Source organism: Rattus rattus, chromosome 14 (assembly GCF_011064425.1).
Source record: "Rattus rattus isolate New Zealand chromosome 14, Rrattus_CSIRO_v1, whole genome shotgun sequence".
Taxonomy (NCBI): domain Eukaryota; kingdom Metazoa; phylum Chordata; class Mammalia; order Rodentia; family Muridae; genus Rattus; species Rattus rattus.
The window spans coordinates 11,041,242-11,185,420 of NC_046167.1; the positions used below are offsets into that span (position 1 = coordinate 11,041,242).

Consider the following 144,179-nt stretch of genomic DNA (forward strand, 5'->3'; position numbering starts at 1 on the left):
CAATATCATTCAATTAATCCAACCCTACAGAGGATAATAGAAGAAAAACTCAAACACAAAGAGGGAAACTACACCCAAGAAAAAGCAAGAAACTAATCTCACAATAAACCCAAAGAAGAGAACCACACAAGCATATGTCCACCACTAACAAAAATAACAAGAAGCAATAATCTTGGTCCTTAATATCTCTCAACATCAATGGACTCAATTCCCCAATAAAAAGACATAGGCTAACAGACTGGATATGAAAAGAGGACTCAGCATTTTGCTGCACACAGGAAACACACCTCGGTGACAAAGACAGGCACTACCTCAGAGTAAAAGGCTGGAAAACAATTTTTCCAACTAAATGGTCCCAAGAAACAAGAGGGAGTAGCCATTCTATATCCAATAAAATAAACTTTCAATGAAAGGTTATCAAAAAAAGATGGGAAGGACATTTCATATTCATCAAAGGAAAAAGAAGAATTTTCAATTCTAAACATCTGTGCCCCAAATGCAAGGACACACACATTTGTGTATGGGTTTATTTCTGGGTCTTCAATTTTTTTTCCATTGATCCACCTGTTTGTTTTTAACACCAATACCATACAGTTTTTATTACTATTGCTCTGTGGTATACCAAGGATAGTGCTTGATCTCAGAAGTTCTTTTACTATATAGGATCGTTTTGGCTATCCTGGGTTTTTTTTTTTATTTTTCCATATGAAGTTGAGAATTGCTCTTTCAAGGTCTGTAAAGAATTGTGTTGGAATTTTGGTAGGAATTACATTGCATCTATAGATTGCTTTTGGTAAGACAGCCACATGGATCCTACCGATCCATGAGCATGGGAGATCTTTCCATCTTCTGAGATCGTCTTCAATTTCTTTCTTCAGAGACGTGAACTTCTTACCATGCAGGTATTTCACTTGCTTGGTTAGAATTGTATTTTATATTATTTGTGGCTATTGTGAAATGTATTGTTTCCCTAACATTTTCCTCAGCCTGTTTATGGTTTGCATAAAGGAGGGATACTAATTTATGTTTTGTTTTGTATCCAGCCACTTTACTGAAGGTGTTTATGAGCTGGAGGAGTTCTCTGGTAGAATTGTGTGGTCACTGTGTTTATTATCATATCATCTACGGGTGGCAATATTTTGACTTCTTCCTTCCCAAACTGTATCTCCTTTCGTCAACTTACTGCTGTAGCTAGCACTTTATTAAAGTGCTTTATTAAGTACTGTATTAAATAGGTTTGGAAACTGTGGATAGCCTTGTCTTGTCCCTGCTTTTAGTGGAATTGCTTTAAGCTTCTCTCCAATTATTTGATATTGGATATTGGCTTGCTGTATATTGTGTTTAGGTATATGTTGCATATCCCTGATCTCTCCAGGACTTTTAACATGAAAGAGTGTTGGATTTTTGTTAAAAGTTTTTTTTTTCAGTATCTAATAAGATAATCATACTCTTTTTTTCCTTTGTTTATATAGTTGATTACATTAATGGATTTTCATATTTTGAACTATCCCTGCATCCCCTGGGATAAGAAGCCTTCTTGGTCATGGTAGATGATGATTTGATGTGTTTGTGGGATTGGCTTGCAAGTATTTTATTGTGTATTTTTGCATCAATGTTCATAAAAGAAATTAGTCCAAAATTTTCCTTCATTGTTGCATTCTTGTATGGTTTAGGTGTCATGGTGACAGTAACCTCATAGAATAAGGCTGGCCATTTTCCTTCTGTTTCTTTTTTGTGGAATATTTTGAGGAGTATTGGTATTAGCTCTTTGAATGTCTGGTAGAATTCTGCCTAAAACCATCTGGCCCTGGGCTTTTTTGTATTGGGAGAGTTTTAATGACTGCTTCATTTTTTTAAAGGTTACAAGACTACTTAAATTGTTTACCTGATCTTGATTTAATTCTGGTAAGTGATATCTATCAAGAAAACCATTCATCTCATTTAGATTTTCCAATTTTGTGAAGTACAGGCCTTTAAAGTAAGACCTAATGATTCCTTGAATTTCCTCAGTTTCTGTTGTTAAATCTTCCTTTTCATTTCTGATTTTGTTAATTTCGGTACTGTCTCTGCTTTTTAGTTAGTTTGGCAAAGGTTTATCTATATTCTGTTTTGTAAGCTTTTGTATGTTTATAGGCATGCCTTGCTTTAGGTTAGGGAAATTTTCTTCAATGATTTTATTTAAAATATTTTCTGGGCCTAGGATCTGGGAGTCTTTTTCTGTTCCTATTATTCTTAGGTCTCTTCAGTGTCCCAGATTTCTTGGGTGTTTTGTGTCAGTAATTGTGTAAATTTAATATTTTCTTTGGCTGATGTATCTATTTCTTTAATCCTATCTTCTACACCTGAGATTCTCTCTTCCTTCTCTTGTGGTCTGTTGGTGATGCTTGCATCTGAAGTTCCTGGTCTCTTCCCTATGCTTTCTGTCTCTGGGATTCCCTCAGTTTGTGTTTCTCTATTGCTTCTTTTCCATTTTCAGGTCTTGAACAGTTTTCTTCATTTCCTTCACCTGTTTGATTGTATTTTCCTGTATTTCTTTAAGGGGTTTGTTTATTTTCTCTTTAAAGACAATCTTTATAAGATTGGGTTTAAGGTCATCTTCTTGTGCTTTGGCTGTGTTAGGATATCCAGGATATGTGGTAGGATAGTTAGGCTCTGGTGGTACCCTATCTCTTGTTGACTGTGTTCTTAAGCTGGCCTGTAGCCATCTGCTCGCTCCTAGTGTTGACTGGGTGTTTCTGATGCAGGCGGAACTCCCAGGAGAGTAAGGCAGAACTGTGCACCTGACAGTGGAGTTCAGGGTACAGCATGATGCTCATTTCTGCTGGCTGTGCCCCAAGTGGACCTGAATGTTCCCAAGCCCTTGCAGGTTTCCTTGGGGAGGCAGAGCCATGGGCCTGAGAATGGATCTCAGGGGACAGCATGCAACTCACCTTTGCTCCTAGAAAGATTTTAAATAGCAAATTCAGTTTGTTTAATATAGCATTGTTTAGGTGTATTTTTTTTAAATTTTCCAACTTTGGAAAATTTTGTTTTTTAAAGAACTTACATAGTTTACCACCCACATAATATATTGTTTTAAAATAGTTCCTTTGCAATTTTTATTAGATTTACACATTTTGTGTGGTTTGCATGCATGTGTGTATGTGTACCACATGAATGCTTGGTGCTCGAAGAGGTTAGGAGAGGGCATCAGATCCCCTGCAGTTGGAGCTATGGACAGTTGTAAACACCTTGTGGGTGCCAGGAATCAATCCTGCAAGAGCAACTAGTGTTCTGAACCACTGAACCATCTCTCCAGCCCTAAAGTAGTTCTTAACATTCTTTTGTTTGATGTTTGTAAGATTGATAGGAATAGCTCTTCTCTCATCGCTGACATTGGTAATTATTATATATTTCTCTCCTTTGATCATAATAGTTCTAGACTTTATTAATCTCTTCAAACTACCTTTGTCTTTGTTGAAACTCTCTCTTCTGCTTTCTTTCTTTCTTTCTCTCTTTCTTTCTCTCTCTCTTTCTTTCTTTCTTTCTTTCTTTCTTTCTTTCTTTCCTTCCTTCTTTCTTTCTTTCTTAAAGACTAACGCTCACCATGTAGCCCAGGATAGACTACACCTCTTAAGTGATAGGATTACAGGAATATGCCACCACATCCTACTTAATATCGGCCCTTTTTAAAAATTATTTTCTTGGCCTGGAGAGATGACTCAGAGTTTAAGAGCACTGTCTGCTCTTCCAGAGGTCCTGAGTTCAATTCCGAGCAACCACATGGTGGCTCACAACCATCTGTAATGGGACCCGATGCCCTCTTCTGGCCTGTAGATGCATCATACATGCAGGCAGAAAGCTGTATGATGAATACATAATAAATAAATGTTAAAAAAAATATTTTCTTAATTGTTCTGAGTTTGTTTTTTGTAGCTTAATAAATTAATTAGACATTTAGATAACTTATTTTAAGCTTTACTTCCCCCTAAAATAAGCATCTCAATATAGACTTCCATTAAGATTGTTATAGTTTTCTAACTTCCTTCTTCATGGTTTTTTTTCTTCATGTGTCCATTTAATGAGTCTTGATTGATTCCAAATATGTGGGATTTTGCCATTACTGATTTCTAATTGAATTTCATTTTGTTCCAAAAAACATCCTCCTTAATCCAATCTTCATCCAAAACTTACCAACACATATTTAATAATGTAGTAGTAAGTCTTAATATGTGGACATTCTACTTGTCCTCAAAAAGATTGAATTTTCCAGTTACTAAAGTGTTCTGAAAATTATTTAATTTATTAGTAGTATCCTTAAGAATTTATTCAGCTCTGATTCTACTGGTTACTGAGAGACATGTTACAATCTTCAGTGATTCTGAGTTTACTTTGGCTTGCTCTCTGTTGGTATTCCTGCTTATGCTTGGAAGCTTCTAGGCCGCATACAGTCCTTTATAATTGCTTGGTCTTCCTAGTGTATTTTCACTCATTGCCATCACAAAATGTCTCTTCCCCCTGCTAATGCTCCTCCTCTTCAGTTCAGTTTTGCTATACAGTTTCTCTACACTCTTATTCTTTTGTTCTTCATGGCGTATCCCTTTCCATTTTCTACTTTCAATTATTGGTGCATTTGAACTTACATTGTGAGAACGTGATTCTGGTGGGGAGCACGTAGTTAAGTCATGCTTTTAAATCCCGTCTGACAATCTCCACTCTTTAACTGGAGTTTTTAGTTAATGCTCCTTTAATATAATTATCTGTTGGGTTGGTTTAATTATATGTATTGCTATTTGTTTTTGGCTCATCCAACTCACTTTTCCTTCCTTTCTTGCCTCCCTTTGGACTTTAATTCTCCAGTGGCTCTTTATCTATCTCTCCTTGCAGGATTATGATTGTATTGTGATGTACGTGTGCCGTCTGTATATGTAGGCAAATGTGGGCATGAACACACACAAGTTCAATATCAGGTGCCTCTCTCTCTCTCTCTCTCTCTCTCTCTCTCTCTCTCTCTCTCTCTCTCTCTCTCTCTCCAGAACTAGGCTAGGTGCTCACTGTTTGGTTAGCCTGCCTGGCCAGCAAGCCCCAGAGTTGCTCCTGTTGCTACCTACAAGTGCTAGGATTACAAACATATTTACATGGGTGCCGGGGCTGAAGCTCAGCCCTTCGCTCGCTCAGCCATCTCCCCAGTCATTCTATCTTATTTTTTTAATAGTTGCTTTAAGGATCTCGATATACATCATATAACTATCTCTGAATCTACCTGGTATTAGCTCACATAAAACACAGGAATCTTATTCATTTTATTACCTCCTCTAAATGTTATGAAATTTCCATCATATTTATAACTATTTGTTATAACCCCACACTAAAGAGTTATGAGTTCCATTACATAATGCTATCACTTTTCAAGACATTAGGTAAAAAGCAGAAGTATATAGTCGTACATGTATCCAATATCTATTACTTCCTTTGCTCTGTATTCTCCCATTGGATCCCAGTTATCCTGTAGTACAATTTCCCTCCAACTGCTAGAATTCTGTCCAGCGATTCGTGAAGCACAAATCACCTGGTGACGCATGCTCTCAGCTTTTGTTCATCTCAAAATACCTATTTTATTTCCTTTTATGAAAGACAACTTTGCTGCCCATAAATTTCTGCACTGAAATTTGTTACAGAAGCAAAAGATGATGCACACTTGTCGTGAGTTGAGTTTTGTGGAACACAGGCTCTGAGATGAAAGTTCGCCCAGCATCATGTTTACTAACAAGTGTCCTTGACATCAAACCTATGGGAAGGAGAAGAAACCAGGGGTGGTCAGGAAAACAGATGGTAATGCTTGTCCTGTAGCTTCAGCTGATCCCAGAGGCGATGAGTGCAAAAATAGCCCTTTGCGTTGTATCAGATCAAGAGGTCAGATCTTCCCATCACTGACTGATGATAGACTGTGGTTACCTCATGAAGGTGTATGACTGGAATGAGGTAGCTCTCCACAGCCGAGGTCATCTCGGAAGAGACTGACCACTGAAAGCTCTCAGCTAACAGCACCTCCCACTGCTGGGACAGTTCTTCCTGGAGGGCTTTACATGGGTGTACATCAGAGTACTGTTGATGAGAATCCTACCATTGGTTACAAAGCTTTCTGCGTGGCATGTATAGGGTTTAATATACTATCCCCCCAACCCACATGCCTTCTTAGCTTGGCTTCAGACATCACCGTGCACTTAAGTGTACATTTCTTAGCGTTTGTTCTGTGCTGTCCATCACTCTATGATCTCCTAAGTTTGCCTGGGAGAGTCTGACACTTTTACACAAATGTTTTTCTTCCCCCACTCATTTCTCTCCTTCTGGGGAGTCCAATCACATGCTTGATTTTTTGTTTTACATATTACCATTTTCTGAGGATGTCTTCATATTTGCTTTACTGTTTCTTCCTCAGATTGACCGTTCTCTTGTTAGAGACTCCAGAGATGGCATGCTAGAGAGTTTGGCTTTGCCGCATTGCTCAGCTTTAACATGGCTAAACTCAACTCCTGAGGAGGTCCTCCTCCCTGTTTTTGAACAATAGCTGAAATCTCTGATTAATTCGTTCACTTTCATAGTTTTTCTGATGATGCCTACTCCAAATGCAGATGAGAATGAGAGTTTAAATGTGTAATTTGGAACTCTTTACCCCTACACTGCCCTGCTTTCAGGACCCCTATCTCCCCAGTTGCTCTTCAGCCCTTAATACTGAACTCACACACTGCAATCTACTGTTCTTGGGAGATCATCCTGAGCTGATAGTAGGTATCTGTGGTCAAAGGGTGAAGCCCAGAAGTCACACTGACGGAGCACTGTCCTTTTAAAAGCAGGCTCCTCTCTAGGCTTTGCTTACAAATGGTTTCTTCCTGGTGTCTTCAAATTCTCTATTTTTCATATTTTGAGATGCTATAATTGTTACCTGTATGCACAGGCTGGTTTTCTGTGTCAACTTGACACACAAAAGTTATCACAGAAAAAGGAGCCTTCCTTGAGGAAATGCCTCCATGAGACCCAGCTGAAAGGCATTTTCTCAACTAGTGATCAAAGGGGAAAGGGCCCAGCCCATTGTGGGTGGTGCTGTCCCTGGGCTGGTGGTCTTGGGTTCTATAAGAAAGCAAACTGAGCAAGGCAGGGGAAGCAAGCCAGTAACATCCCTCCATGGCCTCTGCATCAGCTCCTGCTTCCTGATCTGCTTAAGTTCCAGTCCTAACTTCCTTTGGTGGTGATCAGCAATGTGGAAAGTGTGAGCTGAATAAACCCTTTCCTTCTAACTTGCTTCTTGGTCCTGATGCTTGTGCAGGAATAGAAACCCTGACTAAGACATTGAAGAACCAATTAATTTATCCCACACGTACCAGAAGCCAGATTTCCTCATTGCTGTTGTGCCTCTAGAATCACACCTCTAGCCCCAAACGCCTCTGTGAGTTAATAGTAAAAGTGTTCTCTTGCTACACATGAATGCTAATTAGTCTGTGAGTTATAACTCATTATCATACATCTAAGATGTGAGTAGGAAGAGCCATATATCAGGAAAACAGAAGTTACTCTGTGTAGTCTAAATATAGAGGGCATGGATAGGGAGACGTGATCACCGCCCCCATAGAGGGAAAGCAGACGTGCAAAGCCATCCATCAGAAAATCTGCCACCAACCCCAACCTGAAGCACTCAACCAGATGGTTCCCAAAGCCCACCTAGAAGATTCCAGGAGCCTCACAACCATTCATATTCTGAGTCCAGCTGATTAAAGAATGAGTCTTCTATTACAGATAAGCTCAGGGGTTCCTTTTGTGGACAGATTACATAGCACTGGTACAAGGTAACAAAGGAGACCTCAGTAAGGAGTCATGGATTTTCCTCTTCAGAGTAGAGGAGAACTGAGAGGAGGTTTGCGGTTATGCTGTGTAGACAAGGGGTGATCCAGCCCAAGTGTCCCAAGGTAACCGAAGGGTAATGAAGAGAGGGAAGATAGAGAGCCTCGAGAAGGTCAGCCAAAACAACTAAACGAAAGAGACTCAGGACTTTCCAATTTTAGTATTTTCATATGATTCTTGAAACTGAAGCATGACCTTGTGAGTGCGAGAGAAGTCAGCGTCCCTCCCCGCTGTAGCTCTCCCATGAGGCTATATCGATTCACTTTTAAGGGGCTTTTTTCCTACTTCACACTGTATAAATATTCATTAGTTTTGCTACAGAAATATAGGTTTTATATTAAGGATTGAGCCTTCGCTAGTGGTGTATGATGTGGAGACCATACCCTTATGGTTTCTTATCCAAAAACTCTGTGATGGTCTCCAGCCCACATATTCTTCCAGAATTTTCACATCTCATCAATTAGTGAGATTTCTTTCCTCTCCTTCTTGAAGCTAAGAGTAGTGCCTTTTAATGACTACCTGGATGAATAAAAACGGAAGTGACAGTATTTGACTTCTTGTTGTGAAAGGTCCTATAGATTCTGCGTATTTTCTTTCAAGATGTTTGCCTTAGGAACCTAGCCACGATGTTGTGAGGAATCTCAGACTCCATTAACATCATGTGGAGATGTTCGAATTCACAGTCCCTGTGAAGGTCTCAACTATTGTCTAGCATCTGACACATCAGAGAGTGTCACCTCAGGGGGTCCTCCCCTTGGCTTTAGAGTATCCCATATGTTGGCCGGCTGGAGTAAAGAGAAGCTGGTGTGATCCAAGGATCTCTAAAATACAAATTAACAAGAAAATGAATGTTTGAGTTCTAAAGTCACTACTACATTTGGGGGTAACTCTTACATAGCCATAGTAACTAGAATATTACCTTGCTCAGATGTGAAAGTTCCAAATTCCAAAACTCAAAAAAGTTTTCAGATACAATGTAGGTGCAATAATCTTGTGTTCTAATACATGGTTTTGGTGAAATAAGAGATCCTTTGTGGCTCGATTCCCCGGTCTAGGGGAATGCTAGGGTGGTGAGGTGGGAGTGGGTGGGTGGGAGGGAGAGCATCCTCATAGAAGCAGGGGGAGGAGGGATGGGAGAGGGGAGAACTGGGAAAGGGAATAACATTTGAAATGTAAATACATAAAATATCCAATAAAAAAAGGGGGAAAAAAGAGATCCTTTGTGGGTAAGAAGTATGTATGTCCGTGCAGACACTCTCAGGAATAAGCATCTAAGATTTGTTAGGTCCTAAAGACTTGGCTGTTAATGTTCAGTGAATGGAAAAACAAATATGGTTCTAAGCAAGTCCTCATTTAGAAAGTTTTTAGAGGTAGTTGACTATACTTTTACTCAACAAAATTTGCCGCCTTGTTATAATTATTTTCAGTTTATGAGCTACAAAACTCATTAATTTTTCTCTCTTGCTCTAATAAAAATGTGTCACGATTACATGTATTTCCTATCAAACGATGCCCCAAATCATCCTTGACTGATTCCAAAACTCAGTGTATCTTTAAGGAGGAAGGTTTTTTTCCCATTACTGAGGAGAACCAAATTAATTTAACAGAAGTTAATTTCAAAATGAGAGATTCCTGTGCTTTTAAACAGCACAGTCGTCAATGGCAAAGCAATACAATGATTCAGACATTCAGCATCCATGGTAACATCTCTTGACAAGGAAAGTTCTTACCAAATTTGGAGTCTATGTTTTATTCCGCAGGACAAAAATGTAAGTTACTTTTTCTATGGCCGTACCTCATGTCGCACATTCATTTAACTACACGAAGGGTAGTGTTCCTACTGGGAATAAGTATTCCATTCTTCCCTGGGAACGCTACAGCGATGGGACAAATGAGGCACTAGCTTTACGGCTTCACTACCCAACATTTGTTTGATCAGAATTTAATAGGTCTTTACCACCTCGCCCTCCTCCAGCCTCGTTTCATATCAACTCCATAAAGGTGAGTTGCATGTAGAAGAATCTCGGTATAACTCAAGCTCGGAGGAAACATCAGTGTGGCAGCGATGTCCTTGCAACAAATATGAATGGGGACAACTCTGACAGCCCACAGCAAACCTTTACTTCTCTTCCTATATATGTTACACAGCCTAGTGGGAGCACTGCCTCCAGACCTCTTCTTTCCTGTTCTCCATAACTGTCATCACTTATATCTCCTGAACACATAGACTGTGTGTGCATGCTTGTGTGAGCTCTCTCTCTCTCTCTCTCTCTCTCTCTCTCTCTCTCTCTCCCCTCTCTCTCTCTCTCAGTCTCTCTGTCTCTCTCTGTTTCTCTCTATCTCTGTCTCTGTCTCTGTCTCTGTCTCTGTCTCTCTCTCTGTCTCTCTCTCTCTCTCTCTCTCTCTCTCACACACACACACACACACACACACACACACACACACACACCACCCCACACCACCAAGTTCTGCTTTCTACCTCACTTCATATACAGAATTTATTCTTTCCTCATGAACGTTATCTTGCCACCTCTTCTTGATCAACCAGACGGGCCTGGGACCCATTTATCTATTTCCTTCGTTCTTTAACTTGGTTCTATAATGGAATTTTCCTCTTAAGGCAAGGAAGGAGAAGAAGCTATGAGTCACGGGCATTGTCACACCAACATCTTCCACTGTGATTATGTTTTTGCTCAAGTGGTGGTAGAATGTAGGTTAACCCTCACTCCTCGCTATAACCATATACGGTTGGAACGTCAAAGTCTACAAGACCTGGCTATAGATTCAGGTGAACAGGTCAGGGGATACATTTACATTTATATATGATTTCAGCTCTGCTGAGGTCTGAATAAATTTTAGTAATGATTTAAATGTATGAGTAGTCGGATGTAGAGCTACCCCACTCCTGAGGCCACCCCAACTTTACCTAATATCTCAGCATCACAGTTTTAGACCAAAGCAGGGGTTTAGAGCCTTAGAAACTGCCAAGGGCAGTCAGGCAGAGTCATGTACCCTCTTAAATCTGTCCATCTTACTCTACCTCTGCACTCCAGTGTGGAGGGGGAGGTATTAATTCCCTAATTGGTTCTTGATTATGTCAATATAAGAGATGGAAGCCAATCACTGGGCAAAGCAAAAAAAGGTGGGATGGTCCTAGGAGGAAGAGAAGGGGATGAGAGGAAGGCGTCAGCGCAGGCGGTGGAATGGAGAAAGCAGCAGATATGTAGGTCTCTGGGAACCTAGAGTTCGTAGCCTTCAGCATGGGTGGAGGTCAAGGAGGATGGGTCAGGATATTCTTTGCCCAGTCACTGAGTTGTCTGGCTGATTATAAAATATTAAGGCTGTCTGGTGTTTTCCATCCACAGTGTCTAAAGTGGGCAGGAAAAATGGCACAGCCAGGGAATAGAGCTAGCCTCAAGAGGTTGAGGGAACTCGGGCAGAGTCCCGGAGAGAGAACAAGCATGTTTTTAAAATTACACCCAACATGGTGAGTGAATATATTGGGTTTTCTTTTAGATATCTGGTAGCCCTAGCAAGAGGCCTATCAACCAAGGCTAGTATCTTAAGAATGGAAATTCTCAGGTATAGGCTGCATCTAGAAACATACACAGACCATGGCACACACTTGCCCTTTCAAAAACACACAAATAAATAGTTTTAAATGTAAGTAAATCTAGCGTATAATCTCAGAAGGGTAAGCAGGGACTAACTGCTCTTGAGTCTCGGTTCTCAATCAGAATGGTTTTCATGAGAAAAGAAAAAGAAGATTTATCCAAATTCTCTGCAAAGATGACCTCTAGGACAGAATCACTTCGGGCGCCTAGCCACCATTTAAATGCCAATGTGAAATATATTTCTATTTCACCTGCTCCAAAATTATAAAGAGAAATTAAGCTAGTAAAATTACAAGCGCTATATATCCATGTAGATGATTGCTTTTGAGAACATCAAATTATGCAATCGGAAAAATCACCCAAGCTCATGCCATATTTCCCATTTGTGACGCTTCCCTGTTTTTAAAAACTAAATTAACTGCACAAGATTTAGATCTCATCAAAGTGTTTCTGAGCAGGTTCAACTGTAAATGGTGGATGAAGAACCGTCTCTGGTCCCCGCAGCCAGGATGCCAAGAGATAGCGCCCGCTACAAGACCAGTAGCTCTGTATTCTCAGCTGTTGCACCAGTGTGGAGTGAGTGTTAAATTTATTCTGTGCCTCCAGGAGACTTTTCCAGAACTTTGTTCCATTTCTAACAGACTTTCTCTGGGTGTTCTAAACTCCTTCCTTAGGGTATGGGGATGCTGAGGAAGTGTAGATCAATGATAAGATCTGTGTGGGCGAAGGCAGAGCATCCCTAAGGACAGAGCAGGGAGTGGGGGAGGCTCTCAAGGAAGGCAATGGAAAAGACAGATGTCCCTGTGGGTCTTGAACAAAGGCTCAAGTGGGAGCAGATGAGGTTGTCCTGCTTTGCCATTGCCCTGAAGGACTCCCAAAAGCCTTCCGTTCCCCCTTTCAAAGAAATGCTCTTTTACTTCATTAAAATGCAGAATCAATCAAACCCACAAAGCTTAAGAGAGGAAATTAGCTTATACTTACCTGATCTCTTCTTGGCAATTCTCTCTGCTACTCTCTGTGCTCCCTCAATCACTGACCTGCATGAACCCCACTCCCATCTGGTTTCAGAAGTGACAGCCTCCCCAGCTCGAAAAAAAAAAAAAAAAAAAAAAAAAGTGACAGCCTATGACGAACACAGCAGGAGCACTAGGCCCCCTGCATGACAAGCTGTACCACCGAGATACACCACCAACCTTTCCCTAAGGTTAGCCTGCTCAAGAACATACTGCCCGAGGGCAGCTCAGTGCTATCCCTTGGGACCCAGAACAAACCGCTTTGCACACACATTAAGGGATTAAGTGAGTTAATAAATTATACTCTCCAAGTTGCTAGCACCTAAAAATACCAACAAGCCCTGTATCAAAACAAGTCTCAAAAACAAAACAAAATAAAACGGTAACATAGAGATCACTATGCCTTGACAGTTCTCACACAGATACCATTACAATGAGACCAGCATGCAAAGGCAGAGAAGAATAAAATTTAGCCTCCTCAGTTAGCAGTGTGGTGCCCTTCGCCAGCATGAAATTCACCATAAAAAAAAAAAAGTGAGTGGAAGTCCAGTCAGTCCATCTCCTCACAGAGGGGAAAAACAAAGTGAAATCATATTGACGAAAAAAATGACTCAGTTTTCTAGAGGACTTGCTCCTCATGTGAAACCTTCGTTGACGTCATTAACCAAAGGCTGAAAATGGAAGACGTGAGACATAAAAGGCTATTGGTTTAGTTTTTAGGCGACCTGTACGACTACACATTTCCAATAGATTTTTTTTTTTCCTAGACGAAGTGGGAACTTCTAAAAGTTGCTTTGGAAAGCCAGTTATGTCAAATGATGTTCTGCTGAGGCACACAGGTGAAAGGTGTTTTCCTGAAGCAGACACAGGTGAAAGGATGTTTGGACATTGCAAACACGTGAAAGGACCCGAGATGAGGGAGTATAAATGTGACCCACAGACAGCGGGAGACGGGCACTGAGCGTTGGTTTGGTTTGCTCCGCCTCGCTATTCTTTGCTAACCTTTCTTTGCTTCACCTTACATAGCGTCGTTGCTCTCCACTAGTGGTGACACCAGAGAGAAACTCACCAAAGAACTGGTTCTGAAGTGCTTATGAAGTTCCTGTGGCAGCTTGGGGTTTCTTCAGGATTGAACTGCAACTGGTTCATGCCTGGTGTCTGCCTGCTGAAAGGACCGTAGTCGCCGATTCCTGCGTGGTGTCTGCCTGCCTAGAGGACTGGTCTGCAGTCGCCTTTGGTGTTTGCTACAGGTCTGAACTGCTGGCCAAGGAGATCAAGCTCACCCCCGAGATCGAGCTCACCCCTAAAGAACTATTCCTGAACAGGTCCGCTTCCCCCACATCCTAATAATTTTACTCTTCCACCACCTCTGCTGAGTGATGGGCTAGAGGAGCGGTTGAGCCCTTATTAAAAGTACGTTGTAAAAAAATGTATGTCTATACCTAGAACTCTGTCTAATTCATTCCCACTAGGTCCTAGCATTGTGGCCTTTGGAAGAGGAGTTTATTACAGTTGGTAACTTCTTCTCTCATGCACTTCCTTTCTGAAACTTTGATTCTAATTTGCTTTATTTAAAACTTGCCTTGTTATGTTGTCAGACCTTCCCCAGACCACTTCATAGATGGTTTTCATACTCCCTTTTGGGAATAGTTTAACCACACCTCTCACACAGTAACTGGAGTACAGAGTATCTGGTATAAATCACAGAAAACAGCGATGTGTGAAGATATTCTGTGGTGAATACGTTAAAGCAATAATTTAATATGTATCAAACTAACACTTTTTATATTTGTGGTTCCTAAAGTTTTCAGGCCTAATTTTGAAAGTCTCTGGTAGGGGAAATTAAATGGAAGAGATTAGTCTCAGACTGTATTCCACAGGCTGGAGATCAGCCAGCCACTCCTAGGAATATTTAAAAGTAGAAGAACTTTAGAAGCAAGTTTACCATGAAGGCCCTGCTAAGGTGTAGGGAGAGGTTGGTATCCCGACAGGTGAAAAAGACTTGAGTTTAGCACCTGATCAGACACAATCAGCACTGCTCTAGTAGTTAAGGGAGAATGAAGGTACCAAATGAGAGAGGACATTAGCACCTACTATATATGTGCAAACTGAATCACTGAATCAGAAGGGACTGAGGAGCCCAAAATATACTTATAATATGAAGGGAAACTCAAATTTAATGAAAATGTCTATATCCAAAGGGAATAGTTTCTGATCTCTATGAGTGGTGAGTAAATGTGAAACTGCCTCCCAGTGTAAACACACACACAACCACACACACACCACACCACACACACACACACACCACACACACACAACCACACCACACACACACAACCACACATACATACACCACACATACATATATACATACACACGCACATATACACATATATACGCTCACATACATACATAGAGAGGCCTGTTTGTTTGAGACAAAGTCTCTGGAGACCAGGCTAGCTCTGAACTTACAGTGATCCTCCTGCCTCAATCTCATTTGCGTTGGGATTAATTAGTGAGACTCAGAATCAAGTTTTAAGTCTTTGTCACCGATTTCATTTTTCAAAAATATTTTTATTTTTTTCTTCTCAGTACTTATCACTGAACCTCCACTTCCCCTTGACTTGCTTATTTATCTACTATCTCCTTCAGCCTATGGATGGAAAGTTTAATTTTGTAATTTTGGGTGTCCCACCCAAAGTAGGTGTGCTGGTTAGTTCTATGTCAACTAGACACAAACTGGAATCATTTTGGGAGAGGGAACTTCAACTGAGAAAATACTGTCATCAAATTGGCCTATGGGCAAGCCTGTGCCAATTATTATTGTTGTTGTTGTTGTTATTTATTATTGTTGTTGTTGTTGTTATTGGTTGATGTAGGATGACCCAGCTCACTGTAGGCAGTACCACCCTGAGCTGATGGTTCAGGGTGCTGACTAAGCCATGAGTGTAGGAATAATCTCATGTGCACTGTATAAAAGCATCACCTGTCAATAAAAATCTGATGGCCAATAAACTGTGGCAAGATTAGAGGGTGGGACATCCGGCAGAGAGAGAGAGGATCACTGGGAAATAGTCAGGCAGGAGATTCTCCACTGAGATGCTGAGGGAAGTCACACATATGAAACTGAGGAGAGGCAACCAGCCACGTGGGAGAGATAGAATGGTATTAATGGGAAATATAGGTTAAGGACTAGTTGTAGAGTAAGGTTAAGCGAAGGCCATAAGCATTTATAAATAAATAAGCCTCCGTGTCACTGTTCAAGAACCAGGGTGAACACACACAAGCCCAAAAGCTCACACAAGAGGAACAACCAATAAGCAGCAGTTCGAGCCTCCAGGTACCTGCCTTGAGTTCTTGCCCTAACTTCCCTTCATGATGAACTAGAGGATAGAAGGAGAAATAGACCCTTTCCTTCCCAAGCTGCTTTGCTCACAGCAATAGAAACTATAAAGTAGCAGTGAATCAATAAATATTCTTAAAGGCACAAATTCACTTGACACTTATCCCCCTGTAAGAAATCAAGCTCACAGATATAATACACATTTTCTGTCAAAATAGCTAAAGAAAAGTGCATGATCCATTCTACAGGAAGAAGTCCCTTAAACTCACAAGGGTAGGCTTCGAGCCCGTATGAATCCTAGAAACATAAACTGGGAAGCACCTAAGTAGGACTCTCTTGTTAAAGGTACTAAAGATGAGGTCCACAAGCACCAGAAACACATTTAATCACTTCTCCGTTTATAAAGACTTGCCGTCTCCACAGACTTGAAACATCAGCTTGGATAAGGTACTAAGAGACAAAAGGAAGAGCAGGCAGAGACAAGCAAGCCAGTAGACCGACCTGCTACATTCATTAATTTGCGTGTTCTTCACACCAATTCTATGTGGGAAGCACATACAAGAATTTTTATGAGCATGTGTTTACTACCAGTGTTCAATGATGGTCTTCCAGTTCTAAATAAACTCTTTGCTCTTGTGGTCCAGAACGCTTAGCTGCCAACAGAGGGCAGTAGAGAGATGCCCGTAAGGCCATCCCTTCAGGAAGACCTTTAAACCCGCACTCACCCTCTGCTATACTACTCTGCCTGGGAGTCAGTGGCCATCTTGGGAGGTTTCAAATACAAGCTCAGAATCTCAAACTTGGAGTGGAATCGGGCCTCATTTCTTCTCCTTCGTTCCTTTAATGTTCCCTTTTCTTTAGCCAAAAAGTAAGACCTATTTTCTTTTTCTTTTTTCTTCTTTTAAATCTGCCATTGGTAGCACTGAGATAGCATTTTATTTACCCAGTTTTATTTTTAAATCTTTTCAGGCAGGGTCTCACAGGTAAGCCAGGCTGCCTTTGAACTTAGGTCTCTATGCTCCACCTCCCAGCCACCACGCCTGGGTTTTTTGGTTTGATTGTTTTTGTTTAGTTTTTTTTGTTGTTGTTGTTGTTCTTTTTTGTTGTTTTTATCCCGCTTAGCCATCTATGAGTTGTCAACTTACATTCTTTTTTTTTAATACTTGCAATATACAAAGTTTGCGTTAATTTTCCCTAGATGTAGTATTGCTAGGGTTCTAGATCACATCATATCCTTATCTGCCAATATTGTGCCACAGGGAAGCAATAAATAAATCTGTTTCAAATCCAAGTAGAAAATACTCTTCAATGACTACGCATGTTGCCTGGCCTCTAGCATGTAAAATAGCATTCACATTAGCATTCATTACAGTCTGAACACCTCCAATGTGCTAGGACCCAGGGCTTTTGTTCTATGGCTAAACTGAGAAATGTAATTAAAGTTCATCTCACCTTCTCATGTATGCTATAAAAAAAACTATTCAATCTTCAGTTTTTATTTTTTCTAGTTACTTTCACATGAAAATTTCATCTCAAATAAGTCTGTAGCATTGGGGTGGAATAAACAATAGTTTTTACAGCAAAATCAGGGCCACAAACAGCAAAACGTCCCACAAATCTGTTATACGCAGGTCAACGCAGGTCACGTGAGTCCTGCTGAGAACTCTGGGAAGGCCATCATTCCTTTGCCTTAAAGTTGTTTGTTCCAGACACAGCGTACTTGAGAAGATGGAAACGCAGATCTTGGACAGATCTTCCCATGAACTCCAACCAGGGATGTTGTAAAGGGGAGATTACTGATGATGTGATCCTTACAAAAGACAGCATTTGTCTTTTATTAAAAATAAAAACACACAATTTGCAAAACACAAACTGGACCTGGTGGGTTTTTAAAAGAGGAGAGTTCCTGGAAGGACATAAGGTGGGGAGAGGGGTGGGTGGATCCAGGAGGTGATGGGGTAAATATGATCAAAATAGATTTATGCATGTACAAAATACTCAACTAGTAAAAAAGAAAACTGTATTTTAGAAGTTTGACAGACAGAAACTCACAAAAACAAACAAACAAAAAAAGACAGAGGCAGAGAGAATAGAGTTCATACCACCAAAATGCAAGGAAAGCTAGAAGCTTCTAAAAGCTGGAAGTTTCTCTGAAAACTTTTGACGGTGCTCACCCTGATAGAAATCTTGATTTTAGCCTAGCGGTGCTGAGTTTAGATTGCTAGCCTCTAGAAATGTGTAAGGAGAGGACAGATTCAAGATGCCAAGTTATGGTGATAGGCTACGGGAGCTGATTTAAGTTTAGATGAAAAGTTTTTGTGGTAGAAGATAATATCTTAATACGCCACAAGTCTTAAAAACTCAATTCCATTAAGGAGAAGACCAGTCCGAATAAGAATATAAGATACATATTTGGTGAGGTCATTTGTAATACGAGCATTCTATAAGATTCCTATCCAGAGTACAGAAAACCCCTAGATGCTCGAATGACCAATATGCATGCATATGGAAATGTGTTCAACGTCACTTGCTTATTCTTGGGGAATGTAAATGAGCATCCCAACAGGACAATATACCACTAGTTCCACAGCACTAACATAAAGGCTTCCAACCATATTAAGTGTCGACGAAGATACAAAATAACCAGAACTCTCCTACATTGTTACTGAAAACGGAAGCTGAGAAAACGACTTAGGAAAACTGTTACTTACTAAATCTAAAACCCTGCGGATACTATAGTTCATCAGCTCACTCATATGTACCCTAAAGTAGGTTTTTATGCACTAAAAGATGGGGCAAAAATGAGCAATAGCCATCAATAGTAGAATAGGTTTGCCTTGATTTTCTTAAGTGCCATGGTCCTCTAATGCGACAATGGACAGCAAAGCAAAGCAATGAGCTACCTATCCCAGCCAAGGAGATGAGTAAATCCCTGGACTCATTAAGCAGAAGCAGCAAGATGCAGAACGGTATAGAATACATGATTCCACTAACATTCAGTTCATCAACAGGCACATCCAAGCTATGGGACAAAGGTTAGAACTCTGTTTTCCTAGGGTGGGGGGTCAATACACTGGGGAGGTCTTAGGGGAGCTTGTTCTATGGTTAGAAACGTCCATGTTTTCAACAGTTTGGTGGACACATGGACATTGTTAGTAAAATGAAATGAAGTGTCCACATAAGATTTGTATCCTTTACTATATTTAACTTAGATCTGAAGCAAAAAAAGGATAGAGAATTTTAAAGAAATGGGACGGTAACCGGCTCACCATCCCTTGTTAAGAGTTTGGAAACTGGACTGTCATCCTACTCTCACTGAGAAAAACAGTGACCGTATGGAAACAAACATTAATATGCACTAAACTTGGAGAGTGGTTAGGATTACATCGAGTACGTCGAGTTCCTAAAGGAACATAAATATAAGGTAACACTTTTAAATAAAGTTCCAAGAAATCCCATTCCACCAATATAATCTCCTATAAGTACCTCCTCCATTATTTTAAATGACTGTCTCTGAAAGCAAACTAGAATGTGTACCTTTATGAGGCCAAAGGATAAACTAAGAGATAAGGGCCACTGTTTAGTGATCTATATTGTTCATGAGACTTAGAACAGGCAACTGTCATGAAACTGAAAGCTATGGTGAATACTAAGGGTGCCCAGGATCTAGTTAGGGACTGACTACACTTTCAGTTCCAGAGAATCCAAAGCTACAAACAGCTTAAGATTGATGACACTGTTTTACTTCTTTCTTTCTTTCTGTTTGAGGGTTAATGGAACAGTCGAAAAGTAATGTGTTCTAGTCACAATTATATACACAACTGGTTCAAATCTTGAGGTTTCTCTAATTATAAGCTGTCCGGTATGGTCGCCTTAGGTAGTTTGAATGGATTTGTTCTCCAACTGTAAAATGCACCTCACATACAAAACATACAGAAGGAATATAAAACATCTCAAGAACATTCTGATACATGTCCAAATGATAATCGTTTAACGGTTTCAGTTAAATAAAATGTACTAATGAAGTGAATTTAATTTGATTACTCTTTAATGTTACTACGAAAATCCAAATTATACATGTGGCTCGTGTTATATTCCTTTTGGGAAGAGGGAGCTCTAAATAAAGACGGGAATTTTTATAATACTATTCATTTCTCTTAACGACAGAGTTTCCAGAGAATTTTAAGGTTTTTACGGCTATTTAATGTTTTCTGGCCAAATTACCTGTCTTTGTCAAAGATTAAAACCTATGCCCAACCTTTATAATCAACCTGGTTTTGGAATGGTCATATAATAAGATGTTTGGCCTGTGTGATGTCATGCAATATTTGCCCAGTCTTACCTCAAGCTCCAGAACATGTAAACCTGTGGTTCTTCAGTTTCTGGGAACTTGTAAATACTGAGCAGAGCTAGATCTAAAGAGTTTGCCAGGATATCTCAACCCAGACACTACGTCCAAATAACCAACACTGCTGACCCTCAAAATCTCCATGTTGAGGCCCCAACCTCTAATATGACCGCATTTGGAAATGGGGTCTTTAATTGATGATCATTAAGGTTAAAAGAAGTCAAAAGGGCAGGTTCTTGTTCATAAATTTTGTAGCCCTATAAGAGGAACTGGAGGTCAAGGTGCTGGGGGATCGGCTCAGCCAGTGAGAGCACTCGTTGCTCCTGCAGAGAACCCAAGTTTAATTCCCAGCACCCACATGGAGGCTCACGGCCATCTGTGCGTCCAGTTCTGTGTGATCAAATGCCCTCTTCTGACCTCTGTGGGCATCAGGCACACACGTGGTGCTCATGTACACATCGGGGCAAAAACACACAAAGTGATAAAATAGTAAAACGAAAATATTTTTAAATAAAAGGGAGACTCGTTTACCAATTGTGAACATGCAGCAAAACGGCCACAATTTTCAAGCAAGGAAAAGAGCTCTCCCTAGAAACAGACTGTATCAGACCTTGGTCTTGGACTCCTTGCAGCAATCTGAAAGTAAGTTTCTGCACTGTTTTGCTAAGTTAACCTACACAGACCATGACGGATACACACCCAGTCCAGGCGATCCCAGCTTGATATTGCTTATTACTAACTGCAGTTCTATATGTATGTTAGATAAAGCCACAGCAGTGTGTACCAAGTAGGAAGTAAATAAAACTTGTTGAATTTCCCTAAAATGTAGTAGGACAGGCTGTTTTATATCCTCTGCACACCAACTCACTCATGGAATCTGGTCATAAGGGCAAAGAGATTTTTAGATAGTCCCTTAAAATGGCCCCTTTAACAATATAAAGAACAGTCCCTTCAGCAGGTAGAATACACATTGCTACTTGAACTTAAAGTGACGACTCGTTAATATCTTTCCTTGGGGTTTGCTTCTTGGGATAATACCTCCAATGATTTCATCATAGTTTAAGCACAATAAAATTTTACTTTATGCTCCAAGGCATGAATACTCTGTGTTATTCAATCAACAAAGTACTCAGCCTGTGACTACTGGAATAAAATTCGACAAGGGACATCACACACACGGCCCCAGAATGAGGTGTAGAATGTTCTCTTACTTTAGAAACATCCCAGACATCTTCAGGTTTTTAAAACTGGTTTAAAAGGGAGGTGGGGGATGAACCAAGTGGGATTATTTCCCAAACCATTATCATATCGGACCCTTCCATGCCTCTTATAACTCTAAAAAGATCTAAGAACTTCACCAAACACCATTTCATTTCTTCCATACAATTTTTCTGGGGAAAGGACCCAGCCTCTAACACCACTTCAAAAGGAAGTAGAAAAAGAAAAAGGAAAAAAAAAAAAAAAGAATCCTCTCTTAAAGGGATTTACTCTGTTGCGCTGAATGAAAGCTCTCGTCTCACCGAGGCCAGCCAGGTTTAACCACCTTTCCCATCGTTTGGTCCACACCTATGTCTATCCTGCTGTCTCCAGTTGGCTTGATGCCCACCCGGTCCTTTGGTTTTATTTCCCAGGTATGCTTGCACTGTTTGCTTCTAACATTCCCCTTTCCTTGGTAGTTACCCTGCTCTTAATGTCACGGTTATATCAGAGTGGCTTTTGAAAGGCTGTCTCATTTGACTATAACTCACCTCACTCATTCATCAAGAGAGGCCACCACACCCCCGCCCCCTCCCCGCTTTCCTCTCTATTCTTTGGAGCAACCTGACCTTACCAAGGTGCTGGAGCAGCAGCTGCCCGTCCCTTCTTCCCCTTTGTACTTTGGTCTAGAAACCGTAGATTTGGAGGCAGTACTTTTAAGCTTGTCAGATCATGTTCCCACACTACCATTCCCAGGTGATGTTAAAAAAAAAAAATCTTTTCTATTCCCGCTTAAAACATGTGGTAAGAAATGGCGCCTACAGTAAGTGCACCCCAGAGAAAAATATTACATAAAACTCCCAATGGTCATTTGTGGACGTCAATTATTTTTGCTATTTCTGCCTCAAGTGGCAGAATCTAGGCACCTGCTATGACCACTGTTTCTCCAGGAGCCTGCACCCCCTTGCACTCCTCACCTCTTGTATTCCTCTCCCCAAAACACCATTCCAAGCACCCCCTTTGCATATAACTTCCCCCTCCAGCCCCCAGGATAGGGGTAAAGAATTGAAGTTTGCTCCATCCCATAGTCGTCTCAGCAGTCCATTCTCAAATTTCTCCCCGTTTGCTCGCAGAGCGCGGATGGGTAAGTTCTTCACCCCCTGCTAAAAGTTGCCTAAAATCCGCGCCTGGCCCTGGCACCGCCCGGCTCTCAGACTGAGCGAGGGCTGGCCGCCGAGGAGCCGCGATCCCCGGCTTATTTCTAAAGGCAGGCTCGCCTCCCGGAGCGGCGGAGGGAGGCCCCGCAGAGCGCGGCGTCCGCCCGGGGGCAGCTCCGCGGGCCCCAGGCGGCCACCGACGCTGAGCCGCGGCCTCCGGGCCACGCCGGGTCGCCGCGCGGCCGAGTCCAGCAGTGGCGGCGGCCCCCAGGGGATGGCGGCGGCCCGGCTCCGCCAGCAGGTGGCCCCAGGGTCCCGGCGGCGCCGCCCCCGCCGGCGCGGCCCCTCCTCCCGCGGGGGCGGTCAGCGCCCCGGCCGCCGCTCCGCACCCGCCGCCGCCGCCCTCCTCGGCTCGCCGCGTCTCCCGGGCCGCGTCCGCAGGCTGAGCCCAGGCGGGCCGCGGCGAGCACCCCGCAGCTCCGCGCCCCCACCCCGCCCGGCTCCCAGCGGAAAGTTGGGCTGCGGCGGGCTGCGTTCGGGAAAAAGCGAGGCGACATGAGGGGGCACCGAGGGGTCGCCTAAGACACGGGGAAGGCGGCGCCGCGCGCGGGGACAACTTCGCCCCGGGCGCGCAGCCCCCGGCCGGGCTCGCGGTGGTTCCTCCCGTCCCTCGGCCTCCCCCGCCGATCGCGACGCGGACCTTGGTCCTGGCGGCTCCGCGGCGGTGACACGAGCCCGCCTCAGCGGCCGCCTCAGTCTCCTGCCGTGCCGCCACCTTGCCCGCACCATGGAGTTCTCGGAGAGGAAAAGAAGCAGGAAATCCCAGAGCTTCAAACTGGTGAGCCGAGGTAAGCTGCCGGCCCGGGGACAGCGGCGGGAAGCCGGCGCCGCGCACCGCGCACTCGGCCCCGCGCGCCCGGCCGCCCGCGGGCTCCACGCCGGGGCGCGCCCGCCCCGACCCCCTCGTCCCCGCCCGAACCCGGGGCCCCCGCGGGCCGCACACGCCCCGCCGCGGGGAAAGTTGTGCCTGAGGGGGACCCACCGGGTGTTATTGAAGGTAAACAAGTCGGAGGGCACGTCAGGAAATTAGCAAACAATGACACCGGGGAGCCGAGCCCGCTCGGGGGTGCCGCCGCCGTGGCCGCCGCTGGGCTGGGGTGGCTGAGGGTTTGCCTGGCCGGCAGGCCGAGAATGGACTGGGATTTGTTTTTGTTTTCGTTTTTTTCCCCCCCACCCAAAGAGAAGGAGGGGAGAAAAAGATGATCATTGTTCTTTTTAAGAAGAATCAGCTCATTAGGGAATCGAAGCTCAAGGCAGAAATTGTTGACATACAGCATCTTTTCCAGTTGAGTGATTTGGGTGGAAAGGTAGTTTTAAGACTAGCTCGAATGCCAGCCAGACAAGTGTCATCATAAGAAGAAAGAGAAAAATCCAGCTAGGTCCTGCAGACTAACAGGTGTACAGCACACTCTTCATAGGTGTTTATTTTGTCAGGGGAGGAGAAAGTTGAATAGTGTCTCCTCTGGGTTCTGTTTCTTGTTCGAGTCCATCTTCCTGATTTGAATCTTTAAAAGAAAAATGATGACAACTCTAGATAAGGAACCCACCTGTCAAAATGTCGAGTATCACCTTAATAAAAGAGAGAGGTGATACCTTCGCACCCCACCCCACCCCACAGTGGCACAAGCCCTAATATGAGCCCACCCTCTTTAAATATCTTTGAATCAACTTGGGTCAAAGCCAAACCAGAGAAGCTGTCCACTTTGCCTGGGTGATTTTTATCTAGCATTAGCATCTGAGGAAAGAGCCACATGGTTGTTCCAAGGGCCCCCGGCAAAAGTCACGTGTAAACAGGTGACTATTGGAAGGTGGTTGCAAGGGACAGAGTTTTACCGAACTGGGCTAAGCTGAAATGAGGATTTTATAAAGCTCACTTTTGGCTAGTCTGGAAATGGTTTAATTATAGACATTTTTGAGACTCTGCTCATCTGTGTTTCCCCTAATTTAGTTTTGTACTGTTTAACCATAGAGTAGTGCATGTATTCAAAATATTTGGCGACTCCTTGGTATCCACCTCCCCAGCAGGGGTGTTGACTCGAGTTTTGTACTTTGGAAGTGTCTCCATGTGTGATGGCCCTGTTGATACAATGTGTTCCATTCAGGAATAGAGGTTGTTTTCTTCCTTATGACCCCAGGAAACAACTACTCTATCTTAAAAGAGAGGGTCGTTTTATCATGTTGTCCTGTGAGAGCTAAGGCAAACAACAAAAGACAAGCCCACCCAAACCTTGGATAGTTGTTGAGAAGGGACCTCTATTTTCATACCCGGGAGATCTTGCTTTGTAAAAAGCTACAGCACCAAAATGCTGTGGCTTCCACAGGAGACCGTAAGCTATATTTGAAAATTTGATTAACATAAGGAGTTTTTCCTTTCTTTCTTTCTTTTTTTTTTTTTATGCTGAGTGATTCTGCTATTCGGGTGCTTTTCAAATTTTTTTGGAAGACAAACTATCACAGGTTCAGTTAGGGCAATAATTGAATGCAAAAGATTCACTTAGGTGAAAGGTGAAAGTCTGACTTCCTTTCAAAGTATACTTTTTAAAAACAACACATCAATATCTTTTTTTAAAAATACGGGCTTTACTTTTAAGCTGAGATTTTCTGGGTAAACTGAGAAAAGAGGCAGTTCAGAAGCATACTATTGATATGCTCACCAAAATGGGTTGTGGAAATAAATCTGGGAAACTCCATTGGCCTGTGATTTGGCAAGATTTTCCTCTTTCTTTTCTTTCTTTTTACAAATATTCTTGCTGTGAAAACTGTGGCCAAGCATACCTGTTTTGTAGAGGCAAAGTAACATTTCAAGATCCTGTACGTCACAGTAAGCCAAGGTTTGGTGATTACTGTTAACTACAATTTCTGGGAGAGCTCTTGAAAATATACCTGTAAATTATACATATGGGGACGGGAGTCTTTAACTGCTCATCCCTATATGTTGCAGTCATTAAAATTCTAATTTTCGGTTATTTTCTCATGCCAGATTATCACCATGAGGTGTATAAAATCTCAGAATTCAGCAACGATGTTAATGGGGAGACCAAAGAGACACAACCCATTTTCTTAGGTAGGTTCTTATATCAATTAATTTCTCGGCAAAAAAAAAAAAAGCATGGCGTGTGGCCATTTGTAATTTCAGGGGGGTGAGGGGGAGGAGATTGTGGGAGAACGGGAAGTGTCTGCCGCTGCTTAATGCATGACATTCTTTTCAAGACCTTTTATTTTACAGATTGCCAATATATCCCTTATTAACATTGCTAAAAGTTGTAATTTCAGACATAAATGTTTATTAGTGTCTACACACAGTGCTAATTATCACTCAGTCACAGAGCCAGATGCTGACTGCGCAGTTTCGCCACTCGACGCTCACCCCATTTACATTGCTTACTCGCTGGCATGCTTCACTAGCAATAGTTTGTGTAATTGGGGCATTACATCTTTGACATCTGGATAACAGAAATTCAATTTCCAGGAAGCCGCTATTTATTTGGTTTTGCTTCTGCCTTGGGTGGGATGGAGGATGGATGGGCTGTCTCATGATAATGTCCTCTTACCTCTATGGCCCGGTGGCTTCTCCTGCCATGACACAATTAAATGAAATCTATAGTTCAAACAGTGTAAGGAGAATAAAAGTGCAATTGTCTGCCCCCACACCTCGTGATGGTGCCTATTATTCCCCAAGAGCTTTGCGTTTGCTGGCTGTGTCTTCCTCACTAACGTTTGTGGTCAGGGAGGAAAGATGACTTTCTCCTGTCACCACCCTTCCTGGTTTACCTACCTCAGGGACAGAGGGAGCAAAGGCAGCATCCTCTAAACCTTCTGACAAGTGCCCACAGATATGTAGGTAGCCAAAAGTGTACCCTGTTTGCTTGTGTATGTACAGCTTAGGCATGAGGCAAGTACATGGAGCATCTTTCGTGTACAGCTTGTTATTTGCAGCCTTTGAGCCAAAAATCAAACTGCCCAGGATGCTTCCTCTGAAAGCGTTTATCAAGGCAAAGTGCAAGGTATATGGTGACATTTAGCTTCAACTTTGTCCATCCTGGACTCTCGACAACCTCAGGTAGTAGGGCGAGGGCCAGGCCTGCAGAACCAGGAAAGAGAGCCTGTGGAAAATCAGGGTAAAAGTGGGTAAGAGGGCTTAAGAGCAAGGGCCAGAACTCAGTGACTGCGGATATCTGTGCTAGTTTGGCCGCTTAGATGGAGATTACTAGTTTTGTTTTGTTTCAGATTAAAACATTGTAACGACTGTGTAGGGTATTTTTGCCCAAGATCTCGTTCTCTGTTTTGGTTTAAGGAAGAAAAAGGGTGCAAAGGGCAGGCAGAAGTCACACTTACAGAGGAGAAACAGACAATCCGTTCCGACCAGAATGAATGCCATAGGCACTTGGGTCTTTCCAGTAAGGCAGGGAACAGACCCAAGACCAGCACCATTCCCAGCACCTACTGACTATTATGAACACTGAACACTAAAGTCAAGTGAGATGCTATGGCCCAGAAAAACCCCTCTCAGATGAGACTCCCTTCCGTGCTCCGACCTGGTGAGATGAGTTCTCTAAGTACCACTTGAAGCCATCTGAGAAAAATGAATTTGCCTTCTGGTAGAAAATTTACATTTCTCATGCAAGTGGAACATCACGTCCTGGATTTAGTTCTTGTCCAGCAAAGGTCTCCTGGCAGCTCCTCCCTCTTAGTTGCTTGGAAAACAGTAGCGATGTTAGTAACGGATTGTGAGGCTGAAAGGCAGGATGAAGGTCAGGATGATGCTAGCTCTGGGAACTGAGTGAATGCAAGCTCTGGGGCGGGGCTAACGTTCTTTCTTCCTTGTTTGAATAGAAGATTCGGGAAATATCATTAAGGAGCCAGACTTTTGAGTCCATCTTGACCGTGGTTTGTAGAAAAGCCTTTGACAAAGAGTTCGAGGTTGAGGGAGTACCTGTTCTGGGGAAAATCAGATCTGGTTCCCAAAGGTCCTCTAGGCCCATTAAAAAGAAGTGCAGATGATTTGAAAACAGTTTCATAGAACAGAGATAGTTACAGATGACATCCGAAATTAAGAATTTTGTTGCTGACAGTTTGCCTTCCTCTTCTTAAAACACAGATGCTACTTTGTAAATGGCTGAAGCCTATTCATTCCTAAGGGCATGGATCTGGAAGAGTTGATACTTAGATACTCCAGAGTCCTAAAAAGTACTAGCACATAGCTTCCATGACTTTACATAGGACGTTCTGTATTCAGACATGTGTGTTCTCTGCAACAGTCTACATCTAGAAGATTCACATACGTGTCTCAGGGAAATAGAGAGTACTCTAGAGTTTGGCAGAATCCATCAAATCTATGGCTTTGGAATATTTTTAGGCTGCTAACTAATGCAATATATCCGGAGTGGTAAAGTAGCTCCCTAAAATGGGTTGTGTAAGTGCTTTGGGAGTTGCTGACATGTTTTTGATTTGATTAAGGGTTAGAAGAGGTAAATTTACCCTGTGGACTTTGACTTTCTCAAGCCAGTTCTTTGAAACTACAGTAAAGATTTGAGCACTGTTTGAAGGGAGACCAACGGTTTAATCAACTCTACAAGTGTTTCTGTGGGGAAATCCTGTGAGTTGGATTTCTGGAATGTGCATGCGATCAGAAATGGGTAGGACAGGGACCCTGCTCTGGGGACCAAAGTCCTTTGGGGGACGGGAGGGGTTAAAACAGTTCTGGAATAAAAGGTACCATATGCGGTCACAACAGCGGAAGCATGAATGAGGCACGCAAGGCTCTTTATGTGAGTGTTCAGATTCAGTCCCCACAGCCCATCTGTACCAGGGTCAATCATCCGCATAGATAGATAAGGCTTAGAGATGTTGAGGAAGACACCAAAGGTCACTCCGTGGGACTTAACCTAAGGGGAATCCTAGGGCAAGTTCTGCCTGAGCGTTGAACACCCCATTGCCCGTGGCTTCTGCCTCAACAGGAATTAAACAGCTTGGGAAGGATCAGGGAAAGAAAGGCTCTAGAGCTAGTTGCAAAGGTAGGGTGGGGAGGTAGACCTTGAACTACTGAGATTTGCATAGGGAGAAGATTCCCCTGGGAAGGGAGGTACTGGCCAACAGACTGATAAGCAGAGGGCATGCCTACAATTAGGTCATAAATGAGGGTTGAACTTTAGAGAGTATTCTCCTGCTATCTGGGAGTCCTTCTGTAATCATGGCAGTTATTACCACCCCCAAATAATGTATGAATATGGATATGAAACAAGGAGAGCTGAAGCTCAGAGTGAAAGGACATACCCAACTTCTAACTTCTCCTCTGCCCAGCCAAGCCAAGGGTTATTGAAGCTGTAGCTAGAAGAAAGACACTTTTTAATGAGGCAATGTATTCGTCGTCACGGTGATACAAATATTAAATGAAGTCCCTTTTTATACTTTAGCTTTTAGTTCACTTTTATTTTTGTAGGATACGCGTCTGAGGCTCATTTCTTTTTCAGGTGTTCAAGTCTCGTTAATTTATTCGCTTAGCAAATATTTATGGAGCTCCTGTTGCCGGCGTGCCCACCCCTGTGTGTGTTGGTCTTTTTCACATTTCATTCAGTACCACGTCTTTCAGCAGATGGAGCACAGGGTTCAGTAGTGATGCTGTTTGATTTGGGGTCCAGATCTCCGAATCTTGTAATCGATTCCTTGATTAAATACTACCCCTACTCAGGACTCCAGAATCTCACTCAAGAGAACACACGTAAGACTTCCGCATGAAGGAACTTAGTCCCTGACCACCATGCAGTGCTGCTGTTTGGAGAGCTAGGATGGCCACTCTTCAAGACCTAGGGATTAATCAGCTGGGTCCCACCTCAGTTCTTGGGTGGCCCCCCAAAGTAGTGCCTGAGGAAGGAAGGGAACCTTCCTTCCTGATGTTTCATCATGTATCATGACAAGAGTGGGGTGCAACCTGAGAGTCAAGGGAAATGGAAAAGAACAGAACCCTGGGATCTAAACTGCACTCACGCCTCTTACCAGAAGCTTCACGCACAGCACCACACCCACTTAATGGCCAGTGTACCTGTCCTTGTATCAGTACAGCTTTTCCTTAATGGCCCAATGAGGAGACAACTCTGTGTACTCAGGATGCAGCAAACATAGGTAGCATTTATCAAAAGTCAGGTGCGGTATAACATTAAGAACTTTGTTCGTTATTCCATTCATTATCCTAATTAGAAACACTGTTGTTTCTATTCTGGGGGAATTTGGGAGTTTACAGAGATGCTCAGTTGCTCAGACCTAGGATGTAAACCAGTGTGTCTTCCCACAAATCCTGCCCTTGACCACATGCTCTGCTTAATTCTGATGCACTCCCCTGCAGGGCCCTAGTCATGAACTACTGATAAAAGGAGAGTGAAGCTGTCCCCAGAAGGGTAAAGGAGATTCAGAGACCCTCCCAGGCCCCTATAGAGCCCCATTAACCTCTAGCTTGCTAGAGTACTACAGTCATTGTAAACATTGAACACCATGGTTTCTAAGACTGCAGTCAGCACCAAATGTGCGATTGTACTGAAGCCCCCACCCCTCAGACTTCAGACAGCTGCAGTCTGCTTCACTCTTAGAAAGGCTCTTGGGCACATTAGATACATTGTAGCTTTGGACGCCAAGTTGGTCATTCTTAAGCTGCTACTGTCTACCCAGAGGCAGGAGGCCATTGGGCTAGCCTTGTCCCACCACTTTCCTTAGTCATAGTTACAACTACTGCTATACTAGGAAATAGACATTGGTCCTCCTCCTGCTTTATAAATGTGAGACTAATCTTGGAGATAGAAGTGACTTGCATAAGGCCACACAGTACTTGGCAATTGACCACACTTAAATTCAGGTGTCTTAACACCGTGCTCTGAGGTCTTTTCGCCATGGCAGGACTGTCTCTAATGCTTTCCTCATGAGCTGCTCATGTGAGCTGATCTGACCGAGTGGCTTCTCTGCAGAGACTACAGGATCAAGTTTGTCTCTTAACTGAGAATTCAGCATCCATCATTTGTCCAATCCTGCCAGCACTTCCCTGCTTCCAAATGCCCGCTCCCCAGCAAATGGCACATCTCTAGATGGAGAAGGGCAGCCCAGGTAGGAGGTAGTTAATAGTTTAGACCTGGAGAAGCTCAGGAACCTCTGAGGAAGAGAGGGTTGTTCATGGTCTCCTTAACTCATCATGCTTCTGAGAAGACATTTCCATCTGTAGATGAGAGAGGTGGGTCTGCAGAAGTGTTCACTTGCCCTGGGCAGAAGTGTTCCAGTAATGAGAGCTGCGTTTGAATGTGGTCTGGGCAGATCTTTTCTGCTTCTGCTTCGAATAGAAAGTATTTTTGCCATCCTCCTCATCTTCTGCTCGTTGTCTTCCAGGCTTACCTTTCTGTTCTTCTCTTCTATTTCATTTTTCACTGGAGAAAAAAATGTTCTGTGCCAAAGTGGTCTCTTCTCATAACCTCCAGGAGCTCCTTGCTTTCTTATCTCTGCCCTCTTACTCAGGCTGCTTCTGCTGTCTGCGCTCTCCCACCATGCCTGTCCCAGTTCCAGACTCCTAGCAAAATCCAGTCCGTTCTGAAAGTGTTCAAAGTTTAATTCCAGTATTGCCTAGGCCACACGCTCTTCAGTTTATAACCCAGCAGAGAAAAAGCAGACTTAGGTTCAGAAAACTTCAGTTTGGTCTCAGGTCAACAGTTAATAACCCTGAGCAGCTGCAGAGCTGGCTCAGTGAAGAGCACTGGCTGTTCTTGTAGGGGTACCAGGTTTGACTCCCAGCACCCACATGACCCTCGCCGGCATCTATAACTCCAGTTCCAGGGGAGCTGACCCCCCCCCCGTTCTATCTTCCACAGACCCTGCATACATGTGATACACGGATACACGTGTAGGCAAAACACCCACACAAATTTTAAAAATAAAATTTAGAAAATTATACCTTGAACAAAAAAACTCTTGAGAAAATTTCTTTATCTTCTGTGATAGAGTAGCACTGCCTGCCAGACCACTTCGTCAGATTCTTCTTGAGCATACAAAATCCTAAATACCATCTTTCAAACTGGAAAGTTCTGTGCTCTTACTTTGTGTATTATATCTCCTTTCCAAATCTAAAGCGTTTTTCTTCTGAGTGTTTTCCTGCTGAAAACTAGCATCATTCCTTTCGAAGTACTTAACACTCATGGCCTCATCTTTATTTCTTTCTGTGCCTGGCTTTATTGTAGTCCAGGTAACGGTGCAGATCCTTCCTCAAACCTGTTTGAACAGTTGTCACATCGGACTGCTCGTTTATTTTCATCATCTCTCCTGATCTGTCCTGATGTAGATTATCTAAACCTAGAGGCTAGTGTGGCCTGGATTCCTCTTTGGATTCTCAGAAGCACTTAGTGTAGTGTTGTGTTTATAATGGTGCTTGCCTAGTAGGTCTTTGTTCATTTAAGTACACGAACAGATCAGACGTTGCTGCATAAAAGCCGGAGATCTGTCTTAGAACACAACACCCTATTGAAATTTTAGCAACAGCGGATAAACCAAACTTCAGTGTTTCATAGAACCTTGTTGAGGAAGTTCTTGTAATCTACCATGCTCAGTCACTGTTCTGGTGCTGGGATAAAACACCATGACTGAGGCAGTTTATAAAGGACAGTATCTAATTGGAAGCCTGCTTACAGTTTCATAGGGTTCATCCGTGGTCATCATGGTGGGAAACATGGTGGCAGGCAAGCAGGCATGGTGCTGGAGCAGTTGCTAAGAATTGATCCTTAGTCAAAAGACAGAGAAACACATACAGAGTGCTTGCTTTAAAACTTCCAAAGCCCACCCAGTAACATACCTCCTCCAACAAGGCTGTACCTCTTTTTTATTTTTTTAATTTTTTAAAGATTTATTTATTTATTATATATAAGTACACTGTATCTCTCTTCAGACACACCAGAAGAGGGCAACAGATCTCATTACAGATAGCCATGAGCCACCATGTGGTCACTGGAATTTGAACTCGGGGCCTCTGGAAGAACAGTCAGTGCTCTTAACCACTGAGCCATCTCTCCAGCCCAAGGCTGTACCTCTTCATCCTTCCTAAACAGTCTGTCACTGGGAAATGCATACAAGCCTATGGGCACCATTGTTGTTGAAAGCATTATACATCTTAAAGCTAAAGTTTGGGTTTTCTGATCTTGGTCTGTGAGATACAATTTGAATTTTTTTTTTTTTTACAAATCTAGAAAAGTTCAAAAAGGAAATAAACTTGTGTGTAAAATCTAGTAATGTGTTGAAGATCAAAATTAAAAGGCCATATGCTCTGCTAGTATGGAACCTTGCCATGATACCGGAACCTTCATAGAAGCAAAGTGCATAGGCTAACACTGACCCATTGAAAAATTGATCTTACTCTATCTATCTAGTTCTCAGAGTCCACACAAAGCAGATTTTTTACTTAAAGAAAAATACATCATACAATTCCAGCAGTAAACCTAGCAGCCATCATCACCTTCCGGGGCAACAGATCCTATGTGCACAACTGCTCAAGTCACACCTTCCCAGGGGTGCCCTACAAGGGACGAGAGAGACTGATGTCACCTGCACCCACTCTCGAGGACCCCCACAGGGCATTATCTGTCTTGAGAAAGGTTGCCTTTCTGTGGAGGCTCTGTGTGCTCCAATACTGTTCTCTGGGTGAGAACGTAGATGTCATGTCTTACTTCTACATCAATTGCGATTAGGCAATTAAAAAATGTCCTCAAAGGGCAGAATATGAGGCGTATGCATGCGCATACGCGTGCGCGTGCGCACACACACACACACACACACACACACACACATATAAAGATTTTGGAACTTTGGAACGGTGTATTTTGCACCTCAAAGCTTAAAATAAGCCTAGAACACTGATACAAGAAACCTTGTGTGTGTGTGTGTGTGTGTGTGTGTGTGTGTGTGTGTGTGTGTGTGTGTGTTTTGCAGATTACTGGAGAGAAAACAACTTGGAAAGGATGGGCCGGGAGAAGGGAGTCAGTCTGGCCATGCCAGCAGCCCAAACCTGCAGTAGTTGATTCAGGGAACATCTTTAGCTTCCTCCCAGCATCATACACACCTTGACTTGCTCCCTGCCTGACACTGGCATACCCCATCATTTTAATACTTTCTGGTTAAGGCCCACACTCCTTAGCATGGTAAGGCCCCCAACACATATTGTCTCTTTCCTGTTTATTTTTTTTTTTTTTTTTTTTTTTTTTTTTTTTTGGTTCTTTTTTTCGGAGCTGGGGACCGAACCCAGGGCCTTGCGCTTCCTAGGTAAGCGCTCTACCGCTGAGCTAAATCCCCAGCCCCTCCTGTTTATTTCTGATACTTCCCTTCTCAGCCCCTGTGCCCAGCTACACCAGCCACTTTGTGCTCTTACAGTGGGCCTGCTTCCTCAAACTGTCGGCCATGCACCTTCCCCACCCCACCTCCACCCCCACCCCACCCCGGCCCCCCTTCCTTCTTCACCGGCTCCATGTCATTCCTGAAGCATCCTTTAGGTAGTCAGCATGAACCTCCTCCCCTGCCCCTTTATGGGATCCCTATTAAAGTAGAAATGTAAAAAGTTTAATTATGGTTCTCTCCTGCTACACTGTAACCAAGGGTTAGCTCTGTCCAGCACGGCTGTTCTCAGAAGGAACATCAACGGCTGTTTGATGAATGAAGAGAGAAGAGTCTGGTTTTAGACTTGGGTTTAAGTGAAACCATCTCATTTGAAACTTTGTTACTCGACTTTTTTTTTTTTTTACCCTGGTGGAAATTTACACATATTTAGTAACTAACTGGACTCTCATTTCAGAAGTAAAATATGTCAACTGTAACAATGAGATGTTTAGTTTTAATTGTGTATGCTTCATTAGGTTGATAAGAACTCCCCACCCCAACCTGTCCCTCTGAAATAAGAAGCTGTTCTGTGGCCCTGTGTATTATCCGTCTTCCACCTCCGTGGCCTTAGACTCCCACGGCTTGTGAACGCGCCCCTGAAGTATTGCAGTGCATCCTGCTGTGTCCTGCTGGTTCCAGTCTAGAGTGGCCTCTTCCACCTTGTATGTGGTCCTCTGTTCTTTATCATTCCAGGCTCAGCAGAAGTCTCCTTTATAAAAGCAAGACTTCTGAGTTTAACAATTACAGTTTTCCCAGTCCAAAACTCGGCACAGGGCAGGTCCTTAATAACTGTTTTTGAGTGGATGAGTGAGTACCATGTTGAAACATGCTAACTATAATTTCCTACCAATTGCCAGCTAATCTGAGTGAGATGCTACATGGAGTAGAGACAGCTCTCCTGTATAGCAGTGTCCCACGCCGTAGTGCAGTGAGGTCTTCTTTCTGTCCTTAACATGTTGGCAGCATAAATATGCATAAATGTCAGTAGGTTATAACAATCAAACATGCTTCCCACATATGTGACCTGCAGCATAGTTCTTAACAAGCCATAGTGTGGCATAGTCATTTGGGGGCAATTTAGCTTGGAACAGAAAAAGCTGTGGTGGTGCACCAGGCAAGTCTGTCATTGTGTGGCAATCAAAGAATATCCTTACAAAGCTAGGATGCTACAACACCGCCATCTGCCCAAGGCCTGTGCCCATCGTTGCATATGTGGTTTCTTGGTGGAAACCTTGTCATGTGACACAGCACCGTCCCATGTGACACAGCACCGTCCCATCACCCACAGCCTGCTGAGCACTCTTGCCTTGTTTGGTTGTTGTCTTATCCTTCTTTGTCTCTCTCTCAGCTGAGAGGCTCTGATGAACGGATTCAGCCTCAAGCAGGAGAGATGGAGGGCACATTCCATTCATGGTCAGGTTACTGTGCCTCCTCTCTGCACAATGGACAGCTTATTACATGTGTACTTGACAACATATTTAAAATCATTGCAAAGTCGAGACAGATTTTTCTTTCCTAGTCCAGACAATCACTATCCTTGTAAATAAGAACTCATAAAATTGTTCTCCCAGGATTACATTTTTTCCCAAGCATGTACAAATATACTGTGTCATTTGAGTTCCAAGGGTTTTTTACAATGTTTTTTACTTGGAAATCAAATTTTATATCTGAAAGGTTAATGGAGAAAACTAATTATGCTATCTGGTAACCAAATGTGTGATGAGACATTTGTCTCTGTAATTAACATCAAGGAACTTTTATAGTTGCATAAAATCGAGTGCTACGTAGAGTAGGCTGTGAGCATTTGTTTCGACGAGGTGTCCAAAACAGAGATGTTTATGGATGATATAAAGTTGAACTGAAATGGAATGCAGGTGTCTGCGCATCCCTCCCTCAGCATCTCTCATTGTTGAAGTGGAAGATTAATAACTTTACTTTGTCATGATGAAATAAGTGATCTGTTCTTGGAACAGTGGTGCGGTACATCAGTTACTCAGTAATTCCAAGAATTTATTCTGTTCCAGGAATAATATCCTTAACAATTTATTTTTACAGAAAAAGTTGAAGCAACATAATAGACTATGAAGTTGTGTATGTGGTTAATAGAATTATATCTCAACCCTGACTTTACGCCTACAGATAAAATGCACAGAGTCTCACACACACACACACAAAAAAACGCAAGGTTAAGATACAACTAGAAAGCACAAAGTCGGGGGAGGCAGAAGTAAAGGTTCCTCCATTAACACTAACTCATTCTCACCGCACATATATAATTTTTTCGATTACAGCAAGACTTTAATGAGCACCTTAATATGCACCACATGAACCGTGGCTGGGAGCTGCCGCCGTGGAGGTGTTAGCTTCTGCATTTCTCCACAAGTTCAGTGTCCTTCCTTTGAAGGCTCCTCAGGAAGGGAGAGCCTAGTGCTGGAACACAGTGCAGATGTGTGGCCCCCACCTGACCCGTCTCCCCCTGGGTTACTCTGACAATTCTTCATGTGAAAGTAGAGGGAAGAATTTCTACCATCTTCCACCTTGGATGCACTAGTGGGATGAAACATATACTTCCCTTGTGAAAAGCTTTTCCTAAGACAAGACTGGCCAGAGGCATGCAGTGGCCCTGTTCGCCATCCTGTGCTTGCTTGATAGAAAGGAGACATTTCTTCAGAGATGCCACAGTTGCCCGTTTACTTCTTGGGGACCAGTTTTTAAAAGCTGTCCTTAACCGAATCTTCCCATCACGTCTCTTAATATAACTTCTTTCTATTCGTTGTGCAGCTGTCTATTGAACAGACACTAATGTGAGACCAAAGAGATGTTAAGCCCACTGGCTTGGATCCCAAGGGAACTCAGAATACCAGGGCCTCTGGGGAATTCAGGAACATAGCCCTCTTGAAAACGGCCTTTTCTTCCACTTCACTGTTTTTAATGGGATCCTGGGTGTGTGGAAGAGTAGGTCTCTGCGTTCATGCATGTTTCTCGTGTTTTCTTGAGCTCCCTTCCATCTGTGTATTCATTTTGTCCTATTCTGATGTGTTCGTTTTGGTTTTTGTCTTATTATATTTATTTTATCATTATCCCTTGGAAGCCTGTTTGTTTTCTAACGAGGGGACAGAATGGCGAGGATCTGAATGGGGAGGGAGGTGGGAGGAACTGGGAGGAGTAGAGGGAGGGGAAACTGTAATTGGGATAAATTATGTGAGGGGGAAAAGGTCTATTTTCCATAAAAGGAAGAAAGAAAAAGAGAGAAAATGCCATTTTAGCTGAGACCTAAACATGGAGCATGAAGGTTTGATGACAGAGGTTTGATGGCACAAGTAGAGATTGAGACAAGGAGGAGCTTCCGGACGCTGGAACCCCTGGAACCTCTGGAAGGCCTTCACTGTATTTAAAGCAGTGGGTCTGCTGGCTTGACAGGACGGTCACTAACTAATTAGATCTATTGAATTGTTCTGAAGGGAGGTCAGACATTACCTATGTGATTCTAATGTGCACCGAGACCTGACTGCTGCTTCTGTGGACATGGGGGTGGGGGAGAGGGAAAGCGGCAGAAACCAAGACTCCAGAAATGAGCAAGGAGTCCAGACGTGGAAGCCAGCGAGCAATGTTGGGGAGCTGGGGCTTCATCCTAAAGTTTTTGACATCTCACAGCAGAACATGGTATGATTCAATTTGCATCGTCGGAAAATCCCACTCAGGTCAGGGTGGGATAGACTGGGGAAGAATGACTCTGCGGCTCTTAGGCAGAAGTCTCATCCAGTGATGATGGGAGTGAAGTTGTAGCAGTGGGGAAGCATCCTGGAATGATGACGTCATGGCACGATGACGTAATGATGAGAACATTGATTCACTGCCTGGAGGAGGGGGAAACAGGAGGAGAGGGGAAGGGGCAGGAGTCGGGAGAGGAGAGGAGTGGGAGGGGAGGGAAAGGAAGAAGGAAAGGGGAGGAGAGGAGAGGAATAGTTCCTAGCTGTCTGACTTGTCAGCTGAGCTGGTGCCATTTACTAAGGCTTGGAGATAGGTAGAGTCAGAGCTAAATAAAGCTGTGTTGTGGTAATGTTTAATCCCGAAGGGAGAAGAAGTGGGAGGAGGAAGAAGACACCGTGGGTTAGGAGTCAAGAAAGCGTGGTCCTAAGGGCTGACCAATTGGAGTTAAGAGCAGCCCAGATAAAACATAGTCAGTAATAACTCGGGGCTATTGGTAGGAAAGTAGAGTCTAATAGCATAGATGGTCGATTGTGAGGTGTCTGAGAGAGGCTAGTAGACAATTGGATATGTGGGTCTGGGATCCTGAAGTGAAGTCTGCCCTGGAGTTCTGTACACAGATGGCCAGTGGAACCAAGTGAGAATCAGTAACTCCAGAAAGAATGTGGAGAGCAGGAAGACACCTGAACAGGCATCCTGGAAAAAAAAACCAACACATTAAAGGTAATGCTCTGTAGACCAGTGGTTTTGACATAGAAATGGGTTGTGATACCAACTTAGTGGATTATCACCAACACTGAGAGCAGTAACAGCAGCAGCAGTAAAGATAGATAGATGGATGGATGGATGGATGGATGGATGGATGGATGGATGGATGGATAGATAGATAGATAGATAGATAGATAGATAGATGGACACTGAGAGCAGTAACAGCAGCAGCAGTAATGATAGATAGATAGATAGATAGATAGATAGATAGATAGATAGACAGACAGACAGACAGACACTGAGAGCAGTAACAGCAGCAGCAGTAATGATGGATTGATGGATGGATGGATGGATGGATGGATGGATGGATGGATGGATAGATTATAGATAGATAGATAGATAGGGATGGATGGATAGATAGATAGATAGATAGATAGATAGAAAGATAGATAGATAGATAGATAGATAGATAGATAGATAGATAGATAGATAGACAGACAGACAGATAGATAGATAGATATCTTAAAGTGCATACATGCAAGCCTAATGAATTAATGCAATTCATGAAGCTGTCATCACATTTGTGTGCAGGGTATCCATGTTCTGGGTTGTCATGGAAATGTGTTTCTTACTTGAACCGTGGCCGGGAAGTTTGGAAGCTACTCACTTAAGCTACCATTGCTTAACTCTGGAGATTTCCCCCTAGTCTTGCTCATGGAAGGCTGCCACCCTCCAGGTAACTTTGGGTGCAAGGTTACCTGACTTCTGTGTGACCTTTAAAGAAAAAGGCTGCAGATGTGACCCGTTTCCATCATCATCAATGTCGCTTATCTTGAAAACAAAACCGTGTCACGGCATGTACATTTAACTTGCAATGTTTAATAAAAGTTTTTAATTACTGAAGAAATGTAATACAGTCAGTACTCGGCCATGTTCACATTTAACTGATGATACCGATATGGAAATTAGCATCTTGGGTAGCCGAGCTTTGCACTTGTGTATTAGAGCTCTGTCAGAAGATTTCTGTACAGTAGATTAGAGGATCAGCATTTCAAATTATATTGAAAAGGCTGTGTCTTTCCAAACAGTAGGTTATGAATATTTCATCTCTCACTGAATGAAGGCAAAGATTTTATTTACTGTAGGAACTCGGAAGCGTCTTGTTTTTGTTGTTGCTTCTCTCTGTGTGTTTGTGGCTGATTTTGGTTTGGTTTGTTGAGTTACGTCGCTCTTTTCTTTTCTTTTCTTTTCTTTTCTTTTCTCCTTTCTCGTTCCCCCCTGTTGGTTTCCTTTACCCTCATGGTGCTGGGATTTAGAGACAGCTCCTATCCACGATCTTGTTATTTTTGCCCTGTGTGGATTGTCAGCCTTTTTTTTTTTGCTGTATGTGTCATAGAACCAAGAACGTAAATACATTCTGATTCTACTTCTCTGAATAAAACATTTGTTTTTCGCGAAACTAACAGAGTTGATGTGAATCAAGTTTCTAATTTAAAGGGAAATTTATAAGCCTCGTTCTTCAACTGGATTATTATATTAGCACAGCGAAGTCAGAACCCATAAAGACGGTCCCAGAAAGACTCCACGGCTATCCCCATGTATGGTGACATAGCTAAGTGAATAAGGTGCTCACGGGCATCCGGATGATGGGACAGCAACTAGAAAGCCTAGCTCAGTGGTTCTCAACCTTCCTAATGCTGCGACCCTTTCATACAGTTCCTCATGTTGTGGTGACCCCAACCATAAAATGATTTCATTGCTACTTCATAACTGTAGTCATGCTTCTGTTATGGATTTATGCCGTGATCATGCTTCTGTATGAATAAGCAAATACTGTCCCCAGTATTTCCCTAAGGAAATGAGGCTACAGCGGCTCCCTTGTCCTATGTCCCAGACAGTTGTTGAACTGTTTCTGTAGGGTTAATTCCGACATGGGGGCTTGCCAAATCTCTTTCCAAAAAGGTATTTTGTTTTGTTTTTACCAAATTATCTACCTACCAGGGAGATATGACAGTGTGCGTATCCCCACTCAAAACCGACTCTCGTGAGTCTGTGATATTTGTTTGCCAAACCAAGGATAATGAGTTTCGCCTTAATTTTCATTAATCACCAGAGACATAAGGGATGTAAAATATTTATCAAGTCCTTTGTTCCTGTTGTGAATTATTTTTTGCGTCCTTGTCTAGTTTTCAGCTTATCGGAGTCCTCACACATGCGACAACATATTTACGGTCTAGATGCTCTTATCTAGTATCTGACTCACCAACTCAGTAGTCTTTAGCTACTTTTTGCCTCTTTCCTGTACCATGGCATTCAGACTATGCTGTGTGAAGCCCTTGGAGCTCTTGAATGTCCTCCAAGGCCTTACAGGAAGCTGGGATCTGGCAAGGCCTCTCCAGCAGAGCTGGCTGTTCCTTCTCTATTGGGGCTACACTGAAGACTACAGTTTAAAAGGAGGGTTCACACAGAAAGCCGTCCCTCCTCCTGTCAACCGTTCCTTCTCAGACCATGTTTTGCTGAGTTGGAACCCAATCTTGCACGTCCCTGGTAAGCACACCCCCCTCCCTCTCATTCCTACCCTCCCCCTCCCACCCCCACCAAGAGATGCCGGTTGGGAGCCTTGATAATATTTGCCTGTTAATCTAAGTCTGGAATGAGGTGCTAATCTCAAGTCCTCTCACAGTGGAGTCCACTTCAAATTCCTTTTCTTCCAGTCCACTGCAGAGATCTGCAGTGAGGAAAACTGCACCACACGGAGGCACCTGCCTCCCTTCCGTTCTTTCCTCCATCGAAGCTAGCATGTGACAGCCTAAAGCTTCGTCATCACTAGGACACGGTTCCACACAGGTGTCTTATACATGTGTCCAAGGGGAAGTATTTGAGGCCATTGGTGTAATCCTGGCCAGCGTCCCCTGTCCCACTGATAAGCTCAGCTCTCTCTGTATTTACTTTACCGTGCCATTACCTGAAAAAATGCCAGGAGTCTCAAGCATGTGTGAAAAAAGGACCCTCCTGGTATTGCGCAACCGCCGCCACTGTCTGGTTCCAGGACATTTTCATCATCCCCAGCAGAAAAGCGTTCTCATTGTTAACCTCTGTACAGAGGCTTCTGTGCACTGGCGCTAGCACTCAGGAACTGGAAAAGCCAGCCCTCTAAGACTGTTGCCTACCCTCCAGCCTGGAAGCTATTTCCTCAGTCTGCTTTTTTCCCTGTTGATGAAGAACAGTCACCAATTCAGTTGCCTGTGGCCTCTTTCCTGCTCCGTGGCATTCAGACCTGGCTGCTTGGAGCTCCACCTGTAGTGTAGTTTCATTATCCCAAGTTTCCCCATAGCCTCTTTAAAACGAAACTGGACATGGCAGTGTAGTACAAAGCTAACCACAGGAGCACATACGACTGTACCCCAGCTTCCTGTGGTTCGGGTCCTGCTAAGGCAAGTGCATGGTGGGAGGTTGCACATGGGGACAGGGAGAGTGAGGAGCGGGATTCTTAGTTGCCACAGCGACTGGGAATTCAGGAGTAGGTTTCACACACCTTCTAGGTTAGACTCGAATGCAGTCATACCGCCATTAAGGTTTAAATGTGTGATTTGAACTGTCTGCGTGCTCTTGTACGTTAAGAGGAGATCTCCCGTGTCCATGTAAGGTGGTCAGCGATCTTTGGAATGGTTAGTGGTGCTCAGAAGCCCTCCGAACAGAGTGGTCAGCCAACTGCGGAAGTAGCCCTGAAGTTTTGCCTTCCTGGTCAGCTTTACACGGTTACGTTTCCAGGTGCCTACTTACTTTCTGGCTTTATCAGAGCAAGGTCCTTGGGGCCTGTGTCGGAGTTCAGTGAAAGCATGGATGCTAAGGCTGTAGCTTCAAGCCCAGCATCGCAAATAAGTAAGCATGTCAGTGTATTCTCACGTCTGCAGAACTCTCTTTTTATAATTCTCTGGCGGCTGCTACCATCCATTCAGGTCCACAAGCTACAAACCCTGGTGTTATCTGTCATTGATTTTTCTTTGACATCCCTCCCAGGAGTTAATCATCAAGCCCTTTGGACTAAAGTTCTTCAATGTCTCCTTCCCTCTTCCCACTCCTAGCTGTGTCAAGAGCTCATCCCTATGTAAGCTTTACCAACACTCTCCTGGATTCCTCTCCACACGTGAATGAGTTTCTCCATCGAGTTCCCAAATTGTTTTTCTAAAGGACTTATCTGATCATCTCTTATCTTTCTATTGGAAGATACCAAATCTAAGTTAACTAGTACAGTAACTCATTGTCTCCAGAGTCGGCTTCTTGCTCAGCCTGGCAGCTGAGGCCACTGGTGAGGTGATGGCCCCGCTGCGATGCCCTGCCACACCAAGCTGTTACTCAGGAACAGTGGCTGGTGGCACGTCTCTGTGGACGTCTTCCTGAAGGTAGAATCGGTGATGTTAGGAGCCAATGCAAGCCAGGGCCATTCTCCCCATCCGATGAGAAGGAGAGAGAGAGCAACTTTGATCCAGGAGTTACAGAAAGAACAGCATCTTCACCAGAGGACCATGACTCAAGATGTCTCTGCAAATAGTCAGGCAGTTTGGTGACTAGAGTCCTAGGACACAGAAGAGACGTGGTGATGGGGCCTGGGAGAACTGGGAACATTTTTGAGAGCAATAAATCAATACAAAAAGAGTTGGGTAGGGATGTTAAGAAAGTTGGAGGGGGGGCGTTTTTCAGCTTGTGCCTGGTGATTCCTGCAGCTCTGAGACCCTGATCAATCCTGCTGAATAATTTATTTGATTACCTTTTCACATTGTCCTATTAATATATTACTTGTTTATGCCCTCCGTGTTGGTATCTGTTTTCACTAGGCCTCTTGGCCTCTTTCTGTCTTATAAGCCAGTTCCTAAAGTTTCTTTGTTTAAAGGTATATGTGTGTATGTATATATGTGTATGTATGTATGTATGTACGCACGCATGCTCTATCTGCATGTACACCTGCATGTCAGAAGAGGGCATCAGATCCCACCACATGGGTTTTGCCCATGTGGTTGCTCAGACTCGAACTCAGGACCTCTGGAAGAGAAGACAGTGCTCTTAACCACTGAGAAGAAGAAGACACATGAAGATGGCCTGTTATCTTTTCCTTGTGGCCCCCAGACTGAATGTCCTGTCAGGCATAGCCTGGCCACATAGTGACTCTGTGTGGGGCTGTTGGGCTGTCGTCTGTGACTTCTTCATGTGAAGGAATGTGATGTAGCGGTGTCAGCATCGAATGAAGGGTAGGTAGAGTTCTGCATGTAGTGCTTTCTGGACCTTGTCCCCTTCAGTTACTCTCTGCCTTATTTTGTCCAGTCTCTTACGGAAACTGGAACCTACTGACTCAGCTGGATCAGCTAAGTATAATAAGTATGTCGGTTATTATAGGTGGCACTCAGATAGTAAGTGGCTCGAGGGACCCGCCTGTCTCCCTCTCCTCCCATGTCCAGCCCTGGAGATACAGGGGCACACTGTCATGCTCAGCTTTTGCGTGGTACCGGGGATTTGAACTCAGGTCCTCATAAACATAAAGCAAGCCCTTTGCTGACTGAACCATCTCTGGAGCCCCTCCAGTCTCGAAAGGAGTTAAATTATGGCTGTTTCACCAATAAGACAGCTCATGTGTCTTCTTCTCTTGTGACATCACCATGCATGTGCACCACAGATCGCCAAATGCCAGTGTATAGTAAATGTCCCCGAGGCCTTGCTTAAGAAACTAAAAGAGGGGGCTGGAGAGATGGCTCAGTGGTTAAGAGCACTGTCTTCTCTTCCAGAGGCTCAATTAGAATATGGTTTCTTTTGTTTGCCTTTCCTGGGTAGATTAGTCTCTTGGAGTCGAGCATAAGTGAGGATGCATGGGGGTTTGGAAAGACATCAGGAATTCACAGGTTTCCACATAGAATCTCATTTCTCCAAATAGAACCCCACTCCTGAGACATTGCTTCCCGGATATCTGTGCACAGAAAAAAACATGGATGCATTAGACCCAGGAAGATGAGAAGTCAACAGATACTTTAATTTCAACCAAAAGAACCGAAGCACTTGGAACCCACCGTGATAGATTAGGCTGGGGCCTATCTATCTGATTAGATTATCCGAAGACACATTGCTGCCTCCGGAGGTGTTAGTGTTTAATTAACCAGCGCCTTGGAAACCATGAATAGCCTGAACCCTGTCTGGACTGCTTCTGCATACCCCTTAGGTTACCTTAGGTCACCGTAGCACAGCTCCCAGGCAAATCTTTATAATTCGAGAAACTAAAATAATTTGTCTGGTAGACAGTGGCAAGTCAGTGCAGTTGAGAGGTGAACCCAGATCTTGGGAGGAAATCACCCTTATCTACCTGTTCCACCAACCACTCCCTACGTTTGGGCATGTGTGTCAGTCCGTCTGTCTGCCCGGTCTGTAGACTGACTCAGCTGTTTCGTAGTCCTTCAGCAGTCACCAGGTCGCATTCTGAACTTCTGCCCCATCTGTCCCGAATGTGCAAGCCAAGCGCTTTCCCTCTGTCGGCGGCCAGGCCAGGAGTTCTTCTACCCTGGGAGCACCGGCAAAGGCAGTGGCCTCAGTTTCTCCCCACTTTTCTGGATACATCCAGTACCCAAGCCCCTGTTCCTGAAGACTAGGTTATCCATGAAGGAGCCCAGTCTGCTTCTTCTAAGAAAAACTTCTCATCCGGTCCTTTCCCCACCTTCCTTCCTCTGGTCCCTCTACTGGCTTCAGAAGAGAGTTCTGCAAGTGTCTGCAGTTTCCGATTTTCTGTTCTTTGGAATGACCAGTCCTCTGCCCACCTTGAGCCGGCTTCCTTAGCAGCTCCGCTTTCACCCTGCCCTCCCCCTTCTGGAGGTTTGTCTTTCTGTCTGTCTGTCTCTCTCTCCTCTCTCTCTTTCTTTCGTTCATTTGTTCATGCATTCTTTTTTTCTTTCTTTTGTATTAAATAAGATGTTTTTATTATGAAATACACTATTTTTTTTGTTCTTTTTTTTTTAAGATTTTTTTTATTATATGTAAGTATACTGTAGCTGTCTTCAGACACACCAGAAGAGGGCATCGGATCTCATTACAGATGGTTGTGAGCCACCATGTGGTTGCTGGGATTTGAACTCAGGACCTCTGGAAGAGCAGTCAGTGCTCTTAACCACTGAGCCATCTCTCCGGCCCCTTGTTCTGTTTTTTTTAATTGGATATCTTATTTATTTACATTTCAAATGTTATCCCCCTTCCTGGTTTCCCCTCCGCAAGCCCCCTATTCCCTCCCCTTGTTTCTATGAGGGTGCTACCCCACCCATGTACCCCCACCTCACCGCCCTACCATTCCCCTACACTGGAGCATGGAGCCTCCACAGGGCTAAGGCTCTCTCCTCCCTTTGATGCCCAACAAGGCCATCCTCTGCTACATATGTGGCTGGAGCCATGGGTTCCCCCATGTGTACTCTTTGGTTGGGGGTTTAGTCCCTGGGAGCTCTGGGGGAGTCTGGTTGGTTGACGTTGTTCTTCCTACGAGGTCCCAAAGCCCTTCGGCTCCTAGCTTTGTCCTTCCCTTAGAAGACGTTTAGACCTTGCGGCCACCGCTTACTACCAGGTTCTTCCTGTACGTGTGCCATCTTCTTTCTTCCTTTTCTCTGGGCTGCTGTGCATTCTGGGCATCAACACAACCAAGAAATGGAAACAAACAAACAAATAAAAAACCTAAAACCTCCAGTTGTATTTTTTGTCTTAATCCTCACGGACTCAAGCTCTAGAACAGCGAAATCGTACCATGACAAAGCATCTTTGCCCTTAGAATGTTCCAGAATCTTTGTTCCTTTTCTTATCTTTTCTTTCTTTTCTTCTTCTTTTTTTAAATGGTAGTAATACTTTATCATAGAATCTTATCTCCAACTCAGGCGAACTTTGGTCAAGAAGCGTCTTCCTCTCCCTCTCTCCCTGTTATCTATAAGGTCAGTGCAGGAGGTGCCCAGGCACTGAGTCAAGAACCTGTTAGCCCGACTGAGGGAGGCCATCTCTTTCCAGGAGCCACAGGTGACTGGAAAGGCAGCACCTAGCCATCGCCGGTGAAGACCAGCCTGTGTTCTCCATGGCCAGCCTGGCCAAAGGATGGAGAGCAGGAACACAAAGGAAAGATGCGTTCTCCTGAGCTGAGCACAAGCTGTTAAGTGGGGGGGAAAGCCAGTGCCTGACTGAGATTTCACTACACCTGCCAGGGCGGGGGAGGGCGCACTTCCAGAATTCCCCGGACTCTTCCAGACACACCCCGCCCAACTGACTAGCGGGAGCGGCATAAATTTTGTTGACCCTGTGATATTTAAACCATGCTTGGTCGTTCATCCTCATAAACGATGGAATGTGATTTACTTTTTTCTGGATTATAACCTTGCTGGTGTTTGAAATAGAAAAAAAAATTTTTTTTTCTACCAATCAAGGTACTTCTCAATAATGTGTTAATGCGTAATATAAACTTAGGCATGTGTTTTTTCCCAGCATTCTGTTCAACGTGAAAGGCAGAATTAATGTTTTTGTTACCATCTTCAAAGTTGAAGGGGCTGGGGTGTTGCTCAGTGGAAGAGAACGTGGTTAGCATGGGTTGGTCCCCAGACTCCGCCCCTCAAACTTTGAAGTTCTTATTTCAAAATAGCTTATAGAGTTTCCTTACACAATAGTTGGTAAGAAAATACATTAACAAACTGACTATCTAAGCAGATACTACAGTACATAGGGGATTTTTTTTTTTTTTTTTTTTTTTTTTTTTTGCAGCTACCAGGTTCTGCCTGTCTGGAAAATCTGGTTCATATGATGCTAAGTGTATTAAAATATCACTATCTATTTATTTACGACGTTACATTTTTTTTAATAGCATCCTCTGTCTTTTTTCTTTTCCTCACATTTTAAATTTTAAGCATTTATTAGGATGCCTTCATGAAGGTATACGTACTATGAAATAAGATTTTCCATGCTTCAGTTAGACGAAAGCACACTTCCTCGCTAAGACAATATTGTTACCGTAGAGTTTAAGGTGCTGCGGGGCTGGGGAGGTAGTGACAGTGTAGCTCACCTCCTGTATGGAGCAGGCCCCGGGCTTGGCCTCAAGAGAGAAGACAGGGTATTTGTAATACCTTGCAATATCAGTGTAATCGTGTAGTTATCTTTAGCAGGAGTTATTAAGTGTAAGCATAGCATAGATGACTCTCCCTGCTGGTCCCACCTTTGGTCTTCTGTCACTACTTCTTACGAACCCTCCCTCGTCAAATACTTCCAAAGAGGAAACCGAAGGTTGGTTTCTGATCCTACACTAAAGAAAGCTTTTTCACTCAGAGAGAGGACCTGGCCAGGAAATTATGTAGATGAGATGTGTCAGAGCTGTGATCTTGAGGGCCTAGCCAGTTTTCCTTCCTTTAAGCTTCGTGAATGATTTCAGAGCGTGGAATCCGTCTTCTTTGCCGTTTCCAAAGGGCCATCTGCCCTGGAGGTTATGGTAGGGCACTGGTTATGTTTCGGTTTCTTTTGTTAAATTACAGTGCTAACTTTGACCTTGTTTCCATTAGGAGACGGAAGCATGGAAATTAAGAAACAAATTACGGGGATGAGAAGATTACTGAATGACCGTACCGGGAGGATCTATCAACGTGTCGGCAAAGAAGGGGAAAAATTAAAAGAAGAGCCCCAGGATGTGGATTTAGTCTGGCCTCAGAGATTGAACTCCTCCACGGAGGCCCCGCAGGGCCTCCACCCTCCTTCACGTGGGGCGTGGAATGAACTACCAGCCCAAAGCGGGCAGTTCTCAGGGCAGTCCGGTCCACGTTCTAGAACCTTCCAGAGTCAGCCCCACATCTCTGCAAGTTCCAATGGTACGGTTGCCCTACAATATTTAGAATATCGTGGTGGGTTTGTTTTATTCCTAAGTACTGAGTTCATCCTTTGAGATCAATCTGTGACACCCTCCACTGGTCACCGCCCTTGCTGGGTTCTTTGTAATTTTCTTGTGTGGGACTGAGAATAGAATGCAGGATTTCACACCCGCTAGGCCACTGTCGACTTCTCCGCGCCAGCTCCCGCACTGTGTTACTTTAAAAAGGCCAAAGGGGAGGATGGAAAGAAAAAGTCTTAAGTGTCTGAAAACTCCCGAACAGAGAGTGAGGAAGGCCAGTGGGTCTGTGTTTTAAAAAAAGAAAAAAGAAAACAAAAAAGCAGGTTTCCGGTAGAGTTTTAATGACATCAGAATTCTCATCCACCAGCACACAGATGATGCTGTCACCAGAGACTGGCATTAATGCAGAAGCAGCTTCCTGGCTGTGCGTTGTGTTACTAACGCATACCCTTGCTTCTCTCTTTGCTTCACTTCCTCATCAGAGAGTCCTAGTTAGTGATGCTTCACAACGTCAACTTTTGTACAACTTTTCCCTTCCTCCTGCTCCAGTGCGGAATTACTGAAACTCAAGCAAAGTTCTCCTTTAAAGCAGCAGTTCTCAACCTGTGGGGTGTGACCCCTGGGGAGTCAACCGAGCCTTCACAGGGATCTCCTGAGACCATCAGGAAACACAGATGTTTATGATACGATTCATAAAAGGAGCATATAGTTATGAACTAGTAACAAAAAAAAAAAATTTATGGTGGGAGGAGGTCGTCACAACACGTCTACCAAAGTTGTCACAGTATTAGGAAGGTTGAGAGCCACTGGTTTAAAGTAAAATTTCTTTGAAATCACTGACGGTTAAGTTGGGGGGTGGGGGTTTTTTGATTTTTTTCCCCAAAGATTAGGGAAAAGAATTGATACTTTCCTTGATAATATTTATCTTCAACCCAGTGGCATTGGATGTTGTTTGGTTTATAAGTTATGCGTGGGTGTACGGATCTGCAGTTCTCATAAAGAACAGAGGAAAAATAAGGCATTTCAGATTCGTTGAAAAGTTAAGAGTTCCCTTCCTTGCGTTTTCATTTTATGAGATCTTCGGTAAAAGGAAAATGTTTTGATTTCTTTCTTTTTTTTTTTCCTATACACAATTCACAGTAGCCAGTTCAGGGGACTAAGAACCATCCTGAGACACTGATGAGACAGTAAGGGACCCTAGAGACGGGTGGCGTCTTCTCTTCCTCCCAGTATTCCATAGGCAAGTGTCGAGTTCATGTGCTGGCAGGCTTCCAGCTTTTAAAGCCTTTAAAGCCTCCTCCATAAAAATAAAGTCAGTTCCCTTTAAAATTGGAAAATGATTTATAATGAGCTCAGAAGGGCTAGTTTCGTCCTCTAAAAAACCGTAAAGGTAGTGTGCAGATTAGTGCCTAGGGGTGTTCCACAGAGCCCTCTTAACTCTGCTCCAGTAAGAAAAAAAGGGGCATTTGGGTGTATAGTAAGGGTGACCCTCCCACAGCAGTAATTTTGGGGTAGCATATTCTACTCACCGATATGCAAGAGTGATGGATTCACCTTAGAAACCGATACTAATATTAAAAGTCACAGACATTCGTCCAAATCAGTGTCAAAAAGACCAGATCTTTTCTGTTTATCGTTTGCATCGTTTCAGTACAAATAAACCACTCAAGGGGCTGAAAAGAGAGCTCAGTACTTCCAGTGTGTGTCACATAGCATGGGGACCTGAGGTCAAATCCAAAAAGCCCGCATAAAATCCAGATGCAGCTCTCGTAACCCCAGCACGGGCAGCATGAAGTCAGAACGACCATGTTGGCCAAGAGGTCTAACCAGATCAGTAGGCTCCAAGTTCACTGAGAGATCCTGTCCTTCATGGAAGATGCCTGACGTCGACCTTTGCCCTCCACACTCACATGCACACCCATGTGATCATATATACATATATATATATGTATATATATTTATATATATATCATACATACACACACACACACACCATGCTCACACAGACACACAAAATGTACTGTACAGTTGATCCTTGAGTAACATATGCCGGAATTATATTCTGTAGAGATTTGCAACTTTGGGCAGACCCTCAGATGGACGTCACAGCCTAGAAACATCAAAAATAATATGTGGAAGTTCGACATGTCATCGATGGATAAAATATGTCTATAATATCAGTTATTGTTTATCATTATCATTTACTACCAAAATTCATACACATATTATTTTTTTTTAAATCAAGATTTATTAGAACTTAGGCACATGGACACTGCATAGACCGTGCGTGACGTCATTTACCATTAAGAGAAATCTAAACAAATGTAGATCTTTTAGCTCCCGGTTACCACTGTGGGGGGGTTAGAAATCAAAGTGGGATCTTTGACTTCACTTGGGACTGCGCCCTGCCCACCTCCCACAGTCCCTCAAGGATCCCCTGGGTAGAGCTGTGACTGCCCTGGGTTTCTCTGGGATGGTTGGTGATTCTAAAGCTGAGTCACCTCACTTGGCTTCCACTTGAGAATTAATCCTTGTGCTTGTCCAGAAGTTACCTTTCATTCTTGTGTGGTTTTACTGTGGTAAACGTCAGTATCCACAAATAGTAAGTATTACAGGAGTTAGATCGTATCTAGCGGGTGATGAAACAGGTCATTGGAACAAAACCTTTCGCGTGACTTCACCTGCCCACCAGAAACTTACAAAGTAGCTGGCCTCAGACTGCCTCGACGCACGGTGGCCAACCTGGGGCTGGAGAGGTCCAGCGGCCAAAGCTTTTTGACAAATGTTCTGTTTTAGTTCACGGGCAATGGGGGAGTACTTATTCATATGTGGGAAAGACAGAAGCGAACAGCTTTGTCAAGGAACACACATTGAACTCAAACAGTGAGGAGACTGGTGAGAGGCTCGTTAGAAGCAGGGTGGAGAAAAGAGGGGTAGTCCTTCATAAAGGAGACCAACTGCAGACACCTCTGGGCAAGGAGACGCTGGCCTCTCCCACCCTGCCTCCTGCTTCTCCTCACCCCAGCTGGAGAGTTCTAGAAGTTTCTGTGTATCCACAACTCTTCATTGCCACTAGTTTTGTTAGGGTGCCTTAAGTTTTACTGTGAACTCCTGTAGCATGCAGACCAGCAGTGGGTCTTCAAGGCTACAACAGAGCTGGGACTCCGTGGTTTTGCCTTTGCTGTTTGAGAAAGTAGCATGAGTGCATATCGTGGCTTGTCAGAGCCCCGTAGTAGACCGGCCTTCCTTGCCAGTGCATTGTGTGCCCCTGTTCATACAGCCCCTGTGGCACAGCATGACCCTTACAAACAGAGGCCCAGATAATTAGGTAAAGCCAGACACCCCACATTGAGGCTGTGAAAATTACTGGGTACGTTTTCGTCTGACACAGTTTGATGATAATTGTACGTACCTCAAAATCCCGTCAAGATATATATATTTTTTTCCTTTTCTTTGTAATTAATTTTTGCAGGCTTTAGGAGTGTATCATTCTTTTCTTTCGTGCTTAGGGGAACTTCCAGGGGTGAATTCGACGGCCGGATCCAACTGCTGCACTTGTAACTGCCAGTCAACCTTGCAGGCCATTCTCCAAGAACTCAAGACCATGAGGAAATTAATGCACTTTCAAGCAGGTACACAGATCAGCCCTCCTCACGCGTCCTCTGCTGGTGATGTGTCACTGCCATCTCCGCTTGTATGCATTGTCCTTTTGTCCCGCGCTCCTCCCACCTTGCCGTCTGTCTTGCTGTGCCTTTTCAAGTATTCTTTTTCCCTACCCTTTCAACAACCTGCGATTTTTGTCTTTTTCTTTTCTTTTTTTTTTTTTTAAGCAAATCAAACACATTTTGTTACCCGCCCCTAATACTGCTGCTGGGCACACATGCGTGAACTCAGCATACTGCATCTCCTGATCTCCTGGTACTTCACAAACGCTAGTTAATTAAATTTTGGAATATCTTACGTGCGAGAGCCCTTCAGGAAATGCAGGCTTCCCCCGTTGAGGAGGCTCAGGGACGAGAGCAAATGAGAAGCACCGAGCCCCAGGCTCTGCCTGTGACTTTCGGCTTGCACTAGGGCAGAGATGGTGAGGCACACCTCGTGTCTGTCTGTCCTGTCTGCTTCCTTCCCTTGGCTCTTCCTTCTCTTTGTCAAAAGGGAACAACCAAATAGGGTGCGAACCCCCAGTTTCTCACCTTCTAGCTGGACGATTTCTAGGCTCCCCGTTCTCATCTGCGAGCGAGCGAGTGTCAGTGTCTGATCCACAGGGCTGGTTTTTTTGTTTTTTTGTTTTTTTTTTTTTTTTTTTTTTTTAAATGTGGTGAACATGGCAGTAGTCAATGAGACGTGTAAGGCGGCCTGCACACCTCTGTTCTTTTCAGGGCCCCACAGCACCCGGTAGAAGTTTGGAAGTCAAGGTCTTTGTTTAGCGATTCATTTTCTAATTGCCACCATCGGTAAGGAACCTGGGATTTTTATTTCATTACATAGGCAAGAATAACAGGACCCTCCAGACAGCAGAGACTGCTTGGTGCTGTTCGTGTGGAACAGCAGGATACAAGCCCAGGCCTGTGGTGATGGGCCTGCCGACCCTCCCCACAGTTCACAAAGCCGGCTCTCAGAAAGCTTTCAGTAAGAGCTTCACATGTGGTTTTTTTTTTAGATTTTATTTATTGTATATGAGTACACTGTGGCTGTCTTCAGACACACCAGAAGAGGGCATCAGATCCCATTACAGATGGTTGTGAGCCATCATGTGGTTGCTGGGATTTGAACTCAGGACCTCAGGAAGAGCAGTCGGTGCTCTTAACCACTGAGCCATCTCTCCAGCCCCGGTGATGTGGTTCTTACTTACTTACTTAGTACTTTCACATACCAGTCACCCACCATCACATTTTTAAAGAAAGCAAAAAGGATTTATTTCTGGAAAATATCTTTTTAAGGATTGAACACGGTCTCATCCCAACGCAAAAATGAGCATTTGGTGGATAAGTCTAGGTAAGCTTTTCACTCGCCTTGTCCCACCATGCTAATCAGTGTTCTTGCTAACCGGGCCAAGGTTGGGTCTCCTACACGTGGGCCCCAGAAAGAAAGCTTACCTTATTCTGTTAGTCGCTGTTCACAGAGGGAGAATCTCTTAGTGCTTAAGAAAATATGCATATGAAATCGTAATGATTTATTTTGTTACTTAAGCTCCTTACTGCTGAAATGGCAAACTGCGGGTTGCGCCCGGGTAGATCCTTGACTGGGAGCCTTTTTAGAATCTATTAAGTAAATGCTACCTTCTCGCTGTGTTTTCTCTTCTGAACCTTTGCAGATTAATGAGGCAAGTGATTCCAGAGCTATGAGGAATAAAAAGAGGATAAATGGAATAAATGATTCTCCTTTAATTTTCTTAAACTTTAAAAAAAAAAAAAACTCACATTACGTGGGCAGATTTACTTAAGGGCTATCGCCCGTGGGATTTAGATTTAAATTCTATTTTGAAGGCTTTACCTTTATTTTTCACAGAGAACTTAGACCAAGCAGCGAGAGCTAGTGCAGGAAAATGGGGCTCTTTCAAGACTGGCAGGAGAAGCAAGACTCGATAGCCCTCTGTCTGGACATCAAAGTACTGGAAAGAGTGATCTTAGAAAGGGCGTGGGCCTGGGGGCTGCAGCTTAGCTGCTCCGGATGGTGGTCGCTAGAGTCCATTTGACCCTTGGGGACAAGACAGGCTATCCTAGAATCAAAGTGCATATGGCTGTATGGGAGAGTTGCTAGAGAAGCCTTGTAACAATATCGATGCCCTGGCTCTACCCCAGGATGCTCTGACCCACTGAGTCCAGGACAGATTATTAAGGATTGGGGTACTTTTCAAAATGCTGCACTGATTCTAAAGTATATCTGAGATCTAGAACCATTGTCGCTAATCACCACAGGCATAGTCAAAAAGGCCACTATCCAGGTAGCTGCTTCCAGAACTTAGCAACTGCCTTCCAGTGCAGAGATAAGAACATATTTGAATCATAATAAATAGTCTTGATCTTTTAAGACCGCTAGGAAATAAGTAAGAGGAAGCAATCTGGGTTGATGTGCCTTTAAGGACTTAATTTTCCTGTGACTCGTGTTTGTAGATTGCTTTCTGTTTAGGGAAAAGGCAGGCATTTCTAGCACTCTTATTTAGGAAGCCATGTTGACAGATGGGAAGTTGATGCAAATTGAAACCATATTTTCCTCTGTCCCATTCTGGTTGATAGACACTCCTTCTCAGAGTATGCTGTCTTGGATTCTTTAAGTACATGTTCAGTGTGAGCACTTGGTCACTGTACTACTTGTAGATTCGCTAATTCGCTTAGAATGGTCGTTCCCACTCCTCGTTATGTAAGAGAGAGGCCTAGGGAAGCAGGCAGCTTGGTTAGATACCGGGGAATGCAGTGTGCAGAGGTGGTTGACGGGCAGAGAACACTTGACGAGGAAGGATAAGATAACGGCTGTTCCGTGTGCTTACGCACCCAGTCCTAGTCTAGATGGAGTCCTTCCAAACTGTTTCTTTCAGCCCTGCCCAGATGATCGTCATCCTGGCCCTTCTAGGCTGTAATCCATCAGCTGAGCTCCCAGGGACATTAGGGCTTTTGCTAAGATGGGCTTACGGGACAACATGAGCATCCATACCTAGATTTAAGTTCTGGAGTTCTCATTCAAACCTGCCGCACGGTCACGAAGCCATGTTCTTTCCATAGCTCTTAACCCTTGCCCTCCACTGGAGCCAGGATGCCGTACTGGTCCCATGATCCAGTGTGGTCAGAGCTGTGTCTCCTGGTGACACTCTGCTGTTAGGACTTTAGGGTGCCGAGTGAGACGTATCTGCCCGTTCTCCATCCTGAGGGAGCCTCCCCTCAGAGTCGGTTTGTAAATCGCAGGGACAGGCCAGGGTAGGTTTTCCTCAGACCCAAGTGCCTGTACCATATCTGTGTTTATTGTCCACAGTTGGAACTCAAAACAGACAACAACCCCCAATTTCCCTTATGTGCTCCCAGCGAACCGCCGTCTCACGCAAGAGAAATAAAAAGAAAAAGGTGCTCCCGAAGGCTGCGGAACCTGTGACTACTGTGAAACCAAAGCCTAGTCCCTCGGAAATTGAGAAGCCAGCAGCCGTGGCCACAAGGCCACCTGGTCTCCAAGCTGCAGAGTGCGCTTCCGCTGAGGAGAACCACATCTTGGGATTTGGCATTGTTCTCAAATCGCCGTCCTCAGATGTAAGTTGATATTTTTCTGGCTGCCAACCTGGGTTGATAGAAGTCTCTGGAACTTTACAGTATTAAGACACTTTCCACTCAACTAGTTCTGCCCCCGGAACAAGTAGGTAGGTATGCGTGTGAGAAGGAGGAGGAGACTAATAAGACCCTTATCTTTGAAAGAAGAAGGGTGTGTGGTAAATAATCTGCTCCCTAATTTCCCTGCGATTTTTTTAATTTCCAAGCGGCAGTTTTCAATTTCCTCAGTGTAGAAAACGAAGAGAACGTAATTAAATCTTTTGTAGGTGGGCATGGACGAACAGAAGCATCCAGATAAGGGCATACCTTTGTGGAAACACAGACGAAGGGCAAGAAAGGAGCAGCGGTGCTAATTCTGTTTTGCAGAAGCAAGCCACACTGCTAATTAGGTGGCAGCGGCGTGCCATTCACTCCGTGTAATGATAGGTTAACGCTCTGCAAAGGTTCGCTATTTTAATATCGCGGCTAGAACTGTCGTTGCAGACTGGGACGGTAGATTGCATCCGAGATATCCATCTGACATGCTCTTTTATATTCCTGGGCCCACAGACGAGTTCCTATCATCACGCGCTGAATTTGCAGCTGCACACTCTCCTTACGATATCCTTGTCTGAAGTGCGTTTGCGCTGCGGCCCCAACTTGTCAGAGTTCTTAAAATAAACAAGGAAAAGCGATCTGTTGTCACCAGATTGCGTAGGATGGGCTCCTGCTGAGAACTCCCACAGACTCCTATAAGAAGGGAGTCCCCTCACCCCCCAACCCCCTGAACTTTAAATAAGAAACAAATTGCTGATTTCCTTAAGCAGTTGCTAGACGGTTCCCTAGCTGCATCCACGGTCCAGCCTCTAGTGGAAAGAATCAATCTCACTGTGTTTTCACACCAGCTCAACTCTTTATGTTTTTCTTTTCAAAGATTTTATTTACTTATTTTTTTAATGTATGTGAGTGCACTGTCGCTGTCTTCAGACACACCAGAAGAGGGCATCAGATCCCATTACAGATGGTTGTGAGCCACCATGTGGTTGCTGGGATTTGAACTCAGGACCTCTGGGAGAGCAGTCAGTGCTCTTAACCACTGAGCCATCTCTCCAGCCCCTCATTGTGTTTTCAGTCTAAAAAATTCTTGGCACTTTCTTCTAATCCTCAGTGTTCTAAGAGGCATTTGTTTTTATCATACGTATGTGCTACGGCCATTAAACTCTTCAAAACTCATGTTTAATTTACAAAGTCCTTTGGTGATAAGCTTTAGTATGAGACCAACTCCCTTGTTTGATTATATTGTATCATTGAAACAGCTAAGGCCTGGTTCAAACCCTAGGTAAACCGTATATTTGAAAACAGATACATTATTCTATAATAATCATAAATTATTATAAAGTACAGTTACGCTGATTTGGACAAACTGTCATATTTTCCTTAAAATTCTTTTCTGATAGGCACTGGTATAGTAGAAACAGTAGTTGAGACCGTAGGTCATCTCCTATGTAGGTGTGTCTACTGCCGTTAACAACTGAATTCTCCCCTTTTATTGTTAAGGTCCAAGTGTATGTTAGCGATAAATCGGAGGTCTGGTAAAGACCCTGTGTACATTACAAAGTAGAGTAGAATTCTTATTAGTTTTCCCAACATCAGTATTTGTTTATTTCCTCTTCTTTTCCAGAATTATTTATTTTATGTATATGAGTACACTGTAGTTGTCTTCAGACACACCAGAAGAGGGCATCGGATTCCATTACAGATGGTTGTGAGCCACCATGTGGTTGCTGGGATTTGAACTCAGGACCTCTGGAAGAGCAGCCAGTGCTCTTAACCACTGAGCCATCTCTCCAGTCCGTATTTGTTTATGTAATACATGCAAACCATTTACATTTTTATTCGTGGCTGGTTCTGGCACTTCTTACCAAAAAAACGATCTTTAGACGATAGCATGATCCTAAAAACAGGCAGGAGGGCGTCATCCCTTCAATGCATAAGTGAGCTTCACCTGTAGAACTCAGCGGTGAGTCCGGGAATGCGATGCAAAAGCGCTATCAGTGGGGCGTTCACAGGTCCAGGTCAGGCTGGCCCCAGCAGTTCCTGGGACAAGGAGTGGGACTTGAATTCCAGAAGAATGGACTCTCTGTGCTCAAGTGTCCAACCTAGGCCCCTTTCTAATCTTTTAGTATTTCTTAGGTATGAAGCTATAAAAATGTCAGTGGAAGTCTGGAGGGAATAATTCTTCTAATTTTTTAGAGCAACTGTCCTATAAAACGTGTTGGAGAAAACACAGAGCGGGGGTTGAGGGGGGATCTTTGCTTTAGAAAATGGGCCCTGAGAAGTCTTCAGCGTCCAGAGGCCTTCGGTCATAGCACTGGGCGTTTTGTCCGGTGTTTCTCCGGTAGCTGAATGGCTTTTTTCACAGGGTGATTCCAGGAGAGAAAACCTGGATGCTGCCCATGAGGCATGGTCCATCTTCATCTGGGATCACAAAGGAGCCACCAGTGAAGGTTTCGTGTAGAGGAGCAATCTGCCGGTGTGAGGGTGGTGCCTGGCGTCCATTATGAATGACTTGACAGATAAAGAAGGGGAAGCTAGAGCAGCGGTTCTCAACCTGTGGGTGGTGACCTCCCTTCCCCCTCTGCCTCCCAGAGCGGACCGTGCCTTTCACAGGGATCGCATATCCGATATCCTGCACATCATATTAACACCCCGATTCATAACAGTAGCAAAACCACAGTTACAAAGTAGCAAAATGATTTTATGGTTGGGTGGGGGGCTCACCACAGCTATTGGGAGCTGCGTTATAGGGTCACAGCCTTAGGAGGGTTGAGAACCACTGTACTAGAGTTCAGCCCAAAAGGAAAAAAGATCCCTGTGGTTAACCAGGCAAGAGGGATAAGCCCGAAAGTGAAGTGAGGGCCGCTGAGAGGACAGACTGCTTGCCCAAGGCAAAGCAAATGCCTGAGTTTGGTTTGGGGAAGCAGGTGGGTGGCTAGCCCTTACCAATAGCTTCGCTCACTTGACTTCATCATCCTCAACCATTCTTCAGACCCAGAGGAGGAGAGAGTAGGGTCAAGCACCACACCTCTGCTAATTGCTTTCCTAGATTAAAAACAAACAAAAAAAACCCTGTGAATCATCCTTAATTATTCACACTGTATTAAGTTACTCTTTTACGTTTACTTGTCCTGTCACACAAATACAATATTCACAGCGCACACCCAAGTGTAACAGCCCGTGTGGTTCTCGGGGTCCCCGTAGGTAGCACGTCTTCTGGGTGACTATTATCTCTCCCTCAACACAGGGATGCACAAAGCTCTAGCCAGGCCCACTGAAATATCAACACATTAAATGATAGGTCGTGTATGGGGACATCCTTAATAAGTGTAATTTACTTCATCTGCGAATGATAAAGTCTCTACTCATGCATGAAACACCTTGTTCGAAGTAACCTTAAAAATATAGGCTTCAGCTGTAGCCCGTTCCTCCGTGTTTCTGCCATTTCCTTGTCTGTCCCTCCTCTCTACCTCATACACTGCCAGAGCTCTAAGCTAGTTTGAGCAATTCTCCTTTATGGAGGAAACTTCTGTGGATTTTTTGTTTATTCTGAATCACTTCCATGATTTTGTATCCTTCTACCCCAGCTGCTCAAGAACAGGGTCCTGTATTTTAAAAGCAATAATACTCATGTGGCATCCTGGGTGACATAACTCATCTCATTTAATTCTTCCTGTTATCGAGAGCCTGCCTGCACAAGTTGGCAGGGTCAGATGAGGTCAAACTAATTCTCCACTCCAAGCCTGTCCTCTGGCCTTGTTCCCTGTAAGAAAGACCCTGGGAGACCATTTTAAATACATGCACTTCGTCTTGTTTTTATTGCTTTATATGTACTGGTATTCTGTCTTCATGCATGTGTGCACACCATGTGTATGTCTGGTGCTCATGGAAGTCAGAAGGAAGTGTTAGACTCCTTGGAGTTAAGGACAGTTGGGAACCACCTGTGGGTGCTGTGAGTCGAACCCCAGTCTCCTGAAAAAGCATCCACTGCTCTTCTACATGGAGCTACCGCTCCAGCCCTCAAGCACATAATTCTTTATGACGGATTGGTACTTGATAGGGAGCCAGATGGTTAGACGATGGCTCTTTAGTCCTGTTTGCTTGGCGCTTTCTTAGGGGGCCAGCAAGTGGTTAAAAGAGCAGACCCCTAGCTTAGGATCTCAGCTGTGTGGCCCTGAGCAAGCGAACCCTGTCCTTCCCTCAGCTTCCTCCCTGTAAAAGGGGACAGTAATGCTTGCTTCCTCACAGAGTTGGCCTCCCGGAAGAATTGATGACGCCTTCTGTGGAAAGCACTTAGAACAGCGCCTGGCACGTTGTGAGCACACGATAAATATTGGCTATTTTTTTTTCTAACCTTACCATTCCTAGCTTTAGAGGAATAAATGTAAATATGGTTAAGTAAATGTAGCAGCCTGTACGAACGATCAGATGCGTGTGAACAGATTGCACTTTTGAGGAGGAAACAGCTAAGGGGTGTGGGGGTTCACATTTGTAACATGACTATTTGACCCTTTTCAAGTTAACACAGAATCCAGACCTAAGTTACACAGACTCGAAAGCAGAAACTGAAAGCCAATTCTGAAATTCAAATACGCGACTTGATTCTCTTTTCATGAATTCACAACACAGTGCTCTCTGAGACCAAACAGTCCGCTCCCCTCTTACACTCACAGCTGTTGGACGCCAGGTTCGTTGATCACTGTTTCTCAGAGCGGGTATCACGCCTGAGCTATGTTAGTTTTATGTTTGTCAACGGTTGACTTCTGTTTTGTTTGGTTTGCTTTATTGAACCACTCAGATAAGCTTCAAAAACCTACTTCGTAATTTTTGACCATAGAAAATGCTTTTATTCGATGGAGTTATCATAAACACTCTCCACTAATTCCAGGTTGCATAAATTCTGACAGAAGACAAAGGATGACTGACGACCCATCGGTTTGAGATAATTTTGTTAATCCTGGTTTCGTATGCTTCTTAAGTGATTTTAAACGCACTGGTGCCTGCAACAAAAATAGCTCCTTAATTCAATGTGCTTTCCTGATAACATCTTATCTCCATAGATAACACGTTCTGCTAGGATCAATTAAGGTAGATCACGGAAACCATTTTCCATTTACTTGTTGACATTAAGGAGTATGTGCGTGAGAGCCTCAGTTTCTATGGTAGGCCCTCGGGTTCAAATGCTTGCCTGGTTATATTAGTCGGATGATCTTTTAACAAGCTCCTCCACCCCTTGGTACTAGGTTTTGCGGGTGAAACTTTGGAATAATAATGGGAGCCACTTCATGGAATGAGAAAATTGATACGTTCTGTGTTTCCCTAGAGCACAGACTATAACAAGTAACAAGTATCAATTATATCACTACTTTCCAGGGGGCTCTAAAGAGAACGTAATAGTCTTTGCTCTTTAAGGAATACGTGGGAGACATTTGCAAACAGCACTTGCAGTGTCATCGGATGCAAGGCCCAGTCCGTCAGAATGTCTCCAGAAAACTGGGAAGAACGGTACTTCTCTACCTGGAAGGTCAGAGATAAGAGTCTCACCATGGGCATCTTCTCAGAGGACCAATTTCCGTGGAGTTAGGGGAGAAGAAGCTAGGCGGTGGTGTTAAAATCTTACATACTGTCCATTTAACTCAATCGTCTTGAACATAAATCAGGCCTTAATGTTCAGAACCATGATTTATTACCTGAGAAGGAAAAGGCTAACCCCATCTCCGAAAGGCTAGAACCTCCCATTATGCAAATGCATGGAGAGACGTTTAAGGGACCAAATCGTCTTTTCTAAAATCTCAATTCTACCAAATTTTATCAGAGAAACATAAAAGAATTAGACCTCCAATGATTTTTTTTCCCCTAGTCGGTAGTAAATATATGCTGTGATCATTACACTTGCTTTTTTTCATAGAAATTGTGTTAAGCACTTTTAATATCGGTCTTGACGAAGTGCAGCCAGCGGCATCCGTTCTGTTAGCACTGGGGATTCTCAGTTCAGCTACATCCGTAGGCCTTGCTTTTGCCGAGCTGACAGCAGTAACAGACAGAGGCTGAGCCAGCCAGAGTCCACCCTGCCCCAGAGTCAGCTGATCGTGGGCCAAGTGCCAGGAGGTCCGGTTAAGAAATGGTGATGGTAAATCTACTGGGAGCAGATTTGATTTGCAGGATACAATGTTAATTGTTCTTATAAAGAAAAAGAGAGATAACATTTATGAGCAAAACAAAATCAGTTACAGGTTTTGTGTGTTTCAGACTTTTTTCTTTTGGGCAGTGGTGGCCCAGGCCTTTAGTCCCAGCACTTGGGAGGCAGAGACGGGCAGATCTCTTTTGAAGCCAGTTTGAGGCCAGCCTGGTCTACAGATCAAGTTCCAGTATAGCCAAGGCTACACGCATACACACACACATGCACACACACACACATGCACACACGCACACGCACACGCACAAAACCCTGTCTCAAAAGCCCAATAATAATAGTAATATTATTATTAATAATAATTTTTCTTTCATTATACATTATACATTATAGTATTGCAAACAGGCAGCCTAACAGTATCTTTGAAATATCATTATCAGTCCTGCGTTAGGCTTTGTGGGGGCAGAAAATCCATCTTCCTCAGCAGAACCCAATTGTTCATCTGTAGTTTTTTTTTTTGTTTGTTTTTTTTTTTTCTATTCTTTTTTTTTGAGCTGGGGATCAACCCAGGGCCTTCAGCTTGCTGGCAGGCAAGCTCTACCACTGAGCCAAATCCCCAACCCCCATCCGTAGTTTTCTTTAAGGCTCCATCCTGAGCCTCTCTGAGACTTGACCAGCTGGCCCGACTCCCTGGTCCTCACCTCACATCACCTTAGGCAAACAGCCTTGTGCGTGTGCATGTGAAGGTGAGTCTTGCACAACGCGGAGCTGGGAGAATCGTCGTGTATCACTTATTAATTTAACAGTTGCAAATCCGGCTCTAGTGCCCACTAAAAGCGTCTGTGCACTCCTTTCCGCTTAACCATGACTGACTATGTAGTTTGATAATTGTCTGACTGTAATTTTGGACGATTGCTATCATATATAAAATAGCCTGTATCAGATGTGTCCCCTGACTGACTCGTTTATGTGATCTCTTTAGGCGTTTTATGATATGTTCATAGGAACTCAGGGGTGGCAGGGGACTAGGAGGTGTCTTTTCATTTATCTTGTTGTAAAATCTATTGCCTAAAGTACTTCCAAGCGAAAGGAACACCACACCGGAAATACAAAAAAACAGCATAGTCAGTATGGCTGTCCTTGGTCCAGGGACATTTTCAAGAGCCTAGGAGTCAGCAGTTTTCGCTCCCAGGACATCACCAGCGTGAGACGAAATCACACAGCTTGAGGCGTTCCCAGTGCTGATCCATTGCACTCAGTGGCCAAGGGACCTGAAATGAGCGGGACACCGCACGGTGGGGATTCATAGTGCACCCTGAAATTAATGACTGCAAACATTGTGCGTTGTCCCCGTAACTCGGATGTCACCGTTTACACATCTTTCAGCCACACTAGATGCTGCAAATTAGTTTATTATCTGCCTTGGCTCGAATCAAGTAGCGAATCTGCCGAGGAAAGCCTAGAGCATTTTTTTTTTTACGTTGCTTATTTGGAGAAGTGTTTGTTTTCATAACTGCTATCAGTCAGCAGATCTCATTTAAACCTCAGCCGATCAACAACAACAACAACAACAACAACAACAAAAAGATAATGATGCTACAGCTGGAGAAAGTGTTTTTAACCTGATTATAAATACACACGCAGAGCTGCGGTTCATTAGACGGCAATAACGTTCTGTGATTATGCTTATAAAGCAGGCTAGACGGCAAGATTTCATAGTGAAAACAAGATAATTAGTCTCATTTTTTTTTTCATGTTTTGGAGCATAAAGTTAGCTCCCCTCCTCTCCTCCTTTTCCTTAAAAGGAATTGGCGCTTTGTGTCCCCTTTACACATGCCTTAGTGCCCTGTCATTACCTGCGAAGAAGTCTGAACGGGCGTCAGGGAAGAGGATCAGGGTGACCACTTCCTCTGTAGAAGGAAAGGAAAACCCATGCTGCTGTCTGTGCAGTTAATCAGTCTGTGTTCTCCTCTGCGAGATGCTTGCAGGTGGGGGGGGGGGGGGGGGGGGGGGGGGGGGGGGGGGTTCATGTCCTCAAAGTGGAAAGATCAACTTAAGATAACAGCATTGGCCGGGCAATGGGAGATAGAACAAAAGCAACAACTTCGGCCACCGATGGTCCCTCTACAGTCGCACGCCATGCACTTCTAGTACCATCAGAGGCCTTGGCGCCACAGAAACCCCCAGGTGTCTACTTTTAGGCACCGTAATAGGTGCCACAAATAATAACCACACCGTGGCCTCCTAACTCTTCTCGTCAAGGCCCTGTTAAAGTGCCATCTCATCCTTTTCCCAGCCTGCATTTTCTCGTTCCCTTTCCTCCACGTCCCCGGCAGCCAGTCCTGTCTGACATTAGCACTGATAGCCCTTGCTGTCCGGTAGTGTTCCTCTCACCATGCAGTGTGTATGGTGGTATTCACGTCCACCGTGGCTGCAGAGCCAGCCTTGAATCCCTCTCCACAGAAGGGCCTTGGTAAGTAGGGATTGAGTCAGGTGCTCACCTCCCCGTGGATCCAGCATGGGGCTGGCAGACCACTTCCTCTGTGGAGGGAAAGGAAAACTCAGACCTAGTCACTGAATTCCTCCACAGCGTTTTGTTTACTCTGATACATATCCGCTGGGTGCTGACTGGATCCTTAGCATGCTAGATATAAAAGCTGTGCACCCCAGCTAGATAAATGCAGGGCAGAAAGTGCTGTAAGCACACTGCATAGAAAGTACCCTGCACACATCAAGAAGGGAGTGGCTAGTTCTGCCTGGTGTTCTCCTCGGGTCGGTGTTTCTGAAGATAGGCTGCAAGCCCTCCGGGGAAAATTTTGGAATTCTCCAAAGTCAGGTGCCTGAGTTTTAAGCACCCAGGGCTACAGAAATGAAACAAACTGCAGTTCTATCTCTGTCTTCTCTTGCGGCTTAAGAACTCCTGTAACCACCCTAGGTGGTCAAATGGCTGTAGGATACACTTGGTGGAGAGGGTTTTAATAGACTCTACCTGATACAGGAACTCCTACCAAAAATCTGAGATCGGTTCACTTGGAATCAAAGTTCACAGGATGTACGCAATGTAAAACCTTCTGTCTGATTATGATGGTAAAATTCTCCCCTTTCTAATCATTCCACATTGGGCTGCTTGGCTGGTGTTCCCTGGGCGCTTGCTGTGTGCCCATCCGTTTGCAGGAATTAGGAGTTCCGCCTCTGGCTCCTGTCAAGTACTTCTAGACCTTTGACCAGCAAGCAGCAAGATGCAAAAGTCAGGGGAAACCTGACAGCACTGTGCTTTTCAGTGATATTTACCAGGCGTTCAGAAGCCAAACATTAAATGGCAAAGCAGAATGGAAGAATGAGGTGACTTTCCGGATAATCCAGTCCAAAATTCCATTTTCAAGGAGCAAGGTCCAAACACCTTCCTTAGCTGTCTGAGTGATGTAGGCTATGCTCTGGATGCCCTTCACTCTATAGTGTGCTGGGTATACTGTAGGACAAACAAAATAAGTGAGCTCTGTTAACGAGGAGAGACTCTGACCCCAGCTCCTCACATCTAAGGGGCTGCCTTTCAGAGCTGCGCCTATGACATCTGGGGACTGACAGCGTGATTGACAGCACACACAGCGTGGGTTCGAGGTCCTTCGTCCTTTCACTGTGACGAAGTCTGCCCCTGCCATTTCTGTTCGCTCACATTGTCACCGTTTGTAGGCTTTCATTGGAGTAAACCATTTTATACCTGATAGAAGGAGCGGGGACCTGTGGGGACAGTTCCTGCATTTGTCACCTTAGGTGAAAGAAATTATTTGACATTTGAATTATCTTGAAGTCTTTTTTTTGGCACAAGCTTTTTTAGGCCTTAGTTTCACCGTTTATGGAAACCGGGCGGTTGCATCCGGGCGGTTCGTGTCTTTTTACCTATAGGATCGTATTACTGTGTGATGGCCCAGCCTTCTCTGAAATGTTTGCATGGCTCGAATCGTGTAAGCCTTACTGTTGGAGTTATCGCGCCCCCCTTCTGTGAGTTATAAGTGGTCATTGGTTTTGTAAATTGCAAAATCAGGCACGCAGAGCTGAGACTATAATTCAGCCGCTGATTTCCTTTTTTTTTTTTTTTTTGCACTTATGCCCAAAGGAAACTGCTCCACATCTTGCTTTTAATGAAATATTTCTCTTTGTATGTTTTTTTTGGTAGCCAGAAGTGCAACTTGCTGAAGGCTTCGATGTGTTCATGCCCAAGTCTCAGCTGGACTCTATACTGTCAAACTACACCCGCTCAGGAAGCCTTCTGTTTAGAAAACTGGTTTGTGCGTTTTTTGATGACAAGACTTTGGCTAACTCCTTACCCAACGGGAAGAGAAAAAGAGGGCTCAATGACAACCGGAAAGGACTAGACCAAAACATTGTGGGTGCAATAAAAGGTTGGTCTGCGTCGTTTCATTTTATGGGTTCATTGTTGAGTTTGCCTACGGGTAAAAAAAAAAAAATGCTAGGCTAACTAGACGCTAATTTAATTTGCTGTTAGCAACCTCCCCGTGGGTGTGACTCGTGTGTAAGCTCTGTCGGTCCCCACCCCAGATACTGTAGAATACTACTCAATGTGATAGTAGTTGTGGAACTCGTAGCTTCAGAACCAGTTTTATCTGCTGCAGAACCATAGACACTTGGTAAATGGGAATTATACATCATTTCCAAGAATGTCATCAGAATATGATTTTGGCAAAATTTAAGTAAGATTAAAACTTTAAGCATGAATAAGAATAAAACTGTGGTATAAGTTTTAGAAAGTAGTACATTTTTTTTGGAAAGTTTAGAAACTGTAACACCAGAACTGTATCGCATGTGCCAGATGTTTTAAATATAAGTGAAAGCCACTTACTGTCCCTCCCCACATATTCCTAGCCAACATGGTCCCTTTTGGAGTGTGACACATGCAGTTCTGCTTGTCACTTGGAAGGACAGTTTTGGTTCTTCCCCTTCACCTCCTTTGAACATGTGTCCATTCCGTCATAGTTTGGATACGCGTCTTCATCCGTGGCCACTTCCATAGCTCCCACCTAGTTCTTCCCTGTTCCATGACTGAGACGACTTTAGGAAGAGAAGCATTTAAATGTTAGTATCAGGAAGAACACGCTCCGAGTCTCACTGAACACAGCTACCGTGAAAATGAACTGGAGCTTAACTTAACCTCAAGTCTGAATGCTCTCCCTGGTTCAGTCTCTCCCTGGTCATGGCCGTCAGTGACGCTGACTCAGAGCTTTCCCTGCCTCCTCTCGATGGCCTTTCTCTTTCAGAACGAGTTCAATAATGCTTAAAGGATACTTGGAAATTCATGATTGACTTTATAAAATAATTCAATTTTTAAATGGAGTTAGCAAGGACCAGACACCCTTTGCTCATGGCCAGAAAGACATAGCCCTCATTAACAGGACATTTCTCATGGCCCGTCAGAACTTTTTTTTTTTTTCACGTAGAGTGACAGTGGAGTTCTATTAAGTAAGAAGCACTACAGAGATCGCCACAGCCTTTGCCATTTATGAAAAGCATGATTCAGCCTGCAGTGGCACTAAAACACGATTATAGAATTTGAAAAACCAGTCAATAACGTTACCAGGGCTCTCGAAATCGAGGAGGGAGCTGTTTCCCTCTCTGCAGACCGGGCCTTCTCAGGCACGAGGGTCAAGGCCGCCGATGCACTTCTGCAATACACACAGGCCTTGGTTTAATTTTCGTTCTTTTCCAGAGCAGTATATTAACATCGTAAAGGCACTTTGAAATTGGGAAACCATAAATGACCACATTTCATCGTGTGACGTTAGAGGAGCCTATGTAACAGATGTTAATGAAACACATCATTACAAGTAGACCGGCACATCAGACCCGGGCTTAAAAATCTTACAAACAGTAAGAGACTAGACATCAGACAAGAGTTTAAAAATATACTACGCCTGTTAAAAGAAGATATACCTTAATTTTTTCCAACCTTTTAATAAATATGGCAGCAAGACCCCTATCCCTAATACAAAGTAAAGCAAATCAGTCTAATGGAAGAATTCCACGTTTCCAGCCTGCCCACGACCTTATTTAAAACTCTCTTCTAGTTTTATTCTGTTGCTGTGATGAAAACACATATCTAGTTATAGACATATTCCAGTTTCTTTCTCTAATTACAAAAATAATTCATCCTGATAAAAATCTAATTCATAACCCTGAAAGGATTCCCACCCACTTCAAAGAGTACCCTCTGCCCTCCCCTCTCGCCATCTTGATTCAGCTGTGAAAACATCACCTGTCTGCTGGAAGACATTTTATTTATTTATTTATTGTACAGGATTCCTTCTGAGCTCCTTGAAAACATGATTTGTCTAAAATGTTCCTATTTCCTGGACCACTTGCGGGATCAGGAGACGCCACTGTCCAACGTGTTGATCTACCAATGACTTCAACTGAGGGTGGGTGGGAAGCAGCACGTGCTGGCTGAGTCTTTGTGGGAGCTTCCTCCCTGTGCCCTGAGACAGGCCCCCTGAGAGGAGTCCCTTGTCGTCAGGTCCTTGTAACTCCCTCGTTATTTTGTGTCAGATCATAAGAGAGGACTGGAGAGTGACGTCACATGCAGACAGTTACAAGCTAGCACTTACTCTGTGAGCTCATTGAGCTCGCTCCCCAATCCTTTTCTCTCCCTTAAGAGGAATAGTTAGAAACTTCTAGATCTTACTGGTTGTGGTATTCACTCTTCTTTCTCTGTATACTTGCCCTCTTAACCTGCCTGCTGTTAGCTTTTTTCATACTCAGACACTGAACTTTCATGGGATAAAGGGGAAACATTTCCTTCCTCTACACCCTTTGGCTTCTGTAAATTCCTGTGGAGTGAATGAGTAGGCAGAACTTTTGGTTTTCATCCTGACTTAGGTCTTATGTCACCAACATCTTGGATTAAGCGCCAAATAGTTTCATACTTCTTATAGCTAGTTGGGAATGACAGACGTCAAAATGACACTTGTAAATGTCTAATAAATGCATTCAGTAAACTGCCAGTGAAAGTGAAACTGTGGGAACCAAAATCTAATATAAATCTCTTAAGACCACACCTCCCAATACATCTTTCTTTGCCGTAGTTTTCTCTCAGTGGTTTTTGGCATGGGTTTTGCAGATGAATCTTGGAAGTAGGTATCACTGAAGGTCCTACAGAATAGCCATTTCTAGTGTTTCTTATGATCAGTAGAGGTAAGAGGGAAGAGTATCCTAACTCAGGTCTTCTGCGTGAGTTATCTGGAGATGTCATGAAATGACCTCTTCCTACATCCCAACCCCAAGGCTGTCTGGATTGTGATTACCACGTCTGTGTATTTGATAAAGATTGTGTGTGCATGTGTGTGCACACGTTAGTGTGCATTCTTCCCTATTCTGTCTCAGGAGGTCGTGAACCCATTGCGTATTACTTTGAGAAGTCTTATAAACTAGGGACAGAGAATGGGTACTCTTATAGACTCTCACATGTAAAACATAGCGGCGAAGGAACAAAAGGGATTAGAAGACTTAAAACACCAGTTGCAAAATGATACAATCTCTGTAAAATGCCCGTGGGCGGGAACAGAGGTGCCATGCAGACTTCATGTGCTGATTTACATATGTGTTCAACTCTCTTTGAATCTCTGGAATGAAACCAACTTAACTGCCCTGGCTGGTCATTTTTACGTGTTCTTAGATTTAGTTTGCAAGTGTTTTTAAAAGTTAGATTTATTTTATTTTTATGTTTCTGATTGTTTTGCCAGCATTGTATATATGTACCGCATGTGTACAGTGCTTTTGAGAGTCAGGAGAGGGCACCAGGTCCCCAGAACTAGAGTTTCCGAGTGCTCTCAGTAAGAGCAGGTGATGCTCTTAACCTCTGACTCTTTCTCCAGCTGCAGCTTGCAAGTATCTTATTGAGCTTTCTTTCATCGATATTCATCATTGAGATTGGTTTTCTGTTGTGTCTCCCTCTGGTTTCACCCTTGGTATTATGCAGCCTTCATAAAAGAAGTCCCGAATCTGAGGCGGATTACGCGAGGCGATATTTATTGTCCTGAAGAAGCTAGCTTTGACTGTCGATCATTTTTGAAAAGTGCACCAGGGGAAAAAGTTTATTAGGGGCTGATTAACAGAGCTTCTTGTGTGGTAATTCTTCCCATGACAATATCTCAAAAGCAAAGCATAAGCCCTCTTTGCCAAGATGATGCTTTTCACATAATTTTATGCATTAGTAGTGACTTCTACTTAATGATGATCCATTAAGAGATTAATGAGTAAGCGTGAACTAAGGTATTGCTAATGAAAGGACCCTTCATTGGAAAAACTAACCTGAAGCTTGGGAATGTGGCCTTGTGGTAGAGCTCTTGCCTAGCATAGGTGAAGCCCTGGGTTTGATCCCCTGAATGGTAAGAACAAAACAAATGAAGTATTAAAAGCCCTCACCTTAATATTTTGAGCATCAGGGAAGAGCTTAGCTCTTTAACTAGAGATTTAGAAGCACTGCTGGGAAAAGCTTGGATGGACTCATAACTGACTCGGTAGAGGTCATTCCCTCACCTCCCAGCATGCTGTCTCTGCAAAGGCTGCCATTGGCCCACCATTGTCTTTTCTGTGATACGCTCACTGGACCATGCCGTTTGACTTAAGGGTTACCTGTATGTGATGTTGACTGTCTGGAAGCCCTTCGAAAATAGTCATAACAGAGCATAACCGTAGTTATGATTCTTAATTTGGCTCTGTAGTAATTAAGTAAGAAAGTCTTTGCTATGTAACTGGGATGGAGTTTTGACTTCCCTTGCATTCAGCTGATATCACTGATGTCTGTCAAATGGAAAAGTGGTTGTTGGCTCTTGCTCTACCCTCTTCCACACAGTTGGCCACTCTTACCAGAGATCAGCGTTGTCTGTCTAGAGAGCCTTGAGGACCCAGACCTATGGGAGGGACAGCTTGTACATGGTGGTCTCCCAAAGAGTTCAAAGTTGAATGCCCATTATCTCTAACTTACACTGTCGTATGCTCATCAGAAAAGATCATCAAAAGCTCTCACTTTATCTCATGACTCTAGATGCTTTAGGTCCATATCTGTTGTTTGATAGGACTTCTATTTCCTGCAAATGGTACACTTTATGGTGAATTGATTTTTTTAAAAAAAGGAAGAAGTAACTGTTTGGAATATAGGTTAAATGTAATCCTCCAGCTAAAAATATTATTTTTAAAGGCTTATTATTAATTATTATTATTTGACCTCAGAGATTTGAATTTATATAGAAGTTGAGTTTATAGCTAGTTTATTCTTATTTTTTGATGGTAATTTTCCTGTGTTCCCAGAACTCCATGATACATTAGCTACAATTTGCAAATCTCTATAGTGATGATTTTATTTCTTTGTACAAAGGACAGAGGCTATAAGACATTTGAGTAAATTTACTTAGCTTAAACTTCCCCAAAGTGCTGGCACTAGAGTGGCCTCTGACTCCAAAGTCATAGTGTAGTATGTGGATTTTATAGAAATGTTTGAAATTAAACATTTCTCCCTTAAAATTTAACATTTTGGATTCTTTGTAAAATCTTGGAAGTTGGCTCTGCTGATGGTCTAAGACCAGTTGTTATTGATGCAAAGTGTATTCCAAGTGAATTTCTAGTCAGACTTAGCTCTGCTTCAATTTATTTCCTGGATTCAAGGGTAGGTCTTTTCCTGAAGATACTGAAAACTAATTCTATGATACTGGGTTAGAAAATCGAAGACTGCTCCCTTCTCTAGTGAAAGAAACGCTTCTAATACTTTCTTCATTCATAAAACTGAATTTAACAAAAGCCTGAGAGCAGATATGACATAGAGCTTATCTCCCCCGAGTTGTAAGTAAATTATATTCTTGATCAGATGGTAGGCAACAGGAGGTAGTTAGTGAATGCTTTGCCTCAAGAATCAATGATCAGCTGGTTATTTATCTGATAATATTTTTATGTATAAAATCTGCTTAAAACAGATCACAACTGTCTAACGGCCGTGATATTCGTGTAGAAAGCTTGGCTCTTACCTGGATTGTCGGAATGTTTTGTTTCGTTCTTTTGGTTTGGTTGGTTTTATTTTTATGCGTGGATATTGGCGTTTAAGCACAGGGCTTCGTGGCTTCATGCACGCTAGGCAAGCATTCAGCCTTCACCTAACTTTTGTTTTACTTCCCTACCTTTCTTGGAAGCTCAGTGACAAATGGGTCATAACAAGTCTCAACAGTGCTGTGCAGGCAACCCTGAGTTTCCGGTTCCTTGCAGAGCGGTTCTCATAGTTTACACCAACATCATCTAGGGTGTTGGGTCAAACTCTAGATTCTGGGGCTCTGTTCTCAGAGACAGAGATTAATTCCATAGTTGTGGGACAGTCTGCGAGTCTTGATCTTTGGGCAAGCAGTACTGATTCTGGTTGTTCTCCACATCCCCAGCTCCCTTAGAGAAGCTGCACCCATGCTCAGGGTCCTGCCAGTCACTTTAGAGGTCAGCAGCGCATGCGTTCACCTGGGAGACTCAGCTCAGCAGTGCCCCGTTTCCTGAAGGCTGTTTTCGTTCTCATCTGGGGGAAATGATAACAGAGCACTCTCTCAGCAGAGTCCTTCTTCCCCCTTCTTTGAACTCGAAGATTCACTTTTTAGTTGGGTTGTTTTGTCTTGTTTCACTGGATAGCCCAGACTGGCCTGGAACTACCTATGTAGACCAGGCTGGCCTCCAGTTTACAGAGCTCTGGATGCCTCTGTTTGCCTAATGTTGGCACTAAAATGTGTCACCACCTGGCTTAAAGGTATTTTGTTGTTGTTGTTGTTGTTGTTTAAATCCTATGTTGTGTTATTCAAGGTTCCTGTTTCAGTGTCCTTGAAGTGACTCTGTAGGTAGAACCAGACTGACCAACACCTTCATCTACTTCACTCATGTCACCAAGATGGAAGAAAAGAGTTTCCAGATCCAGACTTAGGAATCAGTAGACACATCCCAGCAGTATTCTTCCTGGCCTTGACCTGACAGTCTCCATCCTTGGCAGTCTCTTGACCCAGGTTCCCTCGATCCCACGGGGAACGTTCGTTCTGCCAGCTTCTTCATCACGCCGAGTTCCTGTCACTGCTCTCACTCTGTAGAGGTTACCAGAACAGCTTCTCATAAACCTATAAGCTTAGACATCGTCAGCATGCATGAGAATGCCTTTAAGCCACAAGCATTTGGGCTGCACAGATACAAGTAAAATCCTAGCCCCTGCCCATAAGGAACATTCCATTTGCTAGAACTACAGACGTGTTAGCAACAGCCAAGAGCATAGACCCATACTCCAAGCCAGAATAAAATACACGTCACATGCAAAGGAAGTAAAGCTCACTAGAAGGAGAGTTCACCAAATAGGTGATTGTTAAGTAGACCTTGAACGATGAGCAGTCTGTCAAATAAATGCACAGGGATTGGGCGAAGTCAGCTATGGACTCTTTGGTAGAGCTTAAGCTTGACAACATGAGATGAAAGCCTTTGCCTCCCCCGCTAGTCACACTAATTCTACTTGGTAGACCTCGAGTCCTCGGCAACCTGCTGGCCGAAAATGATTTAACTTCAGAAATATAATGCCAACGAAATGATCAGACATAGTTTACCCATAAAAGTTTTCCTTGAGTGGTCGTTTCAAAGTTTGCTTCTTAATGTTACACAGGTGCCTCCTCATACCCAGTAAATAAGAATCCTTGAGATTGAATGACAGTGAGTTTGAATGTGTGCCCTGCTTCATACCTGGTCTTCTGAAAGCTCAAAAGAAGACTCCCATCCTCTCTAGAACTGTTGGTCCATCTGCTTCCTATTTAAGAAGCAACTGGACATGCGGACAAACTCATCACATTGTTAGCTTTTCTTGATTTCTCTTCAGCCTCTCACATATGGGTAGAAACCATTATTTGGATTAATCTCCAAGATCTCAAGTCTAACTCCCAGAGTTGCTGAATTCTTACCAAGCATGCATTTGAACACTAGTGTCAGAGTCACAGAGACAGCCTCCTGTAGAGAGAAGCATCACAGAAACGGGGCCCTTGAGGCATGGCTGCATTGAGTTGTCTGATGGACACCATTGTTCTTGTTGACGTTGCCAGTCTGTATTTTTACTGTGAAAATTTCCCAACAGATGAGATCAGGGTCTGGGAGAAGACCACTTTTCTTCATCGGGAGACCGTATGGGTTAGCCATGGTCCAAACAATACCCAGCATGTGTTTCCCACAGAGCCAACCTCCTTTCTTTTCAGCATCCTGAATTATCTGCGTGTCAGAGACATTCGCTGGCAGAATTGTGTAGGAAGTCCTGAACCGTTCAGTCACGTTCCTGGTAGCTTTTTCTGGGACCTACAATTGATGCCAGTAACACTTTCAGTTCAGTTCCGTCAGCCATTGTTGACCGGGTCATACCATATATGCATCAAACACACGGGAGACTCAGACAGTTGGTATTTGCTAGTGTTTCTGCCCTAAACGTCTGAATACAAATGGTCATGGAACATTCGTCATCTTTGTAGTGCTACAGACCAATGATAAATCCACAGAAAAACGAAAGACGTGTGTAAGTGCTGAACGATTAAAAAAGAAAAAAAAATTTTTTTAAAGCTGTAGTCGTTTAAAATGAACCAAAAACTGTCATTGACTTGGAGGCTGCCCCTAAGACGTACCTTTGTGTAAGAGAAGGCCTGGCAGTACCCATCTTGCTGAGAGCCCTTGGAAGAGAGGGCTGCTGCCGTGTGTGATGACTCTGGGCTTCTCACCGCTGCAGCCTACGGGTTTCTGCACTGTATGTCATGCTTGCTGCTCTGCCTTAGCTCTCGGTCCCTCTCAGCTCACAGTAGTTCTCAGAAACCTTTGTAGACTCAGACTTGGCAGCTTCTTATCTGTCCCCGTCCTTTGATCAGAGCAAATCCAGTATTTAAGTGCACCCCTCCCCTGTGACTTTGTAGCCCACTGTTCCATAATCGAAGTAGCTTAGTCGGGTACAACTCAATAGGAGCTCATCCTAATTAGACCTGTGGATGCAAGCTGGAAGCAAACAAGCGAGCTGGCAGCCCGGCACAAGACACACAGGGTGTGGGACTTGACCACAGTGTTTAGGGCCTGCCTGAACCTCAGACATGGCCATCCTTCTGAAGGAGCCTGTCTTGTCGCTCTCCCACCTGTGTTAGCCACACTGTCCTTAACAACAGCACTGACCTGTGTACTCCTCAGGGTTGAAAACAAAGGATTACATTTAGTGTCTTGTCTCTGTACGACCCATCCTGCTTCCCGACGCAGCCCTGCCCGCTCTGTTTTTCCAACTTCTTGCACTCACTTCCTTCTTAGTTTCTCCGACCCCATTAATCTGTGCGTCACTTTGTTCTCCAAAGTCTCCCCGAAAAATCTCAGCATCTCCCCTTGTTCTTCTCATTGTAATTCTTTATACTGCCCACGGTACAGGCCAAGCAACACATGTAAAACCAGATTCAGTGATGTCATTTCCCACATTTAGCTTCTGTTTACTGACTAAATCAAGACCAGCCCAGTCTCCACGTTTTTTCCAGTCTGCCTGCAGCTTGACTTCTCTCTCCTTGTAGATTTGTTTCCCAGTGCTTCCTGCTGGGGGAGCCAGCTGACCTCAGGCACCATTCCTCAGACACTAGTGTTCATCGGTTTTAGCTTTGGATTTTATAGTCTCTCTAAGGCTTTCTCTTTCAGTTCTTTTTGGAGAGATCCAAGTCATTTTTTTTCTGGACAGGCCCAAGTATCATCGTATCAGCCATGAGACTTTCTTGAGATGCCCCAACTCTAATGATTGCATTTCTCTGAATCCCCACAATACTTGTTGCCTCTCTATGGTGTGGCAGCTTTGCTATTAATGGTTTATGTGGAAGGTGGCCTAAATTGAAGGAGTTTAGGGATTAAAAACTGTGCTGTTATAATCTCATTGGCAAAACAGGTAAATGAGGATCCGCGGATCCACTTAAGCATCCTTTTGAAGCTTAAGTGTGTCGTCTTCCCAGTAAGACTGTAAGTTCCTGTGGGCAGACAGTACATGCTCTATTCCTCTTTAAATTCCTTGATGCGTGGAAGTGTGCCGCTCATGTAACAAATAGCCAGTGAGCCCAGGAAAGAAGGAAAGAACCAAACAGTCAGTTTATCTTCACTCGAAAGGGTGATTTCTTAAACACCGGCTGGAGAGATGGCTCAGTGGAGGAAGCCTTTGATTTGCAAGAATGAGAACTGGAATTTGTACCTGCTGTACCATGTAAAAGCTTGGTGTGGTGTGTAAGGGTAACCCCGACCCTGAGAGATAAAGACGAGTGAATCCCGGGGGCTCAATGCCTAGTCAGTTGAGTCAAACAGCGAGTTTCAGATTCAGTAGAAAACAACAGCAACAACAAAACCCTGACTTAAAAAAAAAAATAGTTAAGCAGTTGAGGAACACGCACCCTGACACACATACACGATCAAAACACAACTCCACATAGGTGTGTTTAAAGGTTAGTATGGATGGTATTGTAGCTTCCCCAGACCCAGTTGGAAAGGGCGGTGAAGTTCTGGAAGCTGGGATTTAAGTGTGAAGATTAAGGTAACAGCAGTAGATTGTATATCCTGGCCGAGGATGGTGTGTCAGTCTTGTTGATAAAACATCAAGGTAATCCAATTATGGAACCAAATCTGTGTCCCGTGAGGGCCCCGAAAACACGCCATTGTCTGAGAGCAGAAAAAAGCAAACTCTACTGTATGCAAGAGAGTCTGTTCTCATCCCCTTGGGAAGGCAAAGTCAGGCAAATTTACTGTAGGGTTTGGCTTTCACTCAGGCCAGTAACGGACTCTATGGTCATGCTTTACTCCTTACTTCCTGTCTTTTCTATCTCAAGACTTCTTAGTACATCCATATGCATATGGAGCTATGCGTGCCACTTAACACTCTTCGTCATAGCAAACCAGTGGCTTAGAGACAGGATAGAAACGAAAAGGTGTGGGAACGCGACCGTAAGCGTCAAAGTGTGCACCCAAAATTGTCCTCAAACGGAACTCAACTAGAAAAAGAAAGAAAGAAGAAAAAAAGAAGCAGCCTACCTAGAAGAGCTGGTGCCTAACCTAATATCCACCATGCAGAGCTGTGGTACAGACCGGCTGGGAGCCCCTGATCTGTCCTGGGAGTGGGGCCCTCTCAGTGTCCGTCACCGCTGCAGTTAGTGTCGTTTTGAATGAGTATGTTCTATTGGCCCATATAGATGTGCATCATGTGTGTGTGTGTGTGTGTGTGTGTGTGGTGCTCATGGAGATCAGAGGTCATTGGATCCACCAGAACTGGAGTTACAGACCATTATGAGCTGCCATGTAGGTGATGGTAGGTGACGAGAAGTTAAGTGAGGTCCTCTGTGAGAGCAGCAATTGCCCTTAACCACTGAGCATCCCTCCGGCCCAGCTGTGCATTATGGCTGCGAAGACCAAGGGGCACTCTTACTTTCTCACCGGGTCATGGCATCTGCAGGTGCTCTCTGCAGACTTACTAGCGATGGCATGAGTTCTGTAACCCATGGACTAGCTTCTTAAGTTCATTTACCCAGAATCCCCAGCTGTAGAAACTGAGAAACACTCATTACATTCTCTGCCAGACATTTGTCTCCAGAGCAGACAGGCACAGGTGAGTTCTGTGGTGCAGTACTCCGGCAGAAAGGGACGGCGCGACACCTCCCACCTCATGCCGCTTGCCGGCATCTTTGACGATTCTCAACCTTTAAGTTTTTGTTTCGCTTGATACGTAACTGGCTGGCCTATAGAGTAAATGAGTCACGCTGAAGATTTCCAAGGTAATTTTCAAGTAGCGTTCCTGTAAATCTGTCATTTCCAAACATTTTTCTTTGCTGGAAAAACGGATTAAACAGTAAATTACCATTACCTCAAAGCTTGTCACTATTCCAGGTATTAACCCTGGGCAGAGATGGTTCCCTTGAACTACACCAGACGCGTTAAACCAAGGTGTGCCGTGGCACCGTTTGCCAGCGGAAAGTGTTAATCGTATTTCGCAGTCACTGTGTTATAAATGAGCTCTGCCGTGGGCCTTTCTTAACCGGATATAAATTTAAATTAGCTTTGTTTAATTTGAGAACTCAACATAGGCGCTCTTCAGGCCTTCCTCCGTGACAGGGATGCCTCCGTAGGAGAACGGAGTGGAGGCAGGCGGAGGATGCGGCCGTGCTCCCCCAGGCTCTGCTCGGCTCAGATCTCTCTGAGAATCGCTGTGATTAAACAAAATTGTCTAAACCTCACAGCCCCACAGGCTTGAGGGTAATGAAAGAAGCGTTGTACGCGTGCAGGTTTGTTCCTGAGCTCCGTTTAAGTTTGGAAACGTTACCTTTTCTGTGATAGAGTGCGCCTTGGCTGGTCTTCAAAGGTCCAAGTCAGTGGCATTCTATGCTTTAGAAGTTTTGGTCCAATTCTGAGTAGTAAACCTACAGAATTGCCTAAATACGGCTGGGAATCAACATTGTAGATGTCCAAGGCCCTTCTCACAATGGCCTCCCACTTAAATATTAGTCCCACTCTGTGGCCGTCAGCTGAGTGGTAGGGGGTTTCTCTGCTTGCCTGCTGACCTGTACAGTGGGGCTGCTTAACTGGTTCCCACGGCAATCTCACGTATCTAACACAGATAACATTCCTTTATCGTTACGTTCTCGACTGCTTAAACTACTAAGTCGCCTTAAAAACCTCGATTTTAGGGTGCATTAGTCTGTGAACTGTACTAAATTATTGCTACTAATTCAAATCCAAAATGAGCTTCTGGCCACTGTCTACTTTGAGACCTGTAGCATTTAGTAAATAAATACTTCCCTGGGGCAGGGAAGGTGGCTTAGTGGCTTAACAGGCAAGAGCACTTGCGTTCAAGCGTGAGGACTTTGATCCCAGCACCCGCATAAACAGCGGAGCATGGCCACATGTGTCTGTGACCCTAGCACAATGGAAGGCAGAGAGAGGTGAATGGCTAGAGCGCGCTGATCTCCAGCCTAGCAACAGGACCTTTATTTAAATAAGGGATAAGGGTCTGGAGAGATGGCTCAGTGGTTAAGAGCACTGTCTGCCCTTCCAGAGGTCCTGTGTTCAACCCTCGGCAACCACATGGTGGCTCACGGCCATCTACAGTGTGATCTGCTGTCCTCTTCTAGCATGCAGGTGTACACGCAGATAGAGCACCCATATACATAAATAAATTAAATCTTAAATAAATGAATAAGGGATAAGTCTGGGAGCAGGAGAACGGGACGCCTGATGACTACTACTTGCCTCTGTCCGTGTGCACACACTTGAGTACATATGAAAATGAAACAAAACAAAGAAACCTTCTCCTTACTTCTTTCAGGGTAAGAATGCACCAGAGCCATGAACAGTACGTTCACGTTTGCCTCCCGTGTACCAACGGTGAATGAGAGCCCTGCGTTCTGCCCTTGCCGAGTTCCAAGTCTAGACAATCAAGAGACGTTATTATTGAGGAAGAGGGCACCCTCTGGCAGAGGAACTCTGGGGAGCTCTGGGGGAGCCTTATCTGAGAATGTGGGAGCCCTGAAGGGAGAGAGAGACACTGTGTATCCGCTGGCATCCACTTGAGAGGAAAAAAGGGAGCCTTCGCCTATGTCCCTCTTAAAGATAGCTTTTGGTGCTTCTCCAGACCAGTATCTATAAATTGTTTGGCTGAGGTCTGGTCAAAATTAACTTTTTAGTGGCAAAATCCTAGGAGAAATTCTGACTGTCTCAAAGACTGTTTGAAGTGTGACATTTGTCCCCATCAGCACAGTATTGAGTCCCAGAAGTAGAACTGACAGTCTCCATCTTAGACATAGGAAGGTATTTGCCAAAGTTTGTTTTTCTTTCTGCCTTACCCCTCAGATTTGAAACTGCTGTTATAGTTACAGCAGATGCTCTCTTTACGTCTTAAAAATCAGAGAATGCCCCCGTGTCTCTTTCTTCTTCTCTCTCTCTCTACTATCTCGAAGGAACTTGAAGTTCAGGGGTATCTTTTCCATCATTGTTTTTAATTTCACTATGCAACCGTGTGTGGGCCGCACATGGCGTTTGCTGCTGCTCTCTATACGTAACAAGTTGACGTAAGCAGATCCCTGTGGACTCTTACCCCTGGGTTTTACTTCCAAAAGTCCTGCTTTTTACAGATAGATGTCCACAGTGTTACTCTGGGCTGCTCATGTTTAACTTCCAGCCACAGCACAATAAATAAAGCCTTTCCTTTCTACAGACTTCCTTTGGGACAGTAAGGTTGAGTCTTCTCTCCCGTCCGTCCACCCAACGTCAACAACGGCCATCTTTTGCCTCCTGGAATTTATCTGAGTTCTCCTAAAGGGTTCACTGGGAATGGCTGACAGGGGACAGTGTCGTCAGCGTCATTGGGCATTATCAGGTGACCTCAGAAGCAGTCTACAAGGAACCCTACTCTCCCTATTTTTACCAGTCTCACGCGTTGGTTTTCAGCTGTCATCCGAAGCGCGCTGACCCTCGAGTGATCCAGTCCCTGACTAGGAACAAGTTGAGCATCACTTGGCTGTGCCGCTGCTGCTTTCTCTCATGTGAGCTTCCATGTTCCCTTCAGGTCACGGTTCTCTCGCCCTCTCATCCGGGTCCTTTGTAAGTCGTGTGTGTTGCACAGCTGCTGCTCATCTTGTGAAAGCACAGCACACGCCGCCTTTGTCATATACACGTGGGATGTGACGGCGGCCACGTTTCTCTTCCTTAACGCTTCATGTCTCCTAATGTCCAATTTTGAAAAATCCCTTCTGCTCATACAATCTAATAGTATTCTTTATCCTGCCCCCTACCAAAAACCCCAAAACCCCTCAGTGGTATTTTTAGATGTGTCTCTGTATGTGGTATGTGGGTCTGTTCCCGTGTATCTCCGTTGATACACAGTGCTTTCCTTGCATGTACAGAGGCCCAGGTTTGATCCACGGTGACAAACAAAACTGCATGTAGAGGTACATGCCTGGGACCCCAGCACTCAGGAGGTAGAGGAGGAGAGGGAGCTCATGGTCATCCTTGAGCCCATGGTGGATTTGAGGCCATCTTAGGATATACGAGTCTACATGCACAGGAGTCTACATGAGCTTTTCTTCTGTCTGTTCTGAGAATCTCTAGTTCATCATGACCACCAAACAGCGTCACAGTTAGCTCTTTCTTTTAGATGAGGGATGGCTCCTCAGCGCAACTGCAAGGCATTCCAGTTCTTCTAGGTTCAGCGGCGGCCTGTGGGGAGTCTGCTCTCAGCCGGGGGCCATTTTGTAGACAGTCTCCGTCCATTCCGGTTGCCGTTGAGCTGTCTCTGCATTGCTGTTCTTCAGCGTCTTTATAGCAGGTCTGGGTGTGTATTTTGTTATTAACTTCGTGGTCATGCAGAGTTTACGATTTATCAAAGCTGGACATCCTAATTTATTTTTTCCTTCGTTGTCTGGTTTCTCCCCCTCTGACCCATCTGTTTGTTGGACCTTTTCCAGTGTTTTGTAGCTTACATTGTATCTTTTTTCTTTTGTGTCTTACTTTGTTTTCTGTCTTTTCCTTGCCTGTTACAATGTATTTGTCTGTTTCTTCCCTGTCTTGATGATTTTAATTCTTTGATTAATTTATCCGTTGAATTTTTAAGTTTCTTTTTTAGCTTATGTATTTTATTAATTCTTTTGTGGGGGGCAGGGTGGAGGCTGAGAGCGTGTCATGGACTATGTGGCAGTCAGAGGACAATTTGTAAGGTTGACACTCTGCATGTGTTGTAGAGATCAAACCCAGGTCACCAGGCTTGTGCAGCAAGCCCCTTAGCCCACTGATCCATCTTGCTAGCCCCACTCTGATTATTTTTTAAGTTCAACTACTTTAGTTTTTTAATTTATTTCTCTAAATTATATTTGATTCTTTTTTGGCAATTGGTCCTGTGTGTGTGTGTGTGTGTGTGTTTATGCACACACATGAGCCGGTGCATGTGTGTGTGCAGGTCAGAGGACAACATACGAAAGCCAGGGCTTCTCCTTACACCGTATGGATTCCAAGACTCTAACTCAGGTTATAAGGCCTGACAGGAAGCTCCTTCACCATCTGAGCTATTCTATGGCCATGGCTTGCTATTTTCTTGATGAATAAAATCACTCCTTTGACATCCTAAGCAAACTTCCTTTCTATTCCTAGGCTTGAGTTAGTGGGAGTCTGATTGTGATTTCTTGTGTCTGGCTTAAGGCAGATCGTTTCCTGCATGCTTCGTTAAGAATAATGTATATGTAGTGGGTTCCTCCTCTCTTCCTCCATTCCCCTCCCCTTTGTCTGCGACACCGACTGCTACAGTTCTCATCAAAGTCCCTCTTCCCTCCTTTTGTCTGGACCCAGGGACACCAACAGCAAGACTTGTGCTTGCCTATAATTTCAGGATAACCTCAAACCCCAACCTCTTCCAGCTATAATCCAAGCAGTTATAATTTTCCAAAGGAAAGTCTCCTCCCTGCAAAGGCTAGCTGGAGCTTGCCTGTTGCTTCCTCCCTGTCATTGGTTGGTCACTACGGTCTTCACAGCTTCACGCAAAGGCTTGGGTTCTTTCTGTCTCTGTCTCCTTGGACCTCATTTCCTTCTCCCTCATCAGTGTGAAGCCTGCGCTTCCGTGGTTATTGAGACTGAAGCTACATGGTATAGCTTCAAGGTGTGCCTTCACTCACTTCTGTGCATAACCTTCCCTGTCCGAAATATATTCTCCCTCCCTCCTTCCCTCCCTCCCTCCCTAACTTTTTGGAATATTTGTTTTATTTGTTGACAATGTCACACATGTATATAACATATCATATCCAACCCAAATCCCTTCCCCCACCTTTATTCCACCCTCCCCCTCCCCCACATGCTGCCTGCATGCTTGTGAATGTAGGGTAATCCTCTGGAACATTGGCAACCTGTTCTCCTCTGGCAGCCATCGACCACCTGTGGCTCCTCATCAGGAGTGGGGCTGTGTGAACCTTTTCCCATCCACGGTGGAATGTGTTCTGGCTAGACCTTACACAGGTCGCCAAAGCTGCTATTCGTCATGTCCAAAGGACAGTATTTCATAGCACTTCTCGTGCTCTAGCTCTTACATCATCTCTCCTTTCCCATGATGCTCCTTGACTTTCCCATGATGCTCCTTGAGTCTGTGGAGTTTGATATCAGTGTCCCACTTGGGACTGACCACTCAACCGTCACTGACTTTTGGCTCTTTGATGAGTTCTTAGTCCCTGCAGTGGCTGCTTTTGTCATTCTGAAGTGTCTATTTTCTCCTACAGTTCATCTTAGCCATCACTTTATCCAAAAGCCCTCCCCAAATGCCTGCCCTCCAGCCAAAGCATGGTAAGATGCCCCCTTCTCTCTGATCTTGCCTAGGTTTTGCTGTATTAGCTTGAGCTCTGCTAACTGTGTTGTTTTGTTTACTACAAAGTCTTGCTGTGTGGTTCAGCCCAGCTTTGAACTGGCAATCCCTCTACCTAACTCTTTTTTAAATTATTTTTTTTTATTTATGTTGCAAATGTTGCCCCATCTCCTGGTCCCCACCTCAAAGATCTTCACCCCATCCCCTTACCCCTTTTTCCTCTGAGAGGGTGCTTCCCCACCCCCAACTTCACCCCACCCCCACCTCCACTCCACTACCACCATCCCCGGGTATCCCCCATTCTCTGGGCCATCAAGTCTCTACATAATTAGGCACATTCTCTCTCACTGAGGCCAGACAAAGCAGTCCTCTACACATATGTGCTGGGGGCCACGGACCAGCTATGCACTTTGAGTCCAGGAGTCCAGGTTGGTTGATATTGTTGTTCTTCCTATGGTGTTGCCATCCCCTTCGGCTCCTTCACTCCTTCCCCTAACTCTTCCACAGGGATCCCCAACCTCAGTCCAATGGTTGGCTGTAAGTATCTGCATCTGTCTCAGTCAGCTGCTGGTAGAGCCTCTCAGAGGACATGCCAGGCTCCTGTCTGCAAGTACAACATGGCATCAGTAATAGTACCAGGGTTTGGTGCCTGTCCATGAGATGTATCCCAAGTTGAACCTGGATGGTCACTGGATGGCCTTTCCTTCAGTCCTTCTCCATTTTTGTCCCTGCATTTCTTTTAGACAGGAACAGTTCCAGGTCAAATTTTGAAGGGAGGTTGGTGATCCCATCCCTCATTGGGGGTCCCACCTGACTCTCGGGAGTGCTAGATTTGCCTTTATCTTCCACTTTGCCACAGACTCTTTGAGAACAAGAGGCTATTCATTCCTTAGCACCTAGTAAATCCTGGTACATTGTGGGTGCTAGGATAACTTTCCTGAATGAGCACATACTATTTTTCTAATGAGGCCACAGGTCGTCAAGGTTCCAGATAAGAAGAAGCATCACCCTGTTTATGCAAAGGGCCAGACGACATCATCCACTTTAACAGCCCCTAACGATCAACAGAAATGGGTGAGAGAGACTGTTTGCCGAAGCAGTCACATCTCAAAAGACCTCTTGTGGCTTAGTGTCTCACAGTGTACTTCTAAGATTTGCGAGTACACAGAGACCAGTGGTAGGAAAGAGAATTGGGGCATTCAGAGACCTGGTGGCATTAGAAGGTGTGGTCTAATGTAATCGATGAAACATGAAGACCTGGACTTTCCTCCAACCTATATAAAACACTCTTCATGGAGGCACTTTGGTTTCCAGAGCGGGTGTTACTCAGGCACCCATGGGGACAAGCTGTCCTGTGAGTTGGTGTATAAACATGGTACACACAACCTAGGCTGCCCTAGGACCCGCATCAGTATCTTGTGGAGCCCTGTTCCCTGTAACTCCATGACTTCGCTTCTCTTTGCAAACCTTCTCTCTTCCAACTGGGCGCCTCCTCTTGCTCCCCCACTCCCCTCCCTGCCCCCAGCTCTGGTTTTATATCTGATGTAGCAGGGTTCCCCACACCACGACTCTTCAGGTCTACATGCCACACTTTCATCGTAATTGCTTGCTGTACTGGGGGGAGGCAAAACCTGCTCCCCTCTGCTATAGTGTTGGACTTGGGCTTCACCGCACATCTCCACACATCACTGGGCTCTGCTCCCACGTGTGGCTTATCCTCATCTACTCAAGTGGTCTTCATGGATTAGCATCCAGAGGACAGGAGATCTGCTAGATTTCACCCAGTTTTCTCTCCCCAAGAGGTCACCACACTTCTCTTGCACGTGGTTGTAAATAGCATCAGCATTCTCGTCTTTGATATGGAAATAATTACTTAATCATCGCTTTGCTTCTGCTGGGGATCTGACTGCATTTCCCTTACAGTACTTATATGCTCATCAACAAAATCGAAGATTTAAAGAACCCAGTAATTTCTATGGAAAACAATCCTTTCTTGCTGTGCGGCCTCAAGTCAGGTATTTAACTTGCACATACTTGGATCTTGTCATCTGTCATTAAGACGACAATACCCACCCTACTGGTTATTGTGAAGATGGAATGAGCTATATAAATGGCTTACTTAGCACACGGAAAGTCTAAAGTGATAGCCTTAAGAGAACAGACTTGGAGGCCATGAGAAGGGAATGAATGTCTTTAATTCCAATGCCCGAGATTTCACTCTGCTTTTGAGCACCCCTGGCCACAAGTGTCCCCCAGTTGAGACTCTACTGCAAATACTGTTGTCCCTAGCCCCTCAAGGCTTAAGGAGTTTGACATCCACTGGAGACCCACGTTTCCCATCCTCTCCATACAAACCTTTGTCCCCATTTGGCAGCTTGAGTTATGACTGAGTCATGGTAGCTGAAAGGGTTACCATGCCTGCTGGCTAGAATTCTTAAACCACAGAGAGACCAAATCTTTACAGATCTCCCACTCCTCAGTGTGTGTGTGACCCAGTGATGTCCTTTAGAAGACCACGCCCTACTCTGCTACTCCAGTACAGAAAAAAAATGCAAGTAAGCAGTTCCTTGAACTTGGTTTGGGGGACCGTGGCCAGTCTGCTTTGCTCTGTTTGGATTGTCAGACACGCTCCCCAGAACCCAGCTCATTGACGATTATATTAAAAGTCACATCGCAGGGAGGGATCTGCTCAGCCACCACAAGCCTATTCATGATTTATAAACAATTAAAGGGCACGGCTCAAATGAATGCAAGCATCTGGGAAAGTCATTATTCATGTATGAGTCTACTCAAACATTTGTCATCTCCCTGGTGACTTTAACTTACTCTCTGCGCCTTGGGACCTCAAATTATATTAAGCAAAGTAGACGTTAAACTCTTTTATTTGGTTTAATCGTTGGTCTCGTTCCACTTGCCCAGATTATTTGGGCTCGTTTAAAATGAGCCCTCCTGTCTCCTTGATGCATTAAAATAGGAAGGAGGGAGATTTCTCTTTAGAACCTACTACATTCCGAGGATGAATGCAAATTATCCTACTATGATTCTTAATGACCCACTATTAACATAGTAGGAAGCCCAGCACATTAATGCAATGGTACTTTTCACATCATTACTCCTAATGGAAGTGTTACTGGGAAAATAGCCTGACCTTTAGCTATGGATCCCGATAGCAAAATATATTCTGCTTACTCCATACCTCTATTCACGTAGCACGTCCGCGGCTCTCACATGAGCGCCATGACAATCTTTTGGCCTCGTTCTGAGGTCTCGTCTGTGACTGTAATGGAGAGAATAGAATTTCATCTTCAATAGGTAAATTCTAGTTAAAAGTCCCTTTGAAGTTTGGATGTAATCCATGGGCCAGAATGTCAATAATGTGCCCAGTGGAAGTATTTGTTTCTGTAGGCGGGTTTTTGTTTTTTTTTTTTTAAAGCCCGTGCTGTGCCTTCAAAGGTCTTAGTCATGGGCCCAGGGGATGGTGATTTTTCTAGCATTTTTCTATTGAAAGCAGAAAAGTTTTAACTGAAAGAAGAAAAAATTAACAGGAACTGCTGCCTTTCTGAGTGAATGATGAGTGATTGAGCTCAAGGTTAGACTGTAACTCTCTGAACTGCAGCCCCTCATGGGATGAGAGAGAACTTTGCACAACCTTCCCTTCAGTTCTTCTGATGCCATTGGGCATCGGCACGGCCGAGGTCTCCTTTGTTATTTGGAAGCACAACTTGCTAATGTGTGATAATTTGGGCACAAGCATTTCACAATGTTAAGAAAGGAGGTTGCTATGGAAATTAATTGTGTACACAGCATTATAAGTGGAAAGATGTTTACCTCAGAAGGCAGTCTACTCGGTCATTTTTGCAATATGCTTTTTCATTTAAATGAATAGAATACTAGATGCAAATGCATCGTTGTTTTTTTTAAATTTTATTTATTAAAGCAGAACTTCAGGCACCTTTTGACAGTCTTTCCATTTGTAAATGTTATCGTGGGCATTTAATTATAAGGAAGTCTTTTTTCTTTAAATATGTTTTGTTAATTAAGACTTCCTGCTCGGGCTGGAGAGATGGCTCAGTGGTTAGGAGCACCGACTGCTCTTCCAGAGGTCCTGAGTTCTATTCCCAGCAACCACATGGTGGCTCACAACCATCTCTAGTCAATGCCGTCCACTTTTGCCTGCTGGTACTCACTCAGCCAGCACAGCTCAGCATCCTTCCATACGTCTCTTCTACCATTGCCATTTACACTCCAGCATCCCTCCAGACTATGGTTCTAGATGTTCCGACGGCTGTCTAACCCTCGCCTGCTGACCCACTGATATCTCCATTTACTGATCTGTATAGCGTCTCAGAGTCTGTCTGTCAGCCCCCTCTGCTCTCGTTTTCCTGACGTCTCCACGTGCTTTAAATCTCCATCCCGCTGCCGAGCTCCTTTAGCTAATGCTAACACCAGTCCATCCCTCCCACCCAGACCCCCCTCAGGAGACGGCTCCACTCCATTCACTGTTTCAAGCCTTAGTGCTTGTCCTCAGTCTGGCACTTGCCCGTTGTCTACAGTTCCAAACCTTCCCACACTCTCTCTCTCCATGATGCCTCACCACTGAGTCTTCAGAGCCTGGAGCCTCCGGCCTAGAGACTTTCTTGTCAGTTCAAGTTAAAGCCACTTCTTGTCAGTATCCCCAACCTCTGGCCTCCCCTCAGGTTCAAAGATGGCCCCTGTACTTCAGTCTTGTATCCCTTCACCCCTAGTTCCTCCAGAATGGTTCCTCATTCCTCCATTCTCATGTACCCTGTGCTCAGCTACCCAGCTGCCTCTCCTACCACCTACAAGCCATCCTTCCTCCTCCCTGTCCTCCTCCCTTCCTGCTGAGCCCGGGTGTGTCTAGAGGGATGTTGGTGGCTCTTCCCGCAATGACTCTCAGCAGACCCTTGCCAAGCCTCTGTTTCGCTAATGCTCTGGAGCCCCCTGTGAGCCTTGAGAAGACTTTCTGCCTGGATCCCTGGCTTTGCGGTCATTCTGGTCTTCTCAGTGGGCTTCTCTGCCTCCGTATTTATTCTTAGTGTTCTCCACAATCTATTCTGCCTCCGTATTTATTCTTGGTGTTCTCCACAATCTATTCTGTCTCTGTATTTATTCTTGGTGTTCTCCACAATCTATTCTGTCTCTGTATTTATTCTTGGTGTTCTCCACAATCTATTCTGTCTCTGTATTTATTCTTGGTGTTCTCCACAATCTATTCTGTCTCTGTATTTATTCTTGGTGTTCTCCACAATCTATTCTGTCTCTGTATTTATTCTTGGTGTTCTCCACAATCTATGCTGTCCGGTGCCCTCCCTTCTCTATGTTCTCTCTTCTTACCAGTTTTTCTGTTTATCATTTTAACTCCCATCTGTACAACAGGCTCTTCGTGTCCAGTGAGTTTAGCATCTACAAGCTTAACCAGGCAGGGATGGCAGGCAGTCGAGGAAAAAAATAAGACGGAAAATCTTTGGTACTGGCAGCACAGCTTAGCGGTAAAGTACAGGTTTCAAATGTGTAGACCTCTGGTGGTGCACACCTTTGATCCTCTCACGTGGCAGGCAGAGACAGGTGGCTCTCTTAGTTCAAGGCCAGCCTTGAACTACCTTGGTCTACAGAGCAAGTTTCAGGACAGCCAGGGCTATGCCGAGAAACACTGTCTCAAAAACCAACAGCGATAAAACCAAGCATGTAGAATTTTTCCCTGTGATGATTCCATAAATAAATATATATTGATAGCACACATAGGTAATGTATCAGCTATATGATTGTCTTCCAGGGTCCTGGAGCTGGTCCCCACTGACCCAGACTAACAGTGTCTTAGCCCAGCTTCTTTCGTTGTACCTCTCCTTCTGTCCTTCTTTCTGCTGGCCATGTCGGGGGGATACTCCATAAACAGCCTGCCCAGGTCTATACCTTCACCTCACATGCCTTCCCTTCATCCGTTACCCCACGCACCCAACCACAGGCTGTCACTCACCTGCCCTAGATGCTTGATTAACTGGGACAAGTCTTAACTTCCAAAAGGGGTCCCCATCTCTCCTCCGGCCTGCAGGGCTGTCTTCTCCTCGCCTGGTGTCTTCTTGCTTGCATCTGAGTTTAGACATACAACCTCTTTCCTCTTTCTCTATTTCCTTAAGACATGAATAAAATTTAAAAGTAATATTGCTGATCAGGAGCATAATCATTTTATGGATCTCATATATTTTATTATTTCCCAGTAAAAAATGCCCACTCTAATGCTGCTAGTGTAGTAGTAATACCACAGTTTTGCTGCACAGCCCTTTTGACATTATTTTTCCAACATAGGACAGGTATACAACGTGTGCCTTGCAATTCTTTGATTTACATATTAGCGGAGCCTTTTCCCTAGTATTTTATACTTCAAATACACTATTGATCTACAGGGACTATTGAAGTCACTCCTTTATATGAGTGCATTCTTTAAAGCTATTGAACATTCTGCAGCATATAGAGTGTGGCCAGGTCTCACAGCTCTTTTAAGGTGTTTGCTTTTCACTGAATGGGGATTTCAATTTTTGTATGGTTACATCTGTCAATATTTTCCTTTGCCATTTATTTTTGAAAGAGACCTTTTAACACATTGAAATTACCAATATTTTAAATACCACGGAGGCAGTGCGACGTGGCCGCTTACTGACCCACAGGCAGCGAGGTAAAAAGGCGGGTCGAAGAGTGCTCGGGAACAGAAATGTCAACCGCGCACCTCACGTGTGGTCACACACTGCGTGACTTTCCTGGGGTCACTGTCCTGTCTCTCTTTGGTCCTGCCCTGTGACTCTCCGTGGTTTACTAGGGCAAGTCTTTCCTCCTGTCTAATGCAGTGTGCGGGGTGTTGATTCCTGCCTGGACTGAGTCTTAGGATTTCAGTGAGATGGACAGCAGTATTAAGGTGACTACGGAGTCCATAGGGATCATCGTGAGAACATCTCCGTGTAATGTTGCCCTCGATTTTAAATTAACAACACAGACGAAGTCGTTTAACACTCATTCTCAGCTCTGTCATGAGTGGATCTGACTGGGCTATATGAAACATGCTTTTCCCATCAGACACATGTACACAAAAGAAGATCAGTTTCTGCACAAACTGCTTAGTGTTCCCAGCCAGTTCCTTGTTGAAGCATCAGCCATCGTGTGTAGCCAGGGCTCAGCTGTCTGCCATCTTTACCATAAAAACCAGTGCCGCTGTGGAGGATTGTCTCAGGTAGGCTTTTCATTGCTGTGAAGAGACACCAAGGCCATGGCAACTCTTACAAAGGACAACATTTCACTGGGGCTGGCTTCCAGGTTCAGAGGTTCAGTCCATTATCATCATGGCGGGAAGCCTGGCATCGTGCAGGCAGGCATGGTGCTGGGGGAGATACTGAGAGTTCTACATCTTGATTTGCAGGCAGCAGGAGGAAATTGACACACTAGGCATAGCTTGAACATAGGAGACCTCAAAGCTCTCCCTCACAGCGACACACTTTCTCTAACAAGGGCACGCCTACTCTGACAAGGCCAAACTTCCTGATAGTGACACTCCCTATGGGCCAAGCATTCAAACCTATGGGTCTGTGGGGCCATTCCTCTGTATCGGATATCCTTAGAAATTCACTTCAGGGCAGAGGAAGTAACTTGTAGTAGAGCACATGCGTGTGTTCAGGTCAAATTCCCAGCCCCAGGAAAGGAGCAGCAGAAGACATAGACTTGTTTTCTCCTTGGGACTATGTTCCTGTTTTGTTCTTCACCCCTCTGTTGCAAAAGTGTTTAGTAGCATTTGGTGTTCTCTTTCAGTCTTCACAGAAAATTACTGTACTGCGAATCACGTGGACAAACTTCCCGGCCCACGAGACTGGGTACAGATTCTACAGGACCAGATTAAACTGGCCAGAAGAAGGTTGAAAAGAGGCTCAGGTATGAAAAGCTGTGGAGGGGTCATCGGGGACGGTGCCTTACTGAACTTTTATGACGGACGCACGGTGCTTTCTCGCTGGGGCATTGAGCGTCTTCTGACGCTAGAAGGAGATGTTCTGTGTAATGTGCTGTGTTGGCTCCAGTGAATCTTTAAAGTCGTCTTAAGATAGTAAAAGTAGTAGAGATGTAATAGTAAGAATAGTAAAAATGATGTCGGCCTTTTGCTTTTAATAGCCCAAAGGGGAAAGATTACTAATGTCACCTGTGGTCTAATGTGTGTCACATGTAGAACTGAGTCTTTCGTGGTTATATCTACATAAGTTTTTAAAGGGACTAATTCCTCAAAGTTTAAAATGAAAAAAGAAGAAGAAGAAAACAGTGGATGGGAAGGTGCATACCTTCCATGCCAGCACAGGAGATAGAAACAGAAGGATCTCCTTGAGTTTGAGGCCAGCCTGGTCTACATAGTGAGTTCCAGGACCTGTTTCAGAAATTTAAAAAAAAAAAAAAGCAAAATTCATCCTGTCAGAAACACCACATCAAGTTGGAAATTCAAGGGGCATGTGTGAGTTTGTGTGTGTGTGTGTGTGTGTGTGTGTGTGTGTGTGAGTGTGAGTGTGTGTGTGCTATGTACTCTGTGGTGTGTGTGTGTGTGTGTGTGTGTGTGTGTACTGCTGTGTACTCTGTGTGTGTGTGTGTGTGTGTGTACTGTGTACTGTGTGTGTCTGTGTGTGTGTGTGTGTGTGTGCTGTGTGTACTCTGTGTGTGTGTGTGTGTGTGTGTGTGTGTGTGTGTGTGTGCCTGGAGCACAATCTCAGTGTGTATTATTCAGGTGCTGTCTCTTACTGACTTGGAATTCATCAAGCAGGCTAAGACACCTGGCCAGCCCACCCTATGAATCCAGTGCTGAGATTAGATTACAAGGGCACGCTACTTATTTTTTTAAAGATTTATGTATTTATTATATATGAGCACACTGTAACTGTCTTCAGACACACCAGAGGAGGGCATCAGATCTCATTTCAGATGGTCGTGAGCCACCATGTGGTTGCTGGGAATTGAACTCAGGTCCCCTGGGAGAGCAGTCAGTGCTCTTAACCACTGAGCCATCTCTCCAGCCCACATACCACTTATCTATTATTCACTTATTTATATTCTCACCTGGGTTTTGAGAAGCTCTAGTGTTTGCATGATAAGCATGCTACCAGCTGAGCTGTCCCCTAAGGCCCAATTTTTATTGTTTTTGAGGAATCCTGATATTGTTTTGATAACATATATACTAATGTACATAAAATTTATAGATAGATTTTATAAATAAAATTTATAAATACAATTATAAATAAATTTATAGGTAAAAGTATAAATATCTTATAAAGCTTAAGAGATTTGTGATCTATAGAGATAACCATTCTTGGATGATAGAAAAAAAATCAATCCCAAGGAAATTCTAGCTGAAAGGTGGTGCACTGTCAGATTCGAGAGGCTTGAGGCTTGATGACCGAATCTAGATAGTCACAATCCAGCTGCTGCTCCCTGTGCCTAGGAAAATAGCTGCCAAACTGCCAGTGCTCAAGTTTTAAACACACACACACACACACTCACACACATACACACGCACACACACACACACACACACACACACACACACACACACACACACACACACACACACACACACACACACACACACACACACACACACACACACACACACACAGACACATGCACACACACACACACACTCACACACACACACACACACAGACGCACACACACGACCCACTGAATCATTTCCGGTGTATCCCCAAACACACCCAGTGTGTTAAAGAGACATCTGCATCCCTGCATTCACTGAAGTATTTTTCCTAACAGCTTCTAAAATATATAATCACCATAAGCATCCACTTCAGTAGATCGAGTAATAATGAAAACGTGCTGTACATACATAACCAAATGCTTTTGAACCTTGAAAAAGAAGGAATTCACTTGTTTGCATCAACATGGGCGAGCCTTATGCTAAATAGAGTAAACCAGGTCAGGAACACAAGTGCCATGGAACCTCGCTGAGGAATCTGACAAGGGAGGGCTCCCAGAAGTAGAGTGCAGCGTGTAGTCAGTCACAGGAGCCTGCGGTCTGGGAAGATGCGAGGCAAAGGAACAACATTTCAGTTAGACACGGAGTAAGAGTGATGTGACATGACTAATAATGTTATTATAATATACTCAGGAATATCTGAGTTCGCATCACATATTTTAATAAAGAGTAATTCACAGATCATTCATACGTGTTGTATATCATAAATATGTGTTTTTTTAATTAAAAGAGAATTTATTGCTTGCTTTCAACTTCTATTGGTCAGAGTAGTCCAACAATTGAGGGGCTCAGAGCCCAGGAGTTGCCCAGGCCATGGAGCTAGAGACCCCTGCAGTCCTGGTTTCAGTGAAAGCCTGGGGATCCCTGGAGAACACAGACTCAGCCCACATTGGAATTTGAAAGAAGCTGCTTCTGTCAGCATGGAGTCAGCACCAGAGGCCACAAAGTAGAGGAAGTCACCTGTGAGACCTAAGGCCAAAAGAGGAAAAGAACTCAGCCCTGTGGTTTTAGTCTGGGCAGCCCTAGGAAGTGCTGTCCACGTTGAGGGTGGATCCTTCCACATAAATAAGGCAGACTCCCACAGGCCACTTGATCTAAACAGTGCCTTGGGGTTCACACTCGCTGAGTCACATTGACAATTAAAGCTAAAACCACATTTGTGCACTAGTGTTTGATCCTACAGAAAGGAACTGCCTTGTCACATGACTTTACTTATTTCTTTTTTATTATTATTATTATTAAACTTATGTGTGATTTTTATCAATCAAATGAAAATAAAACCTAGATTGTCTAGACAGCAGGCTTTGGGAATCTGTGAGGCTGGAGCAGAGACAGTTCGGAAGGTAGGCTTTGGGGACGGAGCTGCTCCTCACTTAAGAGGTTATGGAGAGCTGTGACAGTGAATCTGCAGTGTTTGACGCTGCAGTAGCAGAACATCCCAGTCTGATTCACTTTCAGGGACAGAACTTGGCTGGTTCACAGTTCTGGAAGCCAGAAATCCAAGACTAAGGGCTTTCTTGCTGGATCAACCCATGGCAGAAAGACACAGAGACACAGATAAAGTAAGAGTGAGACAGAGGAAAGCTCTGTGTGTGTGTGTGTGTGTGTGTGTGTGTGTGTGTGTGTGTGTGTATGTGTATGTATGGATGTATGGGTATATATATATATATGTGTGTGTATGGATGAATATATATATGTGTATGTGTGTGCATGTGTATGTATGTGTGCATGTGTATGTGTGCATGTGTATGTGTATGCATTTGTGTGTATATATGTGAATGTGTATGTATACATATGTGAATGTATATGTGCATGTGTTTGTGTGTATATGTGTATGCATATGTGTATGGATGTATGTGTGTGTATGCATGTGTGTATGGGTGTATGTATATGTGTATGTGTGCGTGTGTGTGAATGGGTGTGTGTGTGCATGTGTATGCATGTGTGTACATGTGTGTGTATGGGTGTATGTGTGTGTGTGTGTATGTATGGATGTATGGGTATATATATGTGTGTGTATGTATGGGTATATATATTTATATATATATGTTGTGTGTGTGTATGGGTATATATGTGTATGTGTGTGTGTGCATGTGTATGTGTGCATGTGTATGCATTTGTGTGTATATATGTGAATATGTGTGTATATATATGCGAATGTATATGTGCATGTGTATGTGTGTATATATGTGTATGTGGGTGTATGTGTGTGTGCATGTGTGTATGGGTGTGTGTATATGTGTGTGTGTGAATGGGTGTGTGTGCATGTGTATGCATGTGTGTGTATGGGTGTGGGTGTGTGTGTGTGTATGGTGTGTGTGTGTGTGTGTTTGTGTGTGAAGTCACCCTTCCTCAGTGACAATATAACCCACTCTCAAAGGCAGGGCGAGGTTGTTGCCTGACCACCTCTCACCAGGCTCTCCTGCAGGCTCTGCTGCACTGGGGACTGAGCTGGGACACAGCGCCTTTGAGGGACCCCTTGAGACCACAGTCATCTCTAACAGGTGCAGGTCAGCTGAATCCTTCCCAGTGCAGCCCTGTCCTCCGGCCTCAGGCTCTGCAGTCAAGCTGGCCTTCTCTCTGGTACTAACACTGGCTGCTGTCTCCAGCTTTCCCAAGCACTGCAGCGCCTCCCTTGCCCCGAAGCCTTCTGTCGAGGTCTCAGCAGGTTTCTGTTGCCTGTAGAGTCCCTTTCCCGTTCCCTGAGAGCAGGCTCTGCTCCTATGGCGTAGTGTGGGACAGGGCTGATTCTCGGAGGAATGAGTAAACCATCAGTAACTCCACGGTGCCACATGAACGCCCTGGTTTTCTAGCCAAAATGTGAACTCCTGAAGAACACTGCTGTCTTCTCAGTTAAGGCTCAAAGGTTTATTCTACCCCCTGTAGACCCATGGGTGGCTGTGTCCCTAGTGTCACTCTGTGGCCACCATATCAGAGTCCCCTAATTGTACTCCATCAACAGTTTCTCTAGACCCTTCCCCTTCCAGCCGTTGTTAAGTCCTTCCCAGTCTCCTTTCTCTCACTTGGTCCTCCAGAGAGTCAGAGTCTATCACACCCTGTGGCCTCACTTCATCAGTGACATTAACCTCCTACTAACCCGGCTCTTCAGGGTCTTCTCCCCCACATAACATCACAAAAGCCCCCTCCCCTGTATGACTTTACACCCCCTCCCACTCCTGGAAGGGGTTAAAGTAGGAAATAAAAAGGAGAAAGGAAAGAGGAAAGCAACATTTGAAAGACCTAGAAGTGGCCCATTAGGCTTTCCTGGAACACAGTCCCCAGCTGAGCAGAGTTTGGGTTTACAGGCAGAGCAGGTTCTGAGCCTGAGCCTAAGAGGCATCTCTGCCAGTTAGCATGGCATCGGCTTGTGGTTCCTGGCTTCTGTCTTGAGTGGCCCAACTGTTAGGTACATAAGGACTTCCATCCGTGCACCTACCTGTTCATTTGAAAGGGGAAATGGTTGACCCCAGATATTCAGATTTGAGAGAAATCTGAAGTGAGTCATGATTTAAAAAAAAAAAAAAGACATCAATCTAGCCTCAGCAGTGACCCACCAGTCAGCCTCGTTCCTGACTCTGCTCCTCTCCCACGGTCCTCCCAGACCTGCCCTGCAGCTGAACCACCTTAGGAGGGCCAGCAAATGCCTGTGCCTGGAGCTCTGCTCCCACCCTGTTTCCTGAGACTGGTGGGAACGGACGGGAAATGTGTCTCATCTTCTTGGGAGTCTGAGGAAAGGAACTGTCTGGACTCAGACTACTGACGTCCCCAGTTGTATTGCTACAGCGACTACGGGGAACTGACCGGACTTTCATATACCAGGGCCTTCACCTCTGGAGGAAAGGCCTTGAGGACCTGAAAATTTCAAGTCTTAAAACCTTTAAAGCTAGGAGTCCTAGCTGGAGCGATGGCTCAGTGGTTAAGAGCACTGACTGCTCTTCCAGAGGTCCTGAGTTCAAATCCCAGCAACCACATGGTGGCTCACAACCATCTGTAATGGGGTCTGATACCCTCCTTCTGGTGTGTCTGAAGACAGCTACAATGTACTCATATAAATAAAATAAATAAATCTTTAAAAAAAAAAAAAAAGATAGGAGTCCTAGAAAGTCAGGAAACATTGGAGGAGGCTATCCCTATCAGGGGAAAAAAAGACAGTCTTAACTGAACCACAAGATGAAAATAAGTTTAGTTTAAATTTCTTCTTCTTCTTCACCATGTTACCTGTGTGGATTCCAAATCAAGGGAGGTTTTACTGTGGTTCGTGGTAAGAGAAAGTTCATCATGATGAGGGAGGTGACTGATGGCCAGAGCATGTAATTAGGACTCCTCATCTCCTGACCTCTCTGCAAAACAGAACGCAGAGGCTAGGGCTGGAACCAACCAGAACCAGCTGGTTCCCAGTTACCTACATCTGCCATCTAAGCCTCCTAAAGGTTCTACAACCTCCCAAAACAGTACTAGCCAGCGAGGAGCCAAGGAGTCAAACACAGGCCCAGTCCGGGGCAGGAGGCTGCAGATCTTGTCGGATTCTGGGACCAGGGTCTTTCTCGCCTTTCACTCTTCCCACCAGCACACGCATCAGCACACAGAAGGGATGTCCCCTCTGCGTTCCCCATCCTTACGCAAACTGGCCATTGACAGTTTGTTACACATCACAGCATTTCTGCTGATAATTTTCATCTTAAACATTCCTACACTCGAGTGCACGCACACACACACACGTGCACACACACACACACACACACACACACACACACACACACACACGTGGCTATTTCTCCAGAAAGGTTGCCTGGTCCCCGGTGCCTTCTTTCCTGTGACTCCCTTCGCTCATTCGCTCAGGAGATTGATCTGAATGTTTGATCGGCAGGTCTACACGAATGCTCTAACTGGATACTTAGGATGTGTCAAGTAGGCTACCTTGACCACTGGCAAGGAAGCTGACTCTTAAGACAGGCCAAGCCAGACCAAAAGGATGGCACCCCGGCCACAGAAGACAGAGTTTGTGTCTGTGTGTGAAACACTGGTACGCTTCCTTCTCAGTAGCACAAGGGTGCAACCCCAGCTAACAGATGGCGAGAACCACTTGTCCTTCCCGGAAGAGCCAGGATCTATAATGTGACTGGCTCTTGGGTTTCTCATCTTGATTATTTTCCATCAAAATGGTAATACGGACAGTGTGTTAAAGATATTCCACAACTTCCACAGCCCTGTTTGTCATACTTGGCTCAGTTCCTGGAGTGGGGTAGACTCTGACTGGGCCTAGCTAATCAGCTCACTGCTCAGGGAAGTGGGCACGGGCTGTGGGAGAAAGCGGTGCCCCACAAGATTGCAAAGGTCGTTATGCAAATCCAAACAACTTCATTTGGGGCTCTCGTCACATGTAATCATTTTTTTTTCTATAACTAGAATTCCAATCCCAGTGTGGATTTTTATCATTTTTATTAGATTACTTCCTCGGAGCTGAAATCACAATTTATTGTTTGCGTTAGATCCAGGAGTAAAGCTGTCACTGCTACTAAATTTTTATTGGACCTGCTCAGTCTTTTCCAATTTTTTACAACTTGATCACTGCCAGAGAAGGGCGGCCGTGAGCTTGTCGTTACAGACAGGTGTTTTAATTAACACACACGGACGTTCCTCAGCCACGACACTTGGCTCTGCACATGCAGCCAGTGTACACCAATTTATGTATATAACTGTTTACATGTATTGAGGTCAGATATGTTCTGTTCTGACAAAAGCACACGATCGTATAGGCCTGCACATAAGAAGTCTAGGTAGGAGCCAGAGAGATTAGGCTCAGCAATTAAGACCACTGGCTGCTCTTCCAGAGGACCTGGGTTCAATTCCCAGTACCCACCGAGTGGCTCACAGCAGGCTACAACTGCAGCCCCAGGAGCTCTAATGCCCTCTTCTAACCTGGCCCCAGGCAGATGGGATGCTGTATGGGTGTAACCCCAGCTCTAGGATATCTGGACAGACAGGCGGGTCCTATGCTTCTCTGCCTGCTAGTCTAGCTAGGACTGCAAGCTACAGGTTCAGTGAGAGAACTTCTCCCCAGATAATTATATGGAGAAAGAGGAAGACAGCTGACCACAACCTGGGTCCTCTTGTGTGTGCCAGCACTTGGGAGTTTGCAAAGGTGTGCATGCAGTTGCACACACATACCCAGAGTCCAACTAGAATGCCTAATGCCTCTCTTTTTATCTAGAGAACTTTCATAGTCTTACATCTTTTCTGTAAATCACCGTGCGCAATCCTACCATTTCTCTTTTGGCCACGCTATTAAATAATATATCTTTTTTAGAATATTTATTTATATGAGTACACTGTCACTGTCTTCAGACACACCAGAAGAGGGCATCAGATCCCATTACAGATGGTTGTGAGCCACCATGTGGTTGATGGGAATTGAACTCAGGACCTCAGGAAGAGCAGCCAGTGCTCTTAACTGCTGAGCCATCTCTCCAGCCCATATTATATCTTTGTTAGTGGTCTCTACTCTCATGCAACAGTCCTTGACTGTTCTATCTCTCTTCTCTGCAGTCAGCAGGAACCATGGGATATGGGCAGGACAGAGAGGACACCACCAGAATTATCCCAGCCGCCATATGCAAACGTTTCCTCCATCCCTAGCCTATTAGGGGAGACTCCCTGCCTTGAGTTAACAGACCTATGAGCCCTTCTCTTTGCATTTAGTAGGGGTGTGTGTGTGTGTGTGTGTGTGTGTGTGTGTGTGTGTTGTGTGTCCAAAGAAGAAGAGTCACCTTTGCAAAACCCCCAAGGAGACTGAAACTCATATCAGACTAGCAAGGCTCATATCTGAAATCAAAAAGGGAGGATCTTTTGAAGAAATACGTATTCTCTCTCTCTGCGGATTCCTTCATGACTAAATGGATCCAGGACTGACAGCTCCAGAACCAGCACCTCCAAAGAAAAGTTCTTTCTGAGAATTCCCGCTGTGAGTGGCCCTTTGGGGGTGGGGGGAGTGTGTGTGCAGTCCTACGGCCAGAAGGCAGTAACTTACCTGCTTTCAGTGTACGGTTAAACCCTGCTGCTGGCCATTGGCTTGGGCTTGTGAAATAAAAGGAAATGAACCAAAATCACCCCTGATTGACAAAATACAATCGGAAGAATTCCCAGGTTTTTAATACAGGAAGATTGGCTCCCTGTCGGGACCATCCAAATGAAATCATGTTCAAATAATGACGCTCGGACCCGTGAAGCGTGAAGCGAACGAGGAGGAGAAGGACGCTGGAGTTGTTTTCGTTGTGTTCCCATATGCGCTCCTACAACTAATGAGATTTGTGTTTTCTGTTTGTAACCAGCAGAGGTAGCTGACGGTGATGAAAGACTGGATAGCATCTCTCTACCCCCAACAGGTAAAACACATTTACATTTCATCACCCGCTGCAAGGAACCATTTGCATTGAAAATGCTTCACCATTAGGGACGCAGGTCCTTCTGCATTGTGAGCTGGCAGCTTCTGTAATAGACCCAGACCCTCACATTCAGAGGGTCTTTGGAGGGGGGGGCGGGGGGGCTAGGTTCAGATCTGTTTTCACATTGAATATGAAAAACATTTTTCTTACACCCCATTTTATATTCATAAATGTCTCAGAAATGCGAATCCTAAGGGGTTAGTACCACAAGATGCCGCCTGGCAGAGCCTTTAGACATTAAAAAGCATTTTTGACCTAAAAACGACATTTAGCTTTAAACCAGGATCGTCAACTTTGTGACCAAAGTCAGGCCCGTTTTGTCTTGTTCCACCAGAGGCCTTTGAGAGGCAGGCACCCACAGTCTTCACGTAGTGGTTTCTGTGTTTTTTAAGTGTGATTGAATAAGCCAGCCCAGCCGGTGTGAACGACACACTCCTGGTATTTGAACCAGGTCAGCAAATGCAACAGAGTCCTGACTCATTCCCTGCTCAACTGTGTTCAGTTGATTGCAGACTCACGCAGGACTCCATGTGATGCCTCTGATCCCGGCCTCCTGCCCGTGCGTGAGTTCACACCCAAGAGTAGACTAGGTGCCTGACCAGTCAGCCTCATGTCAGACAATCTCCCCGCACCAATCCCCCGCTTGGTCTCAGGACTCCCGTTTGACTGTCCTTCAAAGATTGCCTGAAGATTCCTTCCACAAAATTCAGACAGTCCAAAAAAATACCTTAAACTATAAAAACCTCAATTCAGTGTCAAATTCAGAAAATGTGAGTGGAGTGGAGTGTGTTTGCAGGAACTCTTGGTAGAGTCCCTACTGGTCACATGGTCTTGTGACCATGAACTCCAAGACTTCAGGGTCTCGAGGCTCAGAAACCTTGGCACGAACCTTAGAGTTTACTAAAGCAAAGTTCAGGTGAATTTAGAGCTGCCAGAAGCTGCCCCCCGCCCCCCAGTGTAAATCATACCTCGTATTCTCTGCCTTGAATAGTCAAGCAACAAGTCAAGGGACAAATAAATTTGTCACATGGAGCACAAAAACCTGCCTATGGCCAGTTCTTAGGTTCTACAGTTGTTCTCTAGAAGGGCGCTCTCCTCGTTTTTCCGTGTTTCCATACACAGGAGTGAATGGAGTCAGGAGGGTGGGTATGTGATCTCTAGGGCTCCTTACCCTTCTCTGGATATCAGGATGACTCATACCGATCCTACTCTTCTCACCTTTGACCCATTCCCAGCAGATGCAGGAAAGACTAATCACAGTAATGAAATTGTGGTTCAGAGCCCTCGGGGAGGAACATCAAACTTTTGTCCTTGTCCCCTGGGCATCTGTAGCAGCTGTCCTCTGTATCAGATGACACAGTGGGCTTTTGCTTTATCATTTGAAGACCATGCATCTTGCAATTACACCCTTGCATTTAACTGTCTAAAGATAGAGGCAGAGAGGTTTCAGAGGAAAAAAACCCCCGGGGAATACTAGAGGAGCTCTACAGGAATGACAAGCTCCCAAGAAATTGGAAAGTGAAGGAACCTTGGGAGCTCATCTGGGCCAATACCTCCTTTTTCTCCTACCCTTTTCTTTCAAGGGAGTGGGGGAGACTGAGGCCCAGAAACACTAGATGACTTTTCCAAGGTGTTATAGCTGGTGATAGCCTGGTTGGGCCCATCCCCTTGAGTCCCAACCCTTCTAGCACAGAGCTCTCTTATACCTAGGCCAAAGGCAGCCCTTCTCTGCGTGTTTCCTAAAGACTTGGACGTTAGGATTCCATTTCAGTGGCTCAGCCTTAACATGTATAATGTTTGATTCAGTCTACCCAAAGTCCACTTGTTTAAGTTCATTGCCTCTATTCCTTTCTTAAATTCTGCCCCAGGAATGTGAGGTGATTAAAAAAAAGACTATTGTTAGATATACAGACCACTGGACAGCCTTGTGTGTGATTTTAAAGTATTCGTCCTTTTGGAAAAGTAAGGAAGAGGTCACAGATAGGGTCTCAGATTTTAAGTTTCAAGTTAAGTAATCTTGATAGGGCTTCCTGGTTGCCTTCCAGAGTAAAATTCAAAATCTGGCACTCTCTTAGTCTGCATCGCTGCAGATCACCCCTCCACAGGCGCCGACACGGCCATCCGAAGGGTGAACTCCATGTCTTACACACGGTCGCAGCGCGCTCAGCCTCACTGAACAGAGCTGTGGAACCAACTGGGTGTGAGATCCACATCTCCGTCTCCTCGTTTATCTGAGCTGACCAACACTGACCCTTCATCAAGAGCAAACAGTGCTTTTAGCACTTTAAGTGTCTTTTCGTTCTTTTAAATTTTGTGTCAGGGAGGAGGGGGAGATCCTTGTGTCATTGTGAGCCTGTAGTGATCAGGGTAGAATTACGCTCAGGTGGTCAGGCGATATTTTGTTCCCAGCTAATACAGTTGAGTCTCAAAAGGGATCTTATGTAGCCCAGGTTGGCCTCTGGCTTTGAGTTCCCAATCCTCTTGCCCAACCCCTAACCCCCAAGTGTTGGGACAGTCAGCAGAGACCAGGCCTCTGAAAAGGTGCTAACCCATTCAGGGAGCCTTTCCAGCAGCGGTCAGCACCAGACCCCACACAGATTCCTGCCCTCGGACGAAGGTGAGGAACAGAAGTAGCTGCTTACACACCATGGCATAGATGTGGAGGGAGTGCTGGATCGGAGACTGCGCCCAGAAATCCAGGGACAATTGACATTTTAAAAAATTGTATAAAGTCAATCAAAGTAATTCCTTTCCAATTTAAAGGTGGAGCCTATGGATTTGGATAGAGTATTACTTGAGTGGACGTCCCAGTTTTTACATTCTCAGTTGGCCTTCTTTGTATCTTTATGTTTCAAAAGCACAAGTTAAAACAGTTTACTTACTGTTACTACTCAGAGACAACTGTTACTAATGTGTCCCCCACCACCACCACCACCACACACAAACCAAATTTTCTGTTGTTGAACAATACACCTCCAATGGTAATATATACTCATGGGCTTTCTTGGGTTTTGTTTTTGTTTTTGTTTTGTTTGTTTGTTTCTTTTTTAAAAAAATTCATTCCTAATTGAAAAACACATCCCTAATTCTTGGAATTACTCACTTAGTTCAATTAAAGTTGATGCTTAGTAGCTTGACAGCGATGGCTGGCCCACAGGGGCATGTGCCCTGCCCTCGAACCCTCCAGTCGACTTGCCTGCTCTTGCCTGCTCTGCCCCAGCCCCTGGCCATGTGAGAAAAACCTGCATCTCCCCTGCAGAGGCACAGCTCCCTCATTGTCTTGTCTCTGTTGCAGGGCACGCATTTGTCACCAGGAGAGAGACCCCAGAGGACCCAGAACCAGGTTCCATTGCCTAGACTTGCATTCTAGAACACTCTTCGCTTCCTCCAAGGTCCATGGAGCAGTTGCAGGTCCTGCAGTGTGGGCGTCCTGTGGTGGCTTGTCCTGTCGGAATGACTTCTTTGTAACCTGTGGTATCACAACTCCAGTTTGGCATAATATTTTTTTTTAAAGAACCATGCTTACAGCTGTTACCCTGTAAGCATCCAGCGCGTGTAACCCGTCCTAAAGAAGCCATCCCCTTCCTGTGTCTGTCTGTTCACAGCCTCGGTGTGAAGACAAGGTCTTTCTAAACATTATTTATTTTATTGTGAATTGCTTGGCTGCATGCAGAGGAAACCTTCTCTTCCAGGATTGACAGAGGTTACAAAGTAGCACTAACTAGCCCCTCTTCAGCTTAGAGAAGGAAACAGTTGTTCTGAGAGGCAGGAGAGCTCCCACCTGGCCAGTGACGTCTTTTAGGACTTCAGTCATGGTGACCCGAAACAGACATTCGGAACTGGAGAACTACAAATGATGTACGAATTTTAGGAAATAAAAAAAAAAAAAAACTTTCACATAATTTATGATGATGTAATGACAAAAAAAATAATAATAACTCAAAGTAACCAGCCATCTGCTTGGGAGCCGTGGGGCCTTTTAAATACAGTTTCAGCTGAGTAACTTTGGTTTTTCCCTCTCTCCATGTTCATTCTGCAGTCTGTTTGGTCCCTCACACACTTGCCTTCTATTTTATGTAACACTAAATATGAGGGGAAATCTGGGTTTATTTTAAAGAAATCTTTGCTGTGAGGATATATGTGTCACAGACATATTTACCTCCACATCTGTTTTGCTAATGGAATCGTGCATTGGAAATACCTTAGACGCCTTGCGTCTATACCTTATTTATCGGGTAAAGCAAATTGCCTCGAATCTTGGGCACTTGACACCAAGGCCAAAAATAGCCGCAAAAGAAAAACAAATGTGGCTCCCATCCACCAAACCCCAGGGATAAAAGCCTGCCTCGACCAAAGCTTAGCCTTTTTCCTGATACTGTTGTAGCCACCGATTAAAGCCAACACTTAGTGTGGTGCTTCAAGCACAGAGTCCCACCCTGTGCTTCACCAGTGAGAGAACTGAGGAGTGGGTAAGCGGTTGCCTAGGACCGGAGTACCCGGCCAGCTGGACATAGAACCTGGATATGCTTAGGACCCTGTCCAGTGGACTGCGTCACATCATGCAGAGCACGGAACGCTAAAGCTAGGATCAGAGCAGTATTCCAGAGGCCAGCATAGGCAGCAGCATCTCCCCCGCAAATGCACCTTTTATTTCTCTCCGTTTGGAGGCTATGGGGGCCACTTGGAAATTGCTCTTATCCTACCGGTCAGTTACCATAGGTTTCTGTTTCCCGCAGCCCCCAATCTGTCTGTTTTATCGAGTGGTCTGATGAGCTGCAGACAGACCAGGACTCTCATTCACTCTGCAGCAGGTCCTGATTTAAAAAAAAAAAAAGTCTTCTGCCTCCCAGAATGAAAGACTCCTCAAGGGGACTAGAGAAGCTGAATTACTACCCTTCGCTCACTAAAATGATGGTGACTTTGTTTTTAGTACAGGGAGAACATATGCTTACAACTGGGTGTGCACTGTAAACCTTCAGAAAGCACTTTCTTCCCAGCCTGGGTGACAGCTTGAAGTTCTCAGTACTTGAGGAGGGTAGGGATTGTTTGACTCACAGATAAGGGCGGTGGATTCACAAACTGGAGAGGCAGATCAAAACTGTAACAGTCAAACCGTGTTTCGTAAGTTTACATTGTACTCGTGTTAACTTACTGTGTACTGTGCAGCTTTGTTTAGAAACCTTTTTATAGGCTTTCTTAGCAAAAAAAAAAAAAAAAGGAAAAAGTCCGTATCCGTGGATATTATGTCTCAATCTTCTGTACATATGTTTTATTAATATGTAAATATTCAGATTTTTTAAAATTATGATGTTCTTTTAAAAGAATTCAATGCAAAGCTAGTTGTGAAAATGGTGTGTAACACTGTGTTGTGATTTCAACTCCCAACATGCCCTTTATGTCCATTCTGGAAAAATACAATAAATTACTTTAATCGAACGCACGCGAATCTCGCTTGCTACCCCAGTCTTCCTGTGTCGGGGCTGATGCCCGAGTGGGAAATTACGCTTACGAATAAAGCAAGCAGATTTCTTGCAGAGAACCTGGTAGATGTCACAGTCCCAGCTCCGTCTGGCAGTCGGATCAATGGCTACAGCGAGTCCCATGGAAACACTTGGGCATTAAGCACTGAGATGCTCGAAGCCTAATTTTAAATGAATTAGGTAGCCTTATAATCTTTACTTAAAAGGTTAAGCCCCGCTTCTATGGAAACAGCACACGGGAAGGCCAGATCAATCTTTTCCCATGTAAAGTGGCTACTGAAGCTCCGGGGCTGCTCTTCTCTTCCTTCAACACAGCAGGGCGCTGTGCCTGGCTCGGTGCCAGGCCCCCTCTCGTTCCCTGGGGCATCCTCAATCCCTGGCTCAGAGCTTGTGACATTCCGGAGCCTGGAATCTCCCTCCAATGGAGATTTACCTCGGGATCTGTTCCAAAAACGAGAGGGCTGAGCTGTTTAGAACTTGGGTGGCAGGCTTGTGGTGGCAAGGGGTAGTCGCTGCTTAAGAGAGCAGCTGGACAGGGGTGGGGGAGGGGAAGCACCGGGATGAGCTGTTTGCAAAAGAAAATCGACAGTCAACATAAATATTCACTTTTTTTTTCTTCGAAGTTGCGAGCTTGCCATCAGCTATCCCTTCCTTCCTGCCATATGCCCTCTCCTTTGAGGGCTCCACAACGGGTATCCATGAAAATGTTGGTCGAGGGATCCGTGTGATGCTTTACTGCCCAGGGCCACTGGGATGCACTTGCTCCCTTAAGCTGGCAAGGACTGCTGTTGCTTCCATTGACCCGTTCGAATGAAGTAGGGACCAGTCTGCTGTGGAGAGAACTATGGAGAGAGAAAAGGAACATAGAGCAAACCCAGCCACGTGCAAGGACAAGAGGAGAAACCAAAACTCAGTGACTAGCTTGGGTTGGAGGATGGAGGGAGAGGGCTAGTTGGGGTGCTAAGATACAGACCACAGTGTCCAGAGGATAGTAGGTGAGTCTGGACGAGTTATTAGCACAGTGATTCCTTCTGTGAATGCTGGCAACACCCTTAGAACTATGCCGGGACCACAACAGAAAGAAAAAGAGGAGGAAGGTGAGGAGGAGGAAGAGAAGAAGGAAAAAGAAGAGAGGAGGAAGAGGAGGAGGAGGAGGAGGAGGAGGAGGAGGAAGAAGAAAAGAAGAAGAAGAAGAAGAAGAAGAAGAAGAAGAAGAAGAAGAAGAAGAAGAAGAAGAAGAAGAAGAAGAAGAAGGAGTAGGAGTAGGAGTAGGAGTTGTTGTTGTTGTTGTTCTTATTTCTTGGGAGAGGGGACAAAAGATTGTAAGAGCCAGAGGCTGAGGAAGACTGAAACCAAGCTGTCTCTTGACACTACAGGACCGTTGTATGCATCACCCCATGGCAGCCGTGGTTGCCTGTACAAGACCTGTACAAAATCAAGCCAGTCAACGTTCTAGCCTGGATTAGGGAAGGGGAATCACAAACCCCAACTATAACAGAGGAGCTGTTGATTGGCAACTGATGGTTCGGTAAGGGAGAGTCTGTTTTCTTTAAAGATATCACCCCTGGTGCATCTACTAAGCTCTAGTGGATGGCCTCACACCCATAACTATATAGGAAGCACAAATGGACCAGTGGGTTATTTTTAAAAAATTAGTATATATCTTTCAAGAGGCCTTCATTTAGAATTGACTTAAACCCTGTTCCCAAGTGCAACATACAGCAGAACCCCATGGGAAATAGCTGCCTTCAAGGCCTGTTTGTATTCAGAAACAACTTTACCAGGTAGGAGGGAACTTAACCTTGCAAGCTTTGTCCCACACTGGAAACAATTACACCAATTACAATTGTTACCAACTGGAAACAATTACATTTCTCTCAGTTAATCTCTTAGCCAACTAGTTACCAAGGTGTTCCTGACTGTCGACTCACAAGTAGCCATCAAGCACTGCCTAGTGAGATTGGACCCTGGTTGCTTAATGTTTTCTGGAATCATTCACATGCACTTGGTTGTTAGTATTCCACTGGAATCTAGGCCTCAATGTCAGAGAGCTTATCTGTGAGACCTTTAAGATTGTTGGCCCTCTGAAAACATTCTTAGTCAACTTTCCTAGCGAGAGTGAGTTGGCTAAAAGCCTTCCATGCAACCTACTCATCCTACCCACAGCAAATTGAGGTCTCCTGGTGTGGTGGTTTGAATACCCTTGGCCCACGGGAAGAGGCACTCTTAGGAGGTATGGCCTTGTTAAAGGAGTTGTGTTACTGTGGGTGAGGGCTTTGAAACTCCTATGGTCAGGCTCCACCCGGTGCAGAAGAGACCCTCCTACTGGCTGCCTGCAAAAGTGAGTCTCCTGGCTACCTTCAGATCAAGGTGTAGAACTCTCAGCTCCTTCTCCAATGCCATGCCTGTCTGCAGGCTGCCGTGCTTCCGGCCATGATGATGATGGACTGAACCTCTGAAACTGTAAGCCAGCCCCAATTACATGTTTACCTCTATAAAAGTTGCTTTGGTCATGGTGTCTCTTCATAGCAATGAAATCCTAACTAAGACACCTTCTGTGTTACTCATCTTCCCCTTGCCTTGACAAAACACTTGAGATAAATCAACTTAGGGAAGGAAGATTTTATTTGGGCTCATGGTTTCAGACACTTAACAGATTCCACATTGCTGTGGCTTGTGTTGATGCAGCATAGGTGCTCACTTTGGGGTAGCCATGAAGCAGGAAAATGAAGAAAGGGGGACCTTTAGAAGGTATGTCCTCAATGGCCATCTTCTTCAGTAGGCCCTATCTCTGACTGGCCCGTTCATTTATAAATTTGACAAGGGGCCCTAGCCTACAAGACTAGAGCCTCTGGGAGACATTCTAGGTCCAAACCCTCCCACTCAAGACTACCCATTATGAAAGCAATTCCCCTCTCATCAACCCAAACACTGAACCTTTTATCAGAGAACTGAGAAGAACCAGATCACTGGCAACATTATGCTGTGTTGGCCTCCCAGTGAGGGAAGACCAGGCAGGCAGCCCAATGAAAGGACCATGGACAAATCAGAGACCTAACACTACACTGTCTAACCTTTCTTATCCTATAGTTCAGAACATTTGGGCTGCCCCATCACCCACCTACAGCTTCCATCAGTATTGGCAAATGTATTATGATTGGTGGCCAAAGAGAGACACTGACAATATGTGTCAGGACCAAGGTGGGGGATGAGAGGCAATGGAGTCACATGATGAACCCTGGAAGTCAGATGCCAGAAACCAGCATCAGGGTGCAGGTCTGAGCTTATTGTGAGCGCTTATAAACAGTGTTTGAGCCAATCCCATGCTCCTAAATCCTCAGCCAATCATGTCTTGCCACAATGAAAGCCCTGACTAGTGAGGTTACTCAGAAGGAGTTGGGGGAGGGTTTCATCACCTGTTAGGTCTTCCGTGAAGACCGGAAGCTGAAGACAGGAAACAGCCAGCGCCCTGGCCTCGGTTCCCTTTTGCTGTCTCACGGGTCTTCTGGGAGCCATCTTAGATCTAATGTACAGCAGACTCTTAGAGTCCCAGGAACCTGTGGCCACTCACTCCCCAGCCCACCTTTTCCTTCACAGGATTGATTTCCTCATCCCCATAGCCATGTTTGATGAGGATTTCATAACTCAGGATTTCAGCCAATCCTCTGTGTGAACGTACACAGATCGACTCCTGTGTTTTGTAATTCAAAGAGCACGAAATCCGGCAGTCCGCCAAAAAGCACTATATGCAGATTATGTATTCCATGCATGCATATGTGCACATGTTTAGTGCCTACTTTGTTATTAGTGAAACTGAACATACAAAGGATCGTTGAAAGGCCAAGGAATGTTCTAGAAACGGAATTCAGACAGTATAATACCCAGTGCACCTTGCATGTATATAGCTGAAAACCCGAATTGAGTTGATGTTAAAGGGCCTTTTTGACTGTTTCACTCGATATCTTTTAGCTCTATTCATTAACAAGTTGGGCATTTTATATCATAAAAATTTGAGGCTAGAGAGAGAGTTCTGTGGTTAAGAGCACTGGCTATTCATCTAAAGGCTCCAGTTCAACTCCTAGCACCCACAGGGCAGCTCAGAACATCTGGAAATCCGGTTCCAGGGGATCTAATGACCTCTTCTGACCTTCTCAGATACCAGGGACACAAGTGGAACACAGAGACACACGCAGGCAAACACCCACACAGACAGATAAAATTAAATTAGATTTTACAACCTAAATTCGAGACTAATATATTTAGGTCATTCCTTTTAAATACTCTTCCAAAAGGGCAGCTGATGCCGGCGTGTTGAACGCTCTCCGACCGGCTCTCCTTCTCGCCGTTATGTGAACTCTTCCACTCGAGTTTGAGACAGATTCAAAAGAAGGTGGAGGCCCTTGGCATGGCTCTGAAGTGAAAATCAATTTTACTGAGGAAATGGAGCATCCTAAATCGTTACAACTAAGCGACTGGTGCCAATTGCCTATTTTGTTAGAAAAACTGCTTTCTGCTCTATTCTAGCAAGAGAGGGGAAGAGACTGTCATAATAGAGGGCGCTCACCCGGTCCGTACCAAATTAACTCTCATCCCAGGGCGATGTATTTCTAACCACCTGATAAGAAAAATCAGAAGTAACTCAATTAACAAGTGCCGTGCTGGCCCCACCCACCCCGCCTTGGTTAGGAACACGGTCTTCTGCGGCGTCTCGAGAATGTGTGGCTCTCCTCAAGATACCTGTTTGTAGTTAAGGGGTATGTGTGCACTGTCCAGGTTTGTTCTCCTACCCCATTAATGGTGGGGTTTCTGAGTAGTTCCTGTGGCTTCCTCCAGTAGAACTGCCTGGCCAGTCCTGGGTGTGACCACACTATAAATGTTAGACTAACTCCTGTGTACAGGCTGCAGACCAGCACACACACACACACACACACACACACACACACAGACACACACACACACACACACACCATTATGGAGCCATTATTGTTAACTCTTGTGATAAGAGTTTTAGAAAATGAAATCCAAAATCTTTGGGAGCAGAGGATTAAGTAGACAAGTTTAGTCCGGAATACGATTGACCTATTCAGGTAAATTTTACGAATGCGAGAGACTTCGGCTACCTTCAGTTACATGTTTAGTAAAAGTACAGAAGAGGAAACTCGGATTGCCATCAAAAATAAACAGACATTGGCTTAGGAAGATGGCTCTGCCATTGCAGTGTCTCTATGAAAGCAGGAAGACCTGGGATTTTACCTCCAGGACCCATGTTTAAGTACAAATAAATAAAATTCGTTTTTAAGACGGAGCATAGTGATGAGTGTTCGTAATCCTAGCACTGGGAAGACAGAGACAGCATGAGGATGCTCCCTAGGGATTGCCAGCCAGCGTCACCTACGTGCCGAGCCCCAGGCCGGTGATAAATCTTGTCTCAGACAGGGTGGACAGCATCTGAGAAAAACATCTGGGGTTGTCCTCTGGCTTCAACATGCACATATGAGCAGAGAGAGAGAGAGAGAGAGAGAGAGAGAGAGAGAGAGAGAGAGAGAGAGAGAGAGAGAGAGAGAAGACAAAACCTAATCTATATAAATATACAGTAAAGGAGGCTAATATTCAGCATCTCATGTAAGCTGCTATGGCAAAGCCACCACCCCCTGAAGAGTAGATGAACTAAAACGGGTTTTTCCTCTAAGTAGATGGATGAATAGTAGCCCCTTTCTCATCCCCCGGGGTCATCCAGAAGCATGACTCCATTCTGTTGTTCTGTCACCCTGTTAGATACCCATCTGTGTATCCTCGAAACTGGCTCACATGCATGTGCACTGAAGCCTTAGAGAAGAGAGAAAGGTTAGCAAAGACCTTTTGTGACAATTTCCCTGTGGGGCTTGAGTGTTCACTTGTGCTTACGTCCGTCCCCTGGGCTGGAACTTGGTCCAAAGGCTATACTGAGCAGCAAGGGCAGCCTGGACACGGAGGCTGAAACTGGTTGGGTCTGCGTGTAGAAAATCTGGTTTAAATACTACAAGAAGAGGAGTAGATGCCAAAAACAATATTATTCATGTCAGAGTGGAAAGAGGACAGTGTTTAGGGTAACTGAAGAAGTCATTGGTTAAAGTAAGGCTAAACATGCAAAGATCAACTCCAATAAGCGTTAAACTAGAAATCTCTTTGAAGAAAATGTGGATGTATATCTTCATGCTTTAGGGTCACGTAACAGTTGCTTATTGATGATACTGAAATCACAAATAACAAAAGAAAAGCAAGCCGGACATCATAGAAACGAAAAGGTTTCATGCTATGGAATTTATCAAGGACCTGGAAGAAAACTCACAGAATGGGGTGGAGAGGGGGCTCCATGGTAAAAGCACTGCTGTTCAGGTACGAGGGCTGACGTTCCTCTGAAGCCACCTGAAAGCCAAGGCCACCAGTAACCTCAGCCATTGGGATGTCGCTGCTGTAGAGTCCTCAGGCAAGCTGGCTGGTGAAAAGAACCTGTCTTAGGGTTTTACTGCTGTGAACAGACACCATGACCAAGGCAACTCTTATAAGGACAACATCTAATTGAGACTGGCTTACCAAGTTCAGAGGTTCAGTCCATTATCATCAAGGTGGGAACATGGCAGGATCCAGGCAGGCATTGAGCAGTAGGAACTGAGAGTTCTACATCTTCATCTGAAGCCTGCTAGCAGAACTGACTTCCAGGCAGCTAACATGAGGGTCTTATATCCCACACCCACAGTGACATACCTACTCCAACTGGGCCATACCTTCTTTCTAATAGTGCCACTCCCTGGGTGGAGAATATACAAACCATCACAGAATCAAACTGGCAAGTTTCAGGGTCTGCATGAGTTCCTCCTGCTGCCGTATATAGCATGGAGCACAACTGAAGCAGACACTTGATGTCGCCTTATCACCTCAACATACATGAGCACAGGCACACATGAGTATACACAACACACACACACATACACACACGTGAACACACAAACACTCATGCACATCACACATTATGCAGACATAAGTATGCACATCAACATTCATGTACATCATATATGCAGACACAAGTATACACAAACACATGTGAACACGCATAAACACACATCTACATCACACATATGCAGACATGAGAACATACGACACACATGGGAACACATAAACACACATCTACATCACATACGCAGACATAAGTATGCATAACACATGTGAACAGGCATAAACATGTATGTATATCATACATATGCAGACACGAGTATACACAACACACATGTGAACAAACACGCATGTACATCACACATATGCAGACATAAGAAAAAAGAAAAACTCACAGGATGGGGAAAATCTTTGCAACTCATGTCATAGAAAACCCTTGTGTTCTGACAAGATACATATCTAATTTAAAGTGGGCAAAGATATTTGAACCGTTTTCTTCAGGAAAATGCACAGTGGGCAGGAAGGCTAGTAAGTATGTGAAAAGACGCTCACCATCAGAGAAATGGGAGTTGAAATCACAGTGAGATCCCTCTTCGCAATGAATGGCTGTTTATAATCAACCAAAAAAAAAAAAATTTAACAAATGTTAGCAGGAATGGAGAAATTGGAGCCCTCCTTAGACACTGCTGTTGGGTATATAAAGTGGTACAGGCTTTAGGGAATCATTTTGAAGTTTCTCAAAAACACAGTAACCATATAGTCCAACCATAATAGGTATCGATGCAAGAGAATGTAAATCTATGGCCACGAAAAGCCCTGTACCCAGATGTGTGCGACAGCATTTACATCAACTTAACACAAGCTAGGTCAGGCTGAAGGCAAGCCTGTAAAGAATTTTCCTAGTGATGATGGGAGAGGGCCCAGCCCATTATAGATGGTGACATCCCCCGACTGGTAGTCCTGGGTTCTATAAGAAAGCAGGCTGAGCAGGCCATGAGAAGCAAACCAGTAAGCAACACCCCTTCATGGCTTCTACACCAGCTCCTGCTAGAGTTCCTGTCCTGACTTCCTGTGATGATGAACAGTGATGTGGAAGCACAATCTGAATGGACCCTTCCGAAGTCTCTTCGGTCATGGTGTTCATCACAGCAATAAGACTGACTAACTAAGACTGCAAGTGCCGTCCGTTGATGAGCATGAACCCAAGTGTATATCCCTTCCTTCCAATAGTAATTGTATAATGGAAGGCGACGAAGTGTTGATACATGTAACACAGGTGAAAACCTTGAAGAAACGCCGTTACATTTAAACAACCAGACACATAAACAAAACACCGTGTAACAGGAATTATCTAAAGCCACCAGGACAGACAGGTCCGAGAGGAATACGTTATCTGTGGTTGCCTAGACTCTGGAGCTGGCTGTTGACAGGTGCAGGGTTTCTTTTTGGAATGTTGAAAATGTCTGAGATTAAATTATTTTAATTTCGCTGTGATATCTTCTAAGACACTAAGTTGAAACTGTGAAAGCATGTCTCATGATATGTTAGTTCTATCTTGATAAGGCTGTTGGAGACATTATAAAGTTAGGCCTTCTTCCCACTGTGGCAGTTTATCCTAAATGTTTCAAGAATTTAAGTCAAATAAAACCATAAAAGTAAGTTTAAAAATGTTAAAAATATTTCCGTAAGCTAAGGAGGGAGGGAATTTGAAAATATGGCATAATTGCATAACTGAAATTACCAAGTAAAAATTAATTCATTTTATTCAGTATGTTTTAAATTCATGTATCAAAAACTTTACTAAATTAAAAAGTGATGAAATGAGAAAAATTTTGCAAGATGAGTGCTTGTACTGAAATATAAATAAATAATATATGTATTCAACTCATAATCAATGGATAAATGACAACAAAATGTTACAGTTATCCAGACAGACTAGCACAGACTTGTAATTCCAGTACATGGGACGTTGAGGCAGGAAACTAACTTTTGATATCAACCTGAACAATATAATCAAAACCACATGTCAAAAATAAAATTAAAAATGTAAATGATAAAACCGGGGCTGGGGAGATGGGTCACCTGCTGCTCTTGCAGAGAACTCAGAGTCAGAACCATCCGCCTGGCATCTCACAGCACTCTGCTACTCCAGTTCCAAGAGAGCTGGTGCTCTGTAGAGAGCGGCGCGGCGAAACAAAGATGGCGCCGACATCCAGCTTTGCCTGGATATAAACGACTTACTGCGCATGTGCAGGCCTGTCCCCTTGCTAGGGCTCCCTCTAGTGGTGAACAGCGGTACTGCACATGTGCGGTTTATGCACCAGGTGTCAGTTGACCGTTAATATGCTAATGAGGTGATTCATTCTCCGCCTTTCACTGGAGGACAAGTAGGGGTGATCCAAGCCCCACCAATCCCTGAGAGATAATTAGCATACTGTTGTCTATATAAGCCGAGCGATTTTGCTGCTCGGGGTCCCTGTTCAAGAGAGCTGTAACACAAAGAAGAGCTGTAACACAGTAAAGGCTTGCTCGCAGAAGAATCCTGTTGCCGTGCGTCGTTCTTGCTGGCGGGACATTGGGCGCGCGACAGTGCTCTCTTCCCTTCCATAGGCTCCAGACAAACACACGGTCCACATAGGCACAGCAAGCAACCAAACAGAAAAAAAGAAGTTTAATGATAAAATTAAGTCACTTTATTCTTTTTAATTTAATTTTCTTGGATATATTGTGCATTTACATTTCAAATGCTATCCCCTTTCCCCCTCCCATACCCCCTTTCCCTCTCCCCTAACCCCTTCCCCTCCCCCTGCTTCTATGTGGATGCTTCCATTCCACCTCAACGCTCTGGCATTCCCCTGCACGGGGGAAATGAGCCTTCCCAGGACCAAGGGCTTTTCCTCCTATTGATGCCAGACAATGCCATCCTCTGCAACATACACAGCTGGAGCCGTGGGTCGCTCCATGTGTACTCATTGGTTGGTGGTTTAGTCCCTGGGAGCTCTGGGTGTCTAGTTGGTTGATATTGTTGTTCTTCCTATGGGGTTGCAAACCCCTTCAGCTCCTTCAGTCTTTTCTCTAACTCCTCCACTGGTTTCCTTTGTTCAGTCCAATGGTTAGCTGCAAGCATCCTCATCTGTATCAGTAGGGCTCCAGCAGAGCCTCTCAGGAAACACCCATATCAGACTCCTGCTTCCCATATCAGCAAGCTTCTTGGCATCAGCAGTAGTGACTGGATTTGGTGGCTGCATATGGGATGGATCCCCAGGAGGGGCAGTCTCTGGATGACCTTTTTTCCCTGATCTACTTTATCCCTGTATTTCTTCCTGTGAGTATTTTGGTCTCCCTTCTAAGAAGGAATGAAGCACCGGCATTTTGGTCTTCCTTCTTCTCGAGCTTCATACGATCGTTTTTCTTAGGTATTCCAAGCTTTTGGGCTAATATCTACATATTTTTTTTTTTTTTTGCTAATATCCACTTATCAGTGAGCGTGTTATTTTGTGACTGGGTTACCTCACTCAGGATATTTTCTAGATCCATCCATTTGCCTATAAATTTCATGAAGTCATTGTTTTTAGTAACTGAATAGTACTCCATTGTGTAGATGTACCACATTTTCTGTATCCATGCCTCTGTTGAAGGACATCTGGGTTCTTTTCAGTTTCTGGCTATTATAAATAAGGCTGCTATGAACATAGTGGAGCAGGTGTCCTTGTTATATGTTGGGGCATCTTTTGGGAACATGCCCAGGAGTGGCATAGCTGGGTCCTCAGGTAGTTCAATGTCCAATTTTCTGAGGAACTCCAGACTGATTTCCAGAGTGGTTGTACCAGTCTGCAATCCCACCAACAATGGAGGAGTGTTCCTCTTTCTCCACATCCTCACCAGCATCTGCTGTCACCTGAGTTTTTGATCTTAGCCATTCTGACCGGTGTGAGGTAGAATCTCAGGGTTGTTTTGATTTGCATTCCCCTCATGACTAAGGATATTGAACATTTCTTTAGGTACTTCTTAGCCATTTGATATTTCTCAGCTGAGAATTCTTTGTTTAGCTCCGTATCCCATTTTTAATAGGGCTATTTGATTCTCTGGAGTCTGTCTTCTTGAGTTCTTGTGTATATATTAGATATTATCAGATGTAGGATTGGTAAAGAAGGACAATGAGTGTCTTCCTCTATTGCTCTGTAACTTAGTTTTTTGAAACAGGATCCCTTACTGAACTCAAAGCTTGCAATTCCAGGTAGGCTGGCTCTCCAGTCAGCTGCCAGGATTCATCTGTCTCCACACCCCAATGCGGGTACAATCTTGCATCGACATCTCCCACTTTTACATGGCTCCTAGAGATTTGAACTTGAGCACTCTTGCTTTTGCAGCAAGCATCTGACCCCTTGGATTACTTTCCCAGCCCCTGTAGGTTTTATATTCTTTAAAGGAATGTGTGTATGCTTTTCTAAAATGAAAAGAAGAGTAGAAGGGTGACCGGCACACAGATTTGGTGCTTGGCTCTTAGATATTGTTATCAAGGCCCCAAAATACCTTGAAACTCTTGTGGTCCAGGCTTCTTGGGTATCAGATATGATCCAGTGAAAACTTTGTCTTCCAGGTCCATGTCGCTCCAATACCATGTACATTAGAGCTATCCTCAGGGCTCTGGAGTTAACGTTTTTGTCTTGAAGGAAAAGCAGGCAGCCCGCAGCATAGCAGAAAGAGGGGATCCTCTACAGCTTGAAAGGAAACTAGAGACTAAGCTTTATGAAAAATGCAGTAGCTGCAGGGTGAACAGAAAGCCGCTGGAACTGTAAAGGCATCTGACATGTCAGTCAAAGACAACGCCACAAAGGCCTACGGGATTTGGAGAACAGTGAAAGGACCACAGAACATGAGGTGGATGTTTGTGGCACAGGACACCAGGGACCTGCTGAGCTCCCGCTCACAAGTACTTCTCTCCTGGCTTCTTCTTTTTTCTTTTTTAAGATTTTCATTTATTTATTGTATGTATATGAATACACTGTGGCTGTCTTCAGACACACCAGAAGAGGGCATCAGATCCCATTACAGATGGCTGTGAGCTACCATGTGGTTGCTGAGAATTGAACTCAGGACTTCTGGAAGAGCAATCACAGCAATTCTGCACTGGCCTAATGAGTGTTATGTGTTAGGTGCAGCTACTAGAAGATAGTTAACTCTCAGCTCCCATGTGATGGCTGGGATAGAAGCCAATAGAGACTAGAAAGAGTTAGAGGCACAACCAGAACCTGAACCAGAAATCTATTAGTCCTTCAATTCAAGTGATCAGCCTCTCAGCCTCCTTTCCACTAGCTACATCTCCCTTCCTCTTTCTCTCTCCCTGCCTCTCTACTCTTCTACTCCCTCCTCCCTCCTTCTTTTTCTCTCTTCTCCCCAAATGTTTGCTCTAGGGAATCCCAGAGAAACTCATCTTGCCTCGACAATCTCTCTGCCTTGCAGAATGACCCTGAGTCTTGCAGACATTTATACCGAGGTGGTCAGGCAGGGCAGCTAGAGAGAAAACCAGAAACACCATTCCCGGGAGACATTACTCAACCTGACCAGTACATATTGTGTTGCTGCAGTCTTCAAAGCCTTCCATTTGGTCCTTCTCATGAAAGACCTTCTCATGAAAGACCTTCTCACGGTGTCCACTACATTCTGGGGCTTAGTGAGGACAAGTCAGTCTACAAGAAGCTTAAACTAATAAGTGGTGCTCTCCAAGATGTTTGGAAAGCATCATCTTCCAAACTTGCTTGTTCTAGGAGTAACAGCATCCCAGACTGTTAGAGCATTCCAGGCCGTGGGTCTGCTCCTGCTGTGAACATCATCAGCCCTGCAGTACAACGTGACATCCTACCACAGGACTTCTGAAGCCAAGTCACTACTGACCTTGTGAGTCCACAATAATCTACAACAAGATGCTATTGGAAGGTTCTGTGGAAGAGGACTCAAGCTGGATCTGGAAGAAGGAAGGGAATGTTTGCTGTCACCCCTTACACTAGCTGGTGAGAAAGGGCAGGTGCACATGGATCTTAGAAGATTACGGTTGCGATCAGCGTCCATTTGGGAAGAGTGGGAGATACCTATAACGTCACGGTAGACGAAGCCTCAATCCATGTGGTTTGAAGACCATGGGAAATGGCACAAGGAATTCTGAACTTGAGCCAGCGTGGCAGATAGAATGCACCTGTTATGCCAGCCTATGGTCAAGTGCTCTACCACTGAGCTATACCCCAAGGGTTGTAATCCCAGTGCACAGGAACCTGAAGCACAAAGATCACAAGTTGGAGGCTAGCCTGGGCCATATACCAAGACACTATTTTTTATAGAGATCCAAAATTTAAGCTTCATAGTAGGAAGTCTCAACACCGTCTTACAGAATTTGGACAGATGTTATGGGACAGACGCCGTCTTAGAGGCTTGTAATAGATGTTACGGGACAAAAGACTTCTGTGATCTCCTAAGCCTTTGAGATCTGCAGTGGAGTACTTCACAGGTCATCTGACCAGCAGCGCCTCCTGAACCGTGAAACTCTAGGACGGGGAGGTTGAATGCGGTACTTTATAAACTTGTTTCACTACAGAATTCAGTTTTCCAGAACTAGTGTTCCAGAAAACATAGTTGTTAGAAAATTCCCATTAGTCAGTTGCCTTGTTCTTGTCGTGAGCCAATGTAGCCTGCAGAGAAAGGGGGGGGGGGGTTGGTGTGTGTGTGTGTGTGTGTGTGTGTGTGTGTGTGTGTGTGTGTGTGACTGCAGAAATTCTGAAGTTCAATTTCTATCTCTGGTGAGTCCAGGAAGTGGTCATTAGGAGAATGACTGTTCCCCCTTCACAAGACTAACATCTATGAGGCCAATGTGCTGGGAAGGAAAAGGGGAGAAGGAAGATTAAAGGAACAAAGGATAAGACTGAACAAATATGGAAGCCCAGAAGGGAGAGTAAGTCACTGACAGGATACTGAAGAGAAAGAGAAGGATGAGGGAGATATGGATGCACCACAGAGGATCCAAGGGCTTGAGGGGAGCACGGAGGCACCAGGGAGGAGATAGAGGAAGGAAGAGATATGGAGGTGCTGAGTTAGGAATGCAGCCACAGAATAGAGGTCTTTGGAGTAGAATCTAGGTAGATATGATATCACTTTGAAAGATGTAGGGGGTTGGTCTGGTACTGCTCTGTATTCAAATGCTAAGTCCTGGCCCCCAAGATCGGATTGCCTCCAACAAGGAGACTCTTGGGGACAAAGAGATCCTCACATACACTAAGTGAGGCTGTATAACCTTGCTTCCCACCATAACTGGTGAGTAAAACGCTAAAGCCTGGGATTGGGCAGTGAATAGAGATAGATAGGTTTTCAGTTACCTGACTCGGGGTTGCAGGTAGAAATCGTGTTGGGGAGGAAGCAAGGGAAGAGGAGGCTTTTGTGACAGACAGGAGATGGGCCATGAGCATGTGGCCAAGAAAAGCAGCAAGTAACAAAGGACATATGGCTGGGATGTTAAGTCAGAATAGTTCCAAACCTGCCCAATCTAGGCGGGTGGCTTATAAATAAAATACCTGGGTTATATGTCTTTTATACAGTCTACCTAGAATTAATAATTCCATTTTAAGGGGGGGAGAGAGAGAGAGAGAGAGAGAGAGAGAGAGAGAGAGAGAGAGAGAACACTAAGAACAGAGCAGAGATTGGAAGGACTCCCTCACTTTCATTGTTAATATAAAGCACCGGGAATGGGTCCTGCCTTGAATGATCTCTGAGAGTCTTTCATCCTCAGTATTTCATGAAGTTCATAGAGGAAAAAGGGGGAGGGGTTCGAGGGTGTGGTGCTGGGGATGTACCCAGGGCCTCATGCATATTAGACGAGTGCTCTACCCCTGAGCCATGACTTAGACCCCCAAAATGGTATTTCCTCTTCTCACAGCTAAGGACATGGTCTTAGTTAGGGTCTTATTGCTGTGAACAGACACCATGACCAATGCAAGTCTTATAAAGGACAACATTTGATTGGGGCTGGCTTACAGGTTCAGAGGTTCAGTCCATTATCATCAAGGTGGGAACATGGCAGCATCCAGGCAGGCATGGTGCAGGAGGAGCTGAGAGTTCTATATTTTCACCCAAAGGAAGCCAGGATCAGACTGAGCATCCCCAGTCAGCTAGGATAGGGTCTCCAAGCCCACGCCCACAGTGACACACTTCCTCTAACAAGGCAACACCTTCTAATAGTGCTACTCCCTGGGCTGAGCATATGCAAACCATCACAGACATTAAGGAGATAAAGCAAAGGAGACATATGCTGGGTTTTGTTTTGTTTAGAGTGCCCACCCAATAGGGCACTTACTCTTAGAGCTTACTCAAAAGACACAGCATCCCACAGCATTCCACCAGAGATGTGGAACAATCCCTTTCATTGCTATCTCAAAGAAGCCAGGGCAGCAGAGATTCTGGGTAGCCTTTACTCCGGGCCTGACTTTCCTGTGGTTCTTTCTGAGCGGTCCCCCTTCCAACTGACTCTCTTGTTGGGAGCTACATTCCATCTTCCTCAGTATTATTTCTTCCTTTCTAAGGTCGCCAGAGTAGATCTCTACGAATCCTAGAAACCCCAACTTGAGTCAGACAGCCTCGATGTGGACATAAACTCCCCTATGTCAGCATTGAAAGGCCAGTGCATCTCCCTGTGCTGGGATGTGGTATTGTAAATTGTAATGGCTTGATGCTTGTCATGCAATGCAGAAGAGCCAAGAGGGAAGGAAGTAGCAGTAGGCACTGGATACAGGGCTAGAATATGCATGGTGAGTATATGCAGGGGGGGGTCAAGACAGAAACATGGCTGTGGGAATCACCTCCATTTAAATTACAGGTGGCGGAGCTGGTAAAGTGCCTGCCTCATAATCATGAGACCTGAGTTCAGATCTCCGATCCCACTCCAATCCAGGTGTGCTACCTCACAACTATTGGAGGAGACAAGCAGATTCTGGGAGCTCATTGGCCAGCCAGCCAGCCTCAATGAACCAATGGGCTTCAGGTTCAGTGAGAAGGTATGAGTCAAAAAATAGAACGGTGAGCAATTGATGAAGAGACCTGAGGTCAACCTGTGGCCTCTGCGCGCACATGAACATGCACGCGCGCACGTACACACACACACACACACACACACACACACACACACACACACAGAGGCACAGGTGTTCATGAAATAACGTTAGCACAGGTTGTAACAGGAGCACTGAAAATGCTTAGGTGGACCAAAGGAGTGGATTAGTTTGTCAAATCCCAAAGAAAACTGCTGGGAAGGGAAGGAACGTGGCCCAGCCTAGAGAGTGTTGGGATGTGACCAACTTTCACCAGCATCCCAGCTTTTGCATGAGAGCAAACTGGCCCGCTTATCCATTTGCTGGGCATTGTGTAAAATGTGGAGTGCTCATTTATGAAGAGAACAGAAGTGGGAACCTTCTCCTTCTTGTCCTCTTCCTCTTCTTCCTCTTTTTCCTCCTCCTTTTTCCTCTTCTTCTCTCCTCTTCCTCCTCTTCTCTCTCCTTCTTCTCGCTCTCTCTCTCCCCTCCATTCAAGATCACTTAAACCTAAATATCACAGCACATAAGAGCCTAGGTCAGAAAGGCTCAGAGACCTCATTGTTCGTCAACAACCGCTCTCTTTGTCTTTTTACCACAGACCGAGTGGCTTGAACAATGTTTCTTTCTTACAGTCCTAAAGTGGAACTCCATGATCAGATAGCAAAACGCGAGAGTGCTGGAGGAAGCCTCTTCCTGCTTTTCCAGACTAACATTTCCTAGTCCTAGGCTTGCTCCGCAGTGATTAGAAAAAGACCAGCACGTTCTGCCTATCAAAAAAAAAAAAGAAAAAAAGAAAAACAAAAAAAACAAAAAACAAAACAAAACAAAAAAAAACCGAACAACTTTTTTATTAATTCTCAAGTTTCACACCATGAACCCCAAGCCCACTCATCCCCCATCCCTTCCTATACACCATCTGCCCTTCAAACCTTTCCCCCAAAAGAAAATAAAGGACAAAAATAAACAAAACAAAGCATTAGAAAATGTCTCATTGTGGAAACTATAGTGTATCACAGTGCGTTCCACAGTTTTCCCTTTTGTGCACACATTTTTACTTGTAACTATTCATTGCAGTGAGTTAATGGTCTGGTTCGCAGCCTCTGTCTTCTGCTACACTATCAATGCTGGATCTTCACTGCGCTCTTCTCCGATACCCTACTGTGCGTCATGGAGATCCCGCAGTATGGGAGCTGCAGGACTGGTTCTTTCACGGGCTCCAACAGTTCATAGATGGAGATGTTGGGGTGGGACAGCTCAAAGTCCTGGATCTGGGCCTGGGTGGTAGCTGAGTTAGCCCTCCAGCGCTCCTGTACCTGCACCACCAGGGCGAGCGCTCCAGCACTGCCACAGCTCGCTCACCCAATGCTCCAGCCGACAAGGGGAAGGGGAAGTTCTCCTGCCCTCACACCCACAGGGCCGGCTCACCAGCATCCACACCAGAGCCAGCATCCACACCCGAGCCAGCAGTCGAGATGCAGGGCCCACTCTCCCAAGTGCTGCAGCTAGCAAGGGGTAGATTTCCCACTCTCCTGACCCCAGGGCCAGCTCTCTGAACTGCCTCAGGTGGTGGGAGGCGGGAATCTACCCACTTCCGCACACATGTTGCCTCTCGGCTGGAAAGCAGTGAGAACTAGCTCTCCCGAGCTCGCACCCTCTGGGCTGGTTCATTGGAACCCCTCCCACCAGGGCCAGCCCTACTCTTCTACAGCGCCTGAGCTCAGGGCGGTTTCTTGAGAAAGGCGCTAATCCCATCAAAGTCCTCCTGGCAGCTCACCTCCTGTTATCATCTGGTGTTAATATTTCAACGTATGAACCGAGGGAAGGGGACACATGCACACACGCACGCACGCACGCACGCAAGGATGCGGTCCACAGCATCACCATCCTCTCAGGAAATGGTCAACGACCCGGCCTTCACTTTCTCAGCTACACTGTGTCAGTAATGTAGATAATAATTGTGGTGATGACAATTATCGTTGTTGAATTTGGAAAGAATTGGGCACTGGTAATTTGTTTCAGGTGGGTTGGGCTGCTGGTCTTGGAATTCGTACAACATGGAGTCTTACAGGGAAGGCAGAAAAAGTTAAAACATCTACAAGGTTCCCAGCCCATTCCTACCCCTCCCTCCAGTCCACCCTGCTTGGAGCAGCTAGACAGCACATGTTCAGGAGGTCTGACCATTTTCGTCTTCTGCAAATTGAATTTACAGATAAAACAAACAGGTAAAGATCCTCTAGAAACAAAGCTGACAGTTGATGGACTCACCTCTGGGAGGACTCATCCACAGAGCTCCTTATAGACATTCTCGCCATCTAAAATTCATAAAGACTTTGAGTCTGGGACCCATGTCAGATATGAAGGAAATGAGAATTAGAGGATAGTTTGACAAGTAAGTGTTATAGAACTGCCCCAAGGCTGAAATGTCTTTTTCCTATTATTATTATTATTATTATTATTATTACTAGTATTTTTATTATTATTATTTATTACTACTAGTAGTATTTATTATTATTATTATTATTATTATTATAGGATGGGTGGGTATGGTGCAGGGGGTTCATGCCACAGCATGTATGTGGAGATCAGAGGACAACCCTTGAAGGAGGTTCGAACTTGTTTTACCATCTTTATACCACAAGCACCTTCACCCGCTGAGCCATCTCTCAGCCCCAAGCTGAAACTCTTAACCATCCACTCCAACATAGCAAGCCCAGGCCGTCCTTCCTGCCACATACCTGGAGACCAGTTTCAGTGAAGCTCTCAGATGTCCTCAGCATAGTTCCCCACTGACGGAGAGGCAAGGAAATCTTAAGATGGCCTTTCACAAATGAGACAGGTGCAATTTATCACATTGTGACGGTGACAAATTTTGTGGGTGCAAAATTCATAGTGTGTGTGTAAATAAATTAACTCGGCTGTGTAAAACCTGACTCCTTGCTTTTTTAAAAAAAAAAATGAACCTACCTGTTTCTTTGAGTTGTAATATTTATTTTCTCTCCTGGATTTTTTTTTTTTTTTAAATTGGCTCACATTTGCCAGTGGAAACCAGTTCTGATTCTGATTATCCCCAGATAATCAGATAAAAGAATCAAATAAATCTGAATCAAATAAATCTGAATCAAAGAATCAAATAAATCTGAAGTCGGATGTGCTTTCAATTTTGTTCAGAGACGAGTGGTGATGCCCCGCCCCCAAATAGTCCTTGTTTCCCAGAGAAAGCAAGAAGCACATTATTTTTATTCTTGCTGTCCTTGTCTGCTCTTGTTGCCCTAAACACGATGCCATTTGGGCTCTAGAACGCACCTGCTTCTGTGATTTCAAAGGACAGACAGCCCACTTCTGCTGGTACCTGGTCAGTTCTAGTTCCGGTGGAGAAGCTACAGGAGAATGAGACTCTAACGAGGGAAAGGTGTATGAGTGAGATCCACACAGCGCCATCTTGATGCTGTGACAGCCAGGCTTCTTGATTTGAAACATTGTTCTGTCTTTGTTGCTGTTCACCGGCCTCGGGAGTCTGTCCTGAGGACTAATTTGTTTGGCTTGGTGAGGCATCCTGGCTCCAGCCCCCATCACCGCTTGGAACACTCAGGGAGATAAATCGATGTTGTTTTTATCCTGTGTATGTTGTAAGAAAACTTTCACCTGGAAAGGTTGCGGGCGTGCCTTAAATTCCAGGCACTGGTACTTGGAAAGCCAAGCCCAGTTCTAGGGTGAACTTTTACTTGTATGGGGGGGGGGGGCGGGGAGGGGGTTGGGGAGGGAGGTTATGGTTACGTATATGATCGTGTTTAGGATGTGTTTGTGAATGCAGGTATGATTGTGCCACAGCAAGCACACAGAAGTCGGAAAGCATCCTTTGGGTATTGGGCCACGTGGTTCTTTTTTTTTTTTTTTTTTTTTTTTCGGAGCTGGGGGCCGAACCCAGGGCCTTGCGCTTCCTAGGCAAGCGCTCTACCACTGCGCTAAATCCCCAACCCCAGGCCACGTGGTTCTTAAAGCAATCTCTTTTGTTTGTATGTTAATGGCCACGGCCCAAGAACAGCCATTCACTCTTCCCTCTCTGCTCCCATTTCTGTAATGCTGGTGTGACAGGCGTGTGCCACCGCTCCAGGGACTGAACTCCAGTCATCGAGTGTGCACAGCGAGTTTACTCGGACATTTCTCTTCAGCCTGGGCTTTCGTGAGTTTAAGATCAGGGGAACCTAAAAATAGCCCAGCATCCCTCCTTCCTTATTGCTGAGAAAACAGAGACCAGACGAGTTGCTCCCTCCCCTGGCCCCAAGGATGTATACACTCACATCCTCATACACTCATTGTTTCAGAAGGTGATAATGTTTGGAGGTGGGATGCTTGAGATGTAATTAAAATAATTGAGGTTATTGGGGCCAGCCCTCATCAAATTCCAATCCCAAAGATTTCAGTTGAGAAGATTTTAAAATATATAATTTCTTTTTTTTGAGAATTTCATATGTGTACACATGTATTTTTGCCAATATTCTCCCCCTTTTCCCTTCAGCTCCCCCTGAATCTATCCAACATGTGCCCCCCTACCAACTTCATGTCCTCTTATTTTTTTATAATCCATTGGGTACAACCAATGCTACCCATTTGCACATAAGCGTAGGGAATTGCTGGAGTGTGGGCGGCCTCCGAGTGGCCACACCCCAAGGAAAAATGACTCCTTTCACCAGCATTTCAACCGCCAATAGCTCCTCGGATAGGGATAGGGTCTTATGAACACCCGCCCCCATCCGAGCTGGAGTTTTCATTGGCTCGATCTTGTTACAGGTCTTGTCAATCATGACTACGGTGAGCTCTGGAGCGCAGTGGCCGTGAGCCATCCAGAGGCAGCCAGTATTGTACAACGCCACTCCTCATCCTCTGCTTCTTTCTTCCTCTGCTTCCTCTTCCCCGAGCTTTGAGGGTAGGAGTGGGGACTTGGTAGAGATATCCCGCTTAGAACTGAGCGATCGCTGTCGCTTATTCTCGGCACTTAAAACGCCAGTTATAACACTGTGCGTCAACCGCTTTCCCGCCATAAACATAGAAGGGTCTATCAACAACAGAACAAAGTGTAATAGGAGTGTAAACATAGATATTTAGAAGGCAGTTTGACAACATGACCATTTAGCAAAGCAATAATAACAATAATTCCCCGTCAGGCCTCTCACCTTCAACCTGGGCTTGACCAGGTTTACAGTATGAATTCCCTTAAATCCAATCAGAAGTAGTTGGTTACCCCCATAACACCCATGCCATTATTGTTGCAACAAGGCATATCTTGTTTGGAGGATCAGTACATAGCGGGTTCCAGGGCCCGGTAGACCGCTGATGCTTTTTCTTGCCGACAGTGCACAACTCCACCATCACTTATGAAAGCTGGGGGATATGGTATTCTGTTGTTAGCACTGTGAGCTGACTGCTCTGCTTCTAAACCACAGGCTAGGCTAAGGCAGGGCCTCCTCATGAATGAGGCCTCTACTGGCACCCTTGTATCTTTGTCAAATTGGCCTGAGTTTCTTCTGATCGGACAAAGCCAATTCTTAGAACATAGGCTGCCTCCCCACGGTGCCTCTCCTACACACATCCCAGAACAGAGCAGAACAGAGCTCCTTCCTTCTGTGACCCAATAGGGTCACCATGCTGCTGTGGCCTTGTTTCTACTCACACCAGCCACCCCAACGGATCTTTACATAAGGAAGGAGGGGCTAGGGGATTATAGCCCTTCCTTCCTTCTAACATCCTTGTTCCCACCAAGATTCCTTTGGGAAACATTTCTACTCTGTCCTTAACAACCTCCACATTTCCTCTAACCATAGTGGCAGGAGAGTGGAGACAGGGGCATCAGGATTAGTGTAGAAGGGAGTCAGTTGGCTGAGAAAGCCTGGGCTACAACCAACCAACTGCTTGCTCATGAAAAGCCCACACTTGACGAGCGAGAGGCACAGGCTCCTTTCTTCTCACCCTCTCGGATAACTGAGATGGCAGGGCGCTCCTGGGGACGCTTTGCTTGGATGGAATTACAATCTGATAACATAAAACCAGGAGCCCCTAGGGTTGCACAAAGTGAGTTAAATGGGGTTTCGGATGAGGTTCCTAGAAAACCTCTGGTGTAAGCTGCGGACAGAGAAAGGCCTTAGTACAGGTTCATTGTGTTGGGGTCCTTGATTCCCAGATGGTGAGAAACTGACTCTCTTTCCTTGTCCTCTGTTTCCTCTCTTTCTACCCTGCCTCAAGAGGCCTGGGCTCCCTCAGATTCCTATGTTGAAAACCCAAAAAGGGAATGTCGTTAGGGGGCGGGGCCTCTGGAAGGGGGCTGGGTCTTAAGAGTGGAGCCCCTCAGGAGAGGCTCAGTGTCCATTAAAACGTGACCTTCCACTAAGCGAGGGGCACACCTGAAAGGTGCCATCGATGAACTCTTACCAGAAACCAAATCTGCTTTGCTCTTGACTCCCAGCTGTGAACAGTAAGTGCCTTTTGTTTATAAGGCAGTGTGTGGCATTCTTTATTGCGCCTGGAACAGACTGAGAAGCAGGGGCTGCCAGCTCCGGTTTAGAGGGCCTGGAGAATTTTCCTGCGGGGATTCAATAACTACACCTCGGCAACTGTGAGTGCATTCTGATAATGTGAGTGGCTGGATAGGTCAGGAGTCAAAAAGGCCGAAGGAGCAGCAGGCAGGAATGCAAGGAGCAGAGGGAGGGTCAGCCTTGAGGTCTTCTGGGGCCCTAAGGGCCGGAAGGAGGAAGTGCCATTCTAGGAGAGGGAGCCACGGGAGGCAGGAAGGGTAAGGAGCTGGGATGCAGGCAGATGAGATTGGTTCTGGAGGCACCAGGAAAAGCACTGGCCTTTTAGGCAAATGACAGGCTCTAGCGGTGACTTACCTCTTCTCTTCTGGAACTCGCTCTTCTGTTGGGACCCTAAATTCTCTCCACTGCTTGCTTCTGGATGTTTTAGCATCAACAGGATGTCCTGGAAAAAGAAGGAAAAGAGGGTGGTATTCTTCTGGCCCATTTCCGAAGTTCGGATATGAGCACTGGGGTGTGGGTCAGGGAGATGTGCAGTAGCCCGGGGAGTTCTCTTCAGAGACCTCCGCTCAAGGGAAGATGGGATTCACAGCAAAAGAATTTCAGGATGAGTAGCAGTTGGGGGTTTATTAAGACCTGGGCAATATGGGAGAGTTGGGCGGAAGGATGTGAGAGCAGGTGAGCTGGCCCCGCTCCTGCCCGGCATGTGGCAGTGTGAACACAAGGAGAGATCACACCACACACACACACACACACACACACACACACACACACACACACACACACACACACACACACACACTCACTCACCCTCGCTGCCTGATGGGAAAGCTGACCCCACTTCTCACCGACTGTTGCACTCAAGAGAGCTGTCCTGAGAGAGCTGTCCCACACCTCACCTGGACATCGAGAAGCAGAGCTGGCCCTGGTGGCTCCCGCACAGGATAGCAAGCGGGCTGAGGAACATAGCCAACCACGGCCCAAATCCGGGGCTTTTAGTTGTCCCACCCCAACGTCTACCCCATCATGAACTGCCGGACCTCCATGACACAGGGCAGCAACAGGATATCTGAGAGGAGCCCCGGTGAGGATCCAGTATTGATAGTGCCGCAGAAGCCAGAGGCCTCGGACCAGACCAAATGACTCATTGCAATGCAGACTTGCAAACAAAGCTGCTGGGGCAAAACGGTATACAGTGGGACACACCGCAGCTCCCACAGCAAGATGTTCTTCTATTTTCTTTATTATTCTTTTTATGTTATTTTTCTCTCTTTTATTTTTTGTTTTTATTTTTTGTTTTCTTTTGTGGGGAGGTTGCAAGGGAAGAGGGCAGGTACAGAGGGACAGGGAGACAAAGAACCAATAAAAAGGGGGTTTCAAAGGAGTATTTTAATTGTTTTGTGGGTCTCCGCACATAGATGTTGGTATGGGTATTAATAGGGAAGTGCTCAGGGAAAGAATAATATACAAATGAATGTGGGCATGGGCTTCTCAAAGGAGAGAGCTGCTAAGGTGTCTTAGGGGTAACCACATACACTGTTTTGAAGGCCCTCAAGTCACATCTCAAAGACTTATTAAGAAATTTCTTTCCTTTCTCCTCTGCCCTGTTTTTCGATAAATGAGATCGTAGAGTAGCTCCAGAGGTGCCTCTGACTTATATTAGAATCTAATGAGATAAATCCAGGGTCACAAGGTTTACACAACTGAGTTAAGAAACGTCTTCTACTGTAAATGGGGTTTCTGGTGAGATACCCACTAAATCACAGGTTAGTGCTGGGAAGGAAGAAAGGCCGCATCGGAAGGTCATGGACACTCGGGTCTTAAGCACAATTAACTGCTGTTTTAGCATTTCTATTTGAGATCTCTCTCTAAAAGGGATATTATCTCTGAAGGAGCAACCTTCGCGTCAAATGCTAGCTGTGAGGATTTCTTGACTCTGAGCTGGCAAGAGGCTTCAGCCAGACTCTAGGTAGAGCACCTCCCCCTTCCCACACCTCCTTACAGTTACTGCCTCGGGGACAGTATAGACAGAATGTTATTCACAGGGCAGGAATGCCATGGTTTAAAAAAAACAAAAACACAGCTGTCTGGAGAAGTTATGGGTCAAAGAGCCCCAGATCTTTGTGGGGTGACAGGGACAGGGGGATAGCTGCTACTTAAATAGCAAGGCCACTGTCTAGTCAACTGTAGCCCCAGCCTCCTCCTTGACCTATATCTCTCTGTACATTTGGAAACAAATGGCTGAAGCTACAGGCTTTGATGTTTATAAATCTCTAAGATACCTTGCGCTTCTCTAAACCATCACGAGTAAGTCTTGGGGTTGGGGACATGGCTCGATGAGAAAAGTGCTTGCCTTGCAGGCATGGGGACCTAAATTTGATCTCTAGAACCCTCACACATAAAAGGCCTGGCATAGGGGAACAAGCTTGTCGTGCCAGTGCTGGGGAGATGGAGAGGAGAACCCTGAGCTCCCTGGCCAGCCAGTGCGCCCCACTTAGCCAGTTCCAGGACAGCCCGAGATCCAGTCTAAAAATGAAGGTAGACGGTGCTTGAGGAATGAGAACCAACATTGTCCTTTGGCCTCCAAATACAAGTGCACATGTTCACACACATACACACGCACGTGCACACACACACACACACACACACACACACACACACACACACACACAAGCTCTGTCTCAGGTGTGTCTGAGTCTATCTCCAAGTTCATTTCTTTCTATTCTAGATAAACTGACTCTGCTTCATACTGGTTCATTTTGAAATTCTTTGCAGGTGAAATCGGGACCCAGCTCTAAGCCATACATGATGGCACATGCCTTTAATCCTGGCACTTGGGAGTAGGGGGAGTCAAAGGCAGGTACACCTTTGAGTTCAAAGCCAACCTGGTCTGCACTGTGAGTGCTAAGCCAGCCAGTGTGACAGAGATCTCAGGCTGCTGGCGACAATGTGGAACTGTCTCCATCCCCATAACTGTCCAGACCATTCAGTCTGGGATCTACAGTGTACTTGTGGCTTCCCATCAGCCCTGTAATCATGAAGTAGCGGGTGACTGGGTGACGGAGTGTGCTTTATGTCTCCCGTAAGGCTCAAAACCCCAAGAGCTGAAACGTAGCTCTATCTTTAACAGAGGACATGAAGCTATTTATGTTAAAAAGAAAGAGCACTTGTGTGGTGGACGGTGGTTGATAAAGAGCCTTGAACCCCATCAAAGCTCACAGAGCAAGTGTCTGTGGAGGCTCAGCCTTAAATGGAACATCTCTTTTGCACTTCCTCTATCTACCCAAGGCTGAGGACATCATGGAAGAGAGGACAGAAGGACTATAAGAGCCAGGGTACCGGAAGAGAAGTGTCTTCAGGATATGACCAGACATGGAAGCTTTGACTGTCCGCTCAAGACCTGTTCAGGATCAAGCCAGTCAACACGGATGGGGACACGCAAGCTCCCACCCCTAGCTGAGGGGCTGTAGACAGTTGGTGACTGCTAGGGGAAGGTGTCAGTTTTCCTTAGGGCTGTGGTCCCTGGTAGTCGAGGTCTTTCATTTCACTTCATTGCTGGCTTGTCTGGACACTGCTGGGGGAGGCAAGACGCAGAGGCACTAGGCTATATCCCATTCTCCTGGTTAGGGGTGCTGACCCATTGCTCAAGGGAGACTTGGGGGCCCCAGCCAGTATTCCTCTGAGTGAGAAGTGGTATGGGCAGAGGCTGTGGTTCTCAAACTCCTGAGCACCCAGGTGCTGCTGCTGAGTTGAGATGGGGGTGGGGAGAGGGTGGGGGTGGGAGGCTGCAATGACCCTGGGGAGGGATCTGCTTAGCTCAGGGTGCCAGGGGTGATCTTCTGTGGGAAACTTAGGCTCAACTTGTTATGATTAAGGATTTCCCCCACACACAGTGATCCTCAAGGAAGGAGACAGTCAGTCCTTGCTTGTCTAAAGCATGGTGGAAAAGGATGCATACAATTCACTCCAGTTGGACCAGAGATTTAAATACCTGCAAGAAGGGATGCCCAAGAAGGAAAGCGTATTGGCTAAACCCCCAGGGCCCATCTAGATACCTCAGTAGCATGGAGAACTCTGGGCTCTATACTATGTGGCCAGTTGTCATAGTTCTCATAGTGGGGTGTCGTGACCACAACATACTCCAGGACAAGAATCTGGTCAGGAGCAGATTCAAACACCTACCGTTCTCAATTATGAGAGTTGCTGGGGCTCCTTAATCTGCTGGACCTTCTCAGGCTTTCTGCCCGGTGGCACGGTTCCACGGGCCCCACAGTACTTGGACCATGCTCCAGTGCACGTGTATATGGGGAGTACTGATTGGACCAAGCGAGTTACTTTAAAAAAGAGAATATATATATATATATATATATATATATATATATATATATATATATACAATTGAAGGGGATGTGGGGAGGGGTCTGAGCAGAGCTAGAGAGGAACAGTGAGCATAAATATGATGAGAATACATTCTATGTGTGGATAAAATCCTCAAGGAATACATTTTAAATATTATATGTAAAAGAGAGTTGGGGGAGACCTGAGGGTGTGGTGGGGAAAGATGTTAGCTATATTCCGCAGCCCAGAGCCAACGCAGAGCCTGTAAGAAATGGGTTCAGCTTAGTATATATTATGCCAAAGTCCTCCTCTATCTGGATTTTATCTTCTCCCTGGATACCCCTCTCTGTAACACCAACCCTTGCCTTACTCTGATATGGTCTGTACATCAAGAAGCCCCAGGAACATAGAGACCTACAGCCCAATGTGTAGCTCTTCTGTGGTGCCCAGTGTAGGAAGAGGGTCCGACCTGGAGACTGACTTCTCCCAGGAAGCCCAGAGGCCTCCTTGCCATCCAGAGGGCAGAGTAGAGGCAAGGCGGTGCAGACCTGTAATGGATCTATCGACTAGGAAGCTGTGCGGACATGAGTTTTGTTTGGGTTGGCTCGGGTCAACCGGCATCTTCTCTTAGGTATGGCATCATTCCAAACGATGTCTAGCATGGTATATTGAGCAGCTCCACCCCACGCAAAGCAAAGATTCTGCCCCAAACTACCAGTAAGATCCCCCCTGGACAAACCGCCATTTTTCCTTCTGTATTCTCTTCCGACAATCACCTTGACATTGACCCAAAAAGACACAGCCCGGTGCTGCTGGAGATCCTTGTCTGCTTTCAGGCTGTGTGCGGAAGGCCAGGACACTCCAAAGCACGTGACCAGACTTTTATGTGCTCACGACTGTTAAGCTCCTTCATTGAAACTGACTGGCCTCTTGGGACCCATCTCCCCACTGGCCCCGAGCGTCAGCAGGTGAGCAACGTTGGCTTATTTCTTTTAAAGACCCAATTGACCCAACATGGCGTCCAATCTCTCCTTGACTACCAACCCCTTTCCCCAGCTAGGAGTCAACTCAGAAAAGACACACAGTTACAAAACAGCTTGGGAGCAACCAAAGCACCCGATAGGAGAGAATGTTTTTGTCTCCTCGTGGCTTAGCGCGCTGTACAAAAGACAAGTCAAACCGCCATTACCAAGAAAAGACGCAATCAAACTGGGGTTGGGGGAAGGAGCAGAGCGACGGCAAGCGGGAGGGGGAGAGTGTGTGCCTCCCAACACTTTCGAGATAAACAGGCTGAACCAGGTGGGGGGAAGGGATTAAAAAGGGAAGAAAGGGAAAGGTCAGCTCGAGTTAAAAGAACACCAAACGTAGGAGAATTGTTTGAGCTGACAGATTGGCATTCGCCTGCAATGCCGCTGAAGTGGCTGCTGGTAGACTACAAGCCGGATTGGCAGGTTTGTGTCCTATCTTCTGGTAAATTCTTGCTTGCCAGACTTATCCTACATCCTGGAAAGCCCCCTTGAAAGGCTATCCTGTGTCAGGCTGCTGGGTCATTGTAACCAGAGGGGACTGGGCTCAAAATGGCTGGGCCGGGGGTAGTCAGGTTACCTTTCAGCCTCCAAGCCCCAGGACACAAAACACACACACACACACACACACATAGACACACACATGCACACACACACACATGCACACAGACACACACATGCACACACATGCACACAGACACACACATGCACACACATGCACACAGACACACACACATGCACACAGACACACACACACATGCACACAGACACACACACATGCACACATGCACACAGACACACACACACATGCACACACACATGCACACACACATGCACACGCACACGCACACACACACACACACACACACACATCTTTGAGGTGAGTTACAACAGCACTGACAAGTGAAAAATCACTGATAGCAAACCCATTCTGATGGCTAAAGATCAAGTCTGGAAATTCAGATGTGTGTGTGTGTGTGTGTGTGTGTGTGTGTGTGTGTGTGTGCGCGCGCGCACGTGCACGCATGTATGCACACGCACAGGTGTGTCTCTGTGTGTGTGGGTAACCACGCATGAATGCACTAGCATGCATTTGTGTGTAGGTCACAGGACAATCTGAAGGAGTCCGTTCTCTTTCTTTTTCTACCATGTTGGTCAGGGGATTGAACTCAAGAGACTGTGGGGTGGAAGGACACACTGGGCCAGCCACGGAGTCAGGATGTGTGTGTCTGGCATGGTGGCAACCTGCCTTGGGAACTAGGTGGGTAGAGAGGTTGTTGCTGGGATCAGAGAGTAGCCATTGACAGTGTGATATGGGATGGAGCCTAGCAGGTGAGACGCTTTGCTGACAGAGATGAAGATATCCCACAGACGCCATGTGGCCCTATGGTGCTGGCACTAGTGTGGGATAAAAGAAATGCCTTTGTTATATATACTGCAACGGGTGGTGATCAACAGGTTGGGCAAGAATCCACTAGCAAGTTAAGATTATCACCCTGAGAGTTGAAAGAAAGTTTTATTTTCTAAGTAAGAGGGTGACGGTGCCATGTTGAGTCACGTGATGGCCCAAACACAGAATCCTCAAACAAAGGAATAGGAGGGGGTCTGCTCACAGACTCTAGGTCGCCTGGGCTGCTCCTAGCTACAGAGAACTAAAAAATGGAAGCTGCCTGCTTCCTTAGCAGGTGTTGATTAGTGACACTGATAAGTTTTACAAGATACTCATATTCTTTCTAATATGGGATCCACAGGAATTTTGGGTGAGAATCCTAGTTAGACAGCTGCCTACTTCTTAATGACAGGTGCCATTGAAAGGAGATTAAGTTTGCTTTTAGAAGAAGGGAGTAGAGTTTAACTGAATCACCTGGGGATTTTCACCCATGTTTCGGAACTTTAGTCCCTAAATCTAAGTAGAGACTTGTGATATTTATAAGTTAAGATGGAATTAAAAAATAGAGTACAGACATATATTATGGAAGTTATTAATAAATAAAATCTGAGGCTCCAGGTAGAGAGCTTGACAGGTCAATGTATTTTAGGCTAAAGTTCTGACTCGATAAGTTGCTTACTTCTTACTCGTATTAGAATTGATAGAAGGTGTTTAATTTGTTTTATAAATTATCCCACTAAGGCTATATGGCTCGTGATGCCAGCTAGCGGGGGTTCATGGTTATTTTTGATATTTACCACAGCAGGAAGCTCAGGTTCTCGTAAAGTGGGCTCTACAGGAACTTTGGGTTAATTTCCTGATGAGGACAGACTAGAAAATACCAAACAGGCTCACACACTATTGTTTTAGTTACTTCTTTTTAAAAATTGTTTAATCTTCATAATGGGTGTGACTTTGAATTTTTTGGTTATATTATTGCCCTGGGAGAAACTGCAAGATACAATCTTTTTTGGTTACAGACTAAGGAACATGGTATTTTGGGAGAAAGGTTTTGTTTTTGTGTTTTTAAAGGGGTGATTAGGCTCTGGACACCTTCCAGAGTCATATGGATTAGATTTGATAGGAGACTGCTCAGAGAACTAGATTCAAGAGAATCATACAAAAAGATATCTCAGTTCTAAACATTTGTCTTGAAAATTATATTTTGGAGAACATACCTGCTTGGATTCCTGATCTCTTGGATTTGGGTGGGGCTGAAGGTGGTTATTCTAAGTTTGTTTCTATGAGGAATTTAGAAATGGTCATAATTTAACAAGGAGGAATTAGCTAGATTGATTTGTAAGCCATAATCTCATTTAGTAACTAAGGTAAAATCATATCTTTACTTTGGTATAGAATTTATTGGTTACAAATTTTTAAAAATACAAGGTTTGGACCCTTCTATTGATGCCATAACAAACTTCTAAGTTGATTAAACGTGTGAGTTAAGGGACAAATAGAAAATTCATGGCTCTAAATTTATTGGTAGAGTGCTTTCAAGAAAATATATTAGGGGGGCTGGAGAGATGGCTCAGCAGTTAAGAGCACCCGACTACTCTTCCAGAGGCCCTGAGTTCAATTCCCAGCAACCACATGGTGGCTCACAACCATCTGTAAAGAGATCCGATGCCCTCTTCTGGTGTATCTGAAGACAGCTACAGTATACTTATATATAATAAATGAATAAATCTTTTTAAAAAAAAAGAAAATATATTAGGATAGTTAATGGACAACAGTCCAAATTATTTTATATAGATAGATGGTTTTAAAAACACATGAGAAATCCTCAAAGTATGACATTTAAAGTTATTTATCTTTTGTTGAGACTCATCTGCCCCTAATAGTTCCCCTTTGGTGGATTTAATGAAGAAATTGAGCATCTCTACCTTTAGGTGAGGTAGTACTTTGTGACTAAGTAGCCATTGGGCAGAAACTGCCTATTTCATCTACAGACTAATACTCTCCAAAAAGGAACACATGCATAAGAATTGACTGATAGACTTTGCCGAGCCAGAATTATCAGCCCTTCAAGATTTCTGCATTTCAAGGGTCTATCAGTTGATCCTAGGCCAGAAGGCTGAAGACTTGTGCTCACATGTATCTAGCAGAAGACTGTGCTAGTGGAGATTTGTCTCTACAACCTGTCTCAGTTCTGCAAGTCATGTTAGGGTTCCTATGTTTATAGATATTTGGTCATTCACAGGTTTCTGACAAGGTTGGAGACTAATAATAGTCTTATAGCCTACTCAGGCTGCTTAACCTTGAAAATACATATTAAGTTGGATAGTTATCAGAGAGTATACAAGCTAGCCAGGATGTAACATAGATACTAAGCCTTTCTTAAGCTGGAATAGATAACTAGATGTTCTGTTTAACTGACAAAATGTAGGATTGGGTGTTAGGTGTATTTTATGCTTTTAAATTGCAAAACGAGAATAGTTATGCTCAGCTTATATTTGAGAGAAAAGTTTTTCCTTTTTCTTTTTTTTTTTTTTAGTTAAACAGAAAGGGTGAAATATAGGTGATGTCATTATACACATATACACATATATATATACATATATTTATTTATTAAAAGGAAGGATCAGAACTGCCTAGGATTTTAAGATACATCATTTCTGTGTCAGTTTTTTTTTTTTTTTTTTTCGGAGCTGGGGACCGAACCCAGGGCCTTGCGCTTGCTAGGCAAGCGCTCTACCACTGAGCTAAATCCCCAACCCCTCTGTGTCAGTTTTATTTGCCTAAACATTCAACATAAATTAAAAACACCAAATCCTGTAAATAGTGTCAGATCAACCTGGAAATTGCTATGCTGGCAGGAGGTTGAGTGAGAGTGAATGAGTCGATTTCTCATTCTGTTAGTGTGTGTAACCAACTCCATTACCATTTCCAAAGGTCTAGGTATGAGTGTATTGTTTTATTTAGTTAGTTGCCATAAGGCAGGACTATCTTGAGTGAGAGCAATGTGGATGGTGTGTGGGTAACAATAAAATGACTGGAAAGGACACTGAATTGTAAAACATTCACACTGATGTCATGTCTGTTTTAAGGCAGAAAAATAGCCACTGGAGAGACATGCCTTAATACTTAAAGTCCGATCTGAACCAGTCTGGTCCGGTATGAACCACTCTGGTCCAGTCTAGACAGATCTGGACCGGTTTGGTCCGGTTTGGTCTGGTGTCAACCAGTCCAGTCTGGTCTGGACCAGACTGTTCTAGTCTCGACCGGTCTGGACAGGTGTTGACCGGTCTGGACCAGTCTGGATCAGTATGTTCTGGTCTGGTCCAGTATGGAAGGGTCTGGACCGCTCTGGTCCATTCTGCACCAGTCTGGACTGGTCTGGACCGGACTGAACTGGTCTGAACCGGTGTGGTCCGGTATGAACTGATCTGTTCCGGTCGTGACCAGTCCAGTCCAGTCTGAACCGGTCTGGTCCAGTCTGAACCGGTCTGAACCTGTCAGGTCCAGTCTGGTCTGGTCTGATCCTGTCCAATCCTGTCTGGTCCAGCGTGGTCCAGTCCGGACCGGTCCAGTCCAGTCTGGTCTCGCCCTGTCTGGACCTGTCTGCACCGGTCTGTTCCAGTCCGTACCAGACTAGACTGGTCCGATGCAGTCTGTCCGATCCTATCTGGACTGGTCTGGTCTGGTCCAGTCCAGTCTGACCTGGTCCGATCCGGTCCGGGCCGCTCCCAGCCAGTCTGATCCTGTCTGGTCCTGTCTGGACCGGTCCGGTCTGATCCAGTCTGGTCCAGTCTGGTCCCGACTGATTCGGTCTGGTCTGGTCTGGTCCGGTCAGGTCTGGTCTAGCTAATAACCTAACACTTTGTAGGCTTTCCTCTCAGCTCTCTGGGTCATTCCCATTCTCAAGAGTGTTTTCACTTTCTTAATAAACTGTCTCTACTCCAATTTCTAACTCTGTGTCCCTGGTCCAATTCAACACTGGCAGACAAACCACACTCTGGTCCCCGGTGTTCTCCCCTTTCTTTTGGTAGCCATTCCACTAAGCTGTGAAAGAACTGACCAGGCCCAATCCCTTCCCCTGGGAACATTCAATATTATTGAGTATTTTGCTGTATGGGGTCATTAGCAGGGAAGTGGGTGGATCGGACACAGTAGGACTCTGACCCTGTGGATGGGAGCTATGCATAACTAATGAACAGGAAAATTGGTACCAGAACAGCCTGATCGGTCTCAACATGTCTCTAATCATTTTCAAACCCCCCGATTTTCACTTCCCAAATGAGTACTCCAGGTCCTCATGAGCCACCAGTATTTTCTTTTTTTGAGTCTGTTCATTCCCTTCCTCCTTTCCGTAGTCTCTGTCAAACTGTTCCCATTCTCAATACCTGGCTTGGAAACAAAAAACGCCATAGATAACCAACAGCCCAAGAGATTGGAGAGCAGACTGTGGCTTGTTCTTCAAATGCCACCGTGGAACGAGTACCAGACACATGTCTCAAATATGGGTGATAGTGCTCAAGATGGTTGTCCCCTTGTCCAAAGCCACATGGACAGAAGGAGACAGATCAACCTATGAACCCGGGCCTTTCTGATTTTGCAGCTCCTGTAGAAGACCAGCCAGCGAATGAGTGAATGGATGAATGAGTGGATGAGTAGATAAAGGCACTGGGTTTTCAATTCTAATAAAATGCTGTCAGCACTAAAACCTAGAGTTCTCCTCAGATGAACACTTCATTCAGCTATTTCTTGGTAAGCCTAGAAGCAGTTATCAGAAAGACACCCCGCCCCCAGCTTAGCAGTTCTTCAGAAGTCCACTCTCCTGACCCATGCATGCACTCGGAATCTAGTCATGCCAACAAGGGTGAGCTCCCTTTGGTGGGAGCTTGTGGCAGAGTCTTCTTGCACTGAGACAGACTGGAAAACAGACTGTGACTAGAACAGGAGACAGGTACAACCGTTAAAGCTCACCTCTAGTGACCTCCTCCTGCCAGCCGCTCTCCCTCCTCAAGGCTCTGCGACCAAACAGCCAACCAGGTGATGCAACCCTGAGCCTGTGGAGATATCTCAGATTCAAACCATAACATTCTCACATTTGCAAGTTTGTTTTTTGTGGTGTATTTGTCTCGGAGGGAAGTAAACCAAAGAGTTCATCCGAAAGTAAACACATTTACATTCTCACCAAAACAAGACCTAAAAAGATGGAGATTTTATTACAACCTTACTTCCCCTCAGGGACGAATCTGCATTCTTCTGTCCTAATATTTACTTGTTATTAGAGTGAAACTTTGGGTAAACCATCAGGGGCTGAGTTGTTCCAGACAAGTGTTTCACCTAACTGGGGTTTATATATTTAGGCATTAAAGTGCTGTTTGCCTTAAATGCCTTGGAAGACATTAAACATTAAATAGGAAGCATAATAAATGAAGTACGGTGACATAACATACCTTCCCTTGGTGACTTGGGATTAATCTTCGTCCCTAGAACGTGCCATGCTCCCTGCAGGGGCTCCCACGGTCTCCATTGCCTGATTCAGTCTTTGCTTAGTTAAATCATTCTCATCCTTTGGCTGTCAACGCAAAGACTTGTTCCCTCAGGCTCAGCGATATACATTTCCGAAAACTCATCAAACTGTCCGCATAAAACAAGTGAAATTTTGTGGCGAATACATTAGACCTCAATAAAGCCGCTGAAATAAAAAGTCCTGGCAGGCTGGAGGTATGGCTCAGTGGGAGAGCATTTGTGTAGCTCGTGTGCGGCCATGAGGTTCGTCCCCCAGAACTGATAGATCAATAAATAAAATTGATAAATAGATAAATAAAAATTTTGCCAAAGAAATAACCCCTTCCTAAATACAGAGTGTGTGTAGCAACTTCTGAAGGTTGGGGAAAATGGGGTTGAGGGACTAGCCTCAATGTGAAGAAAATTCTACATTAACTGAGTGACCAAGGGGAACTACAATGACCATAAGTCATATCGCTAGTACCCACCCTTGATATGGTAGGCTGAAAGTGATTTCTGACCCCTGAGGTCTTTCTCCTGAACATTCTTTTTTTTTTTTTTTTTTGGTTTTTTTTTTTTTTTGGGCTTGGGGCCCGAACCCAGGGCCTTGGCCTTCCTAGGCAAGCCTACCACTGAGCCAAATCCCCAACCCCTCTCCCTGAACATTCTTAACCTCGGTCTACCTATGAGAAAAAATTCCAATGGAAGGGTACCCTTCAATTAAAGAGAGGAGGACCCCCTACTCCTTAAATATGAGTCTCAATTACTTCATTCCAAACAGTTTAGTAAAAAAAAATAAAGGACAGGTCAGAGACTTGCAGAAGAGAAGGATGGTGAGCAGTACCTAAAGCACAAATTCAAGGCCAGCATCCCAAGTGACAAGTCACATTGATACCCAACTGCGTGGTGATGAGAGAGATACTTTACTTCTGTGGTCTTCCCCTCCCTGCACCCACTGCCTCGCCATGCCCAGAATGCTACCCTAATCACGAAGAATCCCAAGGGATTCGGGTTGTAGTAGCTCAGTTGGAAGAGTGCTTGCCTAGCAGGCATTAGGCCCTGGGTTCAGTGCCTGGCACTGCATAAACCTAGGAATGGTGGCACATGTCTGTGACCTCAGCACCTGGGAGCTGCAGGCAGGAAGATTAGGAGTTCAAGTGCATAAGATGTGAAGTATTAAAAATTAATAATAAGCCGCCTAGCTACCCAAAAAGAAGAAGTAGGGTCTGCGAGAACATGAACTTTTTACCCCTCCCTTGCTGTACAATGGTTCCCGGAACATTCTTGCATGAAAAGTTTCCTGGAACAGCCACAATGACCCATAGCCTCCAGCCACAATGTTCCAACGGCCCTATAAAATGTCACTGCCCTTAATCACAATGTCACAAAGCCCTGGGTGTGTTGCCTAGTGTTACACATGACTAGTATATGACCTAACTATATGGGCAGTTTATGGTTTTAGAATTCCCCTCCTCCCTCCCTCTTGCTCCCCCTGGTTTGTGGTTTTTTTCCTTTATAAGCTCTGTGAAAATTCAGGTCGTGGTCTAACTCCACTGCCCCTGCATTGGGATACTGAGTCTCGACCCCAGTGCACTGGTTACTATCGATAAACCTCATGTAATTACAGCAAGGACGGTCTTGTGTGAGTTCTTGGGGTTGCGTCATCCCGAGACTTGAGTGAGGGTCTCCCCACTCTGGGGTCTTTCATTGGGGGCTCGTCCGGGATGGTGACCACCCTCGTCTCCAAAGACCCACTTGGAGGTGAGATAACATCTGTGTCTTTGTCTGTGTCTGTGTTTTGTGCCGGCTAAACTCTGGGTCTGTATTTGCTACTCTGGGTCTGTATTTGCTCTCGAGTTCTGGAGTTCTGGTTTGTAGTCACTCCCATCTCGGCTGAGAGGGAGGCCTCGTTTCTCAGGAGAGAAGCGAGTGTGAGCGTAGACGTGCCTGGGGCTCACTGATTGCACTGCCCTGGGAGACGTCCCAGGAGGTGAGGAGGGACCCCAGGGACGCCTGGGAGATTCCCATCTGGGTGCTTGTGAGGATTCAGTGATTCTCCTGGGTTGGAGAAAAGACCTGCCCTCCTGGCCATCTGTATTTCCAGAGTGGTTTTTGTCTGTGTGTCTTAGGTCTTTGTTTTGTGTTCTGGTTGAGAAAGAAGAGTGATGTAGAATCCGCTCCCCTTCATCTGTTTTTGGTGAGCTCACGGAAGTCCTATCTGAATCAGTTTGGTTTTGTGGTGATCTTGCGGTGGCCAGTTGTCTTTTTGTTCTTAAAGCACTTCTGTTTTTTGTCTGTTAATCTTTTGAGAAGCCTAGTGTCATTTGGAGGCTGGTTCTCTTGAGAGGCAAAGCCACCAAGCTGACACTGAAGAGAGGTACTCTTTAAGGGAAAATCTAAGTCCAGAGGGACAGCCCCGTAACAGATAGGCTGCCCTCTGCTCGCCTTTTTTCTGTTTCATAGACAAAGTTGTGCTTATATTTACAATGGCCTTTTTGTCCCAAGAGAGCCTCCTGGTTTAGTTGTGACTGAATGCTGTTTGCCCTCTTCAGTAGACCTCTATTCTCAAGATTCTCTTGTTTTCTCACCATCCCATTTGAGATGCTTGTTAGTAGCTGTTACAGGTCTTCTTTTACCACTGAGGAAAGACGGAATCCTACTAGAGGCCAGAAAAAATGTTCCAGACACGGATAGAAGGCCCTCACTTCTGCCTGCTCTCTTCAGACGCCTGAAGGTAGGGAGTGCTCAGGTCTGCCGCCAGGCTCCAAGGGTGGGTCTCTGAGGGGTTGGAAAGGTGCCCCACCAATCTGGCCAAGATAAGGAAAGGATATGAAGAATGTTACAGAAACTTGAAGGGTTAAGTTAAGTTGCTGAGAGTTAGTATAAGTTACAGAGAAAGTAAGGTTAAAAGAGAAAGAAGGTAAAAAGAGCAGAAAGCTAGGGGAAGAAAAGAGACAAAAGAAGAAGAAGTTAGAGAGCTAAAGAGATAAAAAGATGAGAGAGGAACATATACTGGCTACAGTAGTTAGGGAACCTAGGAAGATAGTACCTGGCAACAGAAGAGAATTCTGGCTAAAGATCAGTGTGCTAATGCAAAGAAAAGGACACTGGGTCAGTGACTGCCCAAGAAAAGAACAAGAGGGGCCACTGGAGAGCTTCTTGGTCCTAGAGTGCTGGCTATGTACAGAGATAGAAGGGAAGTGTGGATACAGGGACCCAATGTTCTGTGCTCCCTATGCCCCAGTGGGCCAATATCCAAAGACCTTGAGTGCAAGGGGCTACTGGCAATGAACAATACTTATGGACTACCCAAGAACAGTGGACCTTTACGTGGGCAGATGGGTAACCCACCCACTAGTTCATGGTCATCCCTGACTGCCCTATCCCTTGCTCATGAGAAAATTGCTCTCCAAATTGACTTGTGTGGGCTGAAATGGCTGGGTGAGGCCATGTGTATGCATATCTACAGACTGTGTATGTGGAGCTTAAGACCTGTCTCAGTGCACCAGTACCTGATGCTGGGAGATGAATGGCTTAGCTGTTCTGCTTGAACATATCACTCCTGCCAGCCGGCACTAACAATTATCACCCAATCCAGGACTTAAACTGTGATAGAGTGGCTGATGTTTGCTTTTGAATAGAGTGTCCCCAAAAGATGGGACCACTGGTCAGCCATGGACTAGATTCTCCACCGGTGGGGACAATCTGGTCACCTTGCTGCCCAGTCCGACCTGGAGCCACCACAGCACGAGTGTCAAGTACTGGCAGAAGCCCATGGGTGGAGGAAAGACCTCTATCATTGATTGACCGCTTCTGGCCGAGGACCTTGTCACAGACGGAAACAGTTCTCTTCATGAATGAAGGTCAGAGATAAGTGGGTGCTGCCATGGTG

General features: G+C 44.8%; 1 protein-coding gene across 3 annotated transcripts; it reads left to right on the plus strand.

Moving 5' to 3' along the window:
- Nucleotides 1–22,936: 22,936 nt before the first annotated feature.
- Bend7 (BEN domain containing 7) lies at nt 22,937–104,444 on the plus strand. 3 transcript variants are annotated; one of them, XM_032884957.1, is made up of 9 exons: nt 22,937–23,395; nt 25,588–25,671; nt 47,954–48,256; nt 51,786–51,908; nt 55,243–55,511; nt 65,873–66,098; nt 90,875–90,994; nt 99,917–99,970; nt 103,326–104,444. In XM_032884957.1, exons 1-9 carry the CDS (start codon nt 23,335–23,337, stop codon nt 103,385–103,387), a joined length of 1,302 nt encoding a protein of 433 aa, XP_032740848.1. In that variant the 5' UTR covers nt 22,937–23,334; the 3' UTR covers nt 103,388–104,444. The 3 variants fall into 3 exon arrangements, with proteins under 3 accessions (XP_032740848.1, XP_032740849.1, XP_032740846.1); XM_032884958.1 differs by having other exon boundaries at nt 99,920–99,970; XM_032884955.1 differs by lacking the exons at nt 25,588–25,671; nt 90,875–90,994; nt 99,917–99,970; nt 103,326–104,444 and having other exon boundaries at nt 65,873–66,315.
- Nucleotides 104,445–144,179: the final 39,735 nt, after the last annotated feature.

Excerpts from the sequence above, each read along its gene's own strand:
- Bend7 (XM_032884957.1), top strand. The coding sequence starts at position 23,335 with ATGGAGTTCTCGGAGAGGAAAAGAAGCAGGAAATCCCAGAGCTTCAAA. Across the intron at positions 25,672-47,953 it reads GACACAACCCATTTTCTTAG|GAGACGGAAGCATGGAAATT; the intron begins GTAGGTTCTTAT and ends TGTTTCCATTAG. Across the intron at positions 90,995-99,916 it reads AAGGTTGAAAAGAGGCTCAG|CAGAGGTAGCTGACGGTGAT; the intron begins GTATGAAAAGCT and ends GTTTGTAACCAG.